The sequence below is a fragment of the Varanus komodoensis genome, unplaced genomic scaffold, assembly GCF_004798865.1.
Source record: "Varanus komodoensis strain SLA01 unplaced genomic scaffold, ASM479886v1 scaffold12, whole genome shotgun sequence".
In the NCBI taxonomy this organism is placed as follows: domain Eukaryota; kingdom Metazoa; phylum Chordata; class Lepidosauria; order Squamata; family Varanidae; genus Varanus; species Varanus komodoensis.
Window position 1 is genome coordinate 7,048,758 of NW_025335349.1, and position 144,179 is coordinate 7,192,936.

General features: G+C 41.1%; 2 protein-coding genes across 2 annotated transcripts in view; both read left to right on the forward strand.

The window, feature by feature from the left end:
- Positions 1–25,485: 25,485 nt before the first annotated feature.
- On the forward strand, positions 25,486–110,970 carry LOC123019010 (regulating synaptic membrane exocytosis protein 1-like). The gene is made up of 3 exons (XM_044421447.1): positions 25,486–25,652; positions 105,412–105,625; positions 110,917–110,970. Exons 1-3 carry the CDS (start codon positions 25,486–25,488, stop codon positions 110,968–110,970), a joined length of 435 nt encoding a protein of 144 aa, XP_044277382.1.
- A 24,693-nt stretch (positions 110,971–135,663) lies between these two features.
- LOC123019011 (regulating synaptic membrane exocytosis protein 1-like) overlaps positions 135,664–144,179 on the forward strand; it is a gene marked incomplete at its 3' end in the record, with an annotated part of 11,662 nt that continues 3,146 nt past the window's right edge. Inside the window, exons 1-2 of the mRNA XM_044421448.1 lie at positions 135,664–136,004; positions 138,628–139,509. Of these exons, the coding sequence (XP_044277383.1) occupies positions 135,664–136,004; positions 138,628–139,509 (1,223 nt within the window). The remainder of the gene's footprint in view (positions 136,005–138,627; positions 139,510–144,179) is intronic.

Below are 144,179 nucleotides of genomic sequence, written 5' to 3' on the forward strand. Positions count from 1 at the left end.
ACAGTTCAACATAATGCAGAAGCAGTGGCAACCTTCTGGTCTGTATAACTTATGAGTAATGCAGCAGTCACCAAATGATCAATAAACTTTTTCAGGCTTGGTATATGTGGTTATGTGATAGTTGTTTGTTAATCTACAGTGGAAAGTAGAGGATATCTTTATGTAATTTAAATTAATATTATGACCAGTGCATGTTTTATCATCACATTTGCAAACTAGTTTATACAGTTTTAAGGCTGTAATCCTGTACTTCCCATTCAGCACAGTGGGGCTTAATTCTAAGTATTTCACCATAAACTCTTTTGTGAAGACACCTTTTGCTTAATCCTCCCCGCAATGCTTGGAGATGGGGCTTCTCTTTCCATGTTGAGTAATAACTGCCAATTTAGTTACTTTATGCACTGCTCAGGATTCTGTGCATACCTGCCTGTTGTATAATATGCCCTATTTTAGTTTGAATGCAATATAGCCCAATTGTGTTCTTAACCTTTTTTCTCATTATCACAATATCTATATTGTACTGTGCTGGTGACAATACATTCCTCTAAATGATGGCACACAATGTTTACAAAGATTCCCAAAGTATTGTAAAAAAAATTGTAAATGTTTGCAATTCACCCTGCAGTTTTCCATTTGATCAGAATCAAAAAGTTCTGGAGCAAGTATGATGTGAAGAGCTTCCAAATAGCAGGGAAGCCAAGGGGCAAGGAACACAAAGGCAAGATGTCTGAAGCAAAGATTCAGACTAAGAACTGGCCCAAGAAACAAAGTTCTTCTAGACCATGGGTCCTCGAATACGGCCTGCGGGCTGGATGCGGCCTGCCATGCCCATTTATCTGGCCCGCCTCAGAGATTTTGGACTCCCTGTGCCTGTGGCCACTGCTGCTGCTGCCTGCCTCGCCGCGCGCTTGCGCACGTGGACTCGCTCAGAGAAAATGACATCCGAGTGAGCAAGGCTCACTGCCTCGCTGCCCATCCGTCACTGCCTCGCCATGCGTGTGCTCGCCGCCACCTCACTGGCCTGTCCCCCGCTGCCACCTTTCAACTGGCCCCCTGCTGAAAAAGTTTGAAGACCCCTGTTCTAGACAATGCTTTTATTGTGCACTCCCACTGCCTCATTTATGGAATGTTATGTGGGGTCTAGGCTGCCATGTTTTGTCCTGTTGAGAAAATTCAGATAAATCCTGGCAGAAAGGTTGCTTATGTGTGCCTTTGTGTTATAAAAATACCTGCACCCCTTTCTCAGAAAGCACCAGAATTCCAAGCCAGGTTATGGTTTACAATTTGCTGTTACTTTAAGAAGCAGGAACACATAGTTTGCTCTGAGAAGCTGCCAGGGCAGTTCTGTCCGCTGATCAGTAATAGCTGATAAGGCTGCCAGGTTAACAGCATTGCAATCACCCTCATTTGCATGCCAATACCCACAAAAATCCCTGTTCCTCAGTGATTTTTATGTTTTCTCCCATAATCAATGGTGGGAGAGCCTCCTCTGTAGATCTCTCATCTTCTTTTGACTGTGTTCACCTTATTTCATCATCAATTGCCCAGCTTCTGGACCCATGTGACTCAGAATCTATAAAACACTCTGCATATGTTCTAAAAGCTTGTAGTTAATTTGCCTCTACCTGGGGTCATGCTGTTGTTAGTCACTGCAGGAACTGGGGTACTGAACCAGTAAAGATGCAGAAGCTTAGAGGTGTAGACCTTTCCCACGAGTCTGAGTCATTCCTTGCAAAATGAAAACCATGAGTCTTGTCAGGCCCTCCTGGCTTGCCATACCAGGAAATGTCTTCTTCACGTTCTGAGCTTGTTTGTAGCGGTGTGCCTTGCTCTCAGCTTTATCTATTAAAATTGTTCACTTTGTATCCTGTGTGGCCCTCTCTTCATGATACACTTTATAGACATCATCTTCCATTTATATGTCTCCTGTCCCTTCCCTCCTGGCACTTTTTTTGTATATTTTTTAAACCGGGGAAAAAACTATTCAGCAGGAAAAGTGCTTTTCACTGTTAGTGCTTCAAGTCCTCTTTTTGAAAGAACAGATAGTAACCCAAGGAAAGGAAGAAGAGGTTGCTTGAGGAAACAGGCAGAGAAGACAGGCAATTTCACATAACTGACATGAAATAACTAGCCATTTTGTAAAATGTATTTTTAGTGCAGTCTTCCTTTTCTGTGATTTTACATAGACCCCTTAATGTGTGTGAAAATGAGCAGCAAACAAAAACAGGTCCTTGTTCTAATGACCTTACAATCTAAAATTTGACAACACAGTAGACAAGAAAAGTTGTGGAGAAAAGATATATTCAATTCACACACATGTAGAGAGGATGAAGGAAATGAGAGCAGGTGTATTTTGTAGGAAGAGAGAGGTGTAGCATCGCATAGGTGTTCTTTGTAGCACCAGGTCTACAGAACTGCGAAGGAGGGAGGGAGGGGGAAGCCATTTAAGGAAGCAGGAGACAGCTGATGATGGTGGGGCTGGAGAAGCAAAGATATAGGCTGAGAGATGGGGGACATGATATCATTAAGGACTTGGGATTTGTGCTAGATATGCAAATAGACAGGCAGCCATTGAGGGGATTGAAGGAGAGATTCAACTTAGAATGAACAATAAGTGATTCTGGTGTGCTTGTTGTAATGTTGGGGGTGAAGCAGGGAAAACTGAGGTGTGGCAGGGGAAAGATGGGGAGGAAATAGGGTAGCAGTAGTCAAGACAGGTTGACTAGAGAGAAGGTGCCATATTTTCATAGTTTTATTGTACACATCTTCATAACAAATTGCATATTGAGAGCAAAAGAGAGAAAGAGACCAGACAAGAGACCTTTGGATTTGGCAGTAAGGAAAGCATCCATAATTTTAGTGAGGGCAACTCTAATGGAGTTTGGAGGGTAGAAATCACATTGAAAAAGCTGAGAAAGGAAGGAGCAGAGAGAGGGGCTAAAACAATAGGCATAAGCAGCATGTTCCAACAGACTACAAACAAATGGCAGAATAGAAAGCAGATTATAGTTAGAAGGTGGGATGGGTTGAATCAGCATTAACATGGTGCCAGAAGATAACATCAGGATATAGTATCTACAATCATTTGAGAGAAAGACACTCGTGTTCCAAATGTATTGGATTACGATTACCATCAGTCCCAGCCAGCATGGCACTGAACAAGCCATGTTGGGTTGGAATGGTGGGTATTATAGTACAATACATCTGGAATGGACCAGCTTGGTGCAAAATGCTCTAATCAAATAAATGCATTTCATTACTGAAACAGTATGATTTTCCTCCAGCAGAGTGATAGTTCTTTCACAAACACTAGCAGTGATCCTGGGACACATTATGGCTAGCACTTATAAAGAAAGATAGAAGATTAGGCAAGAAATTGAGTAGATGCAAAGTTTTGTGGAGTAAAGCTAGCCTTGAGAGAATCCTCCAATGGAGAGAAAAAAATGGAATGTTAAGTTCATTGGCCTTACCTGCTAATTCAAGAGTTATTCAGCTAAAGGCAACAAGGAAGCGATTCAAATCCTTCTGCATTTAATATAGCATTTGGGAAGTATTGATTTTTTAAAAGTTGCCTTTTGGCTATGGTTCAGTTCCAGGTGTTTGGCACAAAATAAGTGGCCAGTTGTCTGAAAAACAGAGCCTGGAGGGAGGCTTCTCTCTTAGATGTGGTTTGAACTCCAAGGGTTCAGTTCCTCAAATTGAACTTGGGGAATCCTTTGGAATTCCATCTGCCTCTCTTCGGGCCTGCAGCAGAACTTGTCATGATCTATCAGTTGGCGGGCCTCAGGGAAACACAGTCACCAAGAAAGCCGCTTTGGGCCCCACACTTAGTTGAATGAGATTACGAATGGAATAGGGGGTTCTAACCCCCCGTATGCTATTCTGTGGATGCCAGCACTTGCAGTAGGGAATCTGTGGCCAGGAAGAAGGTGCCTAACCACTGCTGCTCTCCTGCAAGGGCTACGCACATGCCAGCATTTTAGAAGGCTGACATAATATCTAGCTCCTCTGTAACTCTTCCCAGATGGCAGGAATAGCTTTCAAAGACCAGATCCAGACAGTGCTGCAGGTTTGTAGATATGATGGCTGCACGAGCCCACCCTCCAGCTTCTATATGAAGTTATTTGGAGTGAAAACAACTAGAACATGAGCTGCTTGCCATTTCATTTTGTTAATTTCATTACTGAGCTAACTTGTATGGAGGCAATTAAGAAAAAGCCCCCCCCCCCTTCTCTGCCATGTTGATACAATTCTCAGGTTGTTGAATGAAGCTCCATATTGTGGTGGGTGGGGGAGGAATATTGTTCCTGGTGCTGTTCTGGGCACCTTTAGGAATAAACCCCACTGAACATTTTGATACTCCTGGGAATAAGAGTAGATTGCTGGAAGAAAAAGAAATAGATGGATTGGGAGAAAATAACCCATCTTATTAACTGGTGCAAAGAGTTAATTGATTTAAATGATGAGACAGGAACACGCAGAGAAGAGGAAGTGCACTGATCAGGAGAAGGCTAGAAGATACATCCTATGGGACCCAGAAGGTGAAACTTAAAGCCATGTATGTTTTCTCCCCATTTTTTTATTCAGATGTGTGGGCAAGGCTTAAAATTGGCAGGAGTCTGAAGGAAGAACAGTCTTCTTTTACCACTCAAAGTGTCAAGCCGAAGGGTGTAAGTAGAACTGAATGGTTTCTTCATACAAGATCAAAGGCAGCAAGCTTTCTTTTAAGTCTGAGTGAACCTGTAACCAAATAGTTTTATCTTACATATTGAGGGACCCTGTAGAGATTGCTGCAGTTGGAAGTATTGGTTGACAAGATGGTTGTGAAGAGTGAACCAAGCAGACACAACTCCTCATTATCTATGGGTCATGGAACTGTGCGCAGTGAGGACACTCAGCTCGCACGCTCCCAGAACTGCCAAGCAGGGAAGATGCATGGAAACAGAAAAACTACTTAGGAAAAAAAGAAACTGAAATTCAGAAGCTTTCTTCTTCCAGAAAGTCTGAGAAGGCTGAGTCTGGATTTTAATCTTTGAGCAACTGACTTGTACAGCAGCAAAAGTAGTGCACATTGGATCATATTGTTAGAAAAGAAAATAACAGATGGATAGAAGGAAATAACCTGTATAAGAAATGGGTGAGAGAGAATAACAGGAAAACATAGAAAGACTACATAAGGCTGTTCTTAATTTATAGAATTGTTTACACCTGACCAAAACCAATAGTTGCTTTGAAAAGGGGGTGTGACTCAGACTTTTCCATGTCCCCAAACACCTAGAGTCATTGGTGGGTCCAGACAAACTTGGCAAGAGGGCCAAGGGGTTTATGCTGCTCTGGCCAAGTGTCTTGTTAACCAATTCCCAGTCCCCATAATGAGGCCGATTGTTCAGGTTCAGACAACACTACAATCCATCTCAGATTGGGTACAATAATCCCAACAACCACCCATGGCTTGTCATTGTGACTTGTGACCTGGAAAAAAGCCACCCTGCAGGTATTGCTTCAGGTTTGCATGGCACAGCACCCCACCATAGTTTGTCATCCCTGATGAGTTCTTTTGCCATGGAGACCCAGTAAATGTCCGTGGATGCACTCTGCTGCTCCTTGAAAATGAAGTAACCTTCAGTAGGCTGTCTTGGGATACAAAGTGGCCCACTAGTTTGTGCAATGATGAACTTGAATGCAAAAAATTCAAGGAGTGGAGAAAGCTCATGAAGCTGGTCATAAAGCAGATTAACACTACATTCAAAAATAAAATAATGCAAGGATTTCTAAAGCATTGGCGTTTCTGCTAGGACTGACTCATTTACACACCCCATCTGCCATACCTAACAATATATGAATTTGTAAAGAATTCATAGTTTGTAATCCAAGGTTACCATTTTCCTTGGTTAATACCATTTTGCACTGAGTCTCCAAGTGGGCATGGAATCTCATGGGTTCCCTCCTCTCCCTTATACCACAGCCTTCTGTATTTAGAGGCATAATGCAGTAGCAACTATGCGTTATTGGCTCAGTTCAAGTGACACCATTGCATACTGAAGAAATTAAGATTCACTTCCAGCGAACTGTTCAGAATTGTATCTGCACTTGAGTTAGCTCCCCGCACCCCGTGTGCTTACAGTGATGGAGTAGACAGCAAGCGATAACCCAAGTACTAATGTTGCTGCCACTAAGAAACAAATAAGGCAATTAAAACTTCAACCTGCCCAAGTAAGCAAGCAAGGAAGCAAGCACACACACACATGCACTGAGAGTTTCTATCCTGTTTGCTGATTAGCCTTCTAAAAGTTGTAACTTCTCTGAAACATCTATCCAAAACTATTTCTCTGCATTTTTGGGTTAATTTAGGATGCAATCCTATACATGCTTAGGCAGAAAGAAGTCATATAATTTCTAGCATTTCCTAGACAGTCTAAAAATAGTGGTGGTGGTGGGGGAGGGGTTACTATTTCTTTAATGTGAAACTTTTAGAATTCTTCTTCCATCTTGTTTGTTGACATTCTCTCAAATGAAGTATTCCTATCAAGCAAAAGGTTTTTTATTTAGGCAAGCCTTGGCCTGCTACATTAACCTGATGGGAATCAACCTAGCAGTGACTGACCAAAAAAGAGATCTTAGAGTTCTGGCTTATACCTTTATGAAAATGTCAACCCATTGTGAAAGTAGAGATTGTCAAACAGAGAGGAAACTGCTCTACTTGTGTTTTACTGATTTGCACAAACACATTTGTGCATATATGTACAAATTTGTGATTCTGAAAAAAGCACAATATGAAGTTCCCCCATAATGTGTATTCTATTCTTAGGGTTACTCTGTGATGTGATTTGCTCATGTATATTGTTTTTTATTTTACATATTTTTCTGCAATTAAATTTTCAGGAATATGCACAAAAGAAACAAAGGTTTGTCCACAAGCCCCACAGACTCCCCACAATCTAGGAAAGCCAGTCCACTGTGGAATCCACATGGCTGACTTGGAGAAATCTGCAATTATTTGAATCTGCTGCAGATTTCTACAACATCCCTATGAAAAAGGCAAATTCCATGTTACTCATAGTTAGAAAGGGGATAGAAAATGAAACTGCCAAGATCATATTGCCCTTATTCAAATCTATGGTTTATCCACATGTGAAACAATGTGTACAGTTCTGGGCAATGCCCCAAAAAGAATCCTGCAGAGATAGGAAAAGTACAAAAAAGGGCAACGGTAATGATCAAGGTGCTGGAGCAGCTCTCCTATGGGGAAAGTTTACAACAGCTAGGACTGTTTAGCTCAGAAAACAAAGACTAATGGGATTCATGATGGAGGTGTACAAAATTATTTTTTTGTGGAAAAAGTGGATAGGAAGAAAAACGTTTCTTTCCCTCCTAGTGCTAAAATCCAGGATCCTCCCATAGAGCTGACTGGTGGGAGAATAGAGAAAAATATTTCTTTGCACAGCATTACAGTAAACTATGGGATTTGCCACCACAAGACATAGTGATGAGAATAAACTTGGATGGCTTGAAAAAGGAATTAGACTATCACTGGCTACTAATCATGATGACTGTGTATTGCCATACTCAGAAACAGTATGCCTGTCTATACCAGTCGCTGGGGAACATGAACAGGAAGTTGTATGTTGCACATGTCCTGCTTTTGAGTTTCTAAGAGGCATCTGGTGGCCAATATATGGACAGAAAGTTGGACTAGATAGGATTTTAGTCTGATCTAGTTCAGTTCTTCTTAGGTTCCTAAGATGTTTTAACTTGCCCCTGTCTTGTGCTTATTATTTGCATTGTTCTAAGTAGTGTTTTATTTATCTACTCATCTATGCTTATGTATTATGTATGGCTCCTGGGGTGGATCCAGACTTTGTCTTCCACAAATAGAAAGCTTTTGATCCAGTCAACAGATTCACCAAACACTTCACTTCTGCCTTTCTACCAGTGGAATGCAGATGTCCCAGTGCAGTTTTTGCAGGTCAGGGAAGCAACCGGGGAAAGTAAAAAAGGTAAAGGTTTCCCCTTGACATTAAGTCCAGTCATGCCTGATTCTAGGGGGTGGTGCTCATCTCTGTTTCCTAGCCGAGGGAGCCAATGCTTGTCCGCAGACAGTCTCCGTGGTCATGTGGCCGGCATGACTAAACACCGAAGTGCACGGAACGCTGTTACCTGCCCACCAAAGTGGTACCTTTTTATCTACTTGCATTTGGATGCTTTTGAACTGCAAGGTTGGCAGGAACTGGGACAGAGCAATGGGAACTCACCCTGTTGTGTAGATTCGAACTGGCGACCTTTCGATCAACCAGCCCAGCAGCACAGCGGTTTAAACCACTGCGCCAGCTGCAGTGGAAAGTACAGGGGAAAGTAGGAATCAGCAAAAGTCACCTCCCCTTCCAGCAGCAAGATTGACATTTGGATCCAAACCATGTGGTTCTTATTGTTGTTGTTAGTTGCTTTGATTGCTATTCATTGTCATATGAGGCCCAGGTGGCATTAGAGGTCAGAAGCAAGATAGCTGGAGTCCAGTTAAAATAAGTTTATTGGGCACAGCTGGCTAAGTAAGGGCCCTCTTACATCAAGGGCACCTGCAACAGGAACCCAGAGAGCTCTGACTGACCTTGCTTGCTGGAAATGTCTTCTACTGGAAACACAGAAGGATGTTGTCTTACCTGCAAGCTTAGGTACAAGTGAAAGCTTATGAAGGCAACAGTCATATGCAGTGTGGCTAACTCCATGCTCTCTGAAGAAATTCACTAGACTACTAATAGGCCTTTGCCTGTTTCTGTAACTTCAGACTTTGCAAACTTGGAGAGATCGAGACTGCAATGGAGCTACTCCACTGACAGTGAGGAGTAGCCAAAGCCATGGCTTCTGGCCAAGTAAATACAGACTTTCCTTTCTGTCCATGGAAGAGCAGCCTGGGCTTCATTGGAGTCTTCTCCTGAACATCTCAATATGATACACTAAAGGGCTTCAAAGGCAAAAACTGAGGCATTTCCAATAATGCTGCCCAATAGGATTTTGACCATTTGTAAAAGTCAGGGAGGGAAGAAGGACAAAAACAAATAACCTGAAAAGAAGGAGAAATGTTGGGGTTTGGGTCCTGTTCTTACCTGAATCATTAAATTTATGAGATGGTTAAAGGCCTAAGGTATTATTTCCTGAATAATTATGATAATAATACATTGTGCAGCTTCCCTTGGCTTCCTGGGATGCCAACAGGAGAATGTCCTGCCATCAGGATGTTCTGTCATAGCCATCCAGGAAGCACAAGGTGACTAAAGAAAGCAGCTTACAAGCATTCTGAAGATCAAAACAGACATTACATTAAGTGTGTGTGTTGCTCCTATGTCTTTTTCCTCATGTCCACTCTAGAGTAAGTACATATGCACCCTAAACAGCTTAGGTCCCTAGTGTAGGAGGCCTTAAAAACTTGTACTGGGGGTCCTGCACCTATTCTAGAGTGAAACTGAAAAGAAAATATAGCTGTTGGTCCCATATTTAGTGCAATGTCTTTTTGGCCAAAGTCACATTGAAAGGCATTAAAAGGACCCAATTTGACTGATTTGACCCAAGTCTCAGGCATTTCCTATTGTTATCTTGCTTCCTAGAATGCCTATAGAAAGATATCATGACATAGCCTTCTCCATGGGCATGCCAGCCAGCTGGGAAATGCTGAAGAGTGCTGGGAAGCATTTGGTTCTTGTTTTTAACAATAACAGACTTAAGTTAAAAGAAACCAGATTTAGACTAGGATGCATTTCCTCACTCACCAGAGCAGTACAACAATGGAACCTATTGCCTGTTTAAGTTGCAATGTATGGCTGTGAAAGCTGGACCATAAGGAAGGCTGAGCGCCAAAGGATTGAGGCCTTTGAATTGTGGTGCTGGAGGAGACTCCTGTGAGTCCCTTGGACCGCAAGGCGATCAAACCGGTCAGTCCTAGAGGAGATCAACCCTGACTGCTCTTTAGAAGGCCAGATCCTGAAGATGAAACTCAAATATTTTGGCCACCTAATGAGAAGGAAGGACTCCCTGGAGAAGAGCCTAATGCTGGGAACAATAGATGGCAAAAGAAGAAGGGGACGGCAGAGAATGAGGTGGCTAGATGGAGTCACTGAAGCAGTTGGTGTGAGCTTAGGTGGACTCCAGGGGATGGTGGAGGACAGGAAGTCCTGGAGGAATGTGGTCCGTGGGGTCATGATGGGTCGGACACGACTTCACGACTAACAACAACAACAACAACCTGTTGAAGTTGTGGGTTCTCCCTTGCTGGAAACATTCAGAAAGCTTCTGGGCAGTCATCCGAATTGGATGGTGTACATTGGAGTCTTGCACCTGCAGGGAGTTGAACTTGATGGTCTCCTATCTCCTTCCAACTCTTCTATGATTCTATGTGTGAATTTAGCCAATGGCTAAGGACTGTCATAGACAACTGCTGTATATGGCATGCTGTTACATACTGGAATCAATTAAAGGGAGAAAAGGGAGAAAGAGAGACCATTGTATAACTGAATATTAGTTCCCTTTGCTTGCCCATCTAACATTTGCTATAGTTACAACATCTTTGAGATGTTGTATACTTTGAAGTATACTTTGAAGTAAATATCATTGAATTCAATAGATTTACTACCAGGTATGTGTATACGATTACAATCCATACTGTTTATCTGATAAAGCATCTTTTATGTGGAAATGTTATGCTAATTACTGTGACTTAAATAATTGGTGATATATTTACATGATCTTTGAACAGAACCCACATTATAAACGGTAAATGTGTGCTTACAGTTGGGAAAGTAGGGCAAACTACAAGATTTTGATTTAACAACAACAGCAACAACAACAACAGAATGAGGCAGTAGAAGATTTAAATATAAAGTGCAACTAACAATTGACTTGAATATAGGCCAAGTAGTCTTAATGGTTATTTACATTAATCGCAGTATTGTGATTTTTAAGTATAGGTTTAGAATCACTGCTCTCTGATGTTATTGTTTAAATCTGGAAATTAGGGCTATTGTATTTAATATTTGTTTACAACATTTTGCTGCTCTTTAAATATTAAAAAAGCATTTTACAAAATTCAGATTTTAGCAAATATATGTGAATAGACGGGATAGAGCACTGTCAGTCAGAATCCTAGGTGCTCTCCCACCATTTATATATTGTTTTCTCACTACTACCACAGAATTCCTGTGTTTGGGTCCCAAATGTGTGGATGGTGGAGTAGGGCCTGCCTGCGCAGAAGCCCTCTGTGTGCCAAAGTGCCAGGGGGAGGCAGCCTCGATGAGTCCTGCAGGGGTGTGTATGTGTGCGGGGGGGCGGGTGCACATTGGCACAGAGCAGGGAATGTACTGCTCCTCTAGAGCACTCTACAGTGCAACTCTAGTGCGTGGACAGTTGCTTCGCTGAGCAACAGAAATAAATACAAACCAAAAAATGCACCCATCTGAGGCCACACCCAGGGGAGTGTATTGATCAATGAAAGGCAGGCAAGTTAGGCAGGAATGGTGTACCCTGGCAATGATCTTCAGCTGCAGGGGCGAAAGGGATATGGGCCAACATTTTGAGGGGAGATGGAAAAGCGTGGAAACCATGTGTGCATAGAAACCGCATGAATGTGTGAACCCAGGACACAGGCTGAGATACCATGCCACACAGTAACTGCACACTATCACATAGTTTTTTGTGTGAATTCAGCCACTGTCTGCTAGGCGAACCCTGGGTAGAGCAAAAGATCTTGGGTTAACCATGCATGAAATACACCATGCATGTGGTAACCAAGTGGTGTGGATCTTACGTTGGGGCCAGTATCCAGCCATCCACATGGTTTCCATGCATGCGTGGTTTCCACCCTCTTCTGTCTTCCTCCACCATATTAAGGGGTGACATTGGAATGTTGCTTGTACATCCTGCTTGGAGGAGCATCTCTCTTTTCCAGATGTGCAAAAGACTTCTGAGATGAAACAACACTGAATATAGTTCAGTAGAAGTGAGCAACTCATGTATTTAGTGAGTTATTATGATGTATGATCATCTTGACATACACACATATGAGAATCATTTCTGTTTATCCTATTTCATACTGCCAAATAGCCAGCCTTTCTAGGCAGTCTACAAAGGGTTTTGTTTTTTACTTTGCAGGCAACATTAATCTTTTGAAAACTCTGTTTGTAATGTTGATGCCAACCACCACTGCCATAATGGTGCACACTACATCGCTCAACTCCCTTCAAAATACACATTGCAATTTGAAACACACTGATATGTTGCAGTTGGGCAAACACAATGTGTGAAAGCCAACTTCTTAACATAGTTCAGGGGACTGGGTGGAAACAGGAAAGATGTTTGTCAACTTCCAGTAGCCCCTGCCAGCATGGCCAAAGATCAGGAACACTGGCAGCTGAAGGCTAACCCATCTGGAGAGATGTTTTCGGTATACCCTTGCTGAAATGCTCTGAGAAAGAGTGGCCAACATCTATTTTCATAAAAGCCAAACTGATCCAGGGACCAGAGATGCATTTTGCAACATAAGCCAACTTTCACAGTGATAAAATGGTCAGTGCCTTACCACTAGGCCTGTGCAGGTTTGAAACTTTCTCATGAGGGAAAAACAGAGTTGTTAAAAGGGAGAAGGAACATTTAAGTGTGAACTATGAACCAGCTAGTGCACAAGAGCAATACTGTAAACACAAAGCCATGGTTTGCTTCTTCTGTCTTACATTCAAACTGGTAAATGTCACTTGTGAAACAGTAATGCACAAGTGCAGCATACAGTACAGCAAAAGGTTGTTATGTTAAGACAGTACATATGGGAACCAGGGTAAACACTGCAGGGAACGTAATATTAACTCTTTCTCTGTGTGTGTGTGTAGATATATACACACACTACTAGTGTTATACGCAAACAACCTTCCTCCCATCTGCAACTGGTGGGAATTCTTTATGAATGAAGCAGTAGGTGAATCATTCAACTCTGATATAACATGTGGTAGAGTCAAGGCTATGGTTTTTCCAGTTGCAATATATGGCTGTGAAAGTTGGACCATAAGGAAGGCTGAGAGCCAAAGAATTGAGGCCTTTGTATTGTGGTGCTGGAGAAGACTCCTGCGAGTCCCTTGGACAGCAAGGCGATCAAACCGGTCAGTCCTAGAGGAGATCAACCCTGACTGCTCTTTAGAAGGCCAGATACTGAAGATGAAACTCAAATACTTTGGCCACCTAATGAGAAGGAAGGACTCCCTGTAGAAGAGCCTAATGCTGGGAACAATAGATGGCAAAAGAAGAAGGGGACGGCAGAGGATGAGGTGGCTAGATGGAGTCACTGAAGCAGTTGGTGTGAGCTTGAGTGGACTCCAGGGGATGGTGGAGGACAGGAAGTCCTGGAGGAATATTGTCCGTGGGGTCGCGATGGGTCGGACATGACTTCGTGACTAACAACAAGATTCACATTACTTCGGGCAGTGGTTCAGCCCATAGCCTGCCAACTGGTGATTAGAATATATTTTATTTTTCACATTTAAAGCTTTGCAGTAAACTTATTACCTCAATTGTTTTCCCATAAGGAGGACAATTTTCTAGAGATTTAGATATGTAGATACTAAAATTTAGGTAGAAATATTGTTCACAGATAATCCTCCATTGTAATACCATTAAGCAACACTTACAACACTTTGGAAAAAGAATACATACAAATATAAGACAAATATTAGATTTCTTTCTTTCAGCATCACTTGAATTCCTTTAAAAATGTTTATATGCGTGTTTCTATGTTTTGGCAAGAAAACACAGATGTTTTTTAATATTTTATTACATTAGATATAAATATCTACACAGAAGCAAAGTTATAAATGAGGCATAAAAGAATAAACCGAAGGACATTTGGAGAAAAGGAAGCCAGTTTGTCATTAGTACAGTTATTTCACTCCTAGGGAATGTAGCCAACGCATATGGCTGTCTAACAGGGGGTCTAAGAACAGTGAGTGATCATAAGAGCTGTATGTGCCAGTGTACCAGGAAATAATTTGGCTCCGTGACTAGAGCGTTTCCTGTATTTTTTCGGCACCACCTTGCATTTACATAGTGATGTTGTCAATACATTGTTGCTTTGATGCTATGTTCAACTACTTATGTTAGTGGCACCAAAAACTAGAATGTATTTTTCATTGGGGATGATCTAAAGCAGTTATGATCGACTTAAGCAGCCTTGATGTGGAGTGAATATTATTGACTTACAAATAACCTTAACAAGCATGTTTTATGGGAGCTTGCAAGTCGCAACGCTCTCATGAATCTCAGAGTCATGGATTTGGAGGCTGCAATTCGTAAACCCTTACCTGGAATGTGGGTGGGCCTGACTTTTGGGGCACTGGCAGTATGGCTGCCAGTGACTCTGGTAGTTTGCATTCAAAGTGCATACAGCATGGCTTAGCACTTTCAAGCAAACAGGTGACAATACTGTCTGCAGCTTTCCTCTTGGCTACCCATACTATGGCAAGATAGATGCCAGCTGAAAATCACTGCATGCATGTGATGAAGCTGTTTTAGTTCATAAAGGCTTATACTGTAATAAACCTATTAAGAGGTCACAAAACTGTTAATCACTTTCACACTAGCATTTTTTTTCTTGGTATTTATGCCATTTATTACTTCCATTATTTCAAAGAATTCAGATGACCCCATCACCAAACCATTCAGGTTGTCCATGTTATCCTTTCTTCAAAGACCTTGTTGGTGGCAGTTTGTCCAACTTTACACATAAGTACAGCACAAGCCTGTACAGCAGTGGTGGGGAATCTGGGGTCTCCAGGTGCGTCAGCCAATATAACTAATGGTGACAGGTTATACACTGGCACAGACCTGATGGCCTCAGACCTTGGGTCTGATGGCCTTATTGATGATCAACAGCAGAACACCTCTACTATTCTAGGATTCTGTGGAGGTTGGTAGCACGGTTATTGATGCTTTTAGCATTGCTTGCCTGATGTTTCCGGGTCGCACTGTCACTACATCTTCTACAACATGCTCCTTTATCTTCATTAGTTTTCAACAGCTGATGCATCATCCTTACCTTTTTAGCGTTTTATTTTAATGCTCGGGTGCATGCGTATTGTTTACCAAGTAATTTTGTTATTGTAGTAAAGTATTAAAAATGAATGCTGATTTAAAACAAAAACAGACGAAAGATGAAATTACAGGATTGCTATGTGTCAGAGCTGAGGCATTATTCAAGGCAAACCACATGGTTGAAGTCAGGTACAGCTCAAATCCAAAGGCAGAAAGCATGAGTCCAAAGGGCCAGAAGCAGGTAAAAATCCAAAACAGCCAAGTGATCTGATCCTGGAAGGCAATAAGGCAAGATAAGGAGTCTATACAGCTATTCCCACTGATCAGTTGCTTGTTCTATGGATCTGAGCCTAAGGTAGTTGGTCTACCGTGGGTTATCAAGGCCCCTGTTGGCTTTCAGGTAACCTGATTAACTTGAGCCAGTTGCAGTCCTTCTTCCCGCCAAAACTAGGGTGGTGCTATGGTGAAGTGAGGCTTGATCCTCTGGCTTTATTTACTGTTCCTGGTTTCTCTTAACTTGATGTTATATATTGGATATGAAATGTATGGGTAATTTTGAGTGGTGGGTTGATGACCTGTTGCTTAAGCTTGCCAAACTGAAAAAGAGATCTTTACAGAAAACTATACGTTTAATAAGTAGAGAGCAGGGCCTTCTCTGTGGTGGTGCCCAGATTATGGAATGCGCTCCCTGGAGAGATGTGCCTGGCACCGAGTTTATATTCTTTTCGGTGCCAGGTTAAAACCTTTTAATTTAATTGCTATTTTAAAAATTAATATTTTATCATTAACCATTGCTTTTTTGTTTTTTGTTTTTATATAATTTTATGGAATTGTTATTGTTTTATTGATTTTAATTGTACATTTGTAAGCCATTCCAAGATGCCGATATAAAAGCTTTAAATAATAAATAAATAAATCTGTGTGGATTTTATTGCAAAGATACTGGCAACAAACCCAAAATCTACTGTGCTTTTGATGACCCTGCCACACATTCATCTGGAACAGGGTGTTTCACTGTTGTCATGCTTTTAATGCTGCAGGATCAGTGATGAAATGCAACCTAGAGCGAAACACACACCCATATAAGAAAACATTTATGAAAATGAATTGCTATTTTAAGAATGTTGTGATAATTATGCTATTTGTTTATTACCTTTAATAGGGTTATTATATATTTTATAATTGTTTTCTTTTAAATTACAGGAGGAACAACCCTGGAATAAATATTAGAAAGCAAGGATATGAGGACCTAAGGTAAACAAACAAAGAAATACAAATCCTATGAAACATACATCAAATAAAATGCATATTTGAAAATATCCTGGGCCTTTAAGTGAAATGAACAAATGAAAACAACACTAGAAACAGAACAGGCTGAAATGTGAATATACAGATTGATTGGTGCCAGGAAATGCAATTGAAACTGGAATTCTATCTGTGGCTGCAGATATGGGCACAAAGACACATATATTTTAAAAAATTTGAATAAGAAAAGTTTTCCAGATATCCAAAACTGCAGTGGAATAGCATTTTCTTTATAGCACATTTACTTCAAGCACTTTGTGGCAAGACAATTTATTAATAGGAAAACTAAAGCAGGCAGACAACTGCAAATACTTCCTGTAGTTCATAAATGTTAACTGTGAACTATAACCCACATTTTTACATTTTTCAAAAACCTTACCTGTTGTATGATTGTCAATGAGGCCCTGCAGAAATATGTGTGTGTGTGTGTGTGTGTGTGTGTGTGTGTGTGTGTGTGTGTGTGTAAGGGAGGGAGCGAGAAGGGAGAGGGAAGGGGAAGGCAAAAGAGAAATTGAACGATTCTGCCAAGAACTTAGAATGAAAAGCTTTCCACACTTCAAAGGTCTTTATAGAAACTTTCTGCAGTATGATGCAAACTAGTTGTGATGGACTGGCTGAGGGATGTTGGGAGTTGTAGTCCAACACATCTGAGGGGAACCAGGCTAAGTAAGGCTGCTCTGCAGGAGCAGCTTCTGAGGCATGGCTGTTCCTTATTTTCATTTTTCTCCCTGAAGCTGATACAGCCCACTCTAACTTGGGAATCAAGGACCTACTGCCAATTATGCTTGCCATAACAGAGCTGGATTTTCTTGGAGGAATGTTGACAAAGCTAATTGCCAGCCTAGTGGCAGCAGGCTTAGTGCTTTGAGCTGCAAGGAAAAGGGTTTTAAACCTCAGCTTTCCAGGTGCTGTGTTGAAATACTCCATCACAAGATATAGCATTTATATGTGACTATGCCAGCAAACATCATTTAAAATGTTGTAGTACCTTCCTGCCAGGCAAGAAGGTTATATACAACAAGCATTCCCAGGAACCTCAGTTTACCCCAGAGCTGCACATTCTCTGCAAATTGAAGAATCAAGCTTTTAGTGTGATATCCTAGGAATCCAGCAGGTGCTTGGTATTTCTCACATTTACACATATTAAAAAAATCTCTCTGCACTTCCGAGTGCAGAAAACCATAATAAAAAATGAGAGCATAATGAGTGACTTCTAAAGTTTTAAAGATGAAAGATGTAGGGAGGCTTCTATGTGAATAGCTTACCAAGCTGTTTTCCAGGAATGGAAATGGTGGCTAAGAGAGGATCTTATCCTATTTATTTGTCACAATGCCTTACAAATTCACACTGACTTGCACTGAGAAAATCTGTGATGGTAGAGAAACTTTTCTGTTACTTGCACCCTATTTCCAGGGGCACAGCATACATGTGAGTCTGGTTACCTTCAGAAGGAGGTACTGGAGGCTTCTTGGAGTTCATAGGTCACACACCAATGGAGAATGTCTTACTCCAGCAGATCACCAAAAGCCACTGTTTCCATATCAGATCACTGGGGACACCCCCAAGACCGCAAGGCATATGCAAATCCCAAACCTAGCTTTCTGTGTCTTTCCTTAAAATAGTACATATAAGCAGGAGGGGGCTGCACATGCACCAATTTCTTGTGCTGAGTGCAAGAAGTATAGAACAAGTTTGTATTCAGATTTGCTCACATATAAGCAGAATTCACGTGTGACTGGGAGTCCTGTTTTAGCAGGGCCCTTGATGGCACATCAGGTTCTCCTTGAATACAAGTGGAGTAGAAGCTCCCTGCAGGTATCCCTACTTGACATGGGGAGCTTGCAGATATAAAGGATGTGGGTAGTGTTCACAGAGACATTGGAGGAGCAGTCAGCACTCATGGCGCTGTGCTTCTTACCCAGAGGAAAGGCTCGCTGTGCCTCATCTGTGGGAGTAGCTGCCTTCCCCCTGGAAGCAGAAGCGGCCACCACTGCCACCACCTTCTCCAGAAGTGTGGCTGACCAGCTACTTCTGCTGGACAAAGACCAAAGCAATATGTGGGAGTGGGAGCCTACTGCCATGAGCTCGTACCAAAGATGGCAAAGCTTCTATTTGTTAACAATTTTTATGAGTGCGTTTGAGTTACTGTTTTTTTTCAACCGTTTGCCATCCTATGTAACATTTGTTTAAGAACCCTTGGTGCTTTGTATTCTTATTTTTTTCTTATCACTTCTTTCGAAACTTTATTGTTATTAAAGTATAAATAGTGTAGTTGTTAAGGAGCTGAAATATGCAAGGTTGGGGTCCGGAGACAGTCTGGTATATAGGCCACCCTGTTACCTAACAAGCTCTGGCTGAACTCACAGAGCTGGTCTTGGAATTGGTGCTGGATACCCCCAGATGGATTCCTATGTTGCTTTCAAGTCCAGTTTGTCAGCTGCTGTCCATGAGTTCATGATGACCATGGCAGCCATGGGCCTGTCCTAATTGGTCTCTGGACCCACACATACTGCTGTACACACGCTTGATGTTGTATTTTGCTCTGAAAAGTTGGTTTGAAGATGGAAGTTTCTACAGTCTGAGTCTTGGCTTGGTCAGATCATTACCTGGTCAAGGCTAAGATCACAGCCCCTTCTTTGTGCCTCTGTAGATTATTAGAACAGTCCATTCCCAAAAAACTTTTGGATGTAATAGGTTTCCAGTCAGCATTAAGAGATTCTTTGGCCAGTTCTTGGGGATGCTCGAAATTTGGACTCATCTCCAAAAACCACTTTATAGAAAGCATCTTCATTCCTTTGAGGTGGCACTACAAGCAGTAAACAGAGGCTGTTCATACCGTGACTGCAAATTCATGTCCAGCAGGGCTGCTTATAATGCTACAGAATTTGTCTTGAGCCCCAATGAGTCCTAACCTATCTTTAGCATCATCAGTTGCTTGCTGTGATACTTTGAACAACCATTTTGCAGATAAAACTTCTAGGATAAAAGCTGAGCTTGATATAATTGTGGAGGTGGAGATCGACACAGGGGTGTCCAGAAAGTCTGTGAATATGGTTATCCTGGATCAATCCAATTCATAAGTCCTGATGGTGTTGATAGGCTGCTTGGACCTGCCCTCTAGATCTGGAGCCATCTTGGCTGGTAGTCCAGGGGGGTAGAAGCACTGAGGGAGTTATTGTGTCTAATCATTAATACCTCCTTCAGAGAAGGTAGGGTTCCTACCTGTCCAAAGGAGGCTATTGTATGGCTCCTCCTTAAGAAACCTGATTTAAACCCCTTGGACCTTAGCTGTCCATAACTGAGGGCAGTACCCCCAATTCTCAGCTCTCTCAGATGATCCAGAATGATACTATGGCTAATAATATCAAAGGCGACTGAGAGTTCCAACAGAACCAGCAGGAACAAATTCCACCTGTCAATGCTGAGTTGTTCATCATCTGTTGGAGCAACCAAAGCAGTTTCAGCTCTGTATCCTGTTCTGAAGCCAGTTTGAAATGAGTTCAGAAAGTCAATAGGACCCCCAAGAGCTGGAGAGATATTGTCTTCTCAATCAGCTTACAAAGAAATGGTACATTTGAGACTGGTCTAAAGTTGTTAAGGTCCAAGGGGACCTAGTCGTCCTCCTGTTGCCCATACCCCAGTTTTACCCACACTGGCTTGCTTACTGTTTTCCATCTAGTCTTCCGTCTGCAGCTGCCAGAAAGTGCTGGGTGTAGTCTAGGTCACACACTTCACAGAGGCTAACTGTGAGACCTAAAAGTCTGGGCCTGCCCTGCAGTTCACATGAGCTGGGCGCATATGCTAGAGCAAGCCACAGCATCTATACAATGTGTGAGGGCTCCATGGAAGGGTGAGTAAACATAAAAAAGGGGTCCCAGAACCCCGTTTTCCATGGAAGATCATCACTTTTCCAAATGAGTTCCAAAATTTCGGCTGGTCATTTTTAGTCAGATATCAACACCTTTATCAATTTAATTAGGACCTGTTTATATGCATTCTTAAGAACAGGTATTGTACAGGTGAAAATGAAAACCTATTCCTTTTCCCCCTCTCTCTCATGGTAACTTTAATAATGTCAAAATGTGTTGTGGGATATTCATGGAAGACAAGCTCAACATACCAACAGAATGTTCCGTAGAGAAAGTCACACAAGTGGTGGGGCAATGCTCAAAGAAACCCTGCCTTATTTCCTTCATATGCATCCTGGCTTTACTTTGACAATGAAAATAACACACACCTGCATTGTGATTATCTTGAACTCAGATACAGCAACTATTTTGGATTTATTAAAATTAGAATACACAGGTAAACTTGAGGTGTGATTCTAGGGTCCATGCTCAAATTCACCAGGGGGAGGAATCCGGTGCACTCTTGACAGGGTCTGAAAGCCACAGGATAGTTCAGCTCTCCCAGTCCAAAGTCAGAGACTACACACCATCCATAGAGAGAACTCCCTACCACAGCTGGTGCTTCCAACACTGGGAACTTGATCTTGAAGAGAGGGAAAGGGGGATGCTCTGGTGGATGGGGAGGAGAAAAAACTGGATAGGCCAGGATATGAACTACCCAGTCCCCTTTACTGCCCTTCCTTTCCTCAAGGAGACAAGTCCATCAGGGAAGGAGGATGAAGAGGCAAAAATCTCCTTTGTTCCTTCTGCCTTGCATAGGACCACTGTAAGCTTCCAACATCAGGAACTTACAGTCATGACAGCCACAACCCACAGGATTGTGCCCTAAACTGGTTAAGTCACGTGGTAGTAATAGAGGTGGATAAGTTGGTTCTTTTACTTGCTGAGTTTGAGGGCTCTTTCTCAACCTTAATGTTTCCCTGCTATAAATGGGGCAAATATCTTCTTCGAAACCTATATATGGAATTTAAAATTAAGTCTGGGGTTGAAACCTGGCACAAATTTAGCCTTGATGACACCTCTTCTGCCAATTATGCAGTGCTGTACATCAGAGAACACTGCATTTCTCACCCTCACCCCACCCCTACCCTTCTTTCACAATCACAGTTGCGGAACAAAATCCTGCCTCACCTTTAGACATGCTCCATTTTTTAAAAAATCATATGTGGTTTGTGGAGATCAACTTGAGGAAATGTCTTGGGGTGGCTTGACTGAAGTGGTAGCATTCTAGACTGTACCACTTCCAGCTGCAGATGGTGTGTGACATTTTAGAATGTTTTTGCCATGTTAAAAAGGCAGAAATTAGGAAGAAAGCCCCCTTTCAGGCAGTACATGACTGAAGTACAATTTGTGTGCACACGCATGTGTGCATTTATGCATGCAGTTCTCTCCTTGATTTGCTAGTTTAATGAACAGGTTTTATAACAAGGACATCATTAAAATAGTTGGTATACCCACCTAAACTGGTACAGCCCAGACTTTTAGCTCCTCAGTTTCGTTGTGCGGTGGATGCCCACCATAGAATAACAGCCAGCACTCCCTCTTCTTTCTTTCATCTGTTCAGGACTTCCAGGTGAGAGGATGTTGCTTCTATGTAGGCTTGAGCCCTTGCCACTCAGACAAGCTGCTGTAACTGTCCATGGCAACTTGTAACCTGTCAAACTAAAAGCAGTTTCCATCTGGCTGTCTGAGACTACAAAATAGAAAAGGCTTGTCAAATAAATAAATAAATCCCCCAGCATGCCACAATGCATGAGGGTTGGGCTGGATTTGGCCTGGTGAGTCATAAATTGTATGGACTTTGCTATAAAATGCAGTCAGCTGGCAAAAAAATAATTGGCCTTGTTAAGTGAATAGTAGCCAGATAGGGGTTGAACCTATTCAAAACAGCTACCTTCTACCTTGATTCCTATTGTGTGGTGGCTGAAAAATGTCAGAAAATGTGTATTTACCATAGAATGCCAAGAAATTGACCGGATTATCATGTCTCTGCTCAAGATGAGATAGACCAATCCCACCTGATTTTTTAAGAATATAGTAAATCATACAGAAAATGTGTTATATATCACATTCAAGAGAAAAGAGAAATGCATGGTAATAACAATATCATCCTCATCCTCATCCTACTATCTTCATTTTCTGGAAGAATAACTGTGCATTCTGCCCCAGAAATTAATAACACATTTTATTGTTTATTTAAAACTAGCTTTAATAGTCTTCAGTTCCTGCCCTGAAGGAACTTTAAGGGTGTCTTTAGATGGATGGCTCCTAGAGCTACCAATCAAAGGCCATCACAGAATTATTTTGCCTTTTTCTTCTAATGGATTTTCTACAGTAAGGGAAAAAAGCTTGTAGTGGTAGGAAAGCACGGGAAGGTTACAAATAGAAGACAAGAACATCTCCCACTCCCACCTTCATAAAATTCCATGGAGGGCAATTGCACTATAAAAGCCTTGTCTGAAAGCATCCTAATGCAGCTTGCAAAATACTAAACTCTACATGATCTACAAAATATAGCAATATTAACTTAAGAGAGAGAGCACAATGCATTCACATGTTAAGCTTAATATATTATATCAATTCGGCAGCAGACTCATGTTAATCAGCCCCCAAGGCCTTCCTGAAGGTGCAGGTTTTTACCAGTTGCTAAAAGACAGTAAGTAATTGAGACATCCTATGAGAGAGCATTGTACCATTGTAGTGTCATGACTAAGATGGCTCTTATTTCTCATGTCCACCCACCTTTCTTCTGAAGTAGCAGCATCTCAGAATTTGACTGGAGTATGCAAGGTGGATGAAGTAGCTCTTCAGACATGCTAGCACTGGATCATTTAAGACTGCAAAGTAAGCACCAGCATCATGAACCGCAACAGAAAACAAGTTGGTAGCCAACATTGTTGGAAAAGTACTGGAGTGTTGCTCGATGAAGTAAGCTTCTGTTAAGAATCTGGTTATAGCATTTTGGGCCAAGTGTAATGTCTGAGCTGCCTTTAAGGGCAACTGTGCAAAGAATACATTATCGGAATTTTATGTATTAAGAGTAAAGAAAGACGAGGAATGGAACCTTTTTTGCTGGTTGTACCCAACTTGATGGGCTTTGTTAAGTCCCAACACAACATGCCAGAGATGGGGAAGCTGCAGCCCTCCAGATGAGGTTGGTCCCTAGTTCCTATCAGTCTCCACTAACAAGACCAATGGTGAGGGAAAATGGAAGTTGTAGTCCAGCAACATCTGGAGGGCTGCAGTTTCCTGGCCCTGCTTTAGGCTTTAGCTGCCAGATTAAGGCTTGGGTAAGAATGGTTAAGCTGAATTAGTTTACCCACCCACTCCTTTCATATAGATATAGTCAATATTATAACCTTTTTATCTTTCCACTTTGATGATAGCTTTATGGATAGTTGCCCCTTCTGCTTTTGGGATCCCTAGCTATTTTGAAAATGGTTGTTTTATTATTCTTGTTTTGTTCAATACATTAATGTGGGTTGGCTTTTATATTGTTTGATTTTATTTTTGATGCTGCTTTGAAAAAGGCAGAGTTTGAAAAGTTAAAATAAATACATCAATAAAGTGTATTTTTCTTAAGAGCAGAAGCTTTGGAAGGGATAATTCAAATTCTTTACTCTAAATCTCTCAGATGCACAGAGATCTGTGCACCCCCTTCAGAGAAAAGGTATAAAAGTACTGGATCTGGCATACTTAATATTCTTTAAATGTACTTAAACATTCTTAAAATTCATCAACATATTTTAAAATGTCATGTGTGTTAACATCTAATTTCAAAATAATTAAAAAAGGAAATGCTGAGATTGTGCTGAATGTTGATGAAATTTAGTGTGAGGTGTGATATATTCTACATGAATGGGCATTTTAGGTGGCCACAGGGCAACTGTAGGAGGTTCACCTTGACCATCTTCGCACACTGATTTGTAGAAAAGCCTGTGTGGCTGATACTTACCCGAAGTCAGGGAGTCAAAGGATGAATTAGAAGGCGAAGGTAAGGCGTTGTCCCTCTTTCCCCACCTCATAGGATGCTGAGCCCAGCTTTTGCATGTCTCCTATTGGTAGTGCAAATGTAATATCTGCACTGACTCGCATGCACATCTGACTTCAAACTGGCTCTGAAGCTTTTTACCCTACATGAACATCGTTCACTTGAGCCTCTGGACAGAGGCAAAAATGAATAAATAAAAATATGAAATTTAAAAACCGTAAAAATAAATGAAAGAGAAAAGGCACTTTTGCAGCGCGATCTGAACCATGTTTACTCAGTGCTACGGATGTCTGTGGGGTTTATCCGAAGTAGGCAGAGATACCGCAGCAACCTGGACCTACTGACGATTGCTCGGGTGTCAGGCTCGCTCACTTCAGTGGGGCTTATGCCCACGTAAGCATGCTTAGGGTTGCAGCCTTGCCGCCGCTGCCCCTGTGGGTTCAGCGGCTTCAGCGGGGCTTCCCCGCAGGTAAATATGAGTAGGACCGCAGCCTCCAGCAGCGAGATAACCCTTCGCTTGTGGTTTGCTCTCGGATCCAAGCCCAGCGCTCCATCGACTCCGCGGAGGAAAAGGTGTGGACATTTTGCACGCCTGGAATGGGAAAGCTGTCCGTATTGTCTGGGAGAGACAGCCCTCAGCATCACCCAGGAGTGGAGCAGCTTGGACTCCGCCTAACTGACACTAAACTCCCTCCCTGCCTGCCTGTCGCTCCCGAGCTAGCAGCAGTGGAGCATTTTAGCGGCGGCGGCGGCGGCGGCGGCAGCATCCGCCCTTCCCCTCCAGCCCTGACAGTGCATCGAGCCTGGGAGGCGCTGTGTAATCCTGAGCAGCGGCGCCGTCCGCTCCTTCTCCTCGTCGTCGCCCTCCTCCTCCTCCTCCCAGCCTCCGAGGATGGGCTGCAAGAGGCTGCGGGGCATCCCCCAATCTTCTTCCTAAGAACTGACAAAACAAAGGGGGCAGCAGCGGCAAAAGCCCGGGCTGGGGTGGATGCAAGCAACCATGAAAGGCTGGGTCTCCGCCTCCTCTCCTGCTGCTTCCAGAGAGCTGCTGGCTGCTGCCGATGAGCAGAGGACTACCGTGTAAAGGGAGGAGGAGGAGGAGGAGGAGAAGGAGGAAGAAGCGGTGGTGGTGGAGGCGGCGGCGAGGCGTGATTGGGTTGCGTTGCCAAAAGGTACAAAGGTGCTGAAGTGGGAGAAAAAGAGGCAGGGATACCTCCCCCCAAAATGTCTTCTTCTTCGGTGGGGCCCCGCGGCCCTCGCCCACCCACCGTGCCTCCCCCCATGCAGGAGCTGCCTGACCTGAGCCACCTGACAGAAGAGGAGAGGAACATTATTATGGCTGTGATGGACCGGCAGAAGGAAGAGGAAGAGAAAGAAGAGGCCATGCTCAAGTAAGCCACAGGCCAGTCGCTCACTCATTCATTCACTCGATGGAGGGTGGGGATTGTGGTCCTGTCAGGGGGAGGAAGAAGATGCACTGGAGCAGAGGCAGACTTTTATGAATGGTGCAGGGGCGGAGGCGGGGAGGCTGGCGAGGTGGCTTTTGGTCACACTCAGGGTCCTGTGCAGGCTCCGAATGACCCGATCCCTTCAGAAACCTCCCCTTCCTCTTGAGAGAACTTCTGCTGTATATAATCTCCCCTGAACTGTACTACCCTTGCCCCAAATTATTGCAGGGTGTGGGGAGAAAAACTCCTAAACCACTTGCCAAGAGAGCAAGGGAAACCACCGAGGTCTTGCACGGAGAACCGGATCATGTGTTTCTGTGCTTCTGAATGTGTCTTCCTCGTGAAATCTCGGGAGGAATTCCTTTGGACATTTTTTTAACAAAATAAAACAAAACCCAGCCTATTTTGGGAGGGTCTGATGGGGTGGGGTTTCCCTAGTTGGAGTCTTTAAAAGGCCATGCTGCCCCCACCTGGTCTGAACAAAGCCCAGCTGAGCCACGGTGGGACTTCGTGGTGTGCTCGATGTTACATCAACCACCTGCAGGAATTCTGTATTTGGGGTGGGTCTTTCTCTCCCCTCCTGCCCTTTTACCCTCTCTCCAATTGTGTGAGTGTGTTTGTGCGTGGGAATGTGTTAGCTGAGAGGTATATACCGAATGTGAAAGAAGAGATCATGTCTGTATTCAAGTTACCACGAGGTATTTTATTATGCAAAATATAATGTATGCAATAAACTGAACGTCTCATTTCACAGAAACGGTTGTTCATACCTGTTGGTGGAACTGATCAGATGGTAGACTAATCCCTCTGTCTCTAGCTGCACAAGGATGGGTGGAGAGAAATCAGTGTTGGTAGATGCCATATTTGGGAGCTTTCCAGTTTTTATTTAAAACCATCCATCTCTTCCCCATGCCCCAACTCCTCTTTCATCTAATGCCTTATACGACCATATTTTCTGCAAATAAGCGTATTCACATCTTAATGTTATCACTGAAAGGATTCCTGGGTATAAACCGATTGTGTTTGGGCCTGTGAATGGGGATCAGGTTTTTTCCTCATCTCACCATACTCCAGGCCTATTTAATTTTGGAAGGAAATGGCAGACTAGGTAGCAGAATATAACCCATGCAATATATTTCTACTATGCAAGCCTCCTGTAGGCATTCAGCACATTCCTGCCTGTGAATGCTGTTATCCATTTGTTTTATCTGGTGGCTTTCACAAAAGGTGTGTAAACATATTGTGAGCCTTTTTCCTTTTAGGTGAATCCAAATGATGACTTTTAAGGCAGAAGTTGTAGTGTTTGTCTGTTCCTTTCCTCTCCCTCCTGCTAGCTGTGTCATCTATAATAGATGGAAATATGGAATCTCTGCGGGCTCTCAAGTTCTGTGCTGTATCTATTGCCAGAAATTGTGCTGGGGTCGTGCTTTTCTCTTACTGTGATGTTGCCTCTTCTTTCTTTTCTCTGTGTTTGGAATTGCATGTCTGTAGTAGTGGTGGCAGGTGCCACTGTTAGTTGTGCAAATGTACACCCAGGCCCAGTAAATGGGAAGGAAATGGCTTGTTTTACTGCTCTGCTTCGGGACTGTTTAAAGGTTATGGTGTTGTGAGAATGGAATGCCTTCTGTTCACAACCTTTGGGGTGTGGTTGAAGTTTCCTTTGCAGTTTGGGGGACAACACAGGAAGTGGGATAGCAAGTACACAAACTGAACAGATAAAGTATTTTTAAATAAATATAAGGGAAGATGCACTTCATCTAGTCTCTCTTCCCCAGCCTTGAAATCCCTGCATACTTCTTGTATAACTATTTAAACTTTCTAGAAATCATTCCTAATTGCATGCAGCTGCTGCTGCTATGGCACAGCACCATGCACTCACAGCTTAGACTTAAACATTGCTTTCTTCCTTTTAGAATGCTTAGATTTGCAGCCTTAACATGGACTTGCATTCTGCATTTGTTCGTATTGCGATTTTTCTTCTTAGCTTCAGAACTGCCTTGGCCTGTAGATTAAGTTGAGACATAATGTCTTGCCCAAGGCCATTGAAACATTACTCTGCACCCTTGTGTGAGGGGTGGGTAGGCAACCTGTGGCACACACACTGAGAAAAGCAAAGCCAGCAGGTTTTTGTGGCACATCAGTCTCAAAGCCAAATGATGTGTGAGCCTGTCTGCAGACTTCCACAGCCTAGGCTTCCCAGATGTGTTGGATGGATCAGCCCCCAATGGTCAGGGATAATGACCATTGTAGGTCAACATCATCTGCAGGACTCTAGGTGGTCATAGAGACATAATTGCACTGCCCTCTCTCCCCCTTGCTCTCTTGCTTTGCTGTTTTCTGTTTCAATAGACTAAAGACAACACCACACTAAGGCATGGATGGCTTCTCACATACCAGAGTAGCACTCTCACAGTACTTGGGACTTAACCTGTGACCTATTAAAAAGAAAGAAAAGAGGCCTGGCCACCAGTGCTATGGATCCTATGCCATATCAGCCTTCAGTATATAAAGCATTACCCAGAAAGTTGTAGCAGAAACTTCAGTGCTGTCGCTGAAAGAATTTGTGGCACCTTTTGAACGTTAAGATTGGCACATAGCAGAAAATGTCTCTTTGAGGATTGTGCATGAAAGCTAGATTAGTTTATATTGCTTTAACAGGTACTCAAAAGGTTTGTGATTCCAAAAAGAACTTCTTATGTTTAGGCTCACAAAGCAGCTTGTTTCATGCAAAGGCATCTGGATAATAAGAAAAACACTGTTATGGTAAGTAAGAGGAGCTGTGTTTTCAGATGGACATTTTCCTTCAGGCATCACAAGCTTGTAACTAAGTTCCTGTTCATAGAAAGCTTGCACATGCTAAGTGCAGAATACAATTTGTTCAGGAGGAATGAGGTAGCTTTAATCATGCCTGTCATAAAGTATAATGAGGTCTTTTAGAATAATTTAGTATAATAGCTATATAGGGTTGCTAGCCTGTTTTTAATCTTGTTTCTGTACCTGTCCTTGGATGTCAGGAAAAGATTTTCTGCTTGATTCCTGGGGAAGCTTCTAAATGGTGGGCTTGAAGTACTACCAGCAGACACACTATTCAGCTCTTCCATCTTTCTTTTCTTATCAGACTTCTTCTGCTGTAAGAAAAAAGATGGTGGTGGGAGGAGAGGGGAACTGTGCTGGAAAGAGACACATTGCTCAGGGCTTTAAAGAATTGCCACCTTTAAAGAATTGCCAGTAACTGAGCAGGTTCATACTGATCTAGGCTGCCCCTTAGCTGTTCAGTATGAACCTGCTCAGTTACTAAGATCAGTAGAAAAGGCCCTGTCAAAGACATACCCACTTGTGGAGTTCTGTTTGTGGAGCATGCGGAAAAGGGCTTTCACCTGCAGTGCTCCCAAACTCTGAAATACATTCCTTTGGAGTGGCAACAGGCTCCTGCTGCCTCGGGGTTCGACAAGACACATCTTCTAAATTTGGCTTTTAAAATTGGTTTTGTTATTTTTTCTGAATGTTGGTAAACTGCCTCAATTGGTTCCATAAAGGTGACAGCGAAAAGTTTAAAAAAAATAATAACAAGAAGAGCAACAAAAGGAAGACAACTCTGGTAAAATGCTGTGAATGAGGAAGGGCAAGGGCATGAGAAATGCCTTCCCTGGAAGCACCCTGTGTGTCCCCTGCTGTTCAGGGCAAGGCCCACTACAGATATGCACTACATTGTATTATATTATAGGTAGTAGTAACATGGGGATATTTAACCATAGTAGGGAGAAGGCTTCACTGAGAGGCACTATTCCTCTGGGTTGGTAAAATACCCTCCCCCCCCCACCCCATCGTGTTGGTGTCAGTGCTGCTCAAAAAGCAAGCATTGTTAGAACAAAATACAAGCCCATACTAAAGACAAAGTGTTGTTTGTGGAGGCTGCAAAGCAGTACCCAGTTCCCTTGGAGTAAGTCTCTTTGTACTCAGTGGGATTTCATTTGCTATAAACCAGTTTCTAAAGCCTTAGAAGTATCCAGGTATTCTTGCATCTGCCAGTTGCCACTTCTTGTAGTTCGTAAGAGCAGCTTTCAGCTGCTTCTGTTGCTCATGCTTTTAGAAAGTTGGATCAAAAATGTTACTTTCTTCCTGTATTTGCTCTTTATACCACTCTTGCTTGGACAGCTACTAAATTAGCAGTGTTATTCATCTTGTTTATCCTGACTTAGTTTCCACAGCCTTTGCAATGGTGTTCAGTCCATACATTCATTCTGACATATGCTTCTGTAGATATTGTCTGCTTCATCAGATGCAACTGATGAAGTGGACAGTGTCCAAAACAGCTTATTCCAGAATAAATGCATTAGTCTTTTAAGTGCCACAAGGCCTTGTTATTTCTGTATTAAACATAATCTAGCAACCTTCTCCAGCAGACATCTCTCTACTGTTGACCCATCCTTTTCAAAATAATAGTTAAAATTGTTTGAGTCACTTTGGAGGGAAAAGAGAATTTGTTCATGTGCCATGTGCACATGGTGGCATTTTCTACTGACACTTAGGCAGATTGTAATGTTTAGTTAAGGGACTATTATTTTACCTTAATGGTATAAATGTCCATTTTATTTTCTGTTGGCTGGTTCTTTGGGCCAGCGATTCAAGTGCATGTGCACTGCTGTGAGATTTTTTTGGGCTTATACTCTAGGCAGTAGCAGTTTGTCCAGAGTTAGAACAGTGCATACAACTGCCAAAAATATTTATTTTAAATGAGACAAAGCTGTGGAAAGATTGGAATTGATTCTGTTAATCCATTTGAGGATGAAAATGCATTTTTAATTTATTTATTTCTTTTTTTATACTGCCCAATGGCTAAAAGGCCCTCTGGGCAGTTAACAAAGTCAAAGAACATTGTAAATTGCCCATCCAGTTCATCCATATTTCATTCAGAGATCTCTGAACACTTTAAAAAAATCAAACATATGTGCATCCTGTTAAGATATTTTCTCCATTTATGGAAAAAAAACCTAGCTGCAAAAAGATTGAAGAAAGAGTGTTTGGGAGTTTTTATTTTATTTTGACTTTTGACTGTCCCACCCTCCACACCAACCTTCTCATGTCAGAGCATATTCTATGGTTGTTTCTGAGCTGACTGGCTGGCTAGCTGGAGTTTCTATCTTTGCTTCCTTGTTGTTTAACCTGGTAACAATCCCAGGCATCCAGGATTCTGGGGAGGCAAGATTTCCTGACCAGTAAGCAGGATTTCGAGGCCACCTTTAAACCTGCTCACTCCTTAAAGGAGCTTCTAGCTCTGATCCCTAAGCTAACGGCCAGAAAGAAGGTATTCAGAAGAACAAGTGCTGTAGCAAAGCAAGAAGCCCTGGCCTAATACTTTTCTGTTTCCTTTATACTACTTCTTGTGTTAAAGCATCAAAACATGGACCAGCCAATGTTTTATTTTCCTTAGGTGCCAACTGTGTTTTTTTAAACAAGAATGTAAACGCAGTGTAACTTCTCTAATGCAACTAAGGTGCTGAAGTTCGTTATTGAGATACCTGACCTCACAAAATGACTGCAAGTTATTCAAAGGAAGTGAGTATATTTAGCCTATGCTGTTAAAAGTATGTAGCCTATAGCAGGGAAATCTATAAATGCTGCCATTTTCATTGGTGCTCAAAGCTGCCTTTAGGTTTTTTCCCCCTAACTGAAGCAAGTTTGAGTTCTTACCAGCGGCTGAACTGGGAGCATGGTTAGGTCACTGCTAAGTGCTCTGGAAAACCCCATCCATTGCATTTGGGGATGATGACTCTGAGGCACTTTTATAACTTGTGACATTAATGCTTAGTGGCTACAGACTGTGCAGTTCTTCCACTTACAAGGTACGAGGGCAAAATGGTTGCTCTTTATCTTTTAAAGGGACCTCTCCATCTTCTGAAATCATTAGCGAACACATGTCTATCTATTGACAGATAGATAGATTGGGAGCAGAATTATGAAAACTAGACCCAATACCATGCTACAGAAGACAAAGGGGTTTCTCTAGTTTTGGTCTTTATCTGGTCTACAATTCCAGCCCACAAGGCCAGTGGGTTTACCTTCACATTGTTCCACTTGCATATTTGCACCATCATCACCACCATCATCAATATTTTGTTTGTGGACATTGCACAAAGGAATACAAACTCAAGAGAATAAAACATACAATGCTTAACTTTTCAGTCTACTTCAGTAAATGTCGTCTGCCAGTACTTTTACACAATAGATAACAGTATTTTATTTTATACTAATCTTTGTGTTGATAATTAACTCTAATGGATGATTTTTGTGTAGACTGATTAAGGTTGCTCTATACAAGTTACTAATTCATCCTCTCTCTTTCTTGCTCTCTATAAAAATCAATAATTTATACAGCATTTTGTATTTCAGTATATCTAAAATGGCTAATATATTTATAGATATATAACATGTGATTGAGAGGATGCTGAGAGGGGGAATGTTAAGTAGTGTATTTTCTAGCATAAACAGAGTATTCTGCAGTATTGCTGAAGAGTACTGGAGAAGCAGCCGCAGAACCTTGGTTTTAACTTGGGCATACTCATTGGCAGTAACATAAAATTGATGAAGTACATGAATGTGACATAAACAAGTTCAAGACATACATTTCTACTGAAATGAACATACACAATAGGTCATTGGTTTCTAGGCTCCGGCATACGGTACACCCATGTTAACATATCACACATATAAAAGTATCAGAATTACCATGGTGGATCATACTAAACGTTAGGCTTGTTCTATACTCTGTGGTTGAATATGAACAGCAGGGTACCTGGGGAATGCCCCTCCCAAGCAAGGTCTCATGCTGGTAGCTAGCCTCGGCTATTTCCCCCGGCATCTTCTAGTCATGAGTGTACTGTTTCTGGGTTTACAGGTTTCATTCATGGTTTTCTAATGTACTGAATTTTCAAAAGGCCCTTTCTGTTAGTGGCCATCATAGCATTCCACATGGTGAATTTCCTAGCTTAATTATGTGTTGCCTGAAGACCCTTTGGTCCAGCCTGAATCACCCACCACCAGCCACTTTCACTGCATAACTTCAAATGCAAGTTGTTGCAGTTTTTCACTGAGGGCTAGAAGTTTTACAGTGAAACATTTCATATGCTCTCGGTTTCATTCTAATTAGCCACAAAACATGAGACTTTTTACAAGCTGTAATCAACTGTCACCCTGTTAGCAACCAATGGGATGGAAAATCCACTGTTAAAGACTGTTCTTAGAACATGCCACATTTGTCAGGTCTCCCCACTTTATCTAGTGATTTCATTTCATGAAATATGTTCATAATTTGCAAATGAAATGGACAGGTTATAACAAACCTGAGACGCAAGCTGCACTCATAGTGTATAATGCAGGTCTACAGCAGTTTTCTGGTAATAACCATGGTAGAAACTTGTGATCCTATTAGTACCAAAAAGGGAATGCCATGTGGCTACTAAATCCAAAGTAGCTGGGGTGGTTGTTGTGGTGGTGGGAATTCAAAAGATGGAATGAGTGAAAACTTTTACACAACAAAGGCAGGGATGTAAGCCAGGGACAGCCCAAGACATTTTGCTGCTGGAAGTCTTGAATCTGCTACCTGAAGCAACCACATCCTCCCTGTTCCATCAGACTAGTTTAGGGAGTGCAGGGCAGGGATGGTGGCATATAAACTTTTTCCTCCAACACCTTGCTGCTGTATCCTAACATCTGCCACTTGAAGTATCTGCCTCACTCTGCTTAATGGTAGGGGTGGCCCTGATGTACACAGTTAAAATTAATTGGAAAACTATGGAATGAATAAACTCTGCCTGCTTTTGGTAGGATTATTGTATTTGAATGGGTTTTTAAATCTTTTGACTTCATTATTAATACTGCTTGAATATTTTTTTAAATACAGTCAAACCTTAGCTTTTGCAGATTTGATTATTCACAGGTTTGCCATCAATAAAGAGGTTTTTATGGCCCAGTGTAGAAAATTGCAGACAATGCGTGTAGACTGGAAAATACTCGATGTATGCGGGGGGGGGGGGAGATAATTTTTCCACTTTTGCAGGAGTCCTGCACCCCTAACGCCCACAAATGTGGAGGACCGACTGTAGTGATATAGCCTAAGGCCTTTAACTACTTAATCATAAATATTTTGGTTGAACTCCAAAGGCATCTTTTCACTGATGGAACTGTTTCCACCAGCAGAATGAGGAAGAACAATTCCTCCTCTCAGCTGCAACTCGCATGTACACTAAACATCTGCTCGGGTGGGTGGCTGCAGAGCAGGTTTTAGTGGGGCATGAGGAGCTATAGTGGGGAGAAAAGCAGGAGACAGTCCCATCATCTGCAGTCTCTCCAGTCACAGGATATTCCAGTCACAACAGTAATGTTGTAGAGTACTCTGAAGGCCTAGTGGAATTCCAGATTATTAGGGGTTGTCAGATATGGACAATGTACAATCCTCATCCAATGGCTACTGGATCATTGATATTATTTCCAGCATTGGCACTGGCTTCTGAATAAAATATTATTCAATGGAATGTTATATCTAGAGTGGCCATTCTTGGTCAACTCTGGCCAAAAGACCACTGGGAGGGTTGTATTTTCAGGTGGTTTCTGGCAGGATGAAAATGTATGAGAACGATGCTGAAGTGATAAGCCATTTTGAATTTATAAAACTGAAACAGAAAAGCAGATTACCTTTTCAGCAGATAAACCCAGCGAAAAGAATCCGACCATCTAGTTTAGTACTTTCTACTTTGACTGAGTATGGATATCTCGGATCTCAGACAGATGCCTTTTACATCCACACTCCCTGAGCCCTTTCAGTGGCAGATGGTCATAGAGTAAACATAGGATCTTCTGCACACCAAGCATGTGTTCTACCACTAACCATCCACTGGGGGAAGACCTGAACTTTGCTTACAGCAGTCAGGAGGGGCAGGTTTACCCTGAAGTACAGAGGCTTTTTACAATGAAGGGTCTTGAGTGCAAGAATATGTACTTCAAAGTGGAATGCAGTGGATTTTAGTTAAAAGGACTAGGACAGTTTTAACAAAAAGTGCCTGTGAATGGTGAAATAGGTGCAATCCCAAACTACCCAGGGCTCTGCACAGAAGAACATAGTAAAGGGACAGATCCTCCACTAACAGCAGTTTATGGTCTGACCAATGCTATGCATGGAGGGAAGGAAAATAACAAACCAAATGGGCTAGTAACTCTGAGGCAAACTTTTAGTTCGGTTTCCTGATCTGCACTGAAATGGTGGAAAAATATGAATTTTGTTTATGGCACCAGCAACAGTATGGCAAACTTTAGCAAGCTTGTGAGGAATTAAGTCAGACCCTTACCTAAGAAAGCAAGACACCTGAAGGTCCATGTGCCTGAATGAATGTATGTGTCATTGATGTGGGGCACACAGTGAACCTAGGAGCACTCTGAGTTGCAATCACGTGGTGCTTAGATGAACCTTGAAAGCCGGCACGTTGAATTCCACATGAGTCCTGAATGTGTAATCTCAAGCATGCCTGGTGGTAAGCTTGGCTGTGTGCTTTCTTGCCAAAGGAAGGAACTAGGGATTAATAACCAGCCAGATGTGCAGAGGAGTCCCACTGAAGTCAATGTAAGCACATGGTTGGGAGTGCTTTGCTTTGATGCATGACTTGGTTCGAGTAGGGTACTTAAATTCTCATCAATATAAGAATACTAAAGAAAATGGAATTCTCTCCTTCAGTATATTTATCCTAACCAGCTTACGAATGAAAGCCTGCAAGTAACCAGCTGGTGGCACCATTATTTATTTGAGCCAAGGGCAGCTTCACATAATTCTAAACTCCTTGAGCGGGTGAGCAGGCAGCTGGGGACAGCTAACCAGGCTACACTCACACATACTTTAGCTGTGTCCTGATCAGACTACAGTAACTCACTCTCCATGGGGCTGTAGGCAAAATCTGTCCAGAAACTTCAGCTGGTCCCCAATGCTATGGCCAGACCATTGCCTGCAGGGAACAAGTGACTCCCTTATGAGAACAGCTTCGCTGTTTACCAGTTTGCATCAGCAGAATTCAAAATGCAAGTTATGAGCTATAACCCTTTGCATGGGTACCAGACTATCTGAAAGAACAGCTGCTCCCATATGAGTTTCCTTGGTCCTTAAGAGCTTCTGGAGAAGCCTTTATTGTGGGATGCTGCTTTCCCGGGTATGTTTGGTGGGGATGTGAAAGAGAGGACCTTTTCTCAGTCATTCCCTGGCTGTGGAATTCCCTGCCAAGGGAGGCTAAGTTTGCATGCTCTCTGCTTTCCTCCTCCTGGCAAGCAAAGGCTGCTGTATTCAACTGGGCCTCGGTGTGTAAGTGTAAGTGTATTGGGTTGGAAGATGGGGTTTCTACCTGTTACAAGTTTTCATTTTTATTCCATTATGGTGTTTTCAGTTGTTTTAATTGTGCTTAATGCATTTACTTTATTATTGTTTTTAATAAAATTTTATTAGTGAGTCTAAGCTGGCTTGAGTGTCTTTTCTAGTAGAAAGGTGGGATACAGTCAAATAAACGTTTTGTTTATAACATGCAAGGAGCTCCCAGTGTTTCTTTTTCGAATGAGCAAAGCAGCTGCGGAACATTGCCATTTTGAGCAGAAGAGGGCTTGTGGTGGTCAGGACTGTGAATGTTTTAAATGCTTTCCAGTTTTCTATTTTTCTAATCAAAATCTGTTACTCCAAAGCAGTTTGGGTAGACTGAACTGCTTTTGAGTAGCAAAACTGCCATCAGTGGGAAGGATTAAGCAGCACCAAGTTGCCAACCATTCCTTTCCTCAAAATTACAGCCTTCCAAGGCATCTTTTCATGTAAAACAAATCATGGATGCCTTATATGCATTTGTATGCATCATGCAATTAACCCTCTGGACATGGGATATAGAGAAACAGTAGAAACAAGTTGCTTTAAAATAATTGTCTGTTTGTGAATTTTAAGATTGTCATAAACTTTGTGGAAAATGTTTTTATGGTTTCAAATGAAAAAGGTTGTTGAATATTTGCTACGTGTTCTTTTCTGTCATTTTGCTTTTCAAAACCAAGGCATTTTCAAAGCCTTTGTGTAGAATTTATGCAGCCAAATGGCCTTACCCTAAGACCTGTTACTGCAGAGCAAAGTGCTTAGAATGGGGAATATTTAGAAGCATGTTTGCACAATGTCGCAAAGTACCAACACAAATAGCAGGTATATTACTATACTTGATCTATATGTACTTGATTTATATAAACTTAACTGATTGCAGAAATAGCCAAATGTAATACCTGCAACAGTTTTCATTATCCATTATTTGCAGCAAGATGCCACACTTGATAGGAGCCTCTGAAAGGGCTGGTTTGAATACTACTTTTAGAAGTTCAAGTTTATATGGTACGTTTATACATGCATCGGTTGGTCTTGTCTCAGAAATGAGGCACTTATGGTTGGCCTTGCCAGATCAAACCATCTATAAGAGAGGATTATAGAGAGCTCTGCCTTATTAATATTCCAGTGACTTCAATAGAGTGAAAACATTGCAAAATAAGAAATATCCAAGGGGCTATTTGCCATTGTAGTTGAAAGTAATCTTTCTGAATGAGAGATGTCTCATAAAACAAGAAGCAGCTAATGCTTCTAGCTCAAGCATTCCTGGTAAGCCGTTGTGGGGGCATCCGCTCAAAAATGCTGCTTTAAGAGTGCCCTTTCAGTGCAGCAAAATGGCTGTTCGCTGGCATAAAGGGCTGGGCCTGTAGGTAGGTAGTGTGAGGCAGCTGCCCCAGGTTGCAGATGCTGGGGTGCAGTGTGGCAGCCCTCTAGCCATTCTTCTGACTCTACCACACCCTCTGAACTTGTGTGTTGCCTTCAGGTGCTTGTGGTTGCTGCCCTTGCTGCTAATGCTAGATAAGATTCAGCTGTTAGTCTAGTCAGCTTCTATTTGTACTTTGCCTCAGGCAGCAAAAGGACATGGGCCTACCCTGGTTACCACATCCTCTCTTCTATGCTTCAGGTCACTTCACTTCCCTTGCTACCACATGTGGGGAAGATCTGCATTGAGCTCATAGGTGACCCGTGTCCTTTTCATCCTGGTTGCCCATTTACCCCCGAAGCAGGAACATGCGAAGCTGAACTGCTACCATTTTCAGAAAGGCAATGCTACTTTAAATTCTTATGCTCTATTTCTCCTGGTCTTGCATAAATGCAGATAAAATATTCTTGGTATCCAAATTAACCTGGCGTAGTTTTGAGGCTACTTGGTGTTGTTTATAGGCTGTATTTTGTTACTTAATCTTAAACCAGTAACCTTATCTTTCTATAATTTAAGCATCAGTGAAAATGCTTGCTTTAGCTTTCACACTTACATGGAAAGAGTGTTAAGTTTTCTGTCCTTTTTAAGTGGTGAGCAACTACTGGGGTAATTACTGTCTATTTTTCTGGGCTGCAGGTGCATCTGCGATATGCTGCTAATAATGTAAAACCTGGCTGCCCTGTTTGTGTTCCTGACACACTGGCAACTGAGGGGTTGTAGCAATTCAGTTTTTAAACCTGAACACAGTCCTTTTATTAAGCAAACAGTACTTAGGGAGAAGGAAGTATCGTTTGACCAGCAACATTCCATGATTTAATGTTTACCAATTCATATTTCATTTATCTGAGAAAAGGTCGGTATTGTAGTAGTGAAATATCCTTAGGTGCCACACATTCTTGCCGTTTATATAATTTAAAATCCTTGCTCATTTGATGGTGCAAAATACATAAATAGAGAGAATTTTAAGACACTGTACTGCAGTCCAGGCAATTCATGGACTGTGTATGATGGTGTTATTGTTTTTCCTTTCTTTTAATTGTGTATTCTTATGGTTACTCTTTAACATACGCAACTGTGTTCCAGAGCACTAACATTAAAATATGCATGTCATGTGAGTTTATGCCATAGGGAATTTGTCATGGGCTGTAGATCCCTGCATGGGGAAACTCACATGTTTCCCTGCCATGATGTGTGAAGTGGCTCATCACGGTTTGACAGTTTTCGACAGTTTACAAGGGTCTGGCTTGTCTTTGCCTCTGTTCACTTTCTTCAAAGGATTGGGCTTGGCTTGGCACTTGTGGATTGTGGCATCTTCCATGCTTGCTTATGTAGGGAAATGTAGGACTTGATGAGGGTAGAGTAGGGTAAGATGTGCTCTTTAAAATATGCCTTATAATTAGTAGAGTGCAACAACCAGTCCTTGATTTGAATAATTTCAATGTTTTATTGACCTTTATTCAATGCTAGACTCCTCTACCCATGCCTCTGTTCCCTGCTCCCTCCTTAACCATCACGAGGCTTGGTTCTTCCTTTCTATATGTTTTGCCTGTTAATGTCAAGGAGTGGGGGAAATGCAGTTGAAATGCAATGTCTTGAAATTAGTTCTCCACAGAGCTTTTCTAAGAGTGGCTTCACACATACTCTTTAACGTATAGACTGCATAGAAGCTTGACCGTTAAAAAAGAAGCATGTAATGCTCCCCCAGAACAGTATAGTGTGGTACTGACATGGTATGTGTGAAAATCAGGGACCACTTTCTCACAAATGAACCTGTGCTTGGTCTCTTGCTGTGCTGGTGGGGAAGGTATTTGACAGAGGACAATAGTCCCCTATTCAAAAGTGTTCTCTGTTTGAAGGGCTATGCAGTCCAAGTCCTGTTTAAAGATAACAACTAATAATAAGAGGTGTTGAACTTGATCATCTACACTTAGGAGCTGAGCAGCAGATTCTCCTACACCCCATTATGATGAGATGCATTATATTTCTATATATGTATAGTAATTAAACCTACATTTTAATCTATACAAATTAATTTTATGCAGATCAGTATCTCCCTTAGTGACTTCTTTTGTGATGCTGTTCTCCTTTTTTGGCAATGCACAAGTCACCAACTTATGGGGTAACCAGTAACAGAACTTTCTTGACTCTGGCACTGAGGTTCTGTAGCTCCCTCCTGGGGATATTATTTATGCCTGGTTCCTGCTGGCTTTCTTGTGCTGGCTAAGGCTGTACTTTTTCAAAGAGCATTTGGGCTTTTTTGAGTATGAACTGATCCCCTTCCTTCACTCTCCTGCTGTGTATGTGTGTCAGTATTTGCTTATTGGGGATTGGTTTAATTCATTTTATCATTTGAGCTCTGTTCTTTCTTTCAATTACTTCTGGATCAGTTTGGTTCAAAAAAGCAGAACTGCAGAACTCAAGAATCATAGAACTGGAAGCACTATGTATGTCATCCAGTTCTAGCCCCTGCTGAATACAAACCATAAAAGTGAGAGTTTCCTCAGCAGATGGCTGCTTAGCATCTGTTTGAAGATCTCCAGTGAAGAGGGGCCCAACACCTCTAGGGTCATTGCGTACATTGTTGAACTGAACCAGAATGTTTTTATGCATGTTACCTAAAAAACTGCAAAGCTGGCACTAGGTGTACTAGGGAGGATATTTAAATAGGTGGGGCACCACTAGCATTTATGGGAATTGCAGTCCAACATGACTGGAGAGCATCAGATTGGAGAAGGATGGTCTAGAATGGTAAGCAAGGAGGGTCAGTATGGTGTAGCAGTCGGGGCACTGGAATGGGACTTGGGACAGTTTGGTTCTAGTCCTCACTTCACCAAGAAGTTCCGTAGGTGACTCTGGATCAGTCATCTACTCTCAGCTTATCCTATTTCACAGGTTAGTTGTGAGATCAAGATTGGAATGAGAATCATGTGTGCCACATTTGTGGGAATGGTGGGATATAAATGTAGCAAGTATTGAAATTTCAGGAGTGGAATTTGTTTTTCCTACAAGTGAAAGGTACTAATTTGCAATTGGATACTTGGTACAGGCTTGAATTAAGGGAGGGTTTGTTTTGTTGAGGTATTCCAAGAGGACTTTCTGAATTCTGAGGAATAGTTTGTTTTTTCTTCTTTAAAAAGAAGGAACCTGTTTTCCTCTCTCGTAAAGTTGAAGGGATAATCGAAAATTGGGGTTTGTGGGATGTACATTACAATTCTAAAGTGAATTATCATCCCATGAAGACATTAGTTTCAAACCTATAACATTATCCTGAAATATTTCTATTTGGGTATATGGATTTATATTTGAGTATATAAAAAAAATAAATTCACAGAATCAACGCCCCTATTCTAGTTGGACTTTGAAGCTGCACCATATATATGACAATAGTGGCTCAATGTGTCCTAGGCACAATGAAGTAAAATGGTGCCTAGGACACATTACTTCATTGTGGCAGAATTCAGATAAAGTCCAATTCATATGTGAACAGCATATGCAATTACAGCCATCATATAGTGAACATCTCTGGCCCTACCAGCAGCCCCAGCTATCAGGGGCTCTGAAAGTCAGTATATTATGGCCCCAACGAATGCTGTGCTTTCTTTTATGGGTGCTGAGTAGGAAATGCTACTTGAGAATGGTAATTGTGGTTTGTTGAACTTTGTGGTGTGTGAGATCCAGGCTTGGCATGTCAGAGCTGATACTATAACCAGTGTATTAAGGAGGTTACATGCACCTCCCTGATAAAGATTCTAGGCACAAGGGTTTTCCTAGTCTCAAGAAAAAGGGAAAGAGGGAGACTGGAAGCTGAAATGTACTAATGGGAACAGTGCACTGTGTCTGAATGCAAGTCAGTGAGGATCATGCAAGTAGTATTCATGCTGGCATAAGCAAGCACCCTCCTCACCCAGTCTGGTCTTTTTAGGGTCTCATAGGATCCAGTGGTATTGCTTTGGTAATCTTCGAATTGGTCGGAAGCTTCCAGTTAGTAGTTATGTCATTAATGCCATTACTGAGATGAGTTTTTGGACTACAGAACTACTCAAGACCAAAGGGATATTTTATTGAGAATGAAGGGGTATTTTTTAATAAAATATACTAAGCAGACTTGGTGTCTAAATGCCCCTGAACTTTAGCTCCTTTATCTTCCCTTGAATCTTGCAGCCTGATTATGTATTGTTAAACCGTCATAATGTCAACCAGATTTTTTCATGTTTTATTTAAAACCCTGGGAACACATTGTAATAACTAAAAATAATTCAAAGCCGCATTAGAGGACAGCCTGTTTACAGAAGGATTTTCAACAATTTCCACTGCCCTAGCATGGCTGCTTGGCTGGTGCATTTCTGCAAATGTGCTGCCACAGTGGCAGTGCATTCAGCTGAAGTTGTCGAGGCATGTGCTGTCATCCTCCCTCATTTCATTGCTGTGTTACCTAACATGCGCTACCTAAAGATACATTTATTGGGTATGGAATCCCGTTGATTTCTGTGGAATCTCTTCCCAAGCAAATGTTCTTAAGGTTTCAGCCCCAGTCAGTGCAATTCTAGAACTGTAATAATTTCATTTGTACCCTGTCTTTCATTGAAGGAGCTTAGGACAGCATATATGCTTCTCTGCCCCCCAATCTACCTTTTGAGGTTGGTTAAACTGAGAGAGAGTGAATGGCCAAGGTTACCCATTGATCCTCAGAGCTGGATGGGGATTTTGAACGCAGGCCTCCAACTCTCTAATCTCTGCACCAACATGGATGTAAGTCTGTTTTGCTAAAATGACATCCAAAGCTTGCCTAGACAGATGGATAGATTTGCTCCCCAACATGGTATGCATGTGCACATCTTTTGGTGGTTTCCAAACTTGCCCCTCCTGATGTTATTTTAAAGTAACATCAGAAATGCCCGCAACGAACCCTGGATGGCAGGCATGCTGACAGCTCTTCATTCCCAGGAATGCCTCTGGCCCCTATGTATGCTTCAGAGACATGCTTAGAAAATAAAAATGGCATGAAGCTGAAGCCCAGGACTTCATTTTGGAGTATGCCCTGACACTGAAAAAGAAGAAAAGTAATCTGGGCTAGAAAGGCTTGCCTGGCACCAACATTGTCATCTTTCTGGCATCTGGTTAAGACTTTCCTCTACTCCCAGGCACCTGACAGGCTATGATAAGGCCATTAACGTCAGTGGTTGTATCAGTCCCCAGCACCTTATTGCCAATGTCTGTAGCTGTTTTGCATTGTATTAACATTCCATATGTTAATGGTTTTATATTATACTTTCATTATAGTGTATATTTTGGTAGTGATTTTTGTGAACCTCACAGAGAACTACAGCTATTGGGTGGTATAGAAATTAAATAAATGCAATTAAATGAGAGTGCCCTGGAGGGCTAGGGTGGAAGCATGCTGCGCAGGTAGAGGGTGCGTGTGTGAGCATGTGTTGGTGGGTTTATTTATGTATTTGCAGTATTTGTTTACAATTCCATATCTAGATAGATTCTGAAATGCTGGACAGTAAAAAGCTAAAACAGATAAAATAATAAAAGCAGTACAGGATAACATGACTATTTCTTGGCCAGCAAGAAAGGCTTTCTGGAACCAGGATGTCCTTAGCAGCTGCTGAAAACAGCACAGTGTTGGTACCTGCCTGACCTCCAGAAGTGGGAAATTCTCAAGAATGAAGTGGCCACACTGAGGGCTCTCCTCTTGGTTGACTCCAGTCAGGTCATGGCTCTTTCTGGGGCCACCAGGAGAATATCCTCCAATGACCTCAGTGACTGGGCAGGTCTATTTGCTTATTTCACAGTTTTGCTCCTGGGGGGGGGCGTGGGGGGGATTGTGCTTTTTTTGTTAGGTATAAGTAAGTGATTTGAGATTTGGGGCTTAGAACATCTGCTTTCAGTTTCTTGGCCAAGTTACTGCTTTCTGACCCTTATCAGTTTGCCTTGTGTATTGGAAAGGAAAATTGCAGGTTCAAAAGAGTGCTGTCATATTTTGGATCTCAGATTTCCGTCTCTGCTTTGTTGATTGGCAAGTTCTATTTCTTTCAGCTTCATGGGATTGCCTTCTGGGAACCAAGTGTCTGATGAATGCCCCCATCCACAACGGCAGTTGTTTTGCAAGAACCCTGACAGTACTCTCCTAACATTTGATTATTTGGCCTGCCAGCATCAAAAGGTTGAGGCCCCCATCTTAGATCTATTTACTTTGTTAGGAAACAATAGGTGTACAGTTGTAAGAGTGTGGCTTCAGTGCTGGACAGTCCTGCAATGGTTAGGTCAGACTCAGTAAGAAGGCACATTAAGGGGAAAAGCCTAGAACAAGTCAATAAACAGGCAAGGCTTGTGCTTTTTTCAGTATTACTGGTCCAGAAGGATTGTTCTAAGGGTAGGATCTGAGGCATGGCCAAAATCACAGGACAGGTAAGCAGCCCGATAGAGCTGCAGTCCAAAGGGAAGAGCCTACCAAGGGTCCAATGGTCAATGATGCAGAAAGTCTTCACAAAGCATTGTGAACAACCATACATAGCTTACATAGCTGAAACTTCCAAAACCTCACCCAAGGATAACTTGCAATCAAGTACAGGATGTTGGGCAAAGGTCCTTTTTATGAGGAGGGCCTTGCTCACAGGAGCCCTCCCTTTTAAATGGTCCTGCCTTACAGGGGTTTCTCTGGCCTGCCTCTTGAGATTATGATGCTCAGGCCACCTTGAGTGTCATTTTTCTTTTTTAGTACACAGGCAAAGTACAATGTGGGGAGCACTTGGCCTGTCTCAGAGTCGTCGTCGTCCTCCTCCTCCTCGCAAGGATGGGCCTTGCAATCTCCTCAATTCCTGAAGGGCCCGGGCTCCTTCTGGTCTTCCAGCATGGCCTGTTCTGTGGTGTTCTTCATATTTGGGATCTCTTGCTCTTCCTATAAGGAGCATTCTAGCAACCAGCAATGCTCAGGATGCATTTAGGAAGTGTCCAGTAGCAAACCTGTGTTCTTTGCCGAGTTAGAGTTCACGAGCACCTTGGACTGAACATGTGAGTCAAGCAGAAACACAAGCTTCAGAGTGGCAGCCCCAGTGACTGCTTTGGCTCTGGATTAGCTGTATCCCAGTGCCAGTGTGGGAGAACCAGCTGTGTGGGTGCTGGTATTCTCCCACCTGAACTTAGGAACAACTGTATGTACAATTAGTCAGTAGATCAAGTTGTGTAGGCTTGGTATGTTATTCATCTCCTGGAAGGACAAAACAGTTTCTCAAATGATTGCATACACATCAAAGTTATTTTGTGAAAAATAGTCAGCATTATTCACCCAGAAATATCATTGTGAACTTCTTGCAGATGTAACTTGTTGCAATCAGGCCTTATATGCCTGAGTAAATATGGAAAGATTTGGTGCCAAATTGGTTTTCTTTGTGTGAAAAATACACTGTGAGCTTTGCATACTGGGGGCTGAAAAACAAGATGTTTAATTAACTTTTCTGGCAATGATAATTGTAAGTAACTTTATTTGTGCTACATAACTAATCTCCAAACATTTAGAATAGAGATTAGCATTCTGATATTCCAGCATATTTTTCTCTGCATTGGCATAAAATTCAGGTGGCATCTTTCTTTTGTTTTTGCTGTTGTTTTAACCATTAAGAAGTATGGCACAGTTACAGACTTGTTTTTCTGATCTCATTACCTAGGAATATGCACTTAAACAAAAACCAAAATATGCAATTCCCCAGTTACTGCTTGTTCTTCTCTTTGATCTCTCTTTTTCCTTCATTTTTGAACCCCAGTAGAATGATAGGTGCTGTGTATAATTCAGCCATGCAAAAATTGCCCTGCCCGTGCCCAAATGCTTACAGTGCATGTGTGTTAGTATAGCAGAGGCATGGGCATCTCCTAATTAAGGGTGCAATAAATAAATGAATAATAAAATATACACGCTTACTTGGAGGTAAGCTCCAGTGGATTTGATGAAGCTTACTTTTTGCATAGGATGCCCAGCATATCACTTCTGCTTTATCAGAACTATGAATGTGTTACATCATCATCATCATCATCATCATCATCATCATCATCAGAACATTTCTATGCCGCCCCTTGCCGAAGCCTTGGGGCGGCTTACAAACACAATAAAATACAATAAAATACAAAAATAACAATTTAAAATTAACAATATAAAATAAATAAAAATATAAAATATAAAAGAAGTCGCCCTGGCCAGATAAATAAGCAAATATTGTTAACAATTACATTGCTTCCTTTGTTTTGGTAACTGCCATCCATCCTTCAGTCTGGCTTGGATGCATTATGGAAAATTGTGTGTGTGTTTCTTATTCAAGATCCCTGTTACTCCTGTTGTCAAGGTGTACAGGAGCATCAGAAACTGGCAGCACTTAATTCAGTGCCATTCCAACATCAGCCATATTCTATCTGAGCTAGTGTAAATTAATCTTTAAAAGTAGCATAACAAATTGGGATTTGTCCTATAAAACAGGGAGAGTAAGTAAAAAGGAAAGTTCTGTATTCATATGAGATCTTAATTATATACTTAGGGCTAGGCTTTTAAATTAATACATAGCACCCTATGTCAAAATATTTCCTCTGTGTTTTGTAAGACCAAAATGCAGAAAAGTTACTTGGAATTTGATGTGGAGACCATCAGTATCATGGCAATCCCACAGGTTTGCGTTCTGCGTGTTGACCCAGGTAGCTCTTTTCCCATATAAAATATGCTGGTTTTGTGTGTTGTGTGAATTTCATTTTAAAAACATGTTTGTGTCAAATTTTGCTGCCAATCTCTTATAGTGAGAACCTAGAATGTGGGAGTAAGGTGTGAAGACAAAATGTAGTTATTCAAGACCGAAAAAGACATTATGTTAACAACTATCTACATACATTATCTCAGCTACTTTTACGATACTTTAAAACTGCCAAGGAAAGTTCATCTGGGCTGAAGCTGAAATTCAAGAGGCTTGAAAAGACCTGGTTTGCCATATAACATTGACTGAAGCTGGAATGTAAATTGGGGTGAGCTTTCTCTTGCAGAACTGGCAATTACCTGGGAAACTAGGTTTGGGACACAATTCAGCCCAGCTTACTTTATTTATTAAGCCAATCGATTTCTGTGGATTAAGCTTATACCTTACTCTGTGCCACAGTGTTACAGCAAGATGGTATTTTCCTTTGGCCTTTGCTTAAAAGATTCAGTAGTTGTTTGGTGATCTGGTGTAATTGTGATTAATGCAAATAAGGCAAATAGTAAACTAATCTCAACTCACAGACATGGCGATAGAATAGTTACTTCCAAACCAAAAACTGTTCTTGCTATTTTTCTTACAGCCTGACCCTGTGTATGCCTATTTCCCGGTGAGTGAAATGGGATTTGCTCCTAGGTGTTTTAAAGATTTATGCCTTGCCTCATACACGACCCCTTTCATACACATGTGGCTCCTGTTGCCCCCTACTACTGCTCATTTCTCATTGTAAAATATTTCAAGGATATTTCAATTTCAATAATACTCATTGATTTTTTTTAAATTGCCAAATTAAATTGATTTAATTTAAATTTGGAATACTCTGGTGCACCAAAAGGGTCAAATTTAGCTTGTTGAGTTTTGGGCAGTCTACAGTGTTCCAGAAGACTCCCCCCCCCCCATAATCAGTTTTGGGGTTGTCAGGCATCCTGTTTGTATGGGTGCCACAGGGGGGCAAAAATGGCCCCCAGATCTTCCATAGTTGCTCACTTGTATCTTAGCACACCAAAGATCCTATGGAATGGAACATGATATTTTGGTTATTCTCTCTCAGCCTAACCTGCCTCACAGGGTGCTTGTTGTGAGGATAAAATGGAACTACATAAACTGCCTTGGGTTCCTCGCAAGAGGAAAAAAGGTGGGATATAAATGTAATGTAATAATAGTATGATATCATTATTATTGTCATTGTCTGGTGAACTTGGCTAGTAAGTACACAATACTTATAAGGCAAAGATGCTCAACAATTTGGGGTCTGTGGATACATTCAGCAGTTTGAATATGTCCCCTCGATACCACCACAGACTGGAGCCAATCACAAAAATTTCAGAAGGACCCTGTTCTCTGTGTTGTGCCAGTGCGTGAAAATGCCACCCATGTGTGGTATTCTTTCTCTGCATGTGTTTCTTTTACATTCTTCTGGGAGGGTGGCTTTTGTCTCTGCCCCCAGCTGCTTTAGGCAAGGAGGACTCCCCACCTGCTGTGCAAGTAAAGGGAGGTACTGCTGCATTCAGTCCCAGGGTGCGCCTCATCCTGGCATTGAAATAAATTCAGCTTGCTTTATTTGTGGCTGGAGGTGGAAAACTCATAACTTGCACCAGATTTCCAAGTGAATATAGGAAAATGTTTTGCTTGCCCTGTTAATTTCCAATGCATACATTAATACAGTTTTGTAACTGGGCAGTTAGAAAATAGTTATTTAATATATAGTTTCAAGATCCTGGAAAGTATGTAATTTTTTTCACATATAAATGTTCAGAAAGTTTCTAGTAATAATTTCTGTGTTGTATTTTAGTTCTTATACAATTCCTATATGCTAAAATACATTGATTCTTGAAAGAAATGTCTTTGAAAACTATGGGAGAATGCTGCCTAAACATTTTGTGGGATTGAGCTGCAAGCAGTTAGAGTCACATAATCAGAAGCAGAATGGATGACTTGGCTGTTTCCTAAAACGGAAAGAAGCAAGAACAGGTCTTAGGTGGTATCAGGACTTGGCCCTGCAGTTTCAGAACTGAACACAGGAAAATACAAAGTAAAAATCAAAAAGAGCATTTTAAGCATGCCCAGATGGCCCTCTCCAGTCTTAGTGCATTAATGGTAATTCACAGAACTTCAGTGTTTCCCCTAAGTTGCCTGTGAGACTCCAAAAGACTCTTCAGACTGACGAATATATTTGCCACTTCAAGTCTTCTGTTACTGTTTTTAATAACAACAAGATGATGTCTGAAGACTGGCTTGTTACTGTAGCACTCACCATGCATGTCAGTGGTCTCCATTTCTAAATGCAGTTTTTAATGGCAAAATGCTTGTGGTCTTAAATACTAAAGCAACAGTTAAAATGCATTATTTGATGGAGGAAAATGCACATTATTTCTTGTCAAGAGGTTTGGTTCAGAATTTGAGTTTTCTGTCAGGGTTTTGCTATTGTTTGCTATTTATTGCTTGCCAGTTTGACTTTACAGTAAAGGACTCAATTAGCTGTACTTTATGGAAAGTAAGAACATTTTATTGTGGCAGCCCTCCCTCCTAAGCATAGATTTGTATCACCGGGACTATCTATACCAAATTATTCCCTTGCCTTCATTGCCCTTATTTATAGGACTGATACATTACCCTTTCTCTGAGCCTATAAGGATTGGGAAAATGTGGATTAGGAGAATGTGGCTTTAGTCTGATCATCAGAATTTCTACGTTAGATTAAATAGTGTGGAAGAGTGGAATTAATAATGTGTAATATTTATTACATTTATATACTGCCCCACAGCCAAAGTTCTCTGAGTAGTTTACACAACACATAAATACAATTAAAATGTCAGAATTTTTAAACTTTTTAAAAATGTTTAAAACAGCTAAAACAGATGATAAAAACCCCAGTACCTTTGGAGTTGGCACTCTTCTCTTGGAGTTGGCACTCAGAGGAAGACTCCAGAGGTATGTCATGTATATTATGTATATCATCTCTCAAAAATTCAGCTTTACCTTCTTTTTTCCTCCACATAATAGAAACACTGCCATGTTTGGTCTCAAATCTAGTTCCTGTTCTACATTTTAAATTTCTTTTTACTTGGAATGGTGTCCCTCACTCACTGTTGTATTTCTACCTCATTCTGTAAAAAAATTCAATTCTGTAGTATGACACAGATTAGTAAACTTGTACTTTAGTGGAACTGTATGTATATTTTACAGTATGTGTTTCAATGGCCAAAAAAAGTGTTTCTAAATGATGAATTCTTTCTATTGTCTTTTGTTTCTGCCCTCTACCCCACCCCATCCCACCCCACCTTCCACCAATGGAACGTTTCAGGTCTGGTGGATGATGTGTTTTGAAGGCCAGTGTCACAGACACACTCCTTTGCTAGATGAAAAAACATATGATTTGGACAGCACACCAAGCTGTCCCTGGTAGGTTTAATTATCATGACATTGGTGCAGAGCTTCATGCCTGTGGTGAAGTCCTGGAACTGAAAGCAAATTGGCTGAAGGGAACTGTGCAGTGCAGAAGTGCCAGTTGCAGTGTGAACACTAACATCGCTTGATAAATACTGGTTTCCAATACTGCAGAGAAATGTTGACAAGAGCTTTTCCATGTGCCACATGTGCCAGCAATACTCATTATAAAATAGAACAGAAGATAAATATTCTTGGTTTTCAGCCAGGTTTAGTGGATGGGTAAGGCAAAGACACTAAGAGGCAGTTTACCATACATTTAAATTATTAATAATGGATCTCTCTGTTTCTTTTGATCGCATTTGATTTTAGATTTTTTTACCTTATCTCTGAAGGTCAGACTAGAGTAGATAAAAATGAATGATAAAAATGGGAACACAGGGTTGATATTTTTTTCAGAGGAATTTTTAAAAAATAACTGTTTTCTTGTTTGAGATAGGCCAAAATAATAAATGGCATACATTTTTGATACCTTTACATTTCAATATATTTTCTTTCTTAGATGCTACAGTGTTCAACCCAATTTCACAAGATTCAGCACATAATCAGTGAGGTAATTCCAGAGGGACGAGGGACCCTTAAAGTAGAGAGACTCTTAAAGAAACCAGTAAGCTCTATCTCCTTACTCCAGTTTATGTTCACTGTAGCATTTAAACAAAGAATAGTGTTCACAGACAATGCTAAAGCTTCCCCCTTCCCAAATGCAAGCACTTCATGCCTACTTGACTTGTTGCTGTGTGACTTGGTTTGTTTGATCCTTCAATCCTGTCAGAGAGTAAGATATTGTGGAAAAAATGAAAGTTAACATTTTTATCATGGCCTTAATAATTTTGTTCCATTTCTCATAGGTTCCTATTATTCTTTAATCATTCAAATACATCAACACAGACTATAACTGTATTAAATGAACCCTAATGCTCACTCCTAAACAGTAAATTGCTGCCTGGGAAAAAAAAGAAAAAAGTCGTGTCAAAAGAGGTTCAGATGTTTGTTGGGCTTCTGAAAGAAGAATGTTTCAGGCACTGAGAACTGGAACCAAGAATGCTTTACTGTGTTCCCTGATTGTGCCAACTTAGTCTGGTCTGGACTGTAGTAAGACATAGGTGGAAGTGGATTGAATTAGATATCATGATAACTCAACCTACACATGAGAATATGGGTAGCGCACAGTTCCTTAGAGTGCGTGCTAAGCTGCAGCATGACTTAGTGGTGCTCACCTCTTCCCCATCCAGCACTTTCCCCCAGAATCTCCTTTGCCCGGCTATTTTTCTTTAAGCAGGACTTTCTTCCAGTCTTGCATCCACCAGGAGAAAAATAGCTTTGGAAAGGGAAGGCACCGCCTTTTGCCCTCAAGCTGTCACGCACACAACTGCACACACAATTTATAGGTGTATGGCAGTGATCCATTTCTAAAATTCAAGTCTGTCGCCATCTCACCTAGTTTGTCTCTGAAAACCTTTATCCAAAGGCCACCATTCTTTATTGCTTAAAATCTGGAATGTACTTTACACATACATTTCAATGGTAAGTGCAAGTAACCTCACTGACCAATAAGCAGAACGACTGGATTAAGAAAATGATTTTCTTAATCAGCTCTGAATGTGCAGCTGCTGATGGGGTTCTGGCAGCTGCGCATTCTTTCTTTGCACCAGCATTGTAACTTAGTCCAGCACTGAGGACAGAGTAGCTCCTGCTTTTGTCGCCCAGTGCCAGGTGTCTGTTCTGTGCCTCTTAAGCAGGCTTTCTCCACTCCTGCTTCATGAAGTGCAGCCCACCAAGTATGATAGTGGCCCAACAGGGGGTCAGTAAATTCCCATTCTTGCACTGGGCTGCAAAACCAACATAGCGAACAAGTGTCTGGGAGCCCACCATGAAGTGCTTGTGGTGTTGGTGTGCAAGGGACCAAGGGCAGGCATGTAGCAGGACACCCTGTGGCAGACTCAGGGATGCTAAGAGTTGTAGCCAGGCAGGAAGGCACCAGGCAGGGAAGTTTTCCGAGAGAGTGTTTGGCAAAGTACAGTTGTTTGGGAATGAGGAGCAAGCTGCACAGCACAGTTTGTGAAAGTGCCTACTCCCATGGCAGCATAAGTAGATCAGGGTGATGTGGCTTTTGAGTATGATACCAACACATTTTAATCAGATAGGTAAGTGTATTCTGGCTTTATTCCTTTGGAAAGCAACAGCATTGCAAAGAAGGCATTTCATTGCAATTAATATTAATGTTAGGATGATTTATCAGTAAATACTTCTGATACACTCCTGTTTATTCAGTCACAAAATGTCTTCACTGTAGAACATTCGGTCAATTGAAAAGAATGTAAATGTTATTCATTAGCAGTGTAATTAGTATTGATTAGTTATATTATGCAGTTCACTGAATTAAAACCCTGTATGCTACTGCAGATTTCTAATCATTGTAACAAAATTGAAATTGGTAGTTCAGATTTTTTTTCTCCCTCCACTGGCTAGCATTTGATTACAATGTTTCTTTCCCTGTTCCATTTATAGTGAAATGCAAATAAAATAGATTATAGACTAGTCCAACCTGAAATGGATTTGCATGAACATAATAGGGTGTGGGGTGCTGACATAAATCTAGTCAACACAGTGGTAACATTGATTTTAATAAAAACCAATCTGAAAATTGCAAGCAAGCATCGCAGTTTGGGGGAGCTTTTTTGAGTGTATCTACGGGCTCTTATGAATCTGCCAAAACTTGTCTTTTTGCAGAATTTTAACAGTATTCTAATCACTGGTAGGTACATTTTACCTTTGATCCAATCCACTTTGCAGTGTGCAAATTAGGGTGGCCATGTCCCTGCTTTTATAGAGGATAGGCTTTTATCTGAAAGGCTGATAGAGGACCATTCTTTCTTTGAAGGTCCTCTCTCTTTGACATGCTATCCTGCCCAATTCCAGTTTAAAGATAGCCATTCACAATTCACCTACAGTTAATACGCACACATTAGGCTGAACAGGAAGGCACTCCAGTTAGGTCACCTGGGCACAGTCTTCCACACTATGGTGAAATGTACTTCTGTCCTGTGCTTTGCTAATTCATTTCCAATTCTTTGGCAAATCATAAGGGCCCCTCCAACCCAAGCTCATGCACTGCTATATGTTTTTGTGTTATGCAAAGGGACTCTAACTTCAGTGTGGAACAGGGCTTTTCCTGCAATTGTCTGAGGAAAGTTATCTTCCTGGTAAGATTCTTTAGAGAAGTTATTCTTTATAGGTTTTTTTTCCTGAGAGAATATAAAACTCACCCATTCCAAAGAGTTTTTGACTGCAGGATTTTAATTAGTGTGGCCAGTTATGCATTGCCAAAAAATAGGGCAGGCAGCACTGAAAAAGAGGAGGCTACTTGACATTAGCATCACACATGCTAATGTATATATGCAAATGAGAATATAATCATTGCACTTTGAACTTCACAGAAGATAATCAATTTCCAGACCAAATCACTCCCCCAATTTTTAAAATTAATTTTCAGCCACTCCAGGTCACTCAAATCAGTTTCCATATTCTGTTCATTTACCCCCAGATGATCCAGAAACTGTTCCAATTTTCAGTCAATAAATTAGCCCCTTTCAATTCACCTCATTATCTTCTCTACATCAAATTAAATTCATGAGTAAAATTAATCAGGACAGGCCTCTGCATTTTTACTCAGATGTAAGCAAGACTGAAACCCGCAATGGCAATTTTAAATAAAATCCTAATTTTGAAGTCTTTATCTACTCAGAAGTAAGTAGGCAAGCCTTGGCATAGCTACTCAGAAGTAAGCATGAGTAGTACTTTTCACAGGGAAAACTTGAAGTAGGAAAGGCTGAAGCAGCCAGCAACTTCTTCATTGGGCCCTGATGCCCCTTACTGGTAGGGAAAACCCTCTTATCTCCTATCAGCAGCAGATCAGAGATAAGAGCTTTAGCTTTCTGAGCACTAACACTGGGAGTTAAAAGGAAATGACATAATTTTGCTTGCCACCAGAGGCATTAATTCATACCATATGGCAGGCAGCACAACTCAGCTGTTGGTTTGCCTTTCACTGGCTTAATTACATTAAAATTAAAAAGACAGATCAGCTGCCACCACCTTTCATTCTTTCTATCCAGCACTGGACAGATCAAAACCAGATATTTTCCTGGGCAGCCCTTAAGATCAAAACCAGATATTTTCCTGGGCAGCCCAGGCATCCAGCAGAAAAGAGGACACATGGTCTCTCTCCTTCATATGGGGTCTTGGCTACTCTTATTGTTATGCTTTGTGCAGGGAGTGAAGGATTGTAGTCTTAATGTTCTAGCTTATCTGTGTGCAGAGTGTGAAGGATTATTGTCTTAAAGTTCTTGCTTATTTGTGCTTTATTCAGCATGATATTGTTCTCCAGTTGTTATTTACATTTTAAAAACTTTTCTGGAAGCCATTTTTGGGTAGGTGGGATATAAATGTTTTAAATAAATAATGGATATGTATGTTTGCTTCAAGCAGCAAGATTCATGTTCAGTATGTATATACAGCAATCACCTCAGTGATAGGCATTAATAATACAGCTTTAGCAAAGTAGTGATAAATTTATAGTTATATGGTATATTTAAATCCACTCTTTTGAAATTTTGATAGCAATAAAAGTCACACAAATATGAAACAAAAGAATAGAGCATATTTTTAAAATTCATCTACAGCAAAGAACAGTCTTGAAAAACATGTTATGTTACTGTATTCTTGTTGGTGTAAGTATAGTTATTCATACATAATTAATCTAAGCAAGCTAACACTGTTGAAAACTATTTCCATAATAGAATTTAAGGAGTAAATTCAAAAGATCAGCCTATATATCCTTTTGCCGTTTCCCCACCTGAAACAACACAAAGAATATGGTAAAGAACTGTGTATTTTCCAGAATTGTAAGGCAAATTAATGAATTCAAAAGGCATAGCCATATGTCAAGATACTGTTCAGATTAATTGGACCTATTTAAATGTACTGTAGTTACTGCTAAAATATTAATAACTTTTATATCTTTCTAAAAGGAAATAAGATTTTACCTACTACTGAGTTTGAAATAATTAGGTTTCAAACACAGCTGAGAAATCTAACATGAGTAGTTATGGTAAAATGAAGACACTCTATATTTAGCATATGGTGCTATACTATAGATAGTAAAATGAAAATTATTTCTCATGGGCAAGACCTGGCAGAGGGGTAGGCCAACCAAATAAAACTGATAAAAACTATTACTGACCAGTAAAATTATCCTGACCAGCATTATACAAAATTTAAGAGTCTAAAGAATGGCAGGCAACTGAGTCCATCTGTCTGCATGCAGAAGAGTACCCAACTCAGGAGGCATCCATAAATGGAAGGGAGAAGGAAAGGGAATTTTGGCTGATAAACTTTCTGGTGTGGCCTTCAATAACTTTCCAGATCTGTCTCAGAGAGTTGGAGGACCATTCGGAACAACTTGTGAAGGTAGCATGGGAGGGCAAATGAATGAAACTTCCTTCCTTCCCTCTTTTGTTCACAGAAGCCTCTTTTCAAGCACAGAACTTTCCATAAGTGAACTGGATGCAACCTATTTTCTTCAAGAAACTGTCCAGATTTTTTTTTATCTCCTCAGGTGACATTGTCTTTGCGCAGTGGCCCTTTCTCTGCCACACTGGTAATGAACTGGCATTTTGCCTCCATTCTCCCACCCACCCCATTTATATAACAAACCATAGCTCTAACTCATGGGTCCTCAAAATATGGTCTGGGGGCCGGATCTGGCCCACCATGCCCATTTTGACCCACCGCGCATGCCCCCACATGCCCGCCGCTGCCCAGCTTGCCCCACGTGTGGGAGGCAGCAGTTTGCTCGCACGGAGAAAACGATCTCCAAGCAAGCAAGCTGCTGCCTTGTGCGCCCGCCTCACGGCGTGTGCTTGCCCCCGGCTCGCCTCGCCTCGCCTCGCCTCCCCTCCCCTTGCTGCACCTGCCTGCCAGCGCCTTGCTGTGCGCCCAGACCACTTCAGCACGCACGCGCCACTCCCGCCCCCTCACCGGCCCACACGCAGCACCGGCACCACTTTTCTGGCCCGTGCCCAGCACCAGCACCTTTCAACTGACCCCCTGGTCAAAAAGTTTGAGGACCCCTGCTCTAACTTGTCAAAACAACTAATATAATTGAACAACACATCAAGGCATGGGTGTACTAGTCATAGATTCCTTGGCAGTTAGAGAACAAAAGTGAAGTGAAGCAAAGGTGCTCTTTATTAGCAAATTGTTAGATTAATATTTGGTTGTGTACTAAGTAAAATAAAAAGCTAGTGGAAACCAAATTGGGTGGTGTTGCCTAGTGGCTGGAGAGAAAAGAGACCCATCTTCAAGCGGTAGGTACTTGTCTTTCTCTGGTTGCAGAATCCCACTCCTGTATGGCTAAATTAGGTGTTTCCCAATATACTCATAAAAACAGTGCAAGTGATGCTGGCCGATAAGAAAAAACAAAAATAAAAAATCAAGTCAGTCATGAAGCACTATTTTAGCATATGCCTAAAATAGTGAGAAGGAAGAGGACCCAAAGGGTCCATCGACCCTTCAGAGCGATTTGGGTGGGGGCTACAGGAAGGGAGGGAATTCTTCTTGAAGGGCTTGCCATCAGAGGAGTGACGCTAATTGGATACAAACCATAGTATTATTAACAGGTTTTCATTCTAGCCTACCAATGACATTAGTCTTACTTGGGTGGGAGAAATTATAGATAGAAGATCTTGTGATTTTACACATTTTATTTTAGGTGACGGAAATGAGAAAGAAATGGGAATATACTCTGGCAGCTTTGCACTTCACTGACAATGCAAATCAGCTGTAAACTGTAGCCTGCAACCTCCATTTAACAAGGTCTATTATTTTTGGTGCCGCTTATGCCCCCAAGGGTTGCAACCTGAAACTGGGTCATCAAAATGTGTGAAACGGTTGGAAAGACAAATATTATCTGCAATAAAGGTACTGAGTAGCAGGACCCATCAAAGTTTAGTGAGAACCCTTAAGCTCAAAAAAGGCTCTGGCATAAAAATCTCAGATTGTATCAGGAAATGTAGCATTAAGCTAGTCTTTTTCAATGCTACTATGGTCTTTCACATGCTCATAAATTCTTGGCATATGTTTTGAAGCTCTGTGCACAGAAGAATAAGAAATTATGAGTGAAAATGATTTAATTGTTGCCAAAATTACATTGCTTCTTTTACAAATCTATTTCCTGTAACTTATAATAGCCTCTTCTGTTGCTCTCTTAAATGTCATTGTGTATTTCCTATCAATGAATTTGTAATTATAAGTGGTAGCCAACAATGAGAGGCTAATAACTATATATAATTTGGAGCATCCAAATCTCATCCACAGAGATAAATTGAGTACAGAATTGAGTACATGATATTTTTGAAGATACGATAAATAATAAAAGGTGAAAATGAAATATTTCTTGGGCTTTTTAAAAAGTAGCTTTCTAAGCTCAGGCTACATACCATAATGTACAATCAATCATAGCAATAGTTTTGGTAACCCAGCAATTTAGCAAAGCAAGTCAATATTCTTATTTTATCTGACCCACCAAAATCTCACTCTAACTCCAATTATAATGATGCAAAGCAATTGAATGACTTATTTATGCAAAACATATTAATGTTTGTATACCTTTAGGATAACAGAATATCCGTGGAAAGCCAAGAAACCTTTTGAAAAACTTCCTAATGTTGTACGTAAACAAATCATATATCGAAGCCAAGAGGGAAAATACAGGTACGAGTTTGTTGGCTGTTACTGCATTCTAGTTTATGTAAATGCCTGAGGACAGTGGAAGCATAGATCAAATGCTGATGGATGCTTATATGTGCATCTCTTTCTCTCTCTTTATATATCTCTGTGTGTGTCTGTGTCTGTGTAAATGGTAGTTATAAAGTATCTCAGTCAGTACAAATTGTGCAGACCTGCTTTGTATGGAACTTGTGGAGTTGGTTCCTAACAACCCTTGTTGTCTCCTTATTTCAATATTTAGAGAATGAAAGAGAAAGTAGTACTTGGAATTCATTGATTTTATTATTTCATCAGCTAGCAGAAAGGAGGGGCTTAGAAACTAGAGTTTGGCAAGTCTCTTCAAGGTGGAATGCTTCAGCAAAAAGCCAAAGCCACTCTGCCACTGACAATCATGTTAGTAGCAAAGCTAAAGGTAACTAACTACCACATAGGATGACATGCCACATCCATATTGCCTAGCTAATGTATCTGTTAAGAATAGGGCTCTCAGCAGCCCTTATTTCCTGGGTAATGTTGAGCTTGAAGAATATGGAAAGTCCTTAACAAAATGTGTTAGACTGAAAAGCTGTTAGATAATCAAATTTGATTGCATTTTGACAAGACCTTGCCTAAAATTGTCTGACCAGACAAACTTGAAATTGAAAATGAGAGACTTGATGGAAAAACCAAGGAAGCATTCACTGTAGCATTTTAATACACATTTAAAGACACACATTTGTTCCAACAAAGAAATACCAAGGCACACATGATTTCCTATGAATTGGTGATTATTATTTCAGGAAATTTAGAGCAATCTAAAAATATTCTGAATTTTGAAAGAACTTTAAAATATCAAAATCCCATGGGCATAAATATGTCCATAATGGGCAAATTAAGAATAGCTTATTTACTCGCATGTCTTTTGAGGCCTGCAGATTTAGCAGTAGAAAAGTCCTCTTCCCATTCTTATTGGAATCCATGTATCTGCATGCTTTTGTGTTCCTGCTCCGACAGCCTAATGTCGGATGAGTTGTTGACTTCTCCAAGGGTACAAAAAAATCCCAGCAAGAACACGGAAACTCTAGAACATGTAATTGTTAAGAAAAGATACACTATATCTCCAGTAGTGTCAAGCATCCAGGGGAATTCGTGAAAGGTTAAAGGATGTGTGTGTTGGATTTCCTGCTGCAGCATGGGGCATGCTATCCTGTTCTCTGTTTGGCAAGGTCTGAACAGGAGTTCCATCTGTGGTTGCTTGTACTCATCTTTGCATGGATCCTGCCTTGTCTCACACCCTGCAGCATGGCTCCTTGGGGTGGTTGGTAAGCTACACTGGGGTGGCTTATGAACCACTTCAGTGGAAGCTGAGGAGGTTCCCACACAATGCTAATGCACTGCACCCCCTGTGGCTTAGCAAGGTGCACAAGCCCAATCAGTGTCAGCAGTCATGTTTTATACGCATGGATCCCTAAATAAGGAGCCAGATGCCCGTAAGTTTATGACTCCAGCAGTATGGCCCAAATCAAAAGAAAAAAGTACTTATTTCTTTCTTGACCATGTCACTCCACCAAAGTGGAAGGAATACAAATAAATCCAATCCTTGATGCTTGGGGACTAGAAGTCAGCAAGATCTATAAATCTTCCCTGGATACAAGCACAACTGTGAGTGTACCCTGGGCAGCTTTAGTGCTGATTTTACACCCAAGAGGAATGTGGTTTATAAGAGGATCTACTTTTATCAAAGACTTCTGAATCTTGGGATCATTTTTATGAGCTGGCTGAGCACAGTTTGCTGATTGAAAGCAGGAAAGGGGAACTCTTAAGCCCTATTCAGGCACACTTCCTGTGTGTTTATTAAACACATAGAGGAGAAGTAGCATACTCACGAGCACTGTTGTCCTTTGCTGTTGATCCCATTGCCACCTACATGTGGAGGATGACTTTGTGAAGAGAGTTTCCTGTATTGGTGTGGGCTGTCCGTGTGATCCTGCATAGGAGTGCAGAGCCAGAGTTTCCCAAGACCAACATACAGCTGAGACCATAAGCAGCCTTGAGGGTCTCTTACATGGTCTTATGTTCCCTGTGAAGGTGATAAGAGGTCATAACCTTGAAATTTCAGTCAAGGAGCAGCTGCTAGAATTAGGCTGTTGAATGCAGGCAAACTCAAGTTCATTTCTTTCGACTAAGGCCTGCCTTTTTCAATCTAATCTGACTTGATTGATTTGCCACCTAGGTGGAGCTGTGTTTTTGCCTTAGTTTGTATTTCAGTGTAGGACAAATGAAAATGGACAGGAGGGGTACCAATTGCAGGCCATGATTGCTCCTATTCTTCCAGACAAAATTGGTTCAGGACTTATGAAAATATGAAAATGGTTTATGAAAATAGATGCTTCTATCATAATGGGAAATTCACATGTGGTTTATTTTCATGCATCTCCTGTTAAGATGTATGAAGAAGTCATTTATTGTAGTTTTTAGTGATTCTGCTGACACAAGGTCAACTGTGAGGCTCTTGTTTGTGGACAGTTGGCACAGCATGATCTTTTTAAAAAAGTAATTTAAAAATAGTTTTTTAAAGATCCAAACTGGAAATATTGATCATATATCATTGAGACAAAACCTTCAGCAGTATAGCTGTTTGGGAAACCAGTGATTTGTACTATTGGTGACTCTTTTGTGTGTTTCTGACAGCATAAATCTCCAGTAAAATGTATTAGATAAACATATTGTCTGTTCTCTCCACTCACCCATCCCACCCTTTTAAACAAAATTCATAATTCATGGACTTTTAATTTAGCATGTGCAGCCTACATTGTAGGGCTCAAGTTCTACATATCCTCTGCTTATGAATTCTTGCTGAATGCAGTTTCTCTCAGGGAGCAAGTGATGAATGGATGCTAATACAGAATAAGGGCACTGTGAATGATATACACATTCGTAGAGATGTTACTGCCCTATTTGGAAATACAGGTTGCAAGAATTAATTGTTTTGCATGTTTTTAGACTGAAAATAGTACATTTAGTGCTTAGCAATCATCAGGTTACAAACATTCCATAGATTAAAGTTGGAAATTTGTGGAAGTTTAAATGCATCTCCTGAGCGAATTCCCACTAGGCAAAACAGGCATAATTCTGGACAATTGAACAAACAGTATTTTGGACACTGCAAAAAAAAGATTATTTGTTTTATTTAACATGAGTATTGTATACTGTGCAATATACTTTAACTGTTACCACGAGAACTAAATTAGCATGATCAGTGCCAGTAGAATTGCTGTGGTTTGATGTAATGGCTGTGTGAATGTTAAGGTGACATAGGTCACCTAAAAGAAGTGAGGGAATAATCAGTTTATCCACAGCTACAGTTGTTGTCTTATATGTATTCCTATCAAGCTGAGACTTTTTGGAACATTGTTCCATTTGGGCGGTGGGGGGGGGGGGCGACTGCTGGGCTTCAAGATGCTGAGTTGTTAATTTTTTTGTCTTTAGAATGTAAAATGCCTCAGTCAAACTTGCTTTAAGACATAAAAATTTTGCTTTCTCAGCCTAATCATCCCAGCGTCAGAACATTGACAAATGATAGATCAGAAGAAGTGAAATTACTGACATTTTTACATAATGAATACAGCTGAAATGAAAAACTCTAAGCAATCATTTTGCATGTCCAAGGAAACAAAAATTATTTAAATGTAGAAAATCATGGACATCATCAACTGCTTTTAGAGGGAGCAAAGATGTAAGAAGCTGATACTAATTTTAGCTCTCCAGAAGCTCCCAAAATGTGAATTGAAGTGTTGAATTATTATTATTCAAACTATCATAGAAGATCCAGAAAGAAAGTCTTTCATAAATACCTTGGCCTGGATCCAGTGATCCACCCAAATAATTCTGTGAGTCCAAAACAGCTTTGGACTTGCTTCCTTGAAGAGCTGTTTACCATTCTCTGTGGAAACCTATTTGAATCTGGGGGTATTCCCAAAATAATTTGTCATCCTGGGGGTCTATTATTCGAAAGAAAAATAGTAAATGAACAAGTTCTTGCACATGCCTGAAATATCCTTTTCAATCCTGAGCTATGTAGGACATGCAGACAGAATGAAACCAATATTTTTCTTAACTGTGCACTTCTAACACATACATTCAACTATATAAAAAGAAACAACTTGGATGCCTAATAAAGCAAAGAATAGTTACACAAACAGATTAAACCAACAACTTTTGTTTAGTTTTTCCCATACACAACACAGCTTTATGATGACCAAATCCTTTCTTTCAGAGCAGAAATTATTGTTCTGCTGTTGATTGTGCTCAATTTGATACTGCTTAAGAAAAAGAAGGTTTGGTCTGGGAATGTATTACTAAAATGCCAAAACATACTGAAATGAAAAATAAAGATTAGGCATTGGTTTTCAGGTTAGTACAAGTGCTTGTCCAAAAAGTATACTGCACTCCCCTCAAACTACTGGAAGCTTTCTAAGCATTTAATGCTTGAAGGGCACATGGCCAGCCAATGAGTAAAATGACTCCCAGTTAAGGGCTAGTGTGTTGCAGGTAGAAGACACCCTTTTAAGGAGTAATCAGCAGGATCCATCTGGCTTCCCGTCTAGTAGACACCTTCTTTTCTGGAAATTGATGCTCTGTGTACCATTTCCTGTAGCATATGATAATCCACCTTGCAGTCCACATCGTGCTTCAGAAAAGAAGTTCACATGTTGTGAGAAGGGAGGCCTGGCAACAACACCACTAATCTCTGAAGCCCTCCTCCATTTCTTACCCTCCCACTGCTCTTCTCCAAAGTGAATTTATTGTTTCTATACAGAGGAGAAAGGTGATTATAACTTTTCTCCCTCTTATTAATTTTTTACAAATAATAGGATTATTAAAGATAACTGGGCTATTATATGTGGCAAATGTTTGTTTATTATTAATGTTTGTGTACCACCATATTTGGAAAAAGCCACCAGGATAGTGTACAACAGTTGAAAACAATATAGTCTTAACATCGGTATTATTGGTCAGGTACAAAAATTGGTTGGATTTATGGGATCTTCACGGAGAATTTGTGAGCTGACTGTCTAGCTTTGCAACCCCACCAGAACTCTACAAAGGTGCCAATTGCGTGAATTCAGAACAGTTTGTGGGGTATGGACACACAGCTGTTGCTTTCAGGGCAGGGGCAGGTCCAGAGAAGCCTCAGCTCTATTCTCAGGAGATCATATGGAGGTCAGAAGGCTTCTGAACATAATAACGCAGTCATCAGTACTAGCAACAATCGTCCCTGGAATCAGTGGGGCTTAAATAGGTAAGTGCATGTTGGCTGGAGAGAGTATAAGCATAATTCATTACTTCTAGTTGACATCAGTGAATTAAAATATAATATAGGAAGGGCTGCTAAAGTGTTTGTACTCTGTTTGGCCGCATCCTGTCTCCGCACAGACCCAAGCAGAGAATAAATTGGAATTAAATCATGTTCAGGGGACCCTTTGAGTGGCGAGTTCTGGTGTCTAGACTATTTAGGCCTGTATGCTACCTTTCTCATGAGGCATTTTAAACATCTTTGTCTTCTCAAAGTAGTGTGGCTCTTCAGTATGGTGCATTAAACATTGTTATGGTACTATTTATTTAATATGATAATTAAATATGAGATAAAGTATGCTTGCAAATATAAGAGCTTAACATAGATTATTCTTGAATAAATGAAACATCCTGGTTTCGATGGGTTAAACTGAATATTGAAAAAAGCATTGTGATATTTAATATCGTTATTTGGACTATCTGGTAGGATATTGTCAGTGCTTGTCTTATTCAGAAGTCAGTCCCACTGAGTTCAGTAGGACTTATTTCCAGATAAGTATGCATGGTAAGGATTATAGCCTAAGCTTGTTTTGTTGTTGGACATGCTTTTTATTGTAAAATGTACTAAAATCTCATCTGTAGTCATAGTGCAGCATTTTGCTTCTGTAGTGTGTGAGTGCAGGGAAGAGCAAAAGGGGCTGAATGGGCATTTGGCAGTCATTCACTGTCAATGATTGCTAGTCATTCATAAAAACTGCAGAGCTGCGAGGTGGAAGGAGAAGCTTTTGAAACTAGCATGCAAGATCCATACTTATTTGCATAATCAGAAGTGATTTTAGAAGCTTTTCACATAAAGCATGATGCATATAATGAGAACGTGTGAACAATAAAACAAAATCACCTGACAAAAATAAAATATCTTAATTATTTTTCACATACCACAATTTCATGCACAAAACAATTCGTTTAACTTTTATCTGATTACAGTTAGGTGAATAAATAGGTTTCCTACTCCAGAGGAAGTAATATGTCTGTTTGCTGCTTAAGAAACTGCACTATAATGTGAGAAGGAAGAAACAGAGTACCTACTTTTTTTATTCTGAACTGGCTTTCCAAGGTCAGTTTCTTTTATTCTTGAAACTACCCTTCCTTGCTATTCTGTTCACCAGTTCTCTTTTGATAGTATCAGTCCATTTTTATCTTGCAGACATAAATCATTATTCAGCCTTCCCCTGTGTCACAACACTTCCATTTTGCAACTTCCTTTTTTTTTTTTTTTTTGGCAACTTCCTGGCATCACTACAAATCCTAACTGGTTATTTTCTTCTTTTTTTGTTAAGCCTAGCATCCATCATTATGTATAGATTACTGTTGCTACTGATTAGCAACATTTCCTGTGTAGTGTGTTAAGTCAATATAATGCTTACCATCTCTGATAGATTTATGTGATGGCAAATGTGTTTTCTTGGCCACATGCTCCCATATCTTAAGAGATGCTTTCCTGTAAGATGGAAATAATATTGAAGCTTGCCAAATGTTGCAAGGAACTAAATGTCACAATGTTCATACATTCCTAATTTCCCACAAAGAATTCATAGAGAAGAATGCATCCATGGCTTCTAATTGTTGTCTGTTGCTAAAAAGCAAACCATGACTTGTTGCTAAAAAGTGAACCATTCCAGGGAAGAGATTTAGACAAGCCTCATTTTGACAAACCACAGCTTGGGTTATTCTTATGTATGAATGAAGCCTATAGGTTGGATCTTAATTTTGATCTGAACTGAACTCAACATTGATAGATGAATAAGGGGTCATGCTAGTAACTCCCTTGTTATGACATCAAGGATCATTTTACAAGTACCATCCATCCAGTATCACCCATTTTTAAATCTCTCTATTCTGTTGTATGGTACTTATGATAATGCAGTAGGTTTTCTTTCCCTGATTTAAAAGCAAGAGGCCAATTGCTTTGCTCTTGGTTAAAGATAGACTAAGGAAACACAATTACCCTGTAGTATGTTAACAGCTCAAAATATACTTCAGCAGTTAAAGTGAATGAAATGGATGTTTGTGCATGGTTCTTCTAGTTTATTTAAATATTTAATATTGTTATACCCTATCTTTTTAGTAGGAGGAGGAACTGTTTTCTTCCTCCCACTAAAAGGTGACCAATCTTTTCCAGGTCAAAGGCAACCTCAACTCCTAGTAAACCTTTAGGGGATCACATGACAAAAATGGGCAGCTCAGAGCTGAAAGGGGGTTGAGGAAAATTTGCAGACAGCCCTCATCCACACATACAAGATTTCCCTACAACAATGGTGGCAAACCTATGGCATGCGTGCCACAGTGGGCATGCAGAGCCCTCTCTGTTGGCACACGAGCCAAGACACCACAGCATCGCCCCAGCAGCTGAGCATTGGATAACAGTGGACGTATGGGCCATGTGCATGCTCAGAAAGGAGTAGCGGCGCCAGGTGATGTCATGAGCCACAACTCACTAGCCGCAACTCGTCCGAACTTTCGCATGGCCGGTCAGTGCACTGCCAAGAATATATATATATTTGCTTGGACTGGCTGTGAGTTGTTTTTTCTAAACTAAAACCTCAGTATTCAGGTTTTATTGCAGAGTTGGCACTTTGCGATAAATAAATGGGTTTTGGATTGCAGTTTGGGCACTCGGTCTCTGAAAGGTTCGCCATCACTGCACTACAACAAAAACAGTGTCTGCATCCATTTGAACTGTAAAAAAAGATCAGTTTTGAAAACATGAACTTTAGAAAGTTCCCGACCCTCATCAGGCAGAAATGAAGCCTTTTATTCCAAGCCTCCTATCAGTTCAGTGGTGCTGTTGTTGGATTTCATTGAGTCCCAGAGGTTCCTGCTCTCTTGTCACAGCCCCATGACCCCACAGATTTTCCACCATGCCATGCATTTCATTTGATATTTTGGTATTTTTCATGTTGCTTGCTTCTGTTTAGGTGTGAGCAAGCAGGAGTGCCCACTTCTTTAGAAGTGGGAGGTGGAGGGGAGCAATGTAAACTGTCAGAGGCTGGATGTGCAGTACTTCCTAGGCTTGACAGATATTTGTGGCCATGGCCAAGCACTTCCTCTGCTTAATGTATGCTGGCAATGAACTTGCTACTGGAAGAGAGAACTTCAGGAACTGGAGATGTGCCACCTCATGGTTGTGTGAGCCTTAAGGAGGAGGCTGGAGGATTCAGGATTCTGACTACCTTTCCCCAACACTGACAGATGGGGAATTTCCGGGATCAAATTCTAATAAAGAATCTAAAGGCAACATTTAGCTTGGGTCCAAGGAAATGGGCATCATCCAAACTAACTAGGGGCAGTGGGCAATATATTAAATGAACAGGTTTAAATGGCTGTTTCCTTGATGGGATATCACAAGAATTGCATTCACAGGTTTGAGTACATGCCTGTGAAAATACACACTTACGTACATGTGCTCACACTGTACTCAAACCTAAGAATGTGACTGTTACATCTCATCAAGAAAATCTGGCAATTTAATATATACATTCAGTGTCCTAGATATTTGGGACCATCCCCATTTTTTTAGGATCCGTCCCTTCTACATTTTGCCTTCTCTCTCCCTTGTGCTCTCTTTCTCTCTGTGTTTGGGTGTGTTGTGTATGTGCCAGAGTTTCCAAATTGGGATATTCATTGCAGACAGCTCTGTGGTGTGGTGCACCTGCTTCCTTATGTTTATAAGCACTTTGTAATACTCAATTTTATAATTTATTTATGTGAGCAAAATGCCTAAACCATGTCTAAAAGCATTACTGAAGTCCTGCTAGAATGCATCCACTCTTATCCCCATAACTTGTGAACTGTCTTGTCAAGAAAGAACATTGAATTGGGGTGCTTTAATTTGTGTTCTTTTTTTTTTCTTTTTAACTGACCAGTTTTGTGGCCTTTCTGTTGATTGAAGCTAATAGAATGTGGAACTTGACATTAGCTGATACGGAACTGAAATAAGAATTGAGCTTAAAATTGTCCAGGAATATGTTCCTCTAAAAGTGAAGCAGCATACCATATGGCCATGATTAAGTTTAACTCAATGAATTCATCTGATATCAGAGAGGGACATTTCTCAGAGAAGACTCCCATAACTTCAATGAATAAATCATGAAGTGGCACATTCTAACCTCCTTGAAGGTTTTTTTTTAATTGTTAGTGAGAAGCTCCTTATGTCAACAGTTCTTAAAGAAAAATGTATATCCAATACATGAGTGTGATTCTTGACTTCCAATCCCATCTGTTCAGATTTTATAGATTGGCTCTCCCTTATCAAAAAAACTTGAGTTGAATTTAAAAAAACACAGCATTTAAATTGAAAATGCAGTGGTTATTCTTGTGCTTGTGTAGTTTCTAAATACATCTTCAAGGTCACCTTTCCAAGCTGAATCATTTAATAAGAATTTGCTAATGTTAGCCTTTGATAAACTATCTCGTGCTGGCAGATCTTTTCCTCAGAATTCGACAACTTTTCAGCAAAATACAGTGGTTCCTCGGTCCACAAACTTAATTCATTCCACGATTCTGGTCATGAACCGAATTGGTTGCAAACCGAGTCAAATTTCCCCATAAGGTTCAATGTAAATAAGGTTACTCTGTTCTGAACTATATGTATTTTTTTAAACCACAAAAATATGAAACAAAGTATGGTACAACACAGTATGAAGAGAGAAAACACTAACCTTGCTTGAGGCGACTTCTGGCGTGGAGGACAGTAAGGTGGGTGGGGAGGAGGTTATTGTTTGCAGGGAGAGTCGGCGACTGCAATCTTGACTAAAGGAAGCCATGACCATGTGTCAGAGTGGGGAAGATGGCCGTGTTCGTGTTTGTGCAGGGAAGATGGCTGTGTTCGTGTTTGGCACTTGATGCGGAATTTGCGAACAGAAGCAAAATTTTGCCAGACTCTCTGTTCACAAACCAAATTGTTCACGAACAGAAGCGTTTGTGAACCGAGGTATCACTGTATGGTTATACTCGTCTATTGGCAGGGGCGATTGTTCATGTCCTTCTTCATAATACTGCCTGCATCAGCTTTCCCAACCTGGTTTCTTCCAGATATTTTGGAATTCAGCTGCCATCAGTCTCAGACATCATGGGTAAATGTCAGTAGTGCTGGGAACTGTAGTCCAAGACAGTTGGAAGGTTAGGGAAGGTTAATTTATATTCTGATTTTTTTGTGACAAAGTGTGAAGATTTGCTGGGGCTGGCTACCTTCTTGCAGGCTTGAAAAAATTTGGTACATCAAGAATCTGCCACAGAATCTGGTTATCTGCTCTGGAGTTCAGTGACTCCCTTTCTTGTCAGACTTGAATTAAAGGGCTATACTAAACAATGGTAATGAGAACAATGATAATAAATTTCATTTCTATACCACCTGCTAATTGAAGCTCTCTAGATGGTATATGATAATAAAGTACAGTATAAAAAGATAGTTAAGACATGATTAAAAAATTTAAACCAGATTTCAACAGTTTAAGTCATGAAAACAAGTTCATACAGTTTGGCCTTCTAAAAGAGTTGACAACCCCCCTCCCCCCACAAGGGGGATTTTCAAGCTGTTACAGTAAATGCCTTGGCAGAGAAGACAATCTTAGCCTAGTACTGAAAGGTTAGATAGGTTGGCACTACATGAGCCTCTGTGGGAGATCATTCCAGAATTTGGGGTCTACCACAGAGAAGACCTTCCTCCTTGTTGCTGAGTTTCTCTAGAGGGTAGCAGTTGGAGGAAGACCCCAGATAGTGGTTGCAGTGTCTGAGTAGATTGCAACTGGGAGAGGTGTTCTATCAAGAATTAAGGCTCCAAACCATATAGGACTTAATAGGTTAGACCAGCAGCCAGCACAAGTGGAACAGTATTGGCCCATGTCCTACATCATAAGAGCAATCCTCTATTGGAAGTGCTGTTTGAAGACACTCCATATTTCATAGGCTATCCAGAAATGTGCTCAGATTTTCTAGTCCCAGTTATCCGTCTGACTGCCACACTTTGCATAACCTGCAGCTTTTAAACAGTTTTCAAGAGCAGTCCCATGTGCTGTGTATCAACACTAGTTGAGTTTAGAGATTATAGAGTACAGGTTACTCGAAACCAGGCAATTCCTGGTTAGGGGCATAGCTGGACCAGCAGTCAAAGCTGATGGAGGGCACTCTGTGCCACTGAGGCCACCTGAGTTTGAATGGTAAAGATGGCTCAAGAAGCATCTCCATGCTACCCACTTATTCCTTCAAGGGGAATGAACCCCTTGTTCGGGAACCCCTTCCAGAACAGGTTAAACACCTTCCATGTGGTTAGAAGAACTGCCCCCCAACACATCCTAGGCTTGTTTGGACTGAGCTTCAGTTTGCTAGCCCTCACCCACTCCATTGTTGCAGTCAAACCCCAGTTTTAGCACATCACAGCTTTACCTAACGGTGATGAAAAGAAGAAATAGAGCCAAGTGAGATCAGCATACTGATGACCCCACTCAGAAGTTTCATATACATTCTGAATAGCATGGGGACAAGACTGATCCCTGAGGAACCCTACACTGGAGAATCTGCAAATCTGAACAGTAGTTCCAAAGCACTACCACCTAGAGCCATCCCTCCAACTCAGAGTGGAATCACTGTGAAGTGGGATCCCCCACTCCTATCTCAGTCACCCCAGAAGGGTACCACACATTTCTCAGGTCATGCTAAAGATAGGCAGAAAACCACAGCTCATTCACCCAGAATCAACTTGTGTGAATCTCCATTGCATCTTTGACTGACTGACTGACTAGATTTCTATCCTGCCCATTAGCCAAAATGGTTCTCTATAGGTTAGGTAACCTATTTAGGTTAGATATAGCAGGATGTTTAATTCTGACAGATTCCTAGTTAAGCACAGATAACATGGAATAGGACAGGATCTAGGCATTGCATGACATCAAATTTAAAGTGTGCACTATCCTGGATATCCCCTGTCCTGTATTTATAAGGGAAAGCTCTGTTTGAAGGGCTGTTTGCAGACATCCCATATTTGAAAGAAATGCTTTAAAGAGAAAGCTGTAAGAAGAGAGAGCAGAAGCCTTGGAGTTGTCCATCAGTAGCACTTGAACAGACTGGATAAGTACACAGGTCACCTGGTCATGGGCTGCAATGGTGATATGTATCTGTACTTACATATAGTCTGTAGCAACTGTGTGAATCAGCACATGCAAATTTTATGCAAATCTCTCCCCCCCCCCCCCCGCGCGTGCTTTCGGTGATGTGTAAGTGGCTGTCCTAATTCTGTTCCAACCACAGGGCAAGATGTCTGCAGACTGAGGGAACAACAGAGATCCTCCATGCTCTTTTTACCTACGGAAACTAGTCACTTGCACAAAGGCTTTCCAGTTATCGATCTGCCCCAGTTTGTTTCTTGTTTTGCGAGTGGTACTAAATTTCATCTTGACCAACTTGTTGCCCTTGCAGTCAAAAGCAACCCTCGCAAGCTGCCCCTCTGCAAAATTGAGCGCTCTGTTTTCTTGTGACCTATATCTGCCAATCTGCTTTTAGTGCATTTCTGTGTCAGCACTGCTGTGTTCAGTGTTGCAGTAATCACGTGGAAGTCTTTATGGAAAGAAGAATTTTTCTAAAAGGTACACGTTCCTTTAATAACGCGCACACACAGATAAAAGCTTTTCTTGTAGGTGAAAAGCATCTCAAATTCTCTGGCAGTTTCTATTTTTAACCTTTTGTGCCCCCCTCGCCGCCCCCGCAGCTCTTCCAGGAGCAATGGGGAGCCGCAGCAACAGGTCAGTCTGCTAGCAGCACAGCGGCCTCTAGTGCCTCACGGAAGGAAGTGCAAGCAATTTAGAAGCAGTGATTTTTTCTTGGAAATCCAGGAGGCAATCCATGGATCTTCATACAAGAAGACTTTCACAGAAAGACTGCAGAAATAGTAGCACCTGTTAGACCACAAAACTTTCCCAATGCTCATTCTATCTTTTACGCTTTAATTTCCATTATGATGTCAAAGGAAACCTGATCTCTCCCTGCTCATTCATGCACATTTAAGCCAGTATTAAAACTATTGTGCAAAAAAACTTAGGAAGCTTCCTCATATTGAGTCAGTAGTGTTGACTCTGACAGGCAGCAATGGCTTTCCAGGGTTTCAGGCAGGAATCTTTCCAGCCCTATCTGCAGATCCTGGGGATCTAATCTGCAAATGAAGGAGGTGCTCTACAATTGAGATGCAACCTCTCCCTGACAAGGGGGACGGTTTCTGGTTCTTCATTGTTCTGGAACAGGATAGTCCAAAGAGAGTTTCAGAGCCTGGAGGATATTTTATAAGACGTGCAGTTTATTTACAAACACCATACTTAATATTTTTCAAAAATTCAGACTGTATTCATTTGTACATCAGTGGAAATGTAGCGACCTCTGATGCAGTGAGAGAATGTTGTTGGGGAATGGGAATGCTGGTGTAACAACCAGAACATTTATGTATTCATTCATTCATTCATTCATTCTGGAGTACTTCAAGGCAATTGGGGCTGCTATTATTAAGCAGGGAAAAGATGTTTGTGGTGATCATTTGGTTTGACTATGGCAATCAAAACAAATATTAAAGGGTTACCTAGCACTCTTTTCTGTGACTGAAAAATAAGCATGAAGAAAGAAAGAAAGATCCGCTGGATACCGCTCATTATATTTCCTTTGTGTTTGATCTTTGTATGACTTGTTAGTGGTTTGTTTAAGCCTAGTGAATTTTGATTTGAGCGAGATGTTTTATGTGTACAACTGTTTAAATTGTGTAGTGACTTCTAACTGTCATGTTACTGTGAGCAGCTTTGTGCATGGCATCATGATGATGACTACATGCCTGTGTGTGCCTCTGAATATACATGTGTGAGTGTGTGCTTGTGGTCCCTGACCTGGGACTGCATTTAACCATTGAGGGTTAAATGTTTGCCCACTCCTGTCCTAGAACAATAGCCATCCTCTTTGCAACTGTGGGATAATCGAGTTGATAGTGTGTACTACAGTTCAGCCTTTCCCATCCTCTAGTCAGTCAGAACTCAGGGACTGAAACAACATTTTTGGATGATAAGTATAGGATTTCTCTGTGCTCATCTGCTGAATCAGGTATTGAATCAATAGCTTCATCTGACATCGTGCAGCTAAACCATAGTTTAGTGAAATGTAAGCAAGCCGCAGCAAGCCTTGAGCTTATGCATTTTCCACTCCTCTTTTAACATGGCTTCAGGGAGAAGACAGGAAGCTTCTGTGTCAGCTGTAGATTAAGTATGGACTAGCTTTTCATCTGAACCCTAGACAGTAGACAATCTTAATTATAGTTAGCAAAAACAAGCCAGTTCTGTAAAGCATGGCTTGAAGTTGGCTTATCTCCATTAATCACAGTTCAGGTTAACCACAGTTTATTGGGTGCAAATAGCACAACAAATTTTGGTTAATCTAAAGCAGATAATTAAAACAAAGTTATTGTATCTAGATGCATCTTTTCTTTCCTATCTTGAATTGATGTCTCTGCCCATATATTGGTAAATGGGGGTTTGGAATGTATCTACCTAAGGACGACTGAGGTGGTAATGCATCTCATATGGTCCATTTTTAAAGGCACACTAGCTTAGAAATCATTTTTTTTCTTCTGCATAGATATGTTGAGAGAAAGTGATGTGCAATCTGGGGATTTCTCAAAAAGTGTGTGACAATGCAGACAGTGTCACAGTTTCTTTAGCTAACATTTAGAAAAGGAGGAAGGAAGCACATGGTAAGGGAAAGATTGAGAAGGACCATGAGTTCTCAGCGATAAGGTTCTATTAATATAAGAAGTGTGATGTTTTCAAACTCTCTGTAAAGGGACAGAGTGTGACTCAGGCTGCTGATTTAGGGTGTTGATGTAATAGAAGGACAGCTAGTGAAAATGTTGGCAAAATTGTAGCATTCTATGCCTTTAACTTGGGGGTTTTCTTTAAAAATAGCCTTTACATTGACCTTCATTAGCATATTTCTATATAATTTATTTCTATTGAAGTATAGCATTTTTAAGCAAGTGACTTACAAATGCAGACCAATATCAAATTTAGTTTTTAAAATACATGCAGTCTATAACTATGTACAAAATAATAGCTTAAAAAAAACAACAGATCCAGTTTTGAACAACTCTGAACAAACCAGTCCTTTGACGACTAACAACAGACAGTCAGTAAGGGAGCCAGGAAGCTCTGTTTTTTCCAGGTGTGGGGCTGCTTATGCATCTCAAAATAAAGAAGTGAGTCATCGCAAAAAGGAAATGGGGAGTGGCATAGCAGTAACACGTGCTAATGTATGTGTGCTGGTTAGATGAATTTTTGGAAATATTTGCTATAATTTAGATAGAAATATACTTCCGCATATACTTGTGAAGAAGACAGTGACCAGAGGAAGGTGTGACTATGCTTTCTGCTATATGGATGGATGACGTTCCATTTCACATGCTGTTCCTCCATGATTCTTTATCCTTAAACTGGACTTGGTCTGGCAGCACTTTGAACAGAGGATGCCTTCAAGCAGAGGGCTTTCCTCTGATATCCCTTCAGACAGAGGACTGCCTTTTTAAAAGTAGAGCACATGGCCATCCTAGTTCTGTTGCTTAGGTCATCACCACAGAAAAGGCCCTGTTTCTTTTGCTCACCTTCACCCAAATCACGTTGGTGACTGAGTATTGAGCAGACTGTCTGAAGGTAATTTTAACACTCGAGGTTGAGATGAGAGAAAATGTCTTTGGTACGGCAGAACAAACACCTTAAATCTGAGTCGAGCAGCTGCATCAACAGGAACCCAGTCTAGATGGTAAAAATGAAGGGGGTGGGGGGAGTTGTAGCTGCTAGACACAAATTTAAAGTAATTTCTGTTTTGAGCCTGTGTTAAGTGTTAATGTAGATATTCCTAGACTATCTGCTGGGACAGCCTAGTGTGCTGTGAGGGCCTTGAAGACAGAAACTGGAAAGCTCATGGATGGAAGTAATTTCGCCCTCTGGGATGCAGCAGATATGTCTGTGGGTCTCAAGGGTAACACAGTGTCCTCCCAGTCCAAACTGGATGTGGCCGGAGTGGAGGGAGGGCTTGTACTGCTCTGCTGTGATGCAACAGGCACATTCTCCCCTTCACCAGACATCTGTAGCCCTGCAGTTTCAGGGGAGTGGGGCGTCACTGCCATCTTTTTTCTTCTCTGAGAAAGAGGTATGTTCCTTCCTTCAGTGACCCCTTCTATTCCAGGGGTCAACAGTCAACCAAAACAAATTTATTTCTGCAGGTGCATACTGCAGAATGATAAGTTCAGGTGTCTGCTGGTCATAGCAGTTACCATTTCTCAACATCAGTACAGTGCTATTCAGTACAGTGCTTTCTTCCGTCCTCTGTGACTGATTCTGATCCTATCCCTTGATGGTTCCCTTCCCATTCCCAGGCCGGAATAAATGTGAAACTGCCTTACACAGCTTCCTGTCTCTTGCTGACATCCCAAGTGCTGCAGTTGGCTTGGGACTTCAGGAAATGAGATGAAGTGGCAGTTGTTCATCACTCTCAGTCAAAGAAAAGGATGCCATATAGCAAAAAGGAGATGACCAGCCCCAGCTGTGGTGGCAGCTATTCTGTGGGTGGGTGATCCCCCACGTGGCCATTATTTTAGGAGACTAATCTCAATACTCTCTCAACATTCCAAATATGCCATCCCACCCCCTTCCACACACACGCACACAGTTGGGGATCCTAATTTTAAAATATTTTAATACTTAATAAATAGCAACTAATCACTTTATACCACATCATCCAGTGGAAAATGAATGGGTGACTTTGAAAAAATCAATGCATTCAAACCAAAGGAAGTGGAAAGGATGTATTTAAAACTAAGTGCTGTCTTTGCTTTCATTTTCAATTATAGTTATGCCCCAGAGGTATAATAGAGTTGTTGCACTGACCAAAAAGGAGAACAGCAGAAGAAATGCAGAATTTGGACTGAGGAAGCCTGGTATCAGATTCTGGCTTAGTCATAATGTTCTCTAGGTTGCTTTGGACAAGTCGGTACTATGCAGCCTAACTTACCCTACTGGATGCTGTGAGGATAGAATGGGATTTTCTGATGCAAACTGTTCCTTGAGCTCTTTGACAGATTGTCAGGTTCCAAGTGCTAATTTTAAAACAAATGAAATTCAAAAGCAGAACAGCTACCTATAGTGCATCTGGATCCCTGGTTTTGGTTACTCTCCATACTGAAATAAGGCTGTTCTTCTGAACAGGAACTGAAACTAGGATATCCCCAGCCAAAGACACACATGCCTATTATTCCCAAAGAAACTGAGCAAATCCCTCCAGTCATGAGGAAATATTTAGTATATGATGCATCTTCATTGGTGCTAGGAAAAAAGAAGGTTCCATTAAGTCAAATTATTGGAGGAGACCGTTTATGATTGCCTTTGGAGTATGAACCAAAGAATCAAAAGATGTTCATGTAGTTGGAAGCTATTAAAATCTACCAAATTAGAAGATTGCATAGATAATGCATGGCATCAGTTTATTTATAGCCAGTTTGTTTATGTGGGCACTGTATTAGATGTTTAGTCAAGTGATTGTTTCTCTTTTAATGGATATATTTTCCCTCTGTGCAAGCTGCAATTTTTAAAAAAATGCTCACTCATACAGAATCTATTCTTATCTACTCAGAAGTAAGCCCTGTTGATTTCAGTGGAACTTATGTCCAGGTGAGTGTTTATAAGATAGCTGCCTCAACATTTTCCAGTAATTCTAAAATTAGTGAAAAATAGGCAACCTGCTCTAAAAAGGAGGGGAGGGATTGCAAACCTTCCATACCAGTTAATGAGATCACTACAAATGCTTGTGGGCACAATATTTTTATTTATTTATTTAGAACATTTCTATGCAATTTAGAACATTTCTCATTTGCAGAAAGCCTTGGGGCGGCTTACAAAATAATCATATAATTAACCTTAAATATCTTTTTTGAGGTTAATTAAAATATCATATTAAAATAAATTTTAATATCTTCAAGGTGCAATCCTGTGCATGTTCAGACCAAAAAAAAGTTTTCCATCTGAACATACATAGGAGTGTGTCCTTATTTATATTTAAAATGTTCATCCCATTTTTTCATTCATTAGGACAGGAAACTTGAAATGATAATGACAATAGCCCCATGCAGGCATTTTGAAAATCTGAGCCTGGAAGGGAAACAGGGATGTACTCTCAAGCCCCACTGGGGACACTCCATGTTCCCCACAGTTGTGGCCCTACTTTTCCAAGGTTTGCTGATCTGAATGCCTGAACAGGGATAACAGTGAACAAATAGCATGCTGTATAATTTTAGAAAAAATGCATCATATCTTCTGGTCACTTGAGTCTCTAGAACGTTAACACTTCAATGAAACTACTAATTGGGAAATGCAATTTTTAAATAAATGTGTTAATTGGTGTTTTGTCAGAAAGGATAAGTGACTTATCATCTGCCATAAATATAAAGCCTGGGCATTCACATAATTGATGTAAACAGTTGCACATCGTATTTCATTCCATCAAAGGCACTGAACAAATATTTGCAAATTAGAAATTAGGGTTGGCCTTATTTTAAATAAGAGATGAAAGCAAATGCATGGTACAGGGGTTGTGACACACATTTTTCAGTACTTCATTCAGTTCATAATATTTAAGATGTGTCAGGCAGGACTTGCCTAGGTAGGGGCATGGAGGCACCCATTTATCTGGAAGTAAGTCCTACTGAACTCAGTGTAATATGTACATCTGAGTAGTCATGTATAGGATTGCAGTAGGTATTCAAATAAGGAAATGAAGTTGTGTTTCCATGACAGATTGCCCAGGCTGAAAAAAGGATGCCTTAGAATGTAGATTAGTAGACATGACCTCTTCAGTGTTCAAAAACCTTTCTAGGAGATGGAAGTATATCTCCAGATGTTTGCGATTTGTTGGGAAAATTTTAAGCTGCAATCCTATGGGCACTTACTGGGAGTCAATCCCATCGAAGTCAGTGATGTTTATTTCTGAGTAGAGATGCCAAGTATTTGGACTGTCATCTCTAGCATTTGCATGGAAATGTAGAGTGGAAAGCAACAGAAGGAACTTGGTGCTGCTGGTTTAGGCATGTTGACTGTAGACCTTTGTCCTGCCATGTGGCTGCAGTTGCTTGGTGGGAAGGGTGAGGAGAGCAGGGTGAGATGAGCACTTGCACATCCCACGATCACACCCACCCCGTGATGGGTGGGCGCTTGCACATCCCACGATCACACCCACCCCGGCTCTGTTGCCACCCTGCCGTGTGCAGATTGGTGTGGTTGTCCGTAAAGAGAAGCCTGCTCCATGCACATGGATGCCAGTTTCACTCTTATTCACAGCAGAACCCTGACCATGCATAGTATTTCTTTCCTTAATTTTACCCTGCCTTTCTGCCAAAAGAAAAAACTGTGCCCAAAGCAGCTAACAATAAAATCTTAATTAAAATTATACATAAAACAAATTAAAAACACAATTGAAAATGCAACAATAAAATAAGCAGTGCAAGCTAATTAACACCTCCCACCCCACGTCAGCAGCAGAACAATTTATAGTCTGGAGGCCTGCCTGAAGAAAAGTGCCTTTGTTTGTCAGAGAGGGAGCCGGCACAGCACCTGAGCAGGGAGTTTCAGAGCTGGGGAGTGGCCACTGCAAACGCCCTCTCTCACCCCCCCCCCAACCAGTTGTGCCTCTGATGGTGCCAGGCCTGATAGAAAGGCCTCCTTCCAAGACCTTAAAGCCCAGGCACATGCATAGACTTTGGAGACTTGTTTCTTCTTCCCTGGGGCTTTTGCAGGAAGTGCTTGCATCACCTTTTTGCCATCTCCTGGAAGAACCCACAGGCAAGAAGGAGAGACTGACTCCCACTCTAATTCCCCAGCTTCTCTGCAGAGAAGTGAGTAGGCTGATTTATTTTCCATGAGCAGAGGCTTTCCTGTAGCTAGAGATGGGAAAAAATGTGTTTGCACTTGCTGAATTGTTTGAACTGATGTACATTTGTAATTTGGTATCTGCACTTTTGTCAATATTCCAGCGCAGTTCTCTAAGCATAAACAGTGTACAGAAATGCACATATTAGTGAAACTAATGTACAAAGCACATTATATTTGTCAGTCAGCCAGGCCAGAGTTTTTCAGGAAAATGGCTTGCCCAAAACAAGTGACTATATTAGGCAATATTGTGTAGAAGAATGTGTATATTGAAAGAGAAGGGCATGAGAATTTCATATGGACTTAGGAGCTTGAAAGAAGAAGGGCCAGTGAATGGAGGAAATGGCCGCTGCAGGAAGCTTTGTCCTTTCAGGAAGGAGGCTCACAAAGGGCATCTTGCCCAGGGTTCCCTCAAAACTGATTAACATTACTGCTTTTTCCTCTTAGAAAAAGCCTGTCACCTAATCCTAACTCTCTTAGTTTGAAGAGATTTGTAGCAGTCTGAAGTTGCTGCAGTGATGTTCCTGTTAAATCACAGCTTTAAAAAAATCAACCAACATTCAGGGGGGTAATACTACTGAAGAAGGATTTTTCCCCATTCCCTGCTCAGGTTTCAATATTTTTAAGTAAAAAAAGGGGAGGAAATACTCTTGTCCCCAGCTTTTTCCATTTTATTTCATTTTCATATCTCCAGTCCAGTTTTCCATTTAGTGAGAACTGGGTAGTAGAGGAAACCAAGGTCTAAACTATTATTATGACAAAGACAAACAAAAATGAAATGCTGTCAGACGGGCAGCTTGATTTACCAGCACACGTTCTAAAATGAAATGTTCTCTAAAGGCATTTAATGAGCTATAAAGCAGACTTCTCTCTGTGTGTGTTTTTAAGGCAGTTTCCTTCCAACATGATGCTCTGAATCTGTAAATACAATAGAATTGTACAAATTTAGAACAATTACAGAAGCAAATTAGCAGATTGGGCAGTGAAGTGATGTGAAGGAGGTGTTGCTGCGTGATTGCTGCAAATACCAAAATAAATGTGTGTTTAATGTAAGGCAAAAATACAAGGTTTCCCCCTCACTCTCAGGCTCTCCCTCAACCCATTCCACGCCTCGTCTCTTAACAGCTCAGTTTGGGTTTTTCACAAGTTGTGATGTGACAGAACATAATCTGTTGAATTTCCACCTGCGTGAAAGAAATAGAAGCTTTTGCCAGGAAGAGTGGTAAGGCCCCTTCTAGCCTTTCTGTATTTGCAGACATGGACAGAACAGGACAAGCAGCGAGACAGGTCAGGAGGCAAAGAACGGTGTCAGTAAGAGAGGAAATGAACGTCAGCAAGATGTGCAGAAAAGCCGTGAGTGCGTGAGCATGCAAAATTAATAAGGAGTGAATAAAGGGCCGCTTCCACACATTAACCTTTCAGTGGGTCTGTTTTACAGACCTGCATTGTGCACTGCTGACATGATCACATTTAAATCAGAATGACTGGAACATATAACTAGAGGGAAGCATCATGTGTAAGAGTGCAGCAGAAAAATGAGTGCAGCATGGAAAACTGATGTGACCAAGGGCAGGCCCTGGAATAGATTCCCTGACCTCCCAGGCAGGCCTCCTTAAGGGGTCACTGGTGCGGTTCGTGTTGGGCCTCGGGGCCAAAGGCCAGAGCCCCGTAGCTGCTGCCTGGTCCACTCCACTTGCAGATGATGAAGGCATCGGTGCAGCTGAAGCACATGCAATTTGTTTGCTGCAGTTGTGGCTGTGCGATGATTTTCACTGGGCTTAAGACCTGCAGCTGCAGAGTTTTTTCTTTTACTAAGTGTTGCTGAACTTTTAAAATTGTTGTGTTGCACTTAACAGCCTACAGAGGCACCTGTAAAGCATGGAATGGGAGGTGTAGAGAAAGGGGAACAATTAGTTGTAGTCACTTTTTGACTGATTTATTATACTTATCCAAGGAGTGAAGGAAGAGTACAGCTGCCGCTGCCTCCTCCTCTTCTCTTTGTTATCGCAGGACAATCCTCTGAGCAGTGGTATCATGTTAAATTTTGAAGTGCAGGCATTTATTGTGCCAATCATCCTAGTTAGACCCCCCAGGAGGGCCCAGAATTGCAGGCAACTAGTTTTGGCTTGCTGCAGCTTTTTTCCCCCCTTAAATTTATTCCCCCTTCAGGTTGCAAGAGTCTGCTGTCTAGCTCAGTTTTGCAATCTGCATGGTAATAAATATGGACAATCCCTCCCTCCCTCCCTTTTAATTTTCACAAATATTTTGTCCCCCCCCCTTTTTTTTGCACTGGCACAACTATGAATATTTGCAGTTGTGTGGGTGACCAGTGTGCAGGAGAGTGCATTGTCCCACAGGCAGCAGGTGAACTCATTTTCTTTTTAGTTGCATCTGACAGCCGTCAAAAGATGAGCAGTGAATAGTAACCAAAGGCAGAAGTGAATTAGCTCACAAAAAGAGAGGAGCATATTGTCTACCCCTTTTGTGGCAAGATCCTTGGTGGGAGTGGTTTGAAATGTATGTGTGCTGCAGGTGCCCTCACTTTTGCACTTATTCTTCTATCTGAAGAACATACAAAAGTGCAAATAAGCTCCATTTCTCAAATAGGATTAGAGAGGATTAAAAAAGTTACACTGGCAGGAAAGTGTATAGGTATACTGCTGAAACACAGCAACTATTCTACTTGAGTGCAGTTTCAAATAATAAAGTTAAATGTGTACAAATGTCTCTGGAGGTGAAAAAAATTAAATCTGCAAAACTCTTTATAAAGGTGGAAACTGTTAAATTGAGGGCCTTGGAGTCCTCTTCTGACTCGCTCTGTTTCTATGTTTCTAAATTTGTTCAATCTTCCGAAAGATACAACCTTCCCAGTAAGTTTATGCAAATTGTGGACCCCCCCAACATCCACCCACACACAAAGTTCGCACATTTTCCTAAAAGTGAAAAGAAACGAGGCGACAAAATAAAGGAGTAATTGAGTAGTGTCATTTCAAGACGTGATAGAGAGGGGGTGTAATTAGTGGATTTGCAAGGAAATGCCAGCCGGGTTTGGCAGGGTTTTGCCCCTCTTGCTAGGTGGTGTCTCTCTGTTTTAAAGAACCTTCCCTTACATGACTCTGCCAGGATGGGTTGTAATGGTAAGCCATACTGAACAAACCATGGATTCACAGAGTGGCTTGTTCATGAAAAACAACCGGACAGAAAAGCCATGAAGGTTTGGACTTTACTGTAAGCCATTCTGTAAACACCCATGGTGACAAGCCATTGTGGCTTAGTGTGATGCACAAACAAGGTTAATGCCTGGCCCAAAGTTACCCATTGAGCTTCAGGGTCAAGTGGGGACTAAAATCTCCCCAGTCCTAGTCACGCAATCTAAGCACTGCTCCACACTGGCTCACAACTAAAATAGTGCACATGGCAGGACAACCCACTGTGGGTTGCTAACTATGATAGTTTGTCGTATCATGTGAATGCAGACTGATTCCTGTAGCATGGTTTGTTTGAGGGCAGCAAGCCATCTGAGAGCTTGGCTTGTTCAAGAAGTTATGGTATCCATGATAGGTTGCATGTCATCTGAACATGGTGACTAACCCTACTGTGGGTCCCAGGGATTGGCTAGAGAGCTTCTCAAAACCGGGACCCCCCTCCCCCCGTTTCCAAACATGACTGGGCAGCCACCAGTGCTAAACATGCCAAGAATGTGCGAGTGGTATCTGGGTGCAGCTGGCACTGACATCCTCCCTTCCTTGCTGTGTGAGATATTTGGGACTCATTGAAGCTTTCCTGAAAGCTGACTTTTGTAGTCTGCAGGAACAAAATGTGTAAAGTACAAACAATCAAATGAAAACCATGGAGAACACAAATTGGCAATTGGCTTGTGATCGTGGCAGGGAAAAAGACCAAGGGAAAAAGGAGGGGGTTGAATGCACTGTGGGTTGTTTGCCCAACATCCAACTCCCTACAGATTATTTCCGAGATGGATAGTAATGCTGTGCAAATGTGCCCATGGATATCTAAAGAGAGGGGGCTATGAAACCAGAGTTTAAAAGGATCTAGCACAGTGGTAGCGAACCGATGGCATATGTGCCGCAGTGGGCACACAGCCCTCTCTGTCGGCATGCGAGCCGAGTCACCCCTGTGTTGCCCCAGCAGCCGAGCATCGGATAACAGCGCACATAGGGGCCCTGCGCATGCTCGGAAAGGAGTAGCACCAGTCGATGGCATCACAAGCCATGACTCATCCAAGTTTTCATATGGCCAGTCAGTGCACTGCCAAGGATGCTTGGACTGGCTGTGAGTTGTTTTTTTTCTAACTAAAATCTCAGTATTCAGGTTGTATTGCAGTGTTTGAACTTTGCGATAAACAAGTGGGTTTTGGGTTGCAGCTTGGGCACTTGGTCTCTAAAAGGTCCGCCATCACTGATCTAGCCACATCAATATAAGACAATGGGGCTTTGTGGAAGATTTCAGCCCTGGCAGTTCTCTTTAGGAATGAATGTACAGCCAAAAAATCCCCCATTATGCCAGGACTGGTGCTGCACTGGCAGAACTGCCACTATATTCAAGGGAGAAAATGTGCTCTTCAAAAATAACAGACTTGCTTGCAGCATCCTTGGAAACCCCGGCAGGGTCCACTCTTTCAGGACTGTGACAGTGACAACTGGAGGCTCACATAGGGAGGAAACCAATGGACTGATGCTGATGATAGGGACAGTCCTCAGCACCTCCTCACACCCTGTGATGCCAGAAGGCTGGCCACTGTCAGCCGCTGTAGCAAAGTCAGCCATGATCCAGGTACTCCCTGTTCCCCAGCGACCTTGCTGGCACCATTTCAGATTCCCTGAGGCTTCTCACAGCAGTAATGAGAAATTGAGTGGGTGGGGAGAAATGAGCATGCACCGGGGAAAAGAGCGAGGAAAAGCCTGTGCAACACTCTCTCCTCCAAAACTATGATTTTGGAGTATTGCAAGATGACTTCAGAACCAGGTCAATGTATTTGGAGAAGAGTAGGTATTGATGACTTGGAATGCATAGTAATTACTTCCCTTAATCCTAGATTGCTACAGCAGATAGAACCTTGTAGAGAAAGTGTTTGGGGTTTTTTTGTGGGGGGAGATAACTTCAGTCTCCAAGGTCCATGAATGAATAATAATGGAAGACACAGAACTATCGTGATGGTTGCAGGAGGACATACATGGCAAGGAGTAGCACACACAAAGGCCTTGGCATATACCAAGGCCATTTTTATGTATATCATTTTAAGTTTCAACTGAAGCACTTAGCTATTTTAGACTTTATTATAATGTGGATGAACAGATGGAACAACTGAAGGTGGGAGGCATATCTTGAGGGAAAAGTAATGATAAAACGATAAGCATTCATGATCCCAAAAGAAGGAAAGAACAACCAAGCTCAGACAACAGATTTTTGCTTTTAGAACAGCAGACTACAATAATCTCATAATAATTAGCAAGGAAAGCTCTATGGAGAGAAGAGCTAAAACAAAAAAGAGTTCAAGGGGACTACCAGTTGCTGGAAGCATAATTATAAACCCTGTCCATACAAAGGGAGATGGGAAGCTTCATCTTGGAGATCTGGCACGACTTCAAAGGCATCTCTGTACTGATCTCAGCAACCAGAAGGAAAACTTTACAAGAAATGGAAGAAAGGTGAAGTCTCCAACTAATTGGAACAGCACAGGTTTAATATATAGGCATAATAAAAAGGAAGAGAAGAGAACAGGAAGAGAGAGGAGACAAAGCATAAAAGAGATTGTAACCATCACTAAGGGATAAGCAAAGATTTGTGGAAAATTGATTAAATTGTGTTGTGTTGCACTACATTTATTGGTGTCTGAGGAAGAATATGCCCCAAGACCAGCAAACAGAAATCTGCAGTTAAGAAGTAAACACATCTTCCCCTCTCAGCTTAAAGCAGGGGTGGGAGACCTCAGGGCCATTACCTCCTTGCAGCCCTCCTGGGATCCTAATGTGACCCTTCAAGACCCCCCAGATGCCCACATCTTCTTCCCCCAGCTCTACTCTCTTTCTCTCAACCACTGATCATTTGGTGGTTTCTCAACTTTTCCCCAATATACAAGATAGGGATATCTCTCCTGTTACTTATTTACTGAGAGTGAGAAAGCTTTAAGCTTTACCATTAGAAGGCAAGACTCACTGGAGAGGACAGTAATGCTAAGGAAAGTCAAAGAAAGGCAATCGCCAGCTGTGAGATGGTGGTCTATAAAGGAAGCCACAGCCTGGACAGGACAGGACATTCTGGGGAGCTTTCATTCATAGGGTCGCCATCAATTGGAGATGACTCATGGCACGTGACAACAACATGCTGGGGTGGTGTGTGTGTGTGTGGGGTGGGGTGGGGGGTGGGAACCACTGCTTTGCCTCTGAGGCCTTCTCCAAAGTTTCATTTTGCTTTCTCTTCCCTACCTCTGGCTCAAATGATAATTTGGGCTGGACTTGAAGGGCATGCTCCACAGAATCCATATCCCCCAGTCCATATTTCCTTACCCTTTGAAGTTTCAGGGTGAAGGAGAGCAAGCAGTTCTTCTTCAGCCAGACTCTCAGATGCTGGTAGTCTCATGTCTGTATTGTCTCCTGCCCATATTGATGGTGCCAAAGTTAAGAATCCAGGAGACTGTTCAGAAACAAAACAACCCTCCCCCCACCACCAATTTCAGAGTCCCCCACATTTGTTAGAAATGCTTATTTGTTTGTACATTTATAGCAAAGAATTGCAAGAGTGCACAGGACAGTAGATCAAACAATTCACCTGATGGAGAGAAGCTGTTGAATTAGTAAACTGATTGTACGCAGGATGAGAGCAGAGTTGGATGAGGAGCTTCACCATCACTGGAAGAGTGCTCCGTCAGCCGGCACATGGCACAATGAGGGCATCTCCTGATGTGCAGCATTTTGCAGGGTCCTCATGGGAATAAAGTGTGGGCAGCTGTGACATGGGACATGCTGGGACCTCTCAAAACTGATGGTGATGGGGTTTTTCCCATTAGCTTAAAGCTTGCTGGGCTACCGACTGTTCTTCTACAAATACTCCCTTGTTATTGTTCTCCATGTGTAAAGATTTATGTTTTCTGAGTCATAAGTGGTTTCTGGCAGATATGAATGTGGAATACCTAAAAATAGATTTTAAGGGAAATAAATTTTATTCTGTCAAATGATCTGTAGTACAAAAAAGAGACAGGCACTTGCTTTTAATGTTCTCTCCACAGGTGTGAAACCATTCCAAGTTTTGTTAAGCGATTTCCAAAAAAAAAAAAAAAAAAGAGAGAGAGAGATCGAAGAGAAAAAGAAAGCAAAAACTCAGTGTACATACAGCTGGATAGTGAATTGAAATAACAATTTTTCATAATTGCAGAGGAGCAGCTGCATTTTTTTCTTTCATTGCCAAACAATGTTCTTAACTATATGTATACATCATCATCATCAGGTTATTTTATAGCACTAAATATTCCTGGTATCCCAATATTTAATTATGCATGTTTATCTTGAATTTTGAAAGATGCAGCAGATTTAGTACATTCAGGATCTTTATTGTGCCCACATGGTCCCAAACTGAGCATTTTGGGCAGAGTCTTACAGTATTATGCTACTGAAAGAAACACTGAAGTATAGCTCAAGGCTGAGTTTAGCACAGCACTGGAGATTCTTATAATTATATTTGTCACCGTCTATTCTTGAATGTGTCGATGGAGGAGATGTCTATGCTGTGCCTGTGTGTGTGTGTGTGTGTGTGTGTGTGTGTGTGTGCCCACACATCTGTGCAAGTCGGAATATATCTTTGTATCTGAGCTGAGTCTGATTTTGACTCTGGCAGGCAGATATTTGCACACGGAAGAATGCAAATTTCTCCTTTCTTGTAGCTATTTTTGAGGATATGACTCAACACCTCTGATACCTGTAAACCAAAAAGCAATGGCTGGTCAGCCCATGGTGGGTCTCTGTCCTTCAGGTTATTAACTAGAGTTGTGCTAAACGGAATCTTTCCCAGTGCCACGTGGGATCTTCAGGCACAGGTTGAACATGGGCCAGCCATGTGATGCAGCTACAGAAGAGGTGAATGCAATTCTAGGCAGTATTCCTAAACCCACTGTAAGCTTTTCAAGTACCTGAAGGGCCATCACACAGAACAGAGCAGTTCTCTGCTGTCTCAGAGCCCAGGACTTGGGTTCTTGATGGAAAACTGTTTTGCTTATGGAATGGCTGTGGAGAGGGTCTCTCCCTCCCCAGAGGGGTCCAAGCAGAGGCTGCTGGGATGCTCTGGCCTTTGAATCTTGGCATTGAGCAGTGGAATAGGGGACTGACCTAACTGCCATAAAAGTCCTCTTTCAAGTTCAGGATGGTTTCCCAGGGAGGTATTCCCTCAGTTCAGGTTCAATTGAACTGAGGGAATACATTGCCAAAGTGAATGATATGGAGTAATTGCACATGCAACCCAGTTGTATCTGTTTTCCCCTTAATCTTCACCCCACATTGTTCAGCACATATCATAGGTTTGCAGTCTTGGTTCCTCTTTTCACTTCCACCTGCCTCTTGCAGTCTATTTTCCATGAATTTGCATCTCTTTGCTCTCATTCACAGTGCACAATAGGTGGGAGCATTTCGACCTACCCATCCAGCTGTCATTCTCTCTCCCATACGTGCCCTGAGGTGTTCATTTGCTTACTGCTACAGCATAGAGATGATTTCACTATAGTCAGCAGACACTACTACTTAACTGAAGCTTTATTCCTTTCAACCTTGGTGATGCTCAAGAATGTCATATTAAAACTGAAAGTATACTCTGGTGTCTTGCACTGCAGGATTTGCTGGGAAAATAGTGAAAGGGGAGGGGGAATGTTAGTGTTTAAGTAATTCAGGAAATCATACTTGCATTACAAAAACCCTAAACCAGACTTGGTTTAAAAATGTTTTAATAAGCTGCTTTAGTCATGGGAATTATCTGTCAAAGAAATACATTGGGGTGCTTTCGGGATCCCAGGTGGCAAGATGATGGAAGGCATTGCACTGATGAGCTACTGTCCTGATTTGCACATAACAACCCAGGTTTTTTAAAGCCCTGCATTGCTTGGAACGAGCAAACCTGCTAGTTCATGCTGCTTGGTTATTCCCACTTGACTCCTGGCAGCAGCAGCAGCGAAACAACCCAGGGATGCTCTGTCCTTGTGCTGTTTGAGGTGGTGTCCAAACATGGAACTCTGGCTTGTCTCCTGGCCAGCAACCCAGAGTTGGAACCCTTAATTAAATTTCATTTTGCGGGAGGATGCCTTCTGTCAGCCAAATGACAACCATTGGGTACAGCACTTTTATCTCAAGGGAGAGAATTCAGTTCTGAATAAAGAAAAAAATGCTTAGGTATAGCAAATAGCTTGTATTATTACAATGGGTAGTATCTACTACTGCCACACTACTGCTATTGCTCTTTGCTGAATGGGACTCACTGCTAGAACAACAGAAAGCTAGTACTTTTGAAAGCAAGTCAGGAAACGCACAAGAACGCTCATTTCTTCAATGGGTCAGGTTAATAGAGCTCTGTTCTGCAAACTCCCCTCATATAGTCTATTCTGCTCTGAGAAGTAGCATTTTTTGCCCTGATTGCTTCATGAACTTCTAGCTTCTTGTTTTGTGGTAGTTCCCACTTACACATGGTCTCTATGGTACGCTAACCAAGTAGATAAATATCCATCCAGTTGAGATCCTATCACCCAATAGTTCTATATTGATATTTGTTTCATTGAGGATTATACACACAAAATCAAACAGATCAAGTACGAAAGAGAGGCACTGTGAACAATGCCAAGAAAGTATTAAATCTGATTTTTTTTAAACCAAAGAGATACACAAGGCCTTTGCCAGAGCAATATGGAAGTCTCTGGAAAAAATTACTGTTACTTAAGAACAGTTCTTGACAACTAGTTCTGGGCAGAGTTTATGTGTCTTGAACACCACCAAACCTCTGTGTTGTGAGACAAATCCATCTGACACAGGGAAGTTTCACAAGCAGAACTTCTGAGTAAACAAGGACAGGTTTTTACTGCATTGTAGGTTTTTACTGCATTGTACAGAGTCAGCCTCCTGTTTTAAAAATGGGGAGCTGTGTCTTTTTAAAATAAAGATGTTCAGATAGTGAGTTGGCAGGAAGCGTAAGTAATTTAAGCACATGTAAGCTGAGGAGGAAGTAGTTAGGGAAGTCAAAGAAAAACAGTAAGATGAAATAGTCATATAAGGCTATAAAAGCAGTCATGTGAAAAAGAAAATGACAGTGACGAAAAACCAATAACACAAGGGAGAGGCAAAGCTTCATTTATATTTCAGATCACCTGAGATCACCCAGAATGAGCCATGAAAACATATAAAAATAATCAAACCAAACCAAAAAACTCTGTTCTGCAAAGCTGTCCCCAAATGGTATCCACATATGGAAATAACTGCATACAAAGCAGGACATTTTATCCATGTCAGGGAAGTGCACAACTGTTCATAAGTAAATACCACAGAGTACAATGGGACTTACTCTCAGGTAATTGTAGGAATGAAGCCTAACTAGCCCATCATTTTCTGTGCTACAAAAACACTGCTAATAATGGATTTAGCTTGTTCTAACACAGGCACCAAGATTGCGTCTTACTGATCAAGTTTAATACAGCCCAAACAATATGGTGGCCATCAGTGCCTTGATAAAGTCAGCTCCTGCCAAGGATTGCTTGGTGAGTTCTTGGCAAGCCACTGTATGACTTGTGGAAGCATTTAGCTTGCTGGGTCACATGAGAAGGCCTGTGCTAAACAAGAGATAATATTTAGAATGAAAATCAAAGAATGTTGGAAAGATATCACATCACTGGCACTAATAACTCAGCAGAATGTGTGTTTAGGATTACAACTCTAAGTCCACAATCCAGATGTGAAAGCCTATTGATTTCAGTAAGTCAGGCACTGCAACAAAATTTCACACTATGCACTGCTTCTCTTCAGGCTATTCTATTCTCTGCAATCCCCCACCCCACAAGAAACATGCCCATTGAGCATAATGGCCTTTAGTTTTTCCCCTTCTATTCTGGAAGAAAAAGCGGGCGGCGGGGGGTGGGGGGCAGGGAGGTTGTGCGTAATCCCAGTTGTTGATTTCTCCCTTGAAATATCTGGGCGGCTTTCACTTATCCTTAAAGACATTTTAAACCAGGATGTGACTTAGCAAAACAACCAGGTGGTTCTTCCTACCCTTTTTAGATCTCTATGTTTATTTCTCTCATCCATTTCCAGCCGTTCCATTCCACCTCATCTCCAATATGGTTGTCAGGATTTCCCCCCCTTTCAGTCACTTAGCAGTTATGGAGTTCTAGAGGGGTGGGGGAAATGGATGAATATATATCCCTATCTGAAATTTGGAATGAAGCATAATGTTCCCTCTGTTCTCCTATTCTTCCGCTGGAGCACTGGCAGCTTGCCATTACTGGAATGCCGTACTAGGACAGATGAGCCCCTGGTATGAACTTGCAATGACAAGATCCTTTTCAATTTCTGATTCTTTCCAAAATGTTGGCACCTATCATTTCTTAGTACCTGTAAAATTTAAGTAGCATTTTTAAAAAATCGCCTGTGCTTTGGCTGTTGTCATTTTTAATGCAATGGCACTGTGTTACTCTGTATCTGCGTAATGCAAATCACATTGTTAGAACTGAATAAATGAGACACCTATGCTGAAATAAGAATAAATACTTGAATTTTGAAACTGTGATTTATGAGTAAGTAAGGGGTGAGGTGAGGATTAAACCCAAGGAAACATACCATTTTTAGCTTTTCAGAGCTTAGACAAAAAGACATGCCAAAATTCCAGGTCCCCCAAAGTGTTCTCTTAATTAGAGTTGAGGAGTGTATGCAGAGCAACAACAATTCACACTGTTTACTCTGAACAGCAGCAATTACACTGTGCAATTACATTGATCCAATTACCATGTGCAACATATTCCAATGTAAGGCACAAGGCTGAAGGCAAATTGAAGTATATTTGCATTTAAAGTACAATTGTCGAGTCCTACTTAGATCATACCTGTAGTAGAAGTGTGTGCAAGATCACTTGCAATAACAAAGTGCTCTATTTGTGTCAAGGATTCTAAAACCTTTTCATGAGCTTAATTAAGGAACCTTTTTCTGACAGTGGGGACATGTTAATTGGCAGTTCTGAACAAAAAATGAAAGTACTGTGCAGTATTGCAAACAGCTTGCTTTACTAACCTGCCAACATCTGAAATGTATACATACATACAGGATATATCAAGATCTACCTCCTAAAATACTTATTACTTTGTCTGCTGTTTGTTGTTGGTTTAAAATTGACTGGAGGATTACCTCATATGAACACGAAGGTGCCACACTGCTCCTGTTATTGCTACTTGCCGTCAAGTCATCTCAGACTTATGGGGACCTTAGAATAAAAACTTTCCAAAAGGTCCTATCCATGACAGCCTTGTTCCTCTTGATATCAGTGAGGGGAGCAGATAGAATTAATCTCAGCGCCTTGTTCGAATAAACTAGATTTCAAAATAGTATGAAGAGATTGTGGGGAAGGGAGGAGTTTGCATATTGCAAGTCTGTGATTGTCCCTTTTTATATTTTTGGTTTATATGAGCCATTTGAAGTTTGTGTTCTGCCAACATCTATTTTGAAGCCTGATTCAGGAAGCAATAGGAAGGAAATGTTCCCTGAATACCCACATGGAACTGGGATAAACAGTTGATCTTTACTTCTGTTGAGCAACTGAAAATGAGAGCCATGTACATTTGCTTGCGGGTGTCTGGTGGGAGGCAGGCAGCAGGCTGTAGACAAATGCTGTCACCAAGCAGTCGGAGTCCCCCACGCAGGTGTGGGTGGATGGCCACCCTTGGCCTGGTGTGGTCACTCACCCTCTGTGTCCCACCTGCTTCCTCAACCTGGTGCCCCCCAGATAGGTTGGACTGGTTCCGATTTGGAGTCCTAAATGCAAAATACCTTCAAGACTTAACTTGTATAATTTATCCACCATGATTTTATTAAATGGTTGGAACTAAGTTCTACTAAATGTGGGACCAGTACACTCAAAAGCCAGTGGTTTCATGCTGTCATCATCATCATAAAGGGGATGACTTTGGGGAGGGGCTGCAGATCAGTGGATGTGCACATGGACTGCATGTAACAGGTCCCAGGTTCAGTCTTGGGTACTTCCAAAATGGCTGGAGAAATCTTCTGCCCAAAACCCTGGAGAGCCCCTGCCAGTTCGTGTGGGCATTTTTGAAGGACTAGTTATCTCGACTGGGTGGAATTCAGCTTCTCATGCCCCCATAGCAGCCATTGCTCTGCACGTTGGTCTTCTTTTCTCTGAGTGCTGGAGTACTCCACACAGGGCTCCGTGGAGGACTGCATGGGCTGTTTCACAGATGCACTGAACAAAGAAGGTAAATGCTCTTGGCTTGCCATGTGCTAAACAGATGATGGGTATCAGATGGTAAGACAGGGTACGCCACAGAGATATGACAAAGCACAGTGGTCTGCAATGCAGAGCAAAGCTACTGAAATTGTAAGAACCATATGGTGGTAATAATCAGGACATGTGCAAAGCAGGAAAAGATTTCACACCAGGAGGCTTGATGGGGCCAGGAAGAGATAGAGCAAAAAAGGAAGAGAAAGGCACATAGGTCCTGCAGGTAAAGCAGACAGTGTTCAAGGTTTATTTTTCCATCACTAAGACTGGCAGTTTACAGTATGTCTGATGCAGAAATTGCAAAATGTACATTTATGCAGCCTGGGTGAAATCACTTTTGGAATATATCATCTAGTTCACCTTCCCTTTATATTATCTGTGCTATTGCTAATTATAAATAAATAATATGTCTTTTAACAGACAAATTATTTTAAAATTATGAATGGCTATCCTCCTCATTTTTATATATGTCTCGCCAGTCTTTTGGTTGCCAATTAAGACTGAAAATAGAGCATCTTAATAGGGAACAATAAAGCATGTTGCTTTTCTGAATCCTTTGATGAAAGATTTACAAAAGATACACTGTCTTCATATCTGGAGCTGTCTGAAGCTTTGTTTCTTTACAGAAACCACCTTGTTCCAAGTGGTTATATTCTTCTATATATAATTTTATTAATGAAGGTTTTGGACCCTACTGAATCCCTAAGTAAGCATTTAACATGAGGGCCAAACTTCCTGTTGGAGTAAATGTGTGCTTGGCATCAAAACCAGGAGCCACACATGTAGCCAGTGCCTTTCCTCCATCTTGCTGTATCAAATCTATGCAGAGAGCAAAAACTACCTCAGCTGAGCCTCAAATATCTTGTAACAGGGATGCAACATCTTATTTGCAAGTATTTCATAGTAGGACGCAGGGTACAGTGGCTGGCAGGGGAGTTCCACCTATTTCAATATTTGGAAGTTGGTTCTCCTTATATTGTTTTTGTTATGATTAAAGCACTGAAGGAACTCCATCTTTTGAACTGAGAGAACTAGAGGGCTTATGCAGAGCAATCATTGCTTTGGGCTGTTTATAGTGATCCGTGACTGTGAGAGAATGTCAGTAGCAGAGTGGTCATAAATGTTGTCTGACTCCATTAAAAACTGCCAGCTTGTCACCAGTCCTATGAGCAGCCACACCGGAAACTTGAGTGCATGTTCTCAGGAAGGATTCCTGAGGCTTGTGACTTGATGGGGGGATGGAGTTCACCGAGTGGATCGTATGGCTGTATATATGCAGGCCTGGTCTTACCAGTGGTATGGACAAACATTGCTCCTTCTTCAAGTCCTGTGCCTCCAGGGCTGTCTTTATTTTGGAGGGCAGGAAAGTGTCCAATGATACTGCTAAAGCTATGTACTTGAATACAAGTTCCAGATTGGAGATGAGGTCGGCATATTTATAGAGATGGCTTTTTCAACTGTTTGGCATGTGGGCAATGTGTTTATGAATCTGCTGAAGAAGCCAAGTCAGTAGGTACAAAAAAAAAAAGAAAAAAGGAAAGGGGACATTATTGTCCTTCAGTAATTACAGTGGTGTGCTTTGAGAGAGATTCTTTGCACAGGTGCCTTTATAAAAGCATGGATAGTCTCAGAGCCCGCATGTATATCCAAACTAACCCAAGGTAGCTTGTGGTCTGTGTCATCCTGCCAAGTGCAGAGTACATGAGCACACATCAGGTGCAGAAGGATGGTAGAATAATGGTCCCCACTGGTTTGGATTCTATAAAAGCGTGCATGACTTCATTACCTCTGTTTGCAAAGATCCAGATATTGATCTGGCTTTTTAGGCTGCCAAACAGCAAGATCCATGCACAAGGCTTGCGGAACAGCAAGGTTTGCAGAAATACACAAGTACAAAAAGTACACTGAAGTGGGATTTTGAAGAGCCCAGTGAAGACTGAACATTTCAGTGGCCATCAATGCTGACTGGGTGGGAAGGGAGGGAATGAAACACCGTCTGGGAAGGAGGATTGAATGGAGTATCTGGGGGAAGGGTATGGTGACTGTCTGCAACACCAAATAGGCATGCTCCAGAATGTAACATCGTGTTGCAAATTACACTTACTTATTTATTTGACTTCTGCCCCACATTTCTACAAAAATTGTCACTCAAGGCAGTTTACAATCATTAATCACTAATGAAATGGCAATAAAACAATAGATCAGACAGTTAAAAGCACAATAACAGAATGAAAATAGCATCCATGCCAAAAGACCAGTAATACACCAAAGGCCTGCTAGAATGAAACAGTCTTTGCCTACTGACAGAAGGACATTTCTGTTAATGTTTTATTAGAGTAGAGTAGAGCCTAGCAAACCTGCCCATTCTGAAGATCATATTTGTGTGATCATTGAGGCTATCAGCCTTGGAGTGTGATTTCTCTCAGCATGAGGTGGAACAGAACGTGTATTGGCAGTGCACCAACTCCTCCCCACCTTTGCTGCTGTTGCTTTCCACTCTCTGTCTTTTGCAGAAAGTGGCATGGCTGGAAGAAGTGGCTGCAGGCCTCTTGTGAGGCCCCCAGAACTGCTTCTTCTGGACAGGTCTCTCTCGGCATGCCATGCAGACAGAAAACCTGCTGGCGCTGTGAAGAATCCTAGTGGTTGCTTTCTCACTGTGGCAAATACCCAAGGCAGTTGAGCCACTGGGAGAGCTTCCCAGGTCACCCTGTGGAAGTGGTGAGACGGTGGTGATGAAGGGCACTCCTGGGAGAGTGACGCAATCTGCTGATCCCTCAGCTTTGCCACCTGACTATGTAAGCCACACTGAAGGAACTTCAGCAAGACACAAAAGAGCATTAGATGCATGAATGCAAGGCAAGGCATAGTACAGACAGGGGAAGAACAGGCATGGCCACTGCTTACATCCATACTGTGCAACGTCCCATTCATAGTTATTTTGCTGGAGGAAGAGGAGGACATCGGAAGCCAAGCAATGTTATCTGGGATCACGTGGCTCAATTGCTGTGGCTCTTTTTAGACAAAGCCCATGCTGCCTGTGTTTATGTTCGTTCTTTCTCCATTTGCTTGCAGCTGTTAGTTGACCATGACTTGGTACCAGCAACAGAATGTTCACTGAGAGGTTTTGTACTCATTCTCAGTCAGAGCCTCCTTGATAGTCAGTCAGTGCTCTTGATTTCTGCACATCCTGAAGCACCCTCATTTCACTGATACTGTTGTCTTGTATTGCCCAGGAGAGAGAATAGAATAGAAAATCCAACATTGATCAGCTGGTAAAGACATTCCTTAAAGGAAATTTCCAACAGATGTGGAGTGTGTTTGTTCCCCCGCTCCCAACACACACTTTTAGAAGGGTGTTATGGACAGAGCAGGTTTCAAAGAGAATTTTTGAGCTATTTTTGCTTGGTTTTTTAATGGTTACATATGCTTTCTAAAACATAAATGAAATAAAATCCTAGCTCGGTAGGTAAAACCAGATAATATTAACTCCTTAACATTCTAATGCAGTATGGATTTTTAATTGGGTTGACTTTAATTTGGTGGCTCGTTTGAGGAATTTTTTGCTTTGTGGCATCTACCTATAAACCTATGAAGTTCTTGTGCAATTACTTTCCTGCATGTCAGGAAACTCTCATAGTCATCAGATCATTTGTAGCAAAGACCCTGCATCCCAGGAGATTACTGGACTAGTTAACTGGCCTTTCACTAATACACTGTCAACATCTGTCCATACATGGTTCTGAACTGGTGAATGAAGCAGCATAAGTACTGCAATATTACAGTAGTATATATGCAACCACAATATTATAAGCAAATACAATGATATAAATAAAATAGATGTATGTTTGTGTTCAAAGAAGTTAACTTAATATAGGTATAGCTGAAATGAAAAGAGAGAGAAGTAGGAAAAACTAAGGCTTTCTTCTTTTCTTGTAAGCATTAGGTTTAGTTAAGCTTTGCTAAACTAGCGAGCAATTCCATGGAAATTGCTTTGCGTTTCTCATAGATAAAGAGACAGGAGCATCAGGAGATAATGCAGCCCAGCAATCTATGCAGCCCAGCAATGCCAATCATGTGTCCTGGCATATTTCAAAATGAGTTTTCCAGGCTCTCATGCATTTTCTTCTAGCCCTTCTAAGATTTTTCAGGAGCAACCAGAATGATCCAATAGATATATTGTCAGATTTTATATCCAAAAGCCATATACATGCAAATTCTAGGTAGACAAGGTAGCTTGGGCTCGTCTAGTTGCCACAATTGCCTTTATGCAAATTTATTGTGAAAGCTAACACAAAGATTGCAAAGCATTATATGAATTACCGCTGCACGTTCAGGATTAAGCAAGATCACTTGTGGATACTTTGGGGGTGATCAGTCTTCTTGATCTGTCATCTGCTTATGGTGCTGTGAACTCTTGCTAATTTTGTTCTATGCAGATTTCTTCACACTGGAACAAAGCATCTGTACAGAAGAAAATTTATTTATTTATTTATTTATTTAAACCATTTTTATGCCGCCCCATTCGCAAAAATCCTCGGGGCGGCTTACAACAATGTAAAATGGCCTCATCCTGAGTCAGGGCACTGTCCATCTGGCTCATTGCTGTCTACTCCAGTGTCTTCGGCTAGGGTGCTTGCTAGCCCTACCTGGAGATGTGGGGGATGGAACCTGGGGCAATCTCTTTGCAATGCATATACTCTGGCTGCAGCCCCTCCTAAGCAGTGATAACCACATAAATCAGTTTTCCCCAATCAAGTTCTCTCCAGATACTTTGGACTTCGGTTCTTATCAGCCCCAGTCAGCATGGCCCATGCTCAGGAATACTGATATCCTCTGGAAGCTACCAGACGCGGGAAAGCTGCCACATGCTTTCGATGTTCCTTTGAATGAAGGAAAATAATGGAGTGCCTGTTAAGGGCCAATCCAACAAGCACTATTGATTTGTTTATCTACAAAGCAGGAACTTTCTGTCGTATTTGAAAACAACCAAATAGCCATTATATTATCCCAATACATGGGCCAATTTCATAGTGTATGTTAATGTCCACAATGGGTAAGAGGACACAGTGCAACTATTAAATAGAATCCAAATGTTATGCTTCATAATAAAAGCTTTTATAACCCATCTTAGCCATTAAACTAGCTCGTGCCTTGCTAATCTTTGAAGTGCTAATGGCTTGTTATTTACGTATATGTTCTCCCTGTTAAGAACCTGCTTTTAAAATGAGCCATATACATTTATGAAAGTGTTGCCTTCTTATATTGATGGTCCAGGCTGGGAAGTCACCTGTTCTGCTGAAGCACTGCAGCTGGCTGAAACGCTCAGGATAGGTCATTCAGTGTGGGTTCCTGAGGAGACACAGCTTCAGCGTGTTTAAAAAACAAAGGGAGAATGAAATATGGCTACAAATCCAGGGGAAGCTGAGGATGCCTCTGTCGGTGGAATTCCTTATCCATCACAGCTTTTGTTGTTAGTTTTATAGAAGCTATCCATGGTGCTGAACTCCATCCCCAAATAGGTGTACCACAGTGAAACATCACGGCTACCTCCTATAAAGTTCAGAATAAAGGTGCAATGGATAAGGGGCCCCACTGATATAGGAGTTCATAGCCTTCCCTGTAAATTTCTCTTTCTCTTCATATTCAACAAGCAGTTAGGTCTGTATTGTTCCATGTGCCCCCCTTTTAAAGAACTACTTCTCTTTGGTGGAACTTGGTAACCTATTTTACTTCTGAGGAAGATGGTTGGCCTTAGTAGGTAAATTTCTGAGAGAGGAATTTTTTAAAACTATTAGTGCACTTATGTGTAAATGGGGAATGCCAATACAGTGGGGTGCTTGCAGATGGAGGGCTTCTACCAGTAAAAGTGCACTAAAGGTGTACAAGATTTTAGTTACAATTCACACATCACGTGAAAAAGTCCCCTTCACAACTTCAGCATGTTCTCCAAAAATGCAAATTTCCCAAATGGACAAAATGTGCTGGTTTTTTTAAAAATGTACAGCTTTGAAAATAACATAACCTAAACATGCACAATGTATGTTATTTTTCAAAGTGAGGCTTTTTAAATGGGTGTTTTTCAAAATGTATACTTCTGTGCCTTTTTAAGTTCATTTTCAGGCTTTCATCAATGGGCAGGGGTCTTTTCCCATTTGAACAAACAGGAGAATGGCTTGCAAGTGAGAAATGGAGTGAGTCAAACCCATTTTTGAAGTAATGTTTGGAGAATTTCCTTGAGCTCACGCTCCCCTGGTTCTACCATCCCTATTGCTAGCCCATTCCATCTTTTGCTCCTTAATAGATTTTTTTCCTTGTTGGAAAAAGACAAAAGTAGTAGTGGGAAAACACAAAAGGGCTTCAAATAGAAGATGAAGTAATTTGAACTCCTCATAAAATGTTGTGAATGAGGCAATAAAAGTCTGCTTTGGAATCACCAATAGACTCAAAATGGTAGAACAAGGCCTCCCTTCAACTCCTGCAAGTGTTTATCCAGTTAGTAAATGTTTCTAAATATATTTGAGTTGCAGCTGTTCTATATTCAGAATGCTGGATCCTTAGGGAAATGTATTCAGCTTCCTAGATTTTTTTTTTTAAATTATGGCCAGTTGAGTATGCAGCAGCAAGAAAGAGCAATCTGCAAGGTGAGAGAAGAGATGATGCATTGGAAAGAGATCCTTAATGGGAGGATAAGATCTGGCAAGTTCTCAGATGTCCCTATTTTAGTCTGGGCAAGGTTGGAGTGTATGATTTATCGAACAGAAGCATAGATCCTCATATAGATGAAATGCGGGTGGAAAACGAGTTGAAAACCTTGAATTAAAATTGGGTCATAACTGCAACAGTGTGTATTGCTGAAAGCAAATCAAATGTATTTATTTATGTATTCATTAGATGCAGATAGTGCACACGATTTCAGCTGGGATCCAATAGTGTCATTTTGCCACTGGAAGGAAAACCCCTGGCAGAATTCATTTCCTCTCTCAAGTGCAGTGCACTCCCACCCCTACATCTGCTCCTGAGGGATGGGGGACCCTCTGCAGCAGATTTGTGGTGCAGCAAGTTTCTGCAGGAGAAAGGGAGGGCCGGCGCACCCGTTGCACAGATGGAAATGCTGCTGCACAAGCGGAAGTGCGCTCATACAACGCTGGGCTTGTAAACCTTTCTGTCCTTTATCAAATGATTGTCCAAGGCAAATGCAGGCTGTGTGTGTGTGTGTGTGTGTGTGTGTGTGCACGTTTGCAATTAAAACATATCAGTTCGGCATTGCTTGCAACATTTAGTCTGCACTGTTATGCACACTCACCTGGAAGTAAACTCCATTGAACATCATGGGCTTTGCCTCTGAGTAGACATGCTTAGGATTGCTTAGCTACTTTCTTATGGATGCTGACTTCTTTGGCTTCTTGTTCAAAAGGAGAATTTACATTAATATGTCAAAGGGTACATCACAGGACAGAGGAGTTGCCTGGCCCTTGTTGTACCTGGCAAGCAACTACTTTTTTTCCCTACAGGTTGCCAGTTATTTCTTAGCTTTCTCATAAAGTTTTTTTCTAGTATTTTGCTGGGAATTGAACCTCCCCTAAGAGAATAATAACTATATTTGTGTGGATTTTAAGCAAAATAGGAAAGTTCTGTGTATTTAGCTCACTCCATTCCTTAACAGGAATTCAAAGCTTTGCAATAGTACTGCAAGTTGCAATTCTCTTCATGGAAAATTAGCACAACTGAAGTTGTGCATTGACTCAAACATTTTGGATCTTTGCTTTATTTGGGTCTTGCTTTATTTTTTAATAATCTGGATATTGTCTAGACCATTGAAAGCCACAAGGTACAATTCCTACTGTACTATTCTAGAACCTGAACATTACTGAAGGAGAGAACAGATCTGGCCATCCAGTTTTCTAGTGCATGGTGAAACCTTTAGCAAGCATCACACACACACATACACACACACACACACACACACCATATTCTAGTCACCATTGAACTAGGTTTTAAAACACCTGTATGATCACTCCACTATCCTTCAAGGTCCCACTTGTTGGCATTATGAGCAGGTGTTAGTTAAGAGGACCAACCTTCCAGCTCCTTGAATACTCCTTTGAAAAGAGCTAAGGTAATACTGTGATATGCATGATTACACCTTTTGAATGCAAAGAAGGAAGAGAAAGATAGCTACAATGGGAGACTGCCCAGAACCAGTGTCTGCTGCCATGACCCCCCTTCCTTGTGTTTCCCACATTCAGAATATCCACTTGTTAGAATGATCAGGCCTCATGAGTGGTGAGCGTGTGAGGCTGGACCAATCCAGGGAAGTTCCCTTTGGCCTTAGAGAAGTCATTCCTTTTGGTCACCCATCCCACATAGTCACAATCTCGTGAAGCACACCAACAATACTCAATCAATTATTTCACTCTCTTTTCCGTCCGTCCGTCTTTCCTTCCTTCCTTCCTGTCTAAAGTGAATTTGGGAGCTTCTAAGTCTCATTCTAAGTCTAAGCTATATATGAATCAGGCAGATAGATCTACACTGTCAAGAGTGATCCAGTTCCATGCCACATTGAACTGGCCAACTATTATGTTTCCACCGCAGTTATGCTTTTCTGTATCTCCCAGAGGACTTCTCTTTCATTCACTCTTTCAGTCATACCTAACAGCAGTCGTGGCATACAGAACAATCACTTCTTAATAGTGACCTTTGTAGGAAAATATAGGACCACTCAAAATTAAGAGGAAGATGTCAGCATTTGAGGTTTGGAGAAGTCCAATAAATCTTTGGAAGAAACCCCAAGAGGAAAACCTCTCTGTCACTGCTGAAGAAGTCCAGACTATGCTCAGTTAAAGTTAATTGAAAAAGAAAACTGGAAAACTGGCACTGAAGAGGATGGAATGCCATGCTTGAGCTTCTGGCAGCTTGGGGCGTCCTGCAGGGTGGCAAGAGTGCAAGGATGTGGGGATACACCACTTCAGGGCTGCATGTGCTAATTTACATGTGCAGATGCAAGTCAGAAATAATGACTCTAATGTAACCTATATCACCACAGCAGAGTTTTCCACAAGGTGATATTTAATTTATAATTTACTTGTGATTCCTTGCTTACAGTTGCTTATGGGTTCCTTAGATGGCATCAAGATTCTCCAGTTTTGCTTCTGTTTTTTTCCAAAGAACTTTCCCTGTTCTGTTCTGCTTTGTTTTGTTTCATTTAGAACATGGAAAATGCAGTACAGGGTATTATTTCTGAAAGCACTGCTTCCGCTTGTGTATTTGTTTGATTTTGTGGTACCACAGTACCATCTGAAGGTTATGTGGTAGAAGCTCAGGAGAGGAAAAGCCTTGCCAGAAGAGCTTAAATCTCAAATCTACAGTGCAAGCATAAGGAGATACATGGATCTTTCCACCTGGAAAAGCTCTGGGTGACTCCTCCATCAGCTGTCCAGGTGCTGGCTGATAGGTAGGTAGCTTAGAGGGCCCCTCCACTCCCCCTTTTAACATCTTTAAACTGGACTGAAACTGGATAGCTTTTCAAATAGAGGAGCCCTTTAAACAAAGGACTGTTCTCTTCAAAAGGGATATGTGGCTACTCCAGCTTTGCAGAAGTACAACAGATGTGCAGGAAAATGAGACCCTAGTGGGAGGAGGAAACCTGCAAAATGGCTCATTGAGAACAGAGCAGGTTCAGTAGGTCTGGAATGCTGATTGACAGTTGGAGGAAAGGAAATGGAAACTGCTGTGGGTACGATGGTTGGGGTGTCATGGAAAAGCATGGCTGGCTGGCTGGCTGGCTGGAGTCCTGAACAAGGACACTCTACAATGCAGTGTTGTATTAAAGGTCCCACTTCTTAAAAACTGTGGAACGTCTCTGATTTCCCACACTGGACCTCTTCCTGCTTGCCTTGACCTTGGGTGCTGGGACTGAGATGGGCACGTGCACTCTGGAGCTGACTTCTCTAATGGCCTTCAACAGCCATGCAAGGTCTTTCTGCTCAGGGAAAACAACTTCCCGGTTTCAAACCACTTGAGTTGGTCTTGAGGAATTGTTGTTGCCCCCTCCCATATTAGCTATTCTCAGTTAAATTCAGGTTCTTTCTGTAAGAATTCTTCCCCGTCCCTACTCATATCCCATTTCACTCAGAAGCAGAAACTTCTTAGAAGTGCATGGTTGGATTCAATAGTAAATGTGGGTTTGAAGAAACCACATGAGATGGAGAGTTCACAAGGCATTTTATCATCTTTGATATAGAAAAGCCTGAGGAGGAAAAAGAAGGGCTGTAATAATTCTTGCTGGCTTGGTTGGAGAAAGACTTCCTGGTTGAACATCTACCAGTGAACCCTTAGGGAAAGAATAGCAGGAAGCTTACAGTTTTAGCTTCCTATATTTGAACTGCCATACATCACTGTACCTCTTCAGTTTCCATGGCTTTTGAAGTGCCTTTGTCTTTCAGTAGGCATTCTCTTTTGTAGCTTTTGGGGTAGAGAGCACAAGTTAGGCTGTTGCTGTTATTAAAGTTTTTTTTATGCAGAAACAAAATTCAACAGTAACCCACTTTATGTGACCTTCTGTGTATGGTAGATCCCTTCCATATCTTTTTAGAATGCCAACATGACATGTAATGTGCAAAGCAGACTGCCACATTATTTCTTTGTTATGTCGTGGACAGTTCTTTCCTCTAATGGGCTTGAAGCAGCATGCATAATTACATATGCCCTCCCGCCCCTTGAGGTCAGCAATGGATGCCCTTCTCCGGGAACCCTCTGTGAATGATACTAGGAGGGTGAGTACCTGGAGGAGGGCCTTCTCCGCGGTGGCACCCCACTTATGGAATGCGCTCCCCAGAGAGGTCCGCCTGGCACCGTCGTTATTTGTTTTTCGGTGCCAGGCTAAGACCTTTTTATTTAAAACTTATTTTAATTGTTAAATTATTGAATTAATTAGGATTTTAAAATTTTTAGCCGAGAATGCACTGGGGGTTTTTAAATGATTTTTTTTGTTATCATTATGTATGTATGTATTTATGTATTCTTTGTGAGCTGCCCCGAGGCTTTGTTGCCATGGGGGTGGCATAGAAATGTTTTAAATAAATAAATAAATATCCTTTCCTCTCACAAGTACTGTATAACTTGATTCAGGCTGAGGCTGAGTTTGCACAACACAGCAACCCACTCAGGCAAGAAGCCATTGTGGGTGGGTTGTTCTGGGAGGAGTCCAACAGACCATCAACCTGCATTGTGGTACTCTGCAGCCACTTGTCAAGAGTAGTATGCATTTTTATTATTTTTCGCAAATTATTGCTTATGTTTGAACTTTGTTGGCTGTGTAGATGTCCTATTGACATCAAAGTTATTAATTGGTATTGTGTATTGTTGTATATGCTTTTAGTATACATCAGGCTGAAAGCTTTTTTTTCTTTTTTTTTGCGGGGGGTTGGGAGCTAACGGACAATATAAAAAAGCTTAAATAAGGAAGTTTTGCTGCTGTTACCAAGGTGGCTTGCTGGCTATTGGGACTCATAGGGTTCAGCTGACACAACAACCCTTATAGGTGACAACAACATTGGAACAGCTTGTGGGTTCTCAGGATGGGTTGTTTAGGAAAAACAAGGTAGATCATCAAATTGTCTGAACCAGGTCTGAGATCAGTGACTGGACTGAGGTCACTCTCAGTGAGCTTCTAGTGGGAACTAAAATCCAGCTCCCCCCAGTCCTAGTCTAACCATTAGACCACACATGCTCTCTAGACTGTGCAACTGAATTCCAGAGTTCTTCGTGGAAAGAGGGGTTTACAGGAAATCCTTTGCAAGGCACATCAATGCGAAGACATTTAATAGCTCCCACTTTTGTATCCTTGTATTGGAATCAAGACCATGGCTAGCAATGGCTATTAATCTAAGCATTAATCTATTAATTTTGTAACATTTTTAAATTTCTGCAAGTGTACAGTGGTGGGGGACAAAAATCGCCCTCACTATAAAAGGGGCCTCAAACCCCAAGCTGTTTCAGTAAGGGCTGTCTTGTGCGCAGAGACATACAAAACATTTTTTTAAGCCAATGTTGCAAAGGAAAGTGTTGACCAAAATAAAAATTCCAAAATGCATTTGAGAGTGATACCTTGCTTAGACTAACTTGTAGGCAGGTAAGTTCTTTGGAAAGGCAGGCTGGGGTGGATGGAGCAGGGGTGAGCATTGTAGAAGTGGCTCTCTTGAGCGGTCCATGGCTTTTGGAGCTCCTCGAGAAAGAGACAGGCTGGCTGGGCATGCCGAGAGCTGTAGGGCTTTGCTCTGTCTAAACGTGTGCAGGCTTACACCCTAAAATACTTTCCCACCAAATGGACCCTTCATTCCCTCTATCACTCCCTCTTCCACCCACTTCCTCTCCCACTCTTAGGTGTAGCCTGAATATATATAGGAACATTTATTTCAATATATTTGATAAAACATTAGAGATAAGGAAAATATGCAAAGATGGTCCTTTCTCTAAATATGATGAATGACGTGAACAAAGTATTTGATTGTAAATCATGCTTGTGGCCAGTTACTCTGCTTGTCAAGATCTGAGAATACTTGTGGTGAAGAGGTGATCTGAATAGGCCCTTGTGAGCAGATACCATAATTTGCACACTACTGCAAAGTGCTTTTGAAATAGCACACCAATTTGAGGTTTCTGCAGGCCTTAAGCTGAGCAAGCACATGAATAAATATATATTCTGTTCTCCTCCTCATACAAGTTGGCACTGCCAACTTCTTGCAACATATTTTCTTATAATTACCAAGGGATGTCTGTAACAAAAGATTAGGCTATTATTATCCCAAAGTTTTCTTAAAACCAAACAAGTAAGGTCTAGGTGATATGAAAATCTCTGGTGCCATCTGCTGGACAAATTAGTATAAGGCACTAGCGTTGGAAACCTTTCCTTGCATGAGATTTTGGTTGACTACAATTTGAGTTTAAAGAACGGAATGGAATGCCTTTCTAATGGGATGGAGGTGGTATATGTAAAGAAGTATTCATCAAAGGGAAGTGGCTGTGTTGCTTGCTTCTTAAGGTCCCTATTTATGGGAACCCAATATTTTATATTTAGTAGGTATGAATAAGAGCGGGGACGGAGCTGTTGTACAAAAGCTGATGAGGAGCAGCAACCCATCGAGAAGCACATCAGATGCATGCTTAGATTGAATCTGTAGGGTTTAGAGCTCCACATCTGCTGTTATTGCAAGGCACTGCTGTGCTCACACCATGAGTTCTGCAGACCTGCTGACTATTCCTTATGCCCAGCCCCATCAGGGTCACAAGCTCAGGAAAGAATTGCTGGCAGAAGTTCTGCAGAGCTTAAGATCTCAGGCCAAATGCCTAATTTTTGAAATGTATTTTTACTTCAAAGCATATGTTTGACCAAATTGGAATGGATCACTGGTGCTAGAGGAGAGTGCATGTGTTTAATCATTTCCTGCTAAGATATTTTTCTAAACCAAGTTTGTGCCCGTTAGCGATAAACAAGCGAACACAATACATTTCCCTTCACTGAGGCTAATGGCAGGTCCAAAGGAAAAAAATAGTTAGGATGAAATGATGAAATACTCCCACCCTGGTGCCACTACTTCAATCAAATTTGGAGTGTTACACCTGCATATTGTAATTGGGCCATTGGTGATCTAAAGGGTCCAATCTCACTTAAATTCTGCTGATATGGCTTCAAGGCCTGATTCTCTTCCTCAGTCTGGCCAGTTATTGATGAAGGAGTACAAGTTATTCCACTGAAGTACTGGTTTGTTTTAGTATAAGTGAGGACTATGGAGTTAAGCCAAGAATTTATGATAATTGTTTACGTTTTCTGTTTTGTTTGACTTAGTGGCAGGTGTGATATGTAGTATATAGGACAACTTTCACTGGAAAATATTATATGCAAAATAATGACAGAATGCTTATGAACAATGTCAAAAGAAACTGAAATCTTCTATTGAAAGTAGTAATGAGTAGAACTGAGTAAATTTAGGAATGACAAGCAATGGACTTCTAAATTTCCTAGAAGTTAGAATGTGATGAGTGTGGCAGAAAAACAATGTGACACTTGCTCAGTGTTTTGATGTGGTGCATTGGAAAGATATGCTAAAGTATCAATGCTATGCATTCAATAAGTAAACCTGAGCTAGTGCTCTTGCTATAAAAAGTTTTATTTTCCTTACAGAAGATTGCACCAACAATTTGAAAGTTACAAAGAGCAAGTACGAAAAATAGGTGAGGAATCCCGCCGTTACCAAGGAGAACACAAAGATGATGCCCCGACGTGTGGAATCTGTCACAAAACTAAGTTTGCCGATGGTTGTGGCCATTTATGCTCCTACTGCCGGACAAAGTTTTGTGCCAGATGTGGAGGCCGTGTTTCCCTGCGATCAAACAATGTAAGTTTTCTATTGCATGTAAACAAAGCACAGTTAATTCCATTTCTGGAGCATACTTTGTTTGATGTGCACTTTTCTATCTCCATAAACTGGCTTTCCTTATCCCCTTGTATTTCCTCACTTTGTCAATTTTTAATGTTTCTTCTCCATTTCCTCAATCCATATTGTTTGTACATGTGTGTGAAATCTTATTAACAAAATATAGACAATATATTCTGATTTATACCATCTTAACAGCTTTCTGTAGTCTTATGTAACAGCTAATTAATAATATTGGTAAAAGTGGTGTTACTTGCTTGCACTGGATAACATCCAGTGTTAGTAGTACTTAGAGTCGTCTTCATTTCTATATGTCTCCTGTACATAGGATTAACATTGGAAGCCTTTTGTAAATGAGTCATTTATGGGTTCTTTGGACAATCCTGTGACCTTCCAATCTGACTTCTGTAGCTAAACAATTTCAGTGATTTTTTTAGAGCACTGAAAATGCACATCTAATTCTGAAAGTGCTATTTGCACTATTCTGCTAAAGGTTATGTAGCACAAAAGTAAGTAAGGAAAAGTTATTTGTGTGTGTTTGGATCTCAATTCTGAAACAAAACCAGAATGAGATTCAGGAATTAACATCCAGTTAGCAGCTCATTGTATAGGAAAGCACAGATTGTATTCAAATGCTACAACATCCAATGGGGAATTTGTATTTCCTCCAGTAATGACTGGGGTCAGGGAGCCAATTTGCTTCTGGTAACAGCTCTTGGATATGGGTGTTCTCTATAGGAGAAAAAAACTTCCACACTTCAGAGGCTACAACTGGAGACAGCTGGTCTTCAGTGCATTCTCGTATGTGGAAGCTTCCCTTTTGGACCAGACCAAGCCGCCTGCACTCTCTGCTCCTCAGTTGCTGGTGATTTGGCCAGTCCTCTTCTGCAATGGGCAGTGGAAGCAAGCAGGGGAATGTGTGAAGGCGAAAGTCTGCATGTCAGTGTTGCACGCACATCGAAGTTCTGCCATTTGTTGTCATAATTATTGATGTATCTCCAGGTTTAGTCTATAAATAGTTGGCCAAATGATTGCTGAACATACCATTGAATTCAGCGGTTAAATCAAGATGGCTGGCCAGGTGCATTTAGCTGGAGTATGTGTGTATTTCTGCTGTGAAAGAGAGAGAAAACCCTAAGCCCAGAAGTACATAAAATATTTGCCTGAATCACAGTAGTATCATTGTGCCCATGAATTTCTTTTCTGTATCTAAATTAAAGCTCTAGCAACTTTACTCCAATAAATTATAAATTGGAATGACTTTTCACTGCATTCAGACCACATACAAACTGAACAGTCTACATTCTGCACCAGACTGTTAGGATGCTCCTTGTCCCGTGTGACTTCTGCAGGCTGCTGTGTTTTAAGAGGACATCTGGAAGGCTTGCCTTGCTTACTCCTGGGTATGCTGAAAATGGCCTTTTTCAGGCCTGGCCGGCACACCTGGCCTTTGACCCTTCTCACACATGGAGGGTGCTCCCCTCAGGCACTTCCCATTTTGCATGGTGGCCTGGAGCGGAAACGTTTCCACAGCCCTGCTGTAGCGCATTAGCGCCTCTAGATGATACGTGATGGTGTCACTGATCTGTAGGACCCATGCAGGTGATGCGGTGCAATTGCCCACGTCCCTGTAACACACGGGGACAGTGCGCTAGAGGAGCAGGGACAACATTCTTGTTCCACATGTGGTTTTATTGTGCCAGTGGTTTTATGTTGCTTTTACTTTTTATTTTTTATGTTGCTTTTATTTGATGTGCTTACTGTCCTTGTTTTATCAGTATCTCATATTTTATGTTTTTAATGTGTGTGGTGCTCAAAGAACCTTGGTTACTGGTTAGTTTGCAATGTAAGTCAATAAATCAATAAACCAATATTTATTTATTTCTATGCAGCCCCACAGCCAAAGCTTTCTGGGTGGTTAAAATATAATAGTATTGCCACTACATGAAAACATGATCACTTTTAGTTCATGGCATTATGAAAGGTTACATCTACGCAGGCACCATCTTTCTCTGAAGTGGCACTGGCCTACTGCATCACCCTTTAAGGCCTAGGCTCTCCTCAGCAGGCTTCCGCAGGATCAGAGCCCCCAGCTTGGGCCTCACTGGCATTAAGGAGGACAGGAATGGTGTAGCTCCATGCTAGAAAATAAGGCACATGGCCCTCCTAATACATAGTGAAAGGATTTCCCATAGTCCTTTGTGATGATGAAGAGGCTTCAGAGGCATCTTTGATTAGGAGGTGTGCCTATCAGATGTCTCTAAAAGCACCAGAACTAGTTAGGTGCAACTTTGGGGAATTTGTATAGTGATGCAATGCAAGTGACCAACATAGAAAGAACAAAGGCAGGCAGTTTAGGCCAACGGAGCCTCCCAGTTGTTGACTCTGGACCAGAAATTCTGGACCAGAAATTAAAATGTCCTGAAAATAAGGATTGCCAATTAACATACCTGCAATGACCTTTTTATGGTGTGCTCTTACAAATGTCCACAACTCAGTCCTATTGATCTTTGAATCTCTGGACAGGAAGGCAGATATGTCAGGTTAAGCAGGATGGGGGGAGAGTTTTGAGATGTGGGGTGAGTGACCCTCTGCCATCTGGCCCTGACAGCCAAGGGATGCCCACAGAGCCCACACTATGAAGTCATCTAGAACCCAACCAATGCTGGCTGTGCCTCCAGCAAGTTCGAGGCAGGCTTTGCTGCGCATGGGCTTTGTTTGGCTGGGGATCGGTCCAGCACAGATCAGGTGCACTGATGGAGGCAGGTGCTGGAGGACCACTCCAGCGTCTGTATCAACGGTGTCTGCTTGGTTGCACTGTGATGTAGGCAAAGCAGTGCAACATCCTGGCCTGTGCTGGGATGTCTTCCCCACAGTGTGTCCTCCCTAGTGGGGAAGGCACATTCTGGGTAAAGCTGAGGACAGCCTACTACTTCACCTGTGTCACATCTGCTGAAAGAAGAGCTCATGGGATGGATAGGAAACCTTGCAGGCTGTATCAGACCCACAGGCTGAAAGTCCACGTCCCTGCATTTATTTATTTAGAAGCTAAGGAAAGGCTTGCAGTCAGCACCAGTGAAGGTCCAGGACAAATGGTAGCATAAAGATAGGCATCACACTTACATTTGGGAGTTGGGCCTATTGGGACTACAGTATCTGGCTAGTCCTATGTCAGACAAGGGACTGGGACTATTTGTCTTAGCATTGTCCCTGTGTGACATTGTGCTGACAGAAAGCCCACCAAATCCAATCATACCTTCTTTAAAATAGCATGCAGTCCTAGGTCCTTTGAAAGTCACTGGCTGGGACCCAACGCCACTCCCTGCTCAGTCAGTGAAATGTGCTTCCATGGAAGCACGTGTGAATTGCCCATTTTCTCATTGTCCTCGTGCCATGACAAGCCTATTTCTGAGGGTTCTTGACTTTGAGGATCAGCTTTTTGAGTATCAGGATACAGCAGGAAGAATGCTAAGAAAAGTCTCAGTGACATGGTGGCTTTTTATATGGAGCTTTTGATTTCCAGCTGAGCTATCAGAACTGGAGAGCTGAATCCTTACGTATCTGTTCCACTGTACTTTTTTATTTTCTACTAAAAACCCTTCAAGTATCTGTGATTGTGTGTGTATTTGTAAAAGTTAGGTAGATTAACAATGGAGTAATTCCAAAATAAATTTCATGCAAAAATGGCTTCTGCTTTCATCAATGGCTGTGATGTTAAATAAATACCAAGAGCGGCATTTTGAAATTCTTAAGAAAAAGGAAAACAGAGGTGTGACTAGTATAAAGCTTATGAATTGTCCTTAAAATTATGGCCAAACGGAATAAGGAAAAGTTTGTGCAACATAATAAGCCAGGATGGGTGAGTTACTGTTTGTTTGTTTGCAATAAGCCAGGGTGGATGGGTTGTTGTGAGAACAACCTATGGTGTGCCTGACAAATGATTAGGCTCATTGTGGATTGTGATTCCCCTCCTTCCCCCTTCATCCACCAGCTGGCATCCCAGGGGACTTTGCAACTCCAGACAGTCTTGGTTAGGAGCCATTATGGGATCCTATTGCTTTCCCCTTCTTTTTTTCCATTTTTCCCCAGGAACTGTATCATTTTTCAGTCTCTGGCAGCCACTGATAGCTCTTCCAAAGTGCACAAGCAACCCCTCCAAAGTGTCCAGTGGTTTATGTCATTCCCCCTTTAATGAGTGCAAAGTTTCATTTTGTTGTGGCTGTACTTGTGCAATTCTAGAGATGCTTGTGTGGGCATTTCCACAGGGAAGCTTCACCTTGGTATTGTCCGGGGGGTACCTGCTGTCAGAATGCAGCAGTTGCCAAACAAGAACATGGACCCAGAGAGGATCTCAATCTTTTGTTTTGACAGCTGTAAAAATTCTAGCTGTGAATTCAAAGCTAAGATGGAATAGAGATTTTCTCTCACCCTTGGCACTGTGATCCTCGAAGGAATATGTGTTTTCCGATAGGTCCTAGTGCCCCTAAGCTTTTCACTGTCCTGATACACTAGATGCTCAGAAAGATGGAAAATTGAAGCCTACTTATTTTTAGTGGAGCACAGAGGATTTACAGCTAGCTGGTCTTTATTTTATTTTATTTTATTTCATTTCATTTCATTTCATTTCATTTTATATTTATTTATAACTTATACGATCAGTCATTAAAAATCTCATGATGGTTTGCATGGAAAATAAGTAAAGGAAAACAGGCTGACTTATTGAGAAAAACATGTCACCCTGATGAAGATGGTCTGGGTTCGGTTGACACAGCAATGGCTGGTTGCTCATGGTAGGTTATTGCGTCGTGTGAACCAGGCCTAAAATTCTGAGCCTGTAGATCCAGTAGCTTTCCTTATTGCCAAGCATATTGTCAGCATCCTTTTTTTGTTCAGAGCACATCTCACAAGTCTTACACCACTCACATCTCTGTTTTTCTAACTGGGAATTTTCATTGCATTTCCAAACTAGTACCATGGTATCCATTTAAGATTGCAGCTGCTGATGAAGGCAGAGGATGAAAAGTTTAGCACTAAATATGTTTTGAAATTAATTTGCCATTAGTCTGTGTTTCTTATATATCGTGACTCTATGCATGTGGTTTTGCAAGTATTTTAATTTCAAATCTTATGTTTACAAAAATGCTAGAATTATATTATTTATATCTGCCTATTAATGCGTTTCCTCCTTTTTCTTTTTTCTCTTTCCTCTATATTTTTCTTCTTTCTCTGCTTCCCTGGATGCTTTCCTAAAGGAGGACAAAGTGGTTAGAATCCATGTTTCTTCATATTATTATTATTATTATTAATAATGTTACTAAACATTTTTGAAACTAATTAATGTGAAATGTTTGACTGTTTTTTTTTAGTTATTCAGTGGAAACAAACTAGTTACATTCTCATATTGTTTGCAGCTGGTAATATCCAAATATTAAACTAAGGATTTAAGTATCAAAAATAAAAAAATAGGGAAGCTAAACAGTTTTTCTATTGTAGCTTTAATGGCAGGTCAACCAAAAACCATACAGAATATACATTTGAAGGAAGAAAGCTACTATAATTTCATTACATGGAAAAGCAATGCAATAAATTGATATATTGACTGACAGGGAATAGTGGTCAGTTAGTTTTGTGTGGATTTGAGGTATATCTGAGTTAATTTCTTTACTCTCTGTTATATGATTTACATTTTATGAAAATCAAGTATATGGATATTAAAATTATTAGTTCATGGATGTTATTTTTATTGTGTATTTTCTGGTATATATTATAAGGCTATTTTTTAAAAGAAAGACTGTATATGAATCTCTAAGTTCACTCTGTAAACATTACATGCATGCTGATTTTTAAAAATCTGTTTCCAATATGCATGCATTTGACTGGAAAAATCATATTTAAAATGTTAAGAGAATACTAAAATGTCAAAGAAGTTGAGTTTGTACTCTAGACCAATTCTAGGTTACGGCTCCTATAATCCTTCACTATTGGTGATACTGGCTAGGTCTTAATGGGAGTTACAGTCTAACATCTGGAGTGTACAGTATAGGTTGCCACTGCTTTAGAATATATTAACATTTCCCTGAGACCACAGATTGTAGGAGAATATGGTGAACAAGCTTTTTTCAGGCATCTGGACTTTCTTTACTCATAGTTTCACCCAGGAGTCCCCGACAAATGCCCAAAGAACGTAAGGTTTTGTCACAAAGGTCTGCATCACCTCTCTTGCATTAAAATATTTAGATACTGATCAAGTAACATTGTACTTTTCTGTTGGATAATCTGATTCAGTCAGCATAGCAATTTGTCTCAGATTATGAGGGTGTTATACTTGAGAGCTTCCAGATGTTTTTGCCTACATCTCCCAAGAGTTCTAGCCAGCATAGCTAACAGTGAGGGTCCATGGGAGCTGTAGTCCAAAACACCCGAAGAGTCGCAAGTACACTTCCTGGATCAGAAAATAGTATATTAATAATCTTAGCAATATGTATTGGGCAAACATAGAAACTGGCAGTTAACCTATGCATGATAGTGACTCTTCCTGTATAAAATGCATCTTGGCAGTTAAAGATGAAATATTTTTGGATTACTCAGGTATTTGAATTTGAAACATGAAAAAAATACAAAAGTGTAACTTGGGGTACTGTCCTAAGCATGCATATCAGAAAGTAATTCCTATTGCATTTGGTACAATTTATCATTTAGGTAAACATGCTTAAGATTGGGTTGCCAGTGAAACAGAATTAATAGAGTGCTTTGTCAAAAGCAACCAGTAGGAAACAAGCTCAGCTAGAACCAGGATCCAAATGACTGTATGGGGATTTCTGCCAGAACAGAAGTTCAGCCTTATCAGCAGAGCTTTGGGGCCTTTTCCTTCTAGAATGCAGCCTCTGGCCATAATAAAACATTACCAAATCTTGGCAGAACTTTAGAAATTGTTCTGAATGGAGCACAAGTTATGGTGGTGGAGTAAGGGGAACAGGGTGGAAATAGAATCCCACTGTAAGAGAAAAATGCATGTGTTGCTCCACTAAGGTATCCTAGTCAACATACTTTGCTATCTGCAAGGAGTTAATAACCACTGGTGATAATTTTTCAGATGAAATTAAATTTAGTTTGTATGGAACCCTGATTCAGCTAGCAATCAAAACGGGTCTGCTTTTTCATTTTTCCACCAGTCTTCTTCCTTTACATTTGGCAATTATATTTGACTAATCCAGATCAGGTAGGTGTCATCACTGAAAACCTCTTGTCAAACCACTAATTTCTAGCAAAATGTGCTATTTGACACTATTTAGTACAGAACTCCCCAAATGTTCAATGTAGTTTTGATGTCTTGAGAGGCGGTATTCAGTTACAGGGCCTCCTGAGAAACTACCATAGGAGCTGTGTTTGACATGGGATTTCAGATGAAAGCATCCAAGAAAAAAAAAGAACCCTCCCCCACAAATTCAAATGCCAAATGATTATCATCTTATCCCCCCTACAGTCAATGTCTTAATTCTCAAGATCAGCAACAGACCCTTGTCATTGATCAGTTCTTTTCTCTGGAAAACACAAACTTGCATAGTGAGAAGTGCAACGTTTAAAAGGGAAACTGCATAGTAAGCACCTTTTTGGATTTGATCAAGTATCTCATTTGTTTCTAAATGTGTTTAGCTTCATACACTGCACAGACGCAGTGGTGAAGCAAAGCATACAGTTGGTCAGACTTTCAGTTGTACACCACTATGGCATACATGCACCTTTTGCTAGCCAAATGGCTTTGGAGGGCGGTTTTCTTGCTTGGTTGATTTGGCAAAACTGGGCCATATAACTAAAGACAGTGAAAGGTACTACAGAGAGTCAATTTGATCTTTAGTAAACTATCTGTACTTTGTGCAGATGATATAGCATGATGAGATCAGAGAAATTCTGCATTGAGCTTGTGTACTAACAAGTATTTCATCCTTCAGTCTATATGAAGAAGAGCCACTTCTCTCTCCTTGAAAAAAGAAAAAAAAGGCTTTGTATATCTTACATGCTTGTGCATGACATTTGCAAGCATATGATATAGATGAATAAATGGAGGAGGAGTTGAGTTTTTCAATTACTCTTGCTTGCTAGAAATTTTAGAGTGAGGCATTTCTTTTTAGACAATGAAAACTAACAAATAGCAGAATAATTTCTAGCAAACAAAGTGATGAATAGGAATGGATGTAATCTTTCTCTCTCTTTTCTGTTACAAAGAACTTTAATCCTCATCCAGGATTAAAACTGTGTATTTTTAGCACCACTGTGTCCTAGATAAAAGATACTTTGCTGAGTGCATTTTATACATGTCTTTATAGTATCTAGAAACATTCGTTTTGTGCTGTGGTTTTTTGTTGATCTATATCTTTGTGTTGCATTTATCTAAAATATTTTATTAGTTCCAGGTTTTACAGATAGTCAAACAAATACTAAGAAAGGCTGTAGGAAAAGCTTTGATGCTTCCAGGCTTTGCTTTAAAAAAATCCATTCAAGGATTGGACTTGGCAGTCATATCTTCTCTTAGATTTATGAAATGTTAACAAACTGTATATTTGGGCAATGGTTTATATTGCATATTCCTGACAGCAATAGTAAAAGAAAGATAGACTTACATCAGGCCAGTAGTGGTTTAAAAATGAATAATAGCCTACCTTCAGAGGAATGGACATATCTTGGTTGTAGAGCTTATGCTTTGTTTGCCAAAACATACCAAGTTCAATCTCTGGTATGTGTGAATGAGCCCTTATTCAAAAGCCTAGAGAAATACTGACCATCAGTGTAAACAATACAGTGTAGAGAACACTCACGGAAAAGCAGTTTCCTATATTCCTAGCTCTCCAGGGTAACTCAATTGTGACTCATGTTTGTTGGGGGCTCAGTAAACTGGGGATTCGTGTTTCATCTCTGATCAAGACTGCAAAAACAAGGATACTTGCATGGGACATAGTTGGTGTTAAGCTGTGCTCAGATCACTAGTTTTGAAGGCTTGGTGTAAGCTCTGTAGGCCTGTTTCTTGATGTATGTTGTGTTTCTTTTCTAACATATGTGCACTTCAACTTAGTAGCTCAGCTGTCTCTCCTGTGTCTGTTTTTCTATTTGTTTTTGGACATTTTAACTTAGTGTACAATTGTGTTATCAAGACCAACATCATGTATAGTCAGTGATAATCCCACAACAACACCAATTCAGGCCCCATACAATGAAACCTGCACAGCAAGACGAGACTAATTGTCCAGCTCGTTTTAGAGACTGGTGCCACCAATATCACTTGACAGTGGGCCAGGATAAGAGGATTGTGATACCCATGCATTCTTACTTTTTCTAGTTTCAGCCAGGCAAAAACTAGCTGGTTGTTGAAGTGGCTCAGCCTCTTTGTTGGCCATGAAATTATACAGGTCTGTTATACATGAGGCTGCCTTTGAAAGCAGAGTGATTCTGAGTGGTTTGTATCCTGCTGCAGTCTGGGGCAGGGAGAGAAATGACAGAAGCTTCAGTAGCACAGTGGGACAAGTTCTTGAAGACAAGGTTGCTCAGGTTCATCATTAATTGGATACCACAATTAAGGCAGTTCCATTAGTAGAGCTGACCAGAGCACAGTCTGGTTTAGCTTTATTGAATGAATTCCAGTTGTTGAGGCCCAAGGATGTGAACAAGGTGCTTGGCCAAGTTGGGTCAACAGGTGGTCAACCACCTGTTGCTTGACCCTTGCCCTCCATAGCTTATTCTTTCCAATCAGGAGGAGATGTGAGACTTGTCCAGGAGGTCATAAACATCTCGGGAGAGTGAATGGTGCCAGTCTCTTTAAAAGAGATGCCAATTAGACCACTTCTAAAAAGTTTAACCTGGGCTGGGATCATATTAAACCAGTAGTCAAAATTCCCTTCCTGGGCAAAGAGCTTGAATGGGTAATTGTCACTTAACTCCAAGCACTCCTGGATGAAAAGGATTATCTAGTCCAATTTCAGTCAGGCTTCAGCCCTGGTTTTGGAACAGAATCTACCTTGTTCACCCTTTTGGATGACCTTTCTTAGGAGAGGGTGGCCTTTTTGATTCCTTGAAGCACCTAGCAGCCTTTGACATCAACAGCCTTTTGGTTAGGCTGTCAGGGCTGGGAGTTGGAGGCATTGTGTTGCAGTGGTTCTGCTCCTACTTAGATGGCCAATTCCAGAAGGTGGTGATGGAAGATGACTGGTTTGTGCCTTGGCAATCACGCTAAGGGTTCCCCAGGGTCACCTATATGAATCCACTGGGGGAAGTTACCTAGAGGTATAAATTGAGGTGACATCAATATGTGCGCGCGCGCACGCGCGCGCGCGCGCGCGCTCTCTCTCTCTCTCTCTCTCTCTCTCTCTCTCTCTCTCTCTCTCATTGAATTCAGATGAGGCAGAGGCTCTTCTGAATCAGTGCCTGGCCATGGTAATGGACAGGATAAAGTACTGGATTGTGATTCAATCCAGAAAAGACTGATCTGTTGCTAGCGGCTGGTTCACCTGTCCAGAGGAGTGATATTCAACTAGTTCTGGAAGGAGTTGCATTCCCCCTAAAGAATAGGGATTGGGGATGCTCTTGGATCCAGGTCAGTCAGTAGAGGCACAGGTGGAATTGGTGACATGATGCACCTTTTATCATTTTAGCCTGATTTATTAGGCATGTCCTTATCTGGGCAGGGATAGCCTAGCTAAAGTCATCCATGCTATGGCAACCTCTTAACTGGATTTCTGCACTATAAGTGGTGCTGTCTTGGAAAGTGGTCCAGGAAGTTCAGCTGGTGCAAAGCAGTTGTTACTAGGGTCTGGCTAGCATGATCATATTAAGCCAGTACTTTACCATCTACACTGGCTGCCAGTCCATGCCAGAACTGAGTCAAAGTGCTTGTATTAACATTCAAAGCCCTAAACCGCTTGGGGCCAGGTTACAGGAAGAATCATCTTCTCCAATATATACCTACCCAGATCCTAAGATCTTTCTTAGCAATCCTTCTCAAGGAGCTCCTGTCAACTAAGTTAGGTGGATATCTATTAGAAAGAGGACTGTTTCTGTTGTGATACCTGGACTATGGAATGAACTTTCCAGGGAGGTTTGCCTGTTAACCTGTGTTGTATTCTTTCTGGTACCAGGTGAAGATCTTCCTATTTTCCCAGGAATTTTCCTATGAATTTTAGCTTCGGTCTGTTTTAAATTCTGCATTGTATGTTAAATCCATGTACTGCATTGAGGTTTTATTCTAGTTCTCACTTTTACTTTATATTGTAGTCAACTATTCAAATTTTATGCTGTATTTCATACATTTTAAATTGTTTTACATTGTTATGAACTGCTCAGTGTGCTTCAACTATTGGGCAGCTTAGAAATATAATAAATAAATAAGCCAAGAGAGAAGACACTTCCTCCACTCTGCATGATAATAACAATAACATTATTTTCTAGTGTAATACTTGAGAGTATCATCAAAGTGTAATAGGTGACATAGTGTCTTTAACTTTAACTGAGATAGTCAGCAAGATAAGTGCTGCTGTTCTTGGCCAATCTTAGCAAACAAGTTGTTCTTCAAAGTGTCCATTTCAGCCTGGTTCCTTCTCTGAAGTAGTCTGTCAAAACAGGAAGGCAGTGTTTAAATTCACTGCTGGTAGTATCTGACAGTGAATATGCCTTTGTGCTACCTCAGTTTCGTTTGGGCCATGAAATTATCCAGAAGAAAAGCTATGCTAGTCTAACATGTTTATTGGACCATATGTTCTGTAATGGAGTTCTGTACTAGAACCCCGTTCACTTACAAGGGAATGCTATCTTGGCATTTCTGCGAAACGTGTTCGTCAAAGTTGGGGCACATGCTTGAGCTTGGGTTGCACACAAATACAGTTGCAGAAGAAATGGAGGTGTTGGGAAGGGGCTATGGGCAGGGCAATGAACTTTTAAGGTACATTTGTTTTTACATCTGCTTGTTGAAAAGGCTTGCAAAGATACCACAAACTTAATTCTTGCAGTTGACAGGCGGGGAGGAGAGAAGCAGCACTGCATTTGCAAGTCAGAGAGAAAGAGAGTGCAAAGCTGTGGGGGTAAGCAGAAAGCAACTGAAGGTTGTCTCAATTTTTCTGAAGCCCTGATAGAACAGTCCATTTTTCCCCATCTGCCTATCACACCTCTTGGTCCCAGAACAGTGCTGAAAGTTTAGCACACAGTCATATATATACCAGAGGAAAAATACAACATCTAACAAGCCATGATAAAACTTATCTGAAGCTTATTTCCAAGCTTTGCTGAGTCCCAACTCCATGATATCAGTTTAGCAATAATACAAATGTAACAGCTTTGCAAGTTACATTTGTATTATTGGAAAAACCTGTTGTCAAAGTATAACTTTGACTCCAAGAAGAAAATGTAGGTGCCTTAAATGCTTCTCTGCTAGTTTTAAAACAGATTAAATGAATTGTGAAATATATGATTCTTTTCTTTTTAATCTGTTCTGTAGTGGCCCATTATGAAATCTTGGTTTTATTCCATTGCTCCTGAGTATCATGTCTAGATATTTGGTAAAATGTGCTTGCACACTACTATTTTCTAATTACTGGTGGTTAATAGGAAGCAATGGTCCAATGGACTATTTTAGGGTTGTAGGTGGTTTTTTAAGTGTGCCAGTAATCTATCCTCACCGAGTTTGGGCATGTGAAGCCATAGGCCACGGTGGGCTGCAGTGATAGCGTGAACAAGGCCTATGTGTTATTTAGCCATGATTGAAATGAAATTATCAAGTGAACAGCAGCAAAGATCTAATGCGTCTAGTACTGGACATTTTTAAAGGGTACAAATGCAACACTTCCCTTTCTTCCCTTTGATTCCTTTAAGTTTGAGGTCACTGTTTGTATTTTGCTGTTCAAGGTCATGACTTTAATATATTATTACTACAAAAGAGTATGTCTTAGTCTTTAAAAACTGCAAATACAATTTCAGTCTAATTTTACTTCTTCAAATTATTATTGCCTGCTGATTTTGTATAAATGTCACTTCAAACTATGTTTTTTGTCTTTGTCTGCATTTCCATTCACTGCTGCTAACCTTTGTTTCACCCCCATTATGTATATTATTTTATAAGCTACTTGGAGGCAGGGCCTTGTCAATTTTTAATTTAGTTTTTGCTTTGGTTCCACATTTACTAATGTACAAGGCAGAATGGAGTCATAGCACTAACATAATAAACAATTCCTGTGAATCCACACTTTTCAGCACCAACAGAAACCTATTTCACAGCACTGTGTTAATTAAAAAATTAATTAAAAATGGTAGGAGCACAGCACCTGGATGGGCACCTTTGGGGGCACACTGCCATTATGGTCTAATCCAGCCTTCCCCAACCTGGTGGCCTTCAGAGACATTTGGACTGCAACTCCCAGAATTCCCATCCAGCGGGGCCATTTATTAGGAATAGCGGAAGTTGTAGTCCAAGCATGTCTGGAAGGCACAAGACTGGGAAAGGCTGGTCTACTCAGACAGATTTGTCCAATTCTGAGGAATAGGGGGAAAGGCAGAGCAAATGGCCTTGCAGGTTAAGGTTTCCTATTGAAGATCCTCCCTTCTTTTCCAGCTCAACTTGGAAAAGAAGGGAGAGATTTCAGAGCTGGGGGAAGAGGCAATGTGGAAGGAGGTTCTTGACCCTGTCTGTTGACAGTGGTAGCAGTGAATTTGGAAGTGTCTGGCTTCCTTGCTGTCACACCCTCAAGCAACAGGAGCCACTCTGAGGGTGGAGTCAGAATCTTTTCTGAAAGGGAAGGAAGGAAGGAATGCTTCAGGCTGGATTCAACTCGTTACATGGGCAGGTGCTTCCACATCTTGAGGAGAAGGCTGCTCTGAATTATGTTGCACTGTAACCAATAAATAAAAGGGATGTGCTTCTGTGTTCTCTTCTATATATGCTGGAGAGGAAAAGCAGGAGGGAGAGACTTGCCCACACCTGCACACTCACATTCCCTGTTTCTGTTCCATTAAGTTGTTGGTCAAAAGTGCTTCGTACCCTGCCAAACTTGGTTTTGTCCTACATATTAAAGCAACCAGCTGTGCTCCCCCTTTCTTCTCTCACACAGTAGAACTTGCACCATCTCCCTTGAACAACATGGGTTCTTCCAGAGATCCTGGCTCTCCTGGATTTATTTAATTCTTTTTTCTGTGTGGTGCCACCTGCTGTCAGAAGACTTGTGTGCATTGTGTCTTCGAAGGAAGACCTGTCCTGGATCAGGGGGATAACATTAACCCTGCCTGTAATCATATAATAGCCCTCAATATTACACCAGCTCTATATTGATAGGACAATCAAAGCCAAGCCTGGATGAGTGTTGGAGATTGGTATATACTTGCAGAGACAGGATCAGTTAACAAATGATAGCACTCAGCTTTTGTGGGGGAGGGAAGAAAGGGGCCAGGGTAAAATCGACAATTTGGCCAAGAATGTTGCAGGATGAGAAATGGTAAAATAAAGGTTTATTCTTTGAGATTTCCTCAGCCAGAGAACACCCCATGGCTAGCCTCAAGGGTGGGGAAGGTTTGACACCTGCCAGGGGGCTGGCACCCCCGTACAAGAACCCCCAGGAGCCAAATTTCGCTTTGGCCCAGGCAGCATTGCTATGGAGGAGGAGGAGCAGGAGCTGCCCATCCTGCTTGCTCACTGGCCTGCTGCCTGCCTTGGGAAAAGCAGTAGCAGTGCCATAAGGAGCAATGGCAGCTATGCCAGTGGCGGAGAGAAGACAGGCTCTCCAGGAGAGGGACCTGCAGAGGGGGCCTTGTCCAAGGGCCCTCCACAACCTGGAGGCAGCACTGCTCAGGCCCTTCAGACTGGCTTGGCGGCTATCCTCACCGCAGTTCAGCTTGCGCCTTTTGGGAGGAAAGGATGCAGAGTAGTGAAGCAGCAGTATTTTTGCAATAATAAGCAAGTCAGATGAGTGGGGGTGAATAGCACCTGCATGCGTGTCCTGGGAGATAACGGGTTGTGATGGGTAACAGTGCCAATGAGATGTGATATTGCAAATAATACTGATTTCCCTCTACTTAATATAAGTATATAATATAACTGCGAAGCAAAGAGAACAGCATGAAGGAAAAACTGATTGTAAGGTGGTGAGGGCTAGCTTTTCTTGTAAAATAATGGTGTCTTGAAGGACTCCTGCTTTGTACTGTTTTATTAAAAGCAAATAAGTTCTCAATGAAGTAACTACATTGTCTGAGCCACTTTAGCTGCAATGTACATTGAGATGATTAGTTGAGGCCCCGGAGACATGGAAGACCATCTGTTTCTAGAACATGGAAAAGAAAGACAGAATAAGCAAAGCAACCATTTCTTCAATCTTGACCAAATACTTATTTTCCTGTTTTGGCGTCTTTTCTGGAACCAATTAATCATTTCCCATTTCTTGTTACCTTTTCACAACGGGAATCAGTGCTCTACCAGAGCTATGTAATAAAACTCTTGATGATCTAGAGCAGGGGTCCTCAAACCTTTTCAACAGGGGCAGTTGAAAGGCAGCAGCAGCGGCAGGTGTGGACGGGTGAGGAGGGGGTGCCTGTGGGTGCAGGCCGGTAAGGCAGCACCAGGTGTGTGCGTGCAAGGTGGTGGCAGGCGCATGCACAGCGAGGCAGCACTTTGCTCGCTTGGAAATTTCCGAGCGAGTCCAAAATGATCTCCGAGCGAGCAAGCCTCAGCCTCGCTGGAGGATAAATGGGCATGGTGGGCCAGATCTGACCCGCGGGCCGAAGTTTGAGGACCCATGTTCTAGAATAACTTCTAACCTTCTCAAAAATTGCTTGTGCCGTTTTGTCTTCATGTACATTGTGGGCAATTCCCTAGCTTCCTAAACATAAACAAAATAGAGAATCTCCTAAATTTCTCACATATGATTCACTTTGGTTCCTATTCTTAAACACTGCAGATTGTGGCTTTTTTATGTTTCAGTTCTTAAACTGCCTGTTCACAATTAGCCTATTATTATGGCAGATATGCCCTACAACTTGTAGCACAGATCTGCCATATGTTTTTGGTGCAAGAAATATATTGAATATAAATCAAACATTTAAAGTTGTCTAAATAAAATAAATAAATAAAAATAAAATAATAATAGCTGCAAGGTACAGTGTCACGAGTTGCACAATTTAAGGCAGCTGGTTGGCAAGCTTTCCTGAGAAAATTATCTTTGTAGATACATAAGCAGAAGATATCTTTTTTTCTACCAAATCTTTTACTGTTCCTCTTTTCTTCAACTATTTCTCTTTATCAAGTTGGAAATAGATCACTGCTAAAGATCAATACTCCTGTGTGTTTTAAACATTGTTATGCATCAGTTTTCTTCCTTGTGTTACTCTTTCACTACAAACACCTGCTATGTAAAACAGGCAAGATGAGAGTCATAAGAGCACAATCATTTTGAAAGATATGCAAATATGTATCTTTTCCAAGGCTTTTTTAAATAAAGGAAATGTGAATCTCTAGTTTCTGAACATGATTCTGTTTTAAAACTCACACTCTGTCCCTCAGTTGAGTGCACACAATAATGCACCTCCTATAGAGAGCAGAACGGAACATTTTATCCGTTCTTGGTGTCAACAAAACCTTTCTTATTTATGCTTTAGAACATCTTGACAGTCATTATTTGAAAAAGATGGTGATATTTTCATTGGTATGTGATGGTCACTAACATCTAGTTTAGAACAATACATTCATCTTTCTCAGGGTGACAGGATACAATATAAGAATCCTCACTACATGCATCGACTAGTGTTGATGCTAGTGTTGTGATTGTGTTGGTAGTGCCAGTCATATTACTGTCTATCAGTGTACAGGTAAGTGCAAGAGATGAATTGATAATGCTTAAAGCAACATTCTGATCTCACTTAATATTACAGAAATAGCTAATTTGAACCATAGACTTTCATTACCACCTAACGTCTCCAGATCCCATTCTTTTCTTTTTTTTCCCCCCTGCTCCTCTGCCTGAGTAGATGTCCTTTCCTTGTACCATATTTGACCTGCCAGTGTAGTAACTTAAGATCAAGGTTCTATGCTTTCTCTTAAGTTGTTGTAAACAACAATTTACAGATTGGTTGTCAAAGGTATTTTTTGATGCATCATAAAATATTTTTGATATCCCTATACTGGCACAAAACACATCACAACGTTTTCCTGTCCTGATCTCCTTTTTTCTTAATGTCCAAGTTTTCCATGTTAATCTCACAACGCTGTACCCTGTTCCTAGCCCTTCCCAACAAATTTAACTAACCAAAATCCCTACACCCCTTTCTCCCCAAAACACATTGCTTCTCCCCAGCTTTCTTTTTTGAACTCTGAGATGTCCACTCAAATTTACTGTAGAGCACTGATACTTTCTCTCCCCCTTCCTCAAATCTTCCATCCCAGATTTACTGAGTTGCCCTTGTGCTCGAGCTTGCTAGCACTGAGAGCACAGACTTAATCAACTTAGCTTCAGACCCTTGCATCTGGAACAAGAGGTGGGAGAGAATTATGAAAAGACCCTGGACACCCCAGAAGGTAGGAGCAACAAAGGTGAAAGTTGGGGAGGGGGGAACCCTTTGTTGTCCCTTTGCAGTACTGTTTATCATTGTTTAACCAAGTCATGCAGTGCACACTTATATAATAAACTCCCCGTTTTCTTGCCATTTTTTAAAAAACAATAATCTCAACTGCTATTTTATAGCAGGTAACTTTCTGAGTATAAAGTACAGCAAAGAACTGGCTTTTAACTACAGATACTACAAACACCCTCTTACATTCTTAGCAGTAATGATTAAAGTAACAGTAAACCAGGAACGCAGGGCCACTTCGCATGTGATAAAAGCTGTATGGAGGTGGCAGAGAATTGCTTGCATGTGGAAGCGGCCATCAGTGGTTCATGGTCATTGCATGAGTGTATCTTATCGGATGTCTAGTATATGCATTTGATGCCTGTGTATGGAACTCTTTCTCATTGGCCTCTGCAACCCAGAGCCTATTGGTACAACATCTGACATTCAGCCCATTGCAGCCTTGTACAGTTTGACATGTTAGACCCGTGATGGCGAACCTTTTAGAGACCGAGTGCCCAAACTGCAACCCAAAACCCACTCATTTATCGCAAAGTGCCAACACTGCAATAAAACATGAATATTGAGGTTTTAGTTTAGAAAAAAACAACTAAATATGATGCTGCAGATTCAAATATGCCACGGGGACAGCACAACATTAAAAGAATCTCAGTCTCTTAATTAGAACATCTCTTGGCTAAATCTTAGATATTAAATTTCAATTTTTCATAAGAAAACTCAAAGCTAAAATCTTGTGCTAATAAAAACAAATGTATTAAAACTCACAACCAGTCCAAGCAAATATAAGCAAAAGCTCGGACAAGTTGCGGCTAATGAGTCGCAGCTCATGATGTCGTGGCTTAGTGCTGCTACTCCTTTCCGAGCATGCGCATGGCTCCTATGTGCGCTGTTACCCGATGCTTGGCTGCCGGGGAGATGCTGGGATGACTTGGCTCGTGTGCCGACAGAGAGGGCTCTGCGTGCCCGCTGCAGCATGCATGCCATAGGTTCGCCACCACGATGTTAGACCTACGTTTGGCTGCTTTATTGTCCTGTTGCTGCAACTTGACACTCCCCTTGCAATACCTTAAATTTAGTCCAGGCAAGCTGACTGTATAGATGTGATTGAGGAGACAAGAAAGGGAATTGTCCCTGTGTATTTGTGCATTAATGTCTTATATGCCCTTTTGGAGGTCTATGTGAGATCATTTGTGAATACGTTTCTCTACTTTTAATAAGTCAAAAAGTTTGAATAGTTCAGTGGGGTACAGGGCTGTGTGTGTGAGACAGAGACATATTTGTTTTGAATGCTATCCAGTGGGCATCTGTAATACTCATCCTAAATCCACCTGTATCTGCTATACTAGTGCTGGACACATTTCTGGAGGTTTGCTGCTGCTGCCGCCTTGCTAGGGTGCAGCTCAAATACACAGAAGTAGCTTGACCAGGGATAATGGTGGGAGGCACAAACTGAACATGAGTACCACAGTCAGTAGCATTTCTGCCACTTTACTCGTACCTCCAAGCCTCTGGAAAGAAACCAGCTATATGCAGCATGATTTTGTATGTATGTGTAATGTATACATTCCATCCCTATAAAAGGGAGAAAAGTAACAAGCAATTTTAAAACAACAACAACAGTCTCAAATGAAATAAATGAAAACAGACAAAATGTTAGATAAGTGCACTGCAGTAGTTAGCATAATGTGCTGCACTGAGGTAGAATTTCCCACGCTTGCTTTCAGACTATTGTGGTATAGCTAAAGCTGGTTGAGCAGTTGTGAACTTTATTACTGCAAATTGTGTCTGTCTGTGTCTCAGTGACCAGATGCACAGAATCACAGTAACCCACTTGTTTACTTGTTTGTTTAAGCCATGTTAGGCTTTGGCACATGCTGGTGTGCTCAGGGCAGAATTTGATTATACGCTATCTGACTGTAGCTTGCACTGTGTGAACCTAAGCAGTGGAGATTGTGCAAGACCTAGAACAAAACCCTGGAATGGGCATGGGTGATACCACCCAGGCTTCCATATGACAGGGTGTGGCTAGACTAAACACTCAGAATGGTAGCTTGCATGTGCTGGCATGCACCACAGCCCATGGTGACAGACTGTTCAACACCCCCCATATATAGAGAGGGAGGGAGGGAGAGGGAGGATTGGCACTAGTTTACTAATGACAGACTTGCCATAGGCATCATCTTATAGAGCACATAATGCTGACTAAAAGGTTCCAATTAGGCACATACTATTTCTGTAAGTTTCCATACTGAGAATATTCAGTGAATACCTGATGAAAACAATAGATTAGATGCAGCTAACTAAATCTATATCCATTATATTGCAGCCTCCAAGACATAGAATGTTCCCCCTCCCTCCCCCTTTTCAGTAATGGAATGTCCTCAGGATTGGGCTTTGGCAAGCATGTAGGAAAAGTAAACTTCATGTTGGTAGTGATGGGGGAGCTGTTGATAACATCTCCAGCTGATTCTTGCAATGGTTCAGAGATAATATTGTGAGAATGGATCGTCAGTGAAACAGCAGTGTGGTGTAGCAGTTCAGACTACAGGACTGGGACTCAGTCTAGTCCCCAGCTGGGTGACTTCGAGCCAGGTACGGACTCTCAGCTCAATCTACTTCACAGGGTTGTTGTGAGGATAAGATTAAGAGGAGGAGGAGAATTATGTAATCTCTCTTGAGTTCCTTGCAAGGGAAAAAGGTAGGATGTAACTATAATAAATAAATAGTAAAATCAACATGGATTTGCATCTACTCTTCCCCCTTGAGTTCCCCACACACGCTCCAAATCTGCTCCAGAGTCTCGAACCCTCCAGAGCAGATTTCTATATGTATGTGAGGAGAAGAAAATCCATTCCACCAGTTGTGGAAAATCCATTCCACCATCCAATGAAATGACACCACTGGGTGCAATCCAATGTAGTGTAAGCGTGTGTGTGTGCGTGCGTGCACGTGTGTGCACATTAGTGTGAGTGAGGGAGTGGTGTGAGAGAAAAAGTTACATATATCCAGTATGCTTTAGCTAGTGTTGTGTGGTTTTCTACACTACTGTACTCAAGTACTCGCTACTGTCATTGTAAGCTGTCCCAAAACACTAGTGGTGGACAAATTAGAAAACCTTTTAATAAATAAATAAATAAGACAAACTGCTTTGATTTGGTGGGACCAGTTGCAAAATAAGGAAACAAACCACTTTGCTTACTTCTTTACATTGTTCAAAATGCGACATGGTCCAATTTTTTTCTTCTGAGCAACTTATAGAGTATTATTGATTTGACCAGATAAATGTAGCATTCTAAACAATATCTTTGTAGAAACTTTCTGTCAGATGGATTGGGTATCAGATTGAATTTTTCATAAATGTTCTGCCAAAAAGACCAACCTCCTCCCCTGCATACACCTTTCAAAGACTTATTCCTTCTTTAACCCCGCAAAGTCCATGCATGCTATTTCCTGTCATCTGCTGTGGTTGATTGCATGCCATAGGGTGCATGATATCCCGTGTTGTTCTTTGATCTGTCTCATATGACTCTTGCTTTCCATAGGCTGCATACAAGGGAAGAAAGATGTTCCTTGATTAGCGAAGTATATTCAGAGGAGGTGTTATATTATATATATTTGCATTAGCCTTTGTTAGTGAAGGCTTACCTTTGATCATGAATTTTCATGTATCCAGCCAGCACTTTTCCTCTTGTTCTTAAGTGAGTGCTTGTGCCCATTTTGTGTATGAAATAATGCCAGCATATGAATCTGAGTGTGTATGTGTTCTTTTTTATCAATGGGTTCTGTTAAGTCCACGATTAACACCTTGAATCTAGAATCAAAAAGAAGGCACATTTATGGAATACAAGTCAGGGTGTATGTGGGATTAGTTTCACTTCATTTTTTTTTTTTTTTAAATCAGGATTTACCTGTTTCCACTGTCTGGGCTAAACATGAACACAGTCTCAGTCCATGGTGAAAAACTATACATTTCCAAGCTTGGCATAGGTGATTCATAGACCAAAGGGTAGGGGATTGGGGGGGAACATTTGACAGCATATATGCATTTGGAAAATATGCATGAAAAATGCATATTTTTCAAAACTTCGTACAAATAGGGTTTACCATATGTTCACAATTGATACATACATGTGAAGAAATATGCAAAAATATGCATGCAAAAAACCCTAAAACAAAAAAAGCTCCAGTCTGATACAGATTCAAGTTGGAATTAGTTTTGGCAAACTTGAATTTTGCTGATTTGCCCGTCCCTCATACAACCTAGCTATAACAGAGAGGTTTTGCTTTTGTTTAACTTTAGAAAAGACATTGCAAATAATTATAAGTTAACTGAAAATATTATAAGTTAATTGATCCAAGGAAACAATTAGACTAGAGGGAAAATCACTACTAGCATTGTTCTACATACACCCATGAAAGGGCTTGTAGAAGATTTTATACCACACTACAGTTAAGGACTATAACAGTAATCTTGTTTCTACTGTCACACTTTTTTCAAGCAGAACATGAGATATGTTGAATAAGGATGCCCTTATTTTGGCTGGACTCCATGCCTGTCTTGACCTCTGCATTTGATGTTAAGTCAGACCATTTTGACTATACTTGACCAATTTTTATTTGTGATCTAGCCAACTCCAGGAGTTTCTAGATGATATGGATTATTTTGGGTTCTTTTCTGGGGGGGCAGGAAGAGTGGGGAATGTAGCCCTCAGTGCATGCTTGTTGATTTTTTGAGATCTCTCAGTGGCGTTTAGCTCCATGAAGCAAGTTACCCTTCTGGGATGTGACTTTAGGGTGCTGTTTTGCACTGGTTCTGCTCCTTCATGGAAACTTGATTTCAGAAGGCAGCATTTGGAGATTATGCTCCTTCTCGTGGTCTTCAGCTTAAAGGGTGCTTCAAAGATCCATCTTTTCACATGAACTTTTAACACCTACATTAAACTGCTGTGTGACATTTTCTGGATACCTGGGCTGTGGTGTCACCAGTACACTGATGACATTCAATGCTACTTTTCTTTCCCATTTGATGCTAGGAAGTCAGTGGAATTCCTTAGCAGATGTCTCAGGTTAGTGATAGACTGGCTAAGAGCAAGCAATGGACAACCTATTTTAGGTGGCAGTGCATTTGCTCTGACAAATCATACTCACAGATTGGATATGCCATAAAATATGATGTTGTTCATGGATCTGCAGGTGCTGCTGCCAGCAGGAGCCTGGAATGATTTCTGCCATGTTAGTTTCATTCAAACTTCAGTTGTACCCAGATAAAGGGTGCTTCCAGGTAGCTGACTTCCAGTGCTATCCCTCAAAAGACACTTTCTTTTCTTCCTTAATGGGTGTTTTATAGAATGGAAGAAGTTAGATGGTGTGGTAGGAAAGCAGTGCTACTTGTGGAAGATATTGTTGTCTGGACCCCCCTTCAAATGTTGTGAATGAAGCAGAACAGTTTTGCAGTACACCCTTTTTCCAGAAATACCTTAGTTTACTGCAACAAAGTGGCACATCCATAGAGGAGTTTTCTAAAACCAAATCTCATTTCAGACATGGTTTTAAACCCAGAATGTTAACTGGGTTATGCTGGGTAAATATATGATGCCAATGTTAGACTTTGACGCTACCATGATGCCAAACTTGGCTTCCATTTGGTTTCTGAGCTCTGTCCAAAGTTCTTATTTTGATCTCCAAACCATCTGGGTTTTAGATTTTGTGTTTTTCTTTTAAGCAGTGATTCTTCTTCCTCTTCCTCTTCTTTGGTTTTATGATTTTTTCCATTGTAATCAGACCTTCAAACATTTCTAAACCACCTTTGAGATCATTTTAGTTCTAACACTTACATGTCATGCCTGTAATTAATATATATTTTAAATATATACTTACAAGGAATAAAAGTATTACAATTAAAGTGTGTGTTAGAAATAATTAAACCTAACACATTTAGGTATCCTGAATCCTAAATGACCACACTAAGGAGAAAGTTACTAAACTTAATAAAAATTAGTTCTGAGTAATCAAGTACAGGATCATGCTTTTGAAGTATCAATATTGTTAGTAAAGAGGCAAGTGATGGCATTGGTTTAATTTCATTTCTGTGTTAACATTCTGGGCTGACGAGGCACGTACCTTACTGGGTATTTTCTGTGGGATTGCCATCATGATTTATTAGGTAGAATCTAGGAAATGTCTGTACTGGAATGCTGCGCTCCATTGTTTTCCCATGTTGGCCTCCTGCTTCTTAAAGACCTGGTGTGTAGCAATCTGTCTGATTTCCACTGTGATTGCACTGCTGGCTTCCAGATTTGGACTGGCAGAAGGCCACTTGGGCACCTGGTCGGGGGAGTGGTCCACAAGGCAAGTCAGTGACTTAGCCAGGGAGCTGCAAATTATGGCTGGGCTTGATAGAGTTGCTTGAATTAATTTCTACTATCAGCTGTAGAACAATATGATAGGCATTTCTCAGCACAGAAAAACTAACAAACTCAGACAGTAATTCTTATACATGTCTACTCAGGGAGTTATTCTGGTATGTGGGCAGGGGAGGAGACTGCCAAGGTCAGGATATGATATATCCTGTATCTTCAGCAGTTTCCCTCATTTCCCAACCACAAAATGGTGATGTAGCAAAAATGCAGAGTAGGGGGAATGGAAGTACACCTTCTAGAAATAAACGGAACATTACCATGATCATATTTACAGTCTTCCTCATGAGATATTGTGGAATTCTTCTGAGAAACTATAGCATTATATTAAGTGCTGTATGGAATCACAGTTTTAATTCCACTTAAAGGAATTAAAGGACAGTGGACAATGGGTCAGTTGTACTAAATGGCTTTATAGTATTGCAAAATCTACTGCCTTCGTATTATTAGGAATTTAGACGTTGCTGCATCTCAAGCATATGTTGGCCATGGGGCTAATTTAGCTATCATAGCTAACAGCGAAGTCTTCCTTGTTTAGATGGGAGTAGATCAGATAGGAGGAACTCTGGGTAACCTGAGGAAGTGTGTTTTAGCAATGTTGAGTGGTTTATAGCACCAATATATAACAACAACAACAACAACAACAACAACAACAACAACATTATTATTATTATTATTATTATTATTATTATTATTATTATTATATTTTATTCACTGTTGTGCATGGCCCAGAGTGCTTTGCCTATTGGGTGGTACAGATAAATAGATAAATAAATAAATTACAATTAAATACAGCAACAGAATCATTCTGCCAATCAGCATGAAACCATGACTATAATTGACTTGGTCCCACCTGATGAAGGAGCAGGCATGAGTACCCCACTCTTGCTATTTCTAGGATTTTGTGTAGAAATAGCATCACACTATGTAATTCTTTGCTCTCAGAAAAGAGGGAAAAGATCATGAGCACTGAGACAATGTAAATACATATTAGTCACCTCATTGGAGATTCCAATCAATCATGTGTTCAGCATGACTTTCCTCTTCATGGTGGAAACTGGGAAGACATGCTTTCAGTTTTTAGATCAAGGCAAAACATGGTTTGCTAGCATGGTTTATTTGGAACAATTTCAAAATGTGGTTTATTATCCCAGTTTCTTCCAAATTGGAAACTATAGTTTCTTGCTTTGGTTGAAACTCTAACTGGTTGAAAACTTGGTCTTCATTCTTTCCTTGAATGAATGAACACATCTTCAGTGTACCCAGTCAAGAGGTCCATTTATGTTTTGCCTATTAAACCAGGATACAGTTATCTGAAAGTGACCAGTGCTAACCTATGCATGCATTTTCATCATCACAGTTACAAAGTTCTTGAGCAGACAAGAGTATGAACTGGCCTTTACCTTCACTAGACTGGGATTGGGGGAGCTGGGAAATCCAGATGATGCAGAGCCCCAACTTCCTTAGCCCCACCAAACAGGTCAGGCTTCGTGGGAGTTGTAGTCTAGAGTCCCATGGGATTCTCACCAGATTTAGAGTCTCTTGCCTAATAAAAATGGGAATTGCTTAAGGATATGTTTTTTTTTCTTCATTGTATGAGTAGGGAGCACTTAAAATTTAAAAATATAAATGCAAAGTTATGGCAAATAGCATGCTTTATTAATATCAATACAAGCTATTTCAAGTTTTGCTTTCATATTGTGTTAGTACAGGAATAATGTATCTGCTGGCTATGGACCACTCTTGGAAGGGCCACAGACAGTAAGTGTGAGGCTTGTATATGTTGTGAATGAAACTGTTCACATGAGGGCAAGCATGGGGTGCCTTTACTGTTCTGAAGCATGTTCCCACTACCTCAGTGTTTTTAAATGGATCTGTGTGGGCATCCCTGATCCACACAGATGGGATCCTGTGTGCTTGTCTTCCTTTTTATGATGTATTTTTAGTATAGATGTGTCACACAGTAGTTTCAAGTTTAGCTGTGGTATGAAAAAGCACAGAATGGTTACACTATGTGAAAATGAGCACTGTTTGTCCAGCTGAATGCAGGCTGTTTGGACTTCAGACAGTGCAAGCAAGCTTAGCTCTAAAATTGTAATATATGCAAGTGTTAATGTGATTCATGCACCTATACAGTAAAACTATTGGTAACTTAAATTGAAATGCTGCATCAAGACACACTTGAGAATAGCATGCACACTTGAGGTGCACATACATTTCTAATGTTATGTGAGAAAGGATGGGGGATTTCTGCATATCCTAATTACTCCTAACACAGGATATTTCCTCAAGTTCCTGGTGCATTGCGTGGAGGTCCAGACGCACATTAAACGACTGTAATCCTTCATCAGTGTGTTTGCTGGTTGCTTAACATCTGTGGATTGTTAAAATAAGTTATTACACAGACCTGCTTTAGTTTAGATTAGTTTGGACCGTGGCCCAGTATTTTCAATCAGGGTATAATTCCTGCATGCTGCTAGATTGCTTGCTCCACATTCTTCCCTACAAAATATTTTTCAATAAGCAGCTTTCTCACCGAAACTGTTACATCACTTCAAGGCTTATTTTTCCCCCATTCGAAGAAGGGTTTTTGTCTCTACCCACCCCCTTCCCATTGGAGTTATTACAGCTGAAAGCTAACCTAGCATGTATCAGCTAAGCTTTGAGGAGAATCCTAAACAGAAATGGTAGCATAGCCTCTGTGTGAGTATCATGTGGATTTACTTCATATATGATCCATGGAATGTGTATGTGTGCATACATTTTCCACTTAATTGCTCTGAATGAGTGCTGGAGGTACAGCATTTTCATATGTATTTGTGTGTGTGCGTGTGTGTGTGTGCACGTGCGTGTGTGTGTGTGTGTGTGCACACGCACACATATATACTTCTGCCATGGTTATTTAGGATACCTTGTATTGCCCTTAAGAAATAATTACAGTGAGAAGCTATGGATGTATATAACAATGAAATTCACACGGAAATGCTTAGTTGTTAAGGTTGTGCTTGTTTCACAGATGTTGTTTTAGAAGAAATGGTGTTCAGTAGTGTCCTTCCATGATATATTGGAAATAAGGTTATGAATGTTTTGCATTAACATTACATCTTATTCCTTAATAATAGTTTACTGATTATTAAATTTGTTGGATTTTGATTTTCAAAAGTTTTGAGTTTTATTTCATATAGCATACAAGCCCTAGAAAGAATATAACAAAGGATCGTTTGTTTCAATTTGCTAGTTTTAACTAGAACCATATCAACTACATTGCTCCCTAGTAATGAGCTTGGGAATTTTGGGAAACTTTTACCTACAGTATGGTTCGTAAAAATGTCAGTGGCATAACTCCCAATTTTTCACAGAACTAGTTGGACTCTTTTAATCTTTTTCTGAGCCATCAGATTTTATACAAATATTGGCTAAAAGGTATAGATGGATCCTATATCTGTTCACAGATATGGAATATCCAGCAACTATTTGCATATAAATTTTCATTTTGATTTTGCATGAACTTTTGAACAGAGGAGTGTTAACTTATATTTTTTGTGGGTTGGGGGGTTCTTTTGCAAAGCTTTAGAAACTTTCAGTTTTCACAATACATTTCAAAGTCACTAACAAAAAGAAGGAAGGATGAAAGAAAGAAAAAAAGATAATAATCAGGAATGTTTTTGCTTACTTCCTGTTGATACTGTCAGACTTATTTTTTTTTAATTTTTAAGTATAACCAAATCTGTTTACACCTGGCATGCATTTTTGACGAATTCCCTATTCATCAAGTTAATAGTATTTATTATATTAAATAGTTTTGCTAGTTTTACTATAAATTCTTTCTTCTTTTATGTATAAAGGGGGAAAATCTTCTAACAATGAACAAACAGTCTATTACACTCTCTCTCACACATACCAATTTTGGGATTATTTTGATAAGTATTGTTTTATGTTATTCTATGACCCTTAAAGATTACATATGATCATTCCTTACGTATCTTTTACTCCCAATTTGATATTAGTATGCACACCACAGTTATTTGTCATTCCTTGACAAAGGCAGGACTCCTGTCTTGCAAACTACTTCTTGCAAGGACTTTTGCAAGATTATTCCTTTCCATTATTGCTAAAATATATTGAACCTGAACTATGTATTTTGGAATATTTGGTGGGAAGTAGTAGTGTTTTGCAGACTACTATTGTACTGTTTTGTGCTATTATCAGTATATTTCATTTTCTGTTCTTTATCTCATACCTTTCTTATTGGACTACCTATGTTAATATCTTTATTACTCAAATTACAATGTATTTTCTTTTTGAGTTTTGCAGTTGTGCATATCAAAGCAATTGTTATCCCTTTTCTAAGTTTATGATATCTATGATGTATTTTTTTAAATTCTTTCTTAGAAGTCTCCTTTTTCTGTTAATTTTTATGTACCTTATTTTGCCAACAGCCTGAACATAATCATGTTTACTGAGAAGCAAGTGTCTCTTATTTTTAACTAGTCTTACTTCCAAGTAACTGTGCCTAGAATTGCTTTTTAACATCCTTTTGGCTCTATGATCTCTTACAGGCTTCATTTATTATCTCTTTGGCTGTATTATCTCTTATCTAGCTCTGACTGCTTTGATCACTGCACAGTCTTTAGGGCCAGCATCTGACCTTAATGTACATTACTGTTGTCTAGTATGACTGAAAGAATTTGTATTTTTAAAAAAAAAAATCAAGTGATAATAGCCTAGAAAAGAATGCTGGCTTGCTTTTCGATCTTCCTGAGAGCATGTACTCATTCTGACAGTATGAATATTTGATCTTCTTCAGTGTCTTGAGATTAGAGTAAGGCAAGGCCTTGTTTCTTCTCCCTAAATGAAGTTTACCATAATATAGTCAGGATTGTGTTTAGATAGTTGTAATCAGAATTCTTAGGCTTCAGAAAAATTGTCACAAAATTATGGGAACATACTCAACTTAAATCACTAATTTATTTTTGATACATATGGTATTTGATGTGTGATGTAACAAACATGCGGTAATCTATGTTTTCTTGTTTATTTAAGAATTGTCAATGCATGTGAGAAAAGCTGTTTTATAACCCAAAGTTCAGCTTCAGTTGACATCACAGATGAACAGTGCTTTCTTACTCTCCTCGTAAAATCTGTCTGCATTTTTAAATCCTCGCAGCATTTTGTAACTCTTGTTTAGTGTAGGGACTTAGACAGCTACAGAGTTATTTAATTCACTCTTCTTCGTCTTCCTCTTCCTCTTCTTCATTATAATTTCGCATCACCCTTCTTCCCGCACACCCGGGGGCAGCAGAGGAAGCTGTTTTAAGCCATATCAGACTGTCTGTTCATCTATTGCTGTTGACTGCCTGGCAGAGGTCATTCCCATCATCTGATACCTGATCATGTCTTTCTTTTCAAATTGGAGATGCCCTGGATTAAACCTGGGACCTCCAGTATGTAAAGCAGCTGCTTTACCACTGCCTTGATCACTGCACAATCTTCAGTGTCAGCATCTGGCCTGAATGTATGTTACTGTTGTCCACTATGACTGAAAGAATTTGTATTTTTAAAAACCTGGTGATAATGGCTTAGGAAAAGAATGTGAGCTTGCTTTTCAATCTTCCTGAGAGCTTATACTCATTCTGGCAGTATGAGGATTTGATCTTCTTCTTCAGTACGTTCTCTCTTCACTTCCTCATTCCCCTATTTCTCCCAAGTTAGGCTGAGATTATGCTTGGCCTAAGTTCAAACACTTGCCTTCTTGGCCAAGCGGTAAATAGCCCCAGTTGTAGTCTAATGACTAAAGCGCACTGACTCTTGGTGCAGCCAAGGGGAAACGCATACTTGTCTTATGTTTGGGTATGGCAAGCTAGAGTAGTGCCCTCCAGAAGCATGCCTGGGGGAGGAGCACTAGCACGGACATCACAAAGCTAGTCTGCGTGTCTTCTTCATTTAGGCAAAACAGCACTGAAGGATACTCAGACTCTTGTTTTTCTTTATAATCAGGTTATGTGGGTATGCAACTTATGCCGAAAGCAACAAGAGATCCTAACAAAATCTGGAGCGTGGTTTTTTGGAAGTGGCCCACAACAGCCGTCCAGTCAGGATGGAACTCTGAGTGATACAGCTACGGGAGGTGGTTCAGAGTCACCGAGGGAAAAGAAGGCAAGGCTGCAAGAACGATCAAGATCTCAAACACCCCTAAGCACAGCTGTCACTGCTGCTCCACAGGATATTTCCTCCAGTGTACAAACGGACAGAAGGAAAGGCACAGAGGTATCGCAGCAAGCTATGGGCCTGGAACAGAAGCAAACCTCATCAAGATCTCGAAGTGAACCCCCCAAAGAAAGGTAATGCTGAAACCAATGGACCTTGCCCATGTAACTGTAGGAAGACATGACAGTTATAATCCTAACCAGTGGAGGCTGTTGTTGTAAATATAAAAGTTCCAAGAGTGCTTTGGTCATTCTCTGGCGGAGCACAGAGAATTTATTGGCATTTTAATATTGGCCATTAGCCGTAAGTTCTCTAAGACATACAAGACTGTATATGTCATCTACAGGCTTTTAATATGCTCCAGTTTTAATAATATTATTAAAAATAATATTGACCAATTAATCACCACCTTGTTCTGTCAGATATCTTAAAATAAGTTAAGCAAGCTGATTAATCAATTCATTTTTATATATACTCTATGGGATCAAGAGAAGGGACATAGGTACTCAGAAAACAACCATGCAAATGTTAGCGTATTCTGTTGCTGCTTTTTGCTGTGCAGCCTTTAAAAGAAACATCACATGGCATCTGTTTTTGGTGAAAACTAATGCCAGGGTCAGTATCACACGCATGCACACACTTTGCTTAAGAGCAGGAAGGAAATTCAGCAGGTCTTGGGAACGATAGGTAAATTCTAAGAATTGGATAGCAGGGGCATGGTTCTTACCTTTAACACAGAGGTGGTCAAGAGTCCCTCTTTATTTCTCCACCTAAAGAAGCTTGGCACTGCTCATATAAGAAAAACCCTTGGCAACCTTTTAAGGAACACCAACACCTGCAGAATTTTCCCATCCCCTGACAATTCATTATATCTTTGAAGGACATTTTCCCCACTCTTCAAAACATACAAAAATCTCTGAGTCAAATATTTTGGCCTAGGACTAGTGGAAACTCCATCAATGACAACAAGAAACAATATTTTGGGATGTTCTATTTTGTCCTGCCTGTTCATATTACTTCCTTGGAATTCAGCCACTATGTAGATGGTGGTAAGCTTGCCAGGAACTTGATGTTCTTTTGTAAGAGGGAAGATGATAGAGTTCTTGGAAGACCCAGTTGCTCAAGTGGAGCTAAGGCAAGGTGGGAGAGTTGTTAGATCAATTGTCTTGGCTTATGTGTAACTGCAGTCAAGTGCATCTTAATTAGGCCATAAGCTGACTGAAGAACATTGGTTTCTGATCAACAGTGAACATTTTCATGCTTCAGACCCCCAACATTATAAGCTGCAAACCAATATTAGTTTCCAGAATGTCATTACAACTTCTTTCACAGATTGTTTGAGATGTGATTCTCACTTTAAAATTTCATATGGTCAGAGCCATATTCATGTAGTGAAGATATATGAATCTTGTTATGTGAAACAATGGCATGCCTTTTATTAAGCATACTATATGTTTCTGAAAGAAGAAGCGGAGTTCATTTGTTCATATGGATAAGACAGCAGACATATTGGCACTGGTAGTTTGATGCATAATGTCTGATCCTGAATGAACTGTTGAATAACCAAACTGTTCCTAAGTTCTTTTTTAAACTCATTCTCTAAAGGAACTTTGAACTTACAAAAGCAACAGGAATTCAGAGATTAATGAACACAGCTTTATTGGGTTTATTTCAGCATATGCCTTTTTCAAAAGACAATGATGATGGTTAATGAGTATAAATATTAATGAGTGTAAAGAAAAACCCCAACCCTTTCTTTAATCTTTTCTGTGGTTTCTATGAAAGAGGAGTTTGGTGGGAAGGTACAGCACGTGTTTGCTATGCCAGGCATTGCCAGCACCAGGGTTTCTGGGGCCATTGCTCAAGTCTGCCTTCTCACTGCCATTGTCATTAGCAGTCCTTGCTCCTCCCCCTCTTTTTCATAATGGACCCCACTTCTTTGCTTGCCAGGCAGAGAGCCAGTAAGTGTGAAGGCAGGGCATCTGCTGTTCCTCCTTTGAACCACCACCATTGTCTGGCCAGAGCAAGAGGCAGATGACCAGCTGGGATACAAGAGAGATGAGGAGGAACAAGTCAAGATGAGGAGGGGCTCTTGCCAGTGGGGACCTTGGCAGGTGCTGAGCTGTGCCTACTTTTGATGCTGGCCCTGGCCCTGGCCCTGGCCCTGGCCCTAGCCCTAGGGCTTCACAGAGGGCTTGGGACAGACACCGTGGTCCCTTCTGTTGCCCCTTACAATGATCCATATCTTATTGGTGCTCTGGGGAACAGTGTTGTGGGGCTGGGGCAGGCTCTTTTGCTTTGGGGGAGGGTTGAAACAACTGGCCCCAGTTGTCCCCTGCCCCCCAACAACCCTGGCATATGCAGGTTATTTGAGTTCATCCCTGGCTTTTCCAGGCAAGGGAGGGGAAATTTGTTCTAGTCACTCTGGACAAGGCTTTCTTAACCTTATGCTCTTTAAGTGTTATGGACTTCAGTTCCCATCAGCCTCCCCCAGACTGGGCAATGATCAGGACTGCTGGGAGAGGTAGTCTTAAACATTTGGAGGCTTCCAAATTTGGGAAGATTGGTCTAGATAATACTGAGCTAGATCGGTTAACTCAGTATAAGGAGGTTTCCAATTTTCCTACTCTGCTTTTTTCTTTTTCTTTCTTTTTTTGGTATCTAGTGTGACACCATTTGCACAAAATTGGCTTGACCACTTGCTTTGTGTGATTTGTCTTCTCATTTCTCTCCCCTTGCCCCCAATCTTCACATCAGGAAAAAGACAACCACCGGTTCTGAACAGAATGGAAAAGGTGGTCTAAAAGGTGAGCGCAAACGTGTGCCCAAATCCTCACTTCAGCAGGGTGAAGGACAAACAGAGGAGAGGGGATCAAAAGAAAGACATGATGGTAGAAGATTAGAGAAAGGGAGGTCTCAGGACTATTCAGACTTTCCACCAGATTTTGAGGAAGGCAAAGCGGTAGATGAAGAAAAGCAAAAGAAAGAAGATGAGTATCACACTCGATACAGGAGTGATCCAAATCTGGCAAGGTATCCTGTAAAGCCCCATCCTGAGGAACAACAGATGCGCATGCATGCAAAGGTTTCAAAAGTGCGGCATGAAAGAAGACACAGCGATGTTGCCTTGCCTCATACAGAAGTTGAGGAACCGGAGGTGCCCGATAATAAAATAGGGAAGCACTCACCATTGCAAGGAACTCAGGACATAAAATCTCACCCGGATGCTCAGAGACCATACACGATAGAAAGAACAGGTGATGTAAGAATTTCCGTCTCTAAACAATTAGGTAACCATAGCCCACCAACTCCCAGGCATAGTGTGGTTCCTACGGAGCACTTAGAATCCAAAAACCACGATTCCTTTAAAACACAGAGTCGCCTAGATCCTAGCTCTGCTATTCTCAATCGGAAAGCAAAGCGGGAAAAAATGGAGACCATGCTAAGGAATGATTCCCTTAGTTCTGACCAGTCAGAATCAGTGCGACCATCTCCTCCAAAGCCTCATAGATCGAGACGAGGTGGAAAGAAAAGACAAATGTCAGTCAGCAGCTCTGAGGAAGAAGGAGCATCAACACCTGAATATACCAGTTGTGATGATGTGGAAATAGAAAGTGAAAGTGTCAGTGAAAAAGGTAAGTTTATTTTTTTACAAAGATTTAAATATGTGCATATATTATGTATGGGAAATATTCAAGCCAAACATGCCTTTACTATCACAGTTTAATGCAATTATCCAAAGCAGGGCAGGTTGTGTTCTGTTTATGGTTTTTTCACCATGGTGTTTTATGGGAAGACATAAATGAGTTGTATGCAGTGTCAGTCCAGTTTCAGTCCCAATCATTTCAATAAGTTTTCTCTCATATGGGCTACAGCCCATAAATTATACATATCAGCTATGATGGATAGATAGTTTCAGAATGGCTTCTCTCCCATGCCATCCATTGCCAGGACCACTCCCCACATTTTCCTTCCCCTTTGAAGTTAATTTTGGATGTGGGCTAGATGGCAGAGAGTGTTAGGATTGGTGTGGCAGAGTGACTCAGCTACTGGGCAAGAATATGGGGGGTCCAGGTTCAGTCCCCCATTTTGATCAGCAGTTCCCTGCGTGGCCTTAAGCAAGTCACTGCTAAAACAGCTGTGGGGATTCTTCTGCCCAGCTCTGAGCTTCATGTTGGAGATGTAGGTACTGGTATAACAAAGAAGTTGTAGAACCAACATACTTTCTGAAAGTTTCAGTCTGGCACCTAGAACTAAGTGGGACTCAATTCAGTTAGATATACTTTTAAGTAGATTGGCACATGGTTGTGTTGCAAGTCCCACTGAATTGGGAGAGTTAAGCACGTGCTTAGCTTTCTCCCATTGGTCAATGGATTTGATACTTGCAGAATATTCAAGGTACAATCCAGTCAAAGTCATGTATTTTTAAATCCCACAGAGTAGGCTTGAAATGGCTTTATTTTTAAGATACATATCCTTGCTTTCTTTATCAAATTAAAAGCAGAATGGCTGAAAAATAAAATGTACTGCATGCACACATTATTTGTTGAATTCATTTTGACTGACTTGTACTACAATCCAGAAAGCAAGGCATGTCCAGGGTATGTCCAGCAGGATTTTTGCTTTCCACTTCCCCTTCCGAACAGCAGTTGGTGCCAGAGTACTTCTTTCCTATGAAGGAAAAGATCTGGGGATCCTTTTCTCCCCCACACATACATGCAGGCACTTACTAATGGGAAAACAACTTGTGGAGGGGGATTATTATTTTGAACAGGGCAATGACTGACAGGGAAACTATGAGGCAGCCATTTACCTTACCTTTCCCTCCCCATTTACCTTACCTTTCTCTCCCCACCTTCCACCCAACAGCTGCTTCTCCTTAGTGGGGATGAAAATGCTCAGGAACAAAAATGGCAAAACTACATATAATGTGTTCAGTTTGGCTTGAAGAGATGACTTCCCACATTATGTGGCTTCAGCCCTGGATTTACCAGGTAGTACATTCTCAATAGGAAATCGCATTCAATCTCAGCTTCCCATCTTACATTCCTGTGTGTTGCCCCAGTACAGAATAACCAGAGTTAGAGGGATAAGGAGACACCTACTAGTTATAATATGTGTCATCCTAGTCTATTCATCTTGGGAACAACAGCTGGAGACTGGAAGTGTATAGTGATGTTTGCATCTTGTATAAATCACATTGTACAGCTTTTCAGGGGAGGACCAAGTAGATAAATAAGCATGTTACAATAAAAACTGAATAATTGATCTATGGGAATTCTGACCTTGTCTAAACATATTCTTGGATGTAGTCTCCAATGATTTCTACACAATGGCCATGATCCATTCCAGCCACAAGAAAAGAAAGTAACACTCCCAGCTATACCCATATCCACAAAGTAGAAGAAATTCTGCATGGTGTATTTAGAATGGAGTGTTTGTTCAAGGTGTCTGTCTTTCACACTGGACTGACAGTGCACTTGGAGAAGATGAGGCAGCATCCTTGAGCAGCATAATAGCCTTTTTAACTTACAAACATCATACAATAATGTGTGAGAGATACTGTTAAGATATTTTGTCTCAAACTCCAACATGACGTATTTGGTTTATTTGCTCTCAGATTCTTATTCTGGCTTGACTAGCTTAAGATAACCATGAACTTCCCATGTGATAAACTGTGGCTATAATTCTCTGCACACTTACTAAGAAATATGTCCCATTGAACTGTCTGAGTTCAAACACAGCATGATTCTGAGTGTTCGGGGCAAGCATTTGAACAAACAGAATGCTGTAAAAATTGTACTGGAACAGAATTTCCCTTTGGAAGGAAAGAAACCTCTGTTGTATTTATGGCGAGAAAGCAATTTTTGATGTGAAGATCTATACCTTTCCATTTTTTTTCGGAAAGGGAAAGAAGGAAGAGACAAATCTCTGAAGTCAGCTACGGGTTTCGTGCTTGCTCAAGAAGCCAGCATTAAAAAAAATAAAATACCATATTTGGCAAAGAACTAAATAACTTTTATCTTTCATTTGCCTTGGTGTCCACCATCCACCCTGTTATCTCCAAGAGATTCAGCAAGTCCATCTTAGACTGAGCACAGATATGTTCTGGATTTCCTCAGAGAAAATTCCAGACACCATTTCAACAAGGGCCAGTTCTGAAAGAACACTTCTACACCAAGGGGTTACTTTCCATGTAATTCCTCTGTATTCATTCTTACAGCTCACACACACATACACATACAGAATGAGCCTAAAACATCCTTTATATTAATGTTCATTGTAGCATTGTTGTGTTAGATGACCAGGACCATTCATCAAAATGCATGTCTTGTTCCCATTGACCTGTCTTTGCCATCTTTATAAGGTTTACGATTTTACCCTCCTGTTTGGCAACCACAGATAGCATCACAATGTTTAACAATTGTGGACTTAGCTATTCTGTTTACACTGAACCTGACTCATTCCCAACAGTATAGGTGGTCATTTTGCATTTGTTATATTAAACAGCTATAGTGTGCTTGTAATGACTTGTAATTGTCCTTTTGATCAGTGATTTTAGAGCAGAGAAGCAGTATGAAATAGAGAAACCAGAAAAACACAGTATTTACTGATGCTACATAATTGCAGCAGGTCTACACAAAGTATCTAAACTCAATGGAATCTGGTTTAGGTCATGCCATAAGTATTTCAAATCTGTTCTTTCTCTTTGTCAGTTCTTCAGATAGGACATTAAACCTGTGGCAGAACAGATGAAATGAAACAAATTGCTATCTAGCTGAATAAAATAGCTTGTTCTTCAAGTTCTCGCTGCTCTTTGTCACACTCTGTTATGATGAGAACATTTCAAAGGAACAGAGGGCAGGCCACTGCCTGTGTTGTGGGGAACACACTGTAACCTGTCCCAACTTGTAACTGATTTGGGTAACAAAGAAAGGAAGGCAAGAAGCAAGAGAGCCATCGCTTCTTTCCTTCATCTTCCCCCCAATTTGCTGGTTGGGTTAAAACAATACATTTTTAACATATGCCTCTTTTCTGAATCTCTATCTCTGTGTGCCGCGTGTCATAGTGAGATAAATCAATGACCGAAGTTTGGAGAGAGTCAGCAAACTCATTACTTGGCTGGGGCATTGCCACTCTGCTTCTTGGGTAGTAAATAAAGGCCTCACCTGACCCATGTTTCCAGTGATCCTGGGGCAGCTCTCCTCCTGGGTACAGCAACAACTTAACTGAGAAGCAGGACCCCAATCCAGTAAAGACAACCAGAATAGGGCCAAATTAGCTAGAAGATGAAAAGAGGCCAGCTTGCTTTCCTTCTTGAAAGGTGTTCTCATTGCTGACAGAGCTCTCATGGGTCTTAGCTGTTTGGACTTTCAGCTTAGATCTGAACTTACTGGGTGGTCCATCTTTCCAACTGGCTGGTTGGAGTGGTGGGGAAACAGCCCTGTGAAGAGCACATTGCAGCAAACCAGCTTGGAAGTTACGAGAGCACAGGCAACTGACGCCTATCCAAATATGGTGGATGGATAACAGTCTCATTTTTGTCAGGGTTGATGGGAGTTGTAGATCTCCTTAGGTTTTGAAACAAGTGTTATAGACGGAACAAGAGTCTAGTTGGATCAGTCCTATCCAACATGGAATTGCTACAGTGCCAGAGCTGCTGTTTTCTTCCCTTCCACCAAGATCAGCTTTCCCCTGTTGGTGACCAGGCTGAAAGACAGGCCAGACTGCTAGAGGTAGTGTCTGAGCAGGAGAGATGCTGGAGTTAAGGCTATTAAATCCAATTCTGCATGAGGAAATTAAGGAGTGTTGTGCTGTGTTGATTTCCCTACTTGATTTCTCCTGATTCTCCTAGAAGGGACTGAAGCAAAGAAGGGAGAAACTATGAGGGAGAAACTATGGGGCCAGGGCAAGAGGTTATAGGAAAATAAAGGTTGCAACATCATGCTTATCAAGCCAAATCATTAATTCCATATTGCTGCTTGTTGACACTAAGAACATAGCATAGCAGGATATTTTTATCATTGGTTTTCCAGCTATAAATCATCTTGAAGTATATGCATTTTATGTATACTTTTGTCTGTACATTTTGTGCCTTTGTAAATGATGACCAAGTCTTCTATAAAACATAACACAGATGAATGGGGCAGTTAATGCTACCCCACCAAATTAGACAGCTAATGCTAATGCACTATATGAAGTAAAAGTGAAGGTTCATATTTCAGGCCATAGAAATGTTTTCCCTTTTTAAATAAGTACTTGAAATAATTTGATGTATTGCACCAATGATCTAAATTTGCCCAGTAATT

Coding starts and splice junctions, on each gene's coding strand:
- LOC123019010 (XM_044421447.1), top strand. CDS start 25,486: ATGTCTTCTTCTTCGGTGGGGCCCCGCGGCCCTCGCCCACCCACCGTG. Junction 25,653..105,411: donor AAAGAAGAGGCCATGCTCAA/GTAAGCCACAGG, acceptor TTTTCCTTACAG/AAGATTGCACCAACAATTTG. Junction 105,626..110,916: donor TTTCCCTGCGATCAAACAAT/GTAAGTTTTCTA, acceptor GCTTTCCTAAAG/GAGGACAAAGTGGTTAGAAT.